This window comes from Ammospiza nelsoni, chromosome 21, assembly GCF_027579445.1.
Source record: "Ammospiza nelsoni isolate bAmmNel1 chromosome 21, bAmmNel1.pri, whole genome shotgun sequence".
NCBI lineage: Eukaryota > Metazoa > Chordata > Aves > Passeriformes > Passerellidae > Ammospiza > Ammospiza nelsoni.
Genome location: NC_080653.1, coordinates 8,528,224 through 8,666,690, shown reverse-complemented (window position 1 = coordinate 8,666,690; position 138,467 = coordinate 8,528,224). Strand labels below are relative to the sequence as shown.

Here is a 138,467-nt window from a genome sequence, read left to right as displayed (position 1 = left end):
TGCCTCACTGCTCCTCCTGCCCCCGTGTATCTTGAGCACATCAATAAAATCAAACAGACTATTAGCAGCACGTCCTGTTATCAGCCATGGATGGGCATCATGCAACCTGCATTTTATGAAGTGCTGCTCCTACCACTGCTGGGGCTGCAGTGATTATCACATCTCCTCACAGCTGGGCCACACCACAGCTTTTATGAGCTACCCTACATCAAAGGCCCTTTCTTTTTAAAGATAAATTAACAATTCTCTCCCTTTCTTTTTATTTAATAGCAGAACAGCCAGCTGATTACTAGGTGAGACACCAATCGTGTTGCTGAGCTGTGCTTACTGCATTGTCTATTTGATTATTTTTATTGAATAAGCAAATGTTCTCTCAGAGCTCTCAAGTCCTTATGAGGGAGACTCATTTTCTGCTGCTGTGATCTCTTTGTCACGGGTGGGTGATGTATGAAAAGGAATTGCAAATAGCTGTTTACAGCAAGCAAAGTCCCAGAACAGCCCACTGCAATTTCTGCTATCTGTCAGAGGCTGTTGCTGGTGATGGTCAAAATTAATTAAGCAGGAAGGAAGAGAGCAGAGAGGCACCATGTATCCAGTCCTGCCATTGAAATATTAATGGTGAGCTAATCAAGAAAGAGTATCTATGAATATCTAATCAGCTCCCAGTTTGCAGTTTTACTGAAGCAGTGAACTTCTGGGCAGGAGGTGTGGGAGGGGAGGTGGGTGGGCTGCTCCTGATCACTCTATCTGGGAATAAACAAAGAGCTCCTGCCTGTCACAGGGGCTCAGGGACATTTTCCTTCCTCATCTCACCTCCCTGCTGCCCCTGGATGCTGTTGCATCCTTCCTGCAGTCACCCACAGAGTGTCCAGCCCACAGCATCCCCAGTGCTGTGCTCCTTCCTCCCCAGTGCCAGGGACAGCTCAGCTCCTCCAGGACTGAGCTGCAGCCTCTGACCACATCCAGGTCTTGGGAAAAGGCTCCAAATTGTACTTTGGACACACAGCCCTGGCCCTCCATGCCTGCTACAGGCACCCCACAGGAGGCAGCAGCTGTGTCCCTGTCCCTCCTGCCAGCGTGTTCCCAAGCTTTCTATGGGGAAACAGAAGGTGATGGGTGTGCTGCAGGGCCAGGGTGCACTGCAGACCCCCCAAACTCAGAGCCTGCTCAGCTGCTTTCTGCCACCCACCACACAAGCAGGGAAAAACAAGAGGAAACAATCCCATGGCAAAGCTGGGCCGATTCCAATCAAAGCCACAAAAGTAAATGTCAGTTTTGGGTGCCAGGAGTCGTCAAGCATCATTTCTTTCTTCAGTGTCAGTGTAATGAGGGCTGTGGCTTTGGAGATTTCTATTGCTGTGTTTCTGCAAACAGTTCCCTCCTCTAACCTCTTGGAAATTGGATTTTGTGGGGCTGAGCAGTTTGTGTGCAGCAGATAGCAGCAGGACTGATAAGCAGAAACCTGTTTACACACTCACTCTCATCTAATACTCCAACTGGACAGGCAGCTGCCTAGATTATTTTTCAAATTTCTCTCTCTTTTTTTTTTTTTTTTAACATTATCCAATGTAATCCTTGTTGGCTGAATGTTTTGCTGCTTAACTGGGAGAAATCTGAACTAGGCAGTTTTAACATGTAACAAACATGAAAATGATGTGAAGAAAAGGATAAAGGTAATAAGTAAATCTTAAAATGGCACCAAAGAAGAATCAAGTGGTGATCAGGAGGGAATAGAAAACCTGTGCTATCCTGTGTGAGGTGTATTTCATGTGCTGCCAAGGGAGGAGGGACTGGATACAACTCCAAATTCAGAGTCCTGGCACATTGCTCTGACAGCCACAGGAACTTTCTGGGAAAGGAAAAGCAAAGCAGATGGCATCAGTTAAGAACAGTGGAAGGTACCAGGGATGTCCAGGGAAATGATGGAGCCCAGTGGCTGCATCCATTGTCTGTGGGAAGGAGAAACCCCTGACTGCAGGTGTGTGGGGGCTGCAGTGCCCAATGCAGCTCCAGGATTTCTGCAGGAGGAGCTCTCTGCAATGTGCTTCCCTCACTGCTCCAGTATAACCCAAATCTGTCAGCCTTTAGGGCTTGCTGAGAAGGTCATCTGTGAGCATGGCTAATTATTTCAAGCAAAGCATCAGGCTAATGCCACTAACCTGCTCCCAGGGACTGAGCTCTGCCCTCTGCCTTGGCTCCTTAGCTGCAGGGAATTATAGATGCATGGGAGTGTGTGTAAAGCTCATGGGTATAAACAGATCCCACTGGCATCTACCTTGAGCACAGGGAGGAAAATTCACATTTTTCATAGCCTGTTCATTCAGTTGTCATGAAAATGCTGTTCCAGCCAAAAGGCAGAATCTCTTCTTTCTGCCATTTAATTTTCTTTAATCTGCTCTTGACATTTATTGAAAGAAGTATTTTACCCACATCAAAGGCAAAGATTTCAGAATGTCACATGGAAAAAAACTTAAGGTCAGTCCAAGTGAGGTTATGGTGGCTGACATGAGATGAAAGACTCTGGTTTTCACAAGGAAAGTCTGTGCAAAACAAGAGGCCTGTGCTCTGAGGGTGCTTCATTTGCACCCTGGCAGGAGCTGCAAGTGGTGGCCTTTGTGTGTCAGACACCTTCAGCAATTCAAGCAAGGCTGTCCTTAATATGAACAGGTTAAAGAATAGAAGATGCCTTGATAACATGACTTTTCAGAAGGCTCTCACAGGGGTGAAGGGTTCCCCATGGCTCTGCCCAACGTTGGCCCAACTCTCTTTGCCTGGGGCACAGCTGGGCCCTGCTCTGCCTTCACTCTCCATGAGGGAGTGGTGCTGCTTTTCACAAAATTAAATGAGCCAAAACACCTGACAAACTGCTGAAAATGCACACAGCAGTGGGGCCAAGCATGCAAGATGCCTCTGGATGTGTGGAACATCCAGAATGCCAATTCTGAAGAAAGGTGTAAAATGTAAAAGACTCTCAGAAAACTTCTCAATTTAGTTCATTTTGCATGGGTAGAGGTAACAAGCTGACACAGGTTAATTTATAGCTTGGCTGTATGCTGATTGCAAAGCACACATTTCCACTCAGCCACCATGAGTAAATCACTTTCCCACTGGTTCTCTTGGCATATAAAAGAAATTTCTCCCTTCCCGACATTTAAAAAAATCCTAATATGTTATACACTGCATGACTTTATAGCATCTTTAATATTTAAAAGGCTAGAATCTATAACCTCAACCTTTAACAAATGTACAGTAACGTGATAACAAATTTGCCTGGAACAGCTGCTATCTGGGTACCAACTGGCACGAGGAGGAGGGAGGTAATTGGCTTGTTTTCAGATAATTACCATAATTGTAGTGACACCATTTGGATCACATCTAACTGCATTCCTGCTGCAAGTTGGATAATTTAATAATTGGCAGAATTTAGACTGACAGTAAAGGTAAAGTCAGCATATGGTGGGGAATCAGCAGGCACCTCCCTGCACTGCTGCTACAGGCTCTGCTGCTGTTGCTGTGAACTTCAGCAAAATCTTTTGGTTTTGCTGCTTTTCTTGAGCTCTGTGACTGAGCCACATCTTTGCTCCTTTTCTGATGCTTGTCCTGATGAGACCACATTTTGCACCTCTTGAACCTTTTGATTTGAGATCAATCAGTTCAGTTCACTCCTACCCAAATTACTGCTTCCTTTGTGCTCTTGAGTATTTTTAGCTGTCCTAGTTCTGCTGGGGGCTGTCAGAGCTCTGCACTGAAAGGGGATTAAACCATGGTCAGGTGCTTCCAGAGAGCAGCCAAATGCCTCTCCCCGAGGTTGAAGCTCCCTGGAGCAGGGCTCATTCCTGGCTGAGCTGCAGGAGTGCTGGGCACTGCTGGGGACCTGTTCCTCTTGTGCCCTGCTGTCCTTGCTGCTGGTGGCAGCTGAGGGGATGCAGCAGCTCCTCCAGAGCTGAGAGCTGCCCAGCAGAGCACAGGAGCTGAAAGGTAAGGCCAGGAGGTGGCTGAGGCTGCTGGGGGAAGGCAGGGAGGTTTCTCAGCTTCTTGGGCACTTCAGGAGTGCAAAGGAGCAGAGCACTGAGCTGCTGCCCTGCAGTGCCTGTCCCTGGCCTTGCCCTGCCTTTTTCTGCAGGGCAGAGCTGAGCACAGCTGCCAACACCACTGACACTGGGGCTGCTGGAGCCAACACTGGGGCTGCTGGAGCTCCCCAAAATGAGAAATACTCCTAGGGTGCATATGCTTGTTTTGTTTGTGTGGCTCTTGTGCTTTCTCTGGGCTGAACCCAGCCACCAGGTGTGTTTTCCAGTGGGTGAGGGGGCTGGGGATACACCCTTAGCTCAGGTCTGCAATGCAGCCCAGGCCTGGGAGCCTGGGGGGATCCATCAGATGCTGGAGACAACTCTGGCATGGAGCAGGGGAAGGGCCCATCTCTAACAGACCCCTGTGCCAAGATGAGGTTGATGGCTCCATCCCAGACTGGGCACACACAGCCCTGGCACAGGAGGGAGGGAAGGGATGACTAAAAGTAAATCCCCAGGTTCTGGTGGGTGGTCTCCAGGGCAGTGCTGGGAAGGAATGGGAGCTGTGCTGCACCAGGTTTGGGATGCCTGGAAGCAGCTGCTGATCCCCACACATCCCTTCTCCCTGCCCTGCTCACAGAGACTGCAGGGTATCCCTTTCCTTGCAGCATTCCCTCCCCCTCTGTGATTTATTGCTGCCAGGAGCCTGTGCATGTGGAGGTGGCATAAATCTCACCCAAAAGAGAGAGAAGGAGGAAATTTGCATTTGCTTTCTCACTGGCATATTGAATGCAGCTTTCCAGTTCAGTGCTGAAGGCCTGGGCAGGTCCCAGGCTGAGGCATTTCCCTCAGGGTAACACAGGGCCAGCACTGGGGCTTCCCTCCCTGCTGGAGGAGGCTCCCACAGCCAGCAAGGAGCAGCTCCTCCACTCCACCCAATTATCCCCAGATTAATTTCAATCCACTCCTATTTATATTTTGTGGTATCAGCCTACTTAATTCTGTAGTATTTGCAGGCTTCAAGCACTCACTGTGCTCCCCTGTGCTGATCTGCCAACAGCCACAAACCCTTCCCTCATTCAGACCTTCCAGTCCTCCAGCTCCTTTCTGTGTCTCACTCACCTCCCTCCAAGCTGCTTCCATCCAGCCTGACAGTCTCTGTGCTGGTTGAAATCCCCCAAGCTGCTTCTGGAGGCTACAGAAAGCAATTAGGGAGATTACAGTCAGAGCATGGTCATGCTGCTGCAGGGGTCTGGGTGTCCTGTCACAAGCAGGCAGCCTGGACTAAGAGGCTTTCAAATAACAGAGCATAAGCAAACAGAAAAGCCTGGCAATTGTTGTCTCCAAGACTGCATTTTGCCTGGAAGTCCATCAGTGTTTTCCTGTGTCAACACCAAACTGGATACAGGGCAAAGCAAGAGATGCAAAAGAGCAAGGAGAAGGCAAGGGGGGTAAAACACATTAATCAGAGGGAAAAGTTGGAGGCAGTCTGCAAAGCTCTGCTCCTGCAGGGGCTGACAGCTGTAAATAGCATATTGAAGCCATGGAGGAAGTAAAGAATTAATTACAGTGCCAAGACCCAATCCCACTTCCAGCCACAGGCAGCATTTATTAAGATCTCACTGAGGCAGGAAAGATTGAACAAGGGACTCAGGGGACTACGAAGGGGAAAAGAATTAATCAGTTTGTCTCAGGAGAGTGGAGAAGTCAGATTAAATAAAAACTGGAAGTAAAATGAAAGGGGGAACAAGATGGTTGGAAAGCTGGACCTGTTTGAAGGAGAAACTCTGCAGTCACAGCTGGGAGCAGTCCCAGGGGCTCCACTCCCCCACTGCAGAAGCTGGAGAGCTTTGAGAACAAAGGCTGAAAGTTTGCCTTGACTTTTTAATAGGTTTAAAAATGTCACTTTGGGCCTCTTCCTTCCTTTGCCTGGCAGAAGGAGGCCAGGAAAGACATCCCCAGTTCCAGTGCATCACCAAGGAGCTCAGATTCCCCACATCCCACTTTAACTTGGACCTGAGAGTCATTCCCCAGCTGAAATTCCCCGATAGCCAAGCAGGGGAAGCTGCACCCAGTTGAACAAATAGAAGTCCAAACCCAGAACCAACACCCTTAAAGGAGCATTTTTTGTCCCTGCTCATTGTCAGTCCAGTGTTTTCCATCACAATAACATTCAGTTATTTATCTTCTAAAGTGTACAACATTTTCCTCCCTCTTTTGTGCTGTTGCTTTTCTGCCTGTCCCTCTGGGAAAGGTCACTGAGCTTCCACATTCCTGCTGTGTAATGAGCTGTGACAAACACTGCTGACCACGCTGGGGTCACAGAGTTTTAGAGGGCCTTGAACACCAACATCACAAGGAGGGAGCCTGTCCCCAGTTTGGGAATGGTGTCCCATTGCCAGGCTCCTTCCCTTCTATGCAGCTCAGAGGCAGAAACTCCCTAAAAGCCAGATCAGAGACCTTTGTCTTATTCTTCCCCCTCAAAAATCCCAAGCCTGACATATCCAGACATAAAATAAAACTTTGCATGTAATCAAAGTAAAGAGTGAATGGAGGAGCACATTTTGTCCTCCTTGCTAAGTTTTCAGGAAACAGGAAAGGATTCCTACTTTTCTTGCAAGTCCAGAAACTGTTTTGAGAAAGCCCTTATGGAAATGCAAAGTGCAGATCCTATAGAAAAGAGACACCAAAGCCCTGCTTGTTGCTACAGAAACTTTCCAATGAAAATGCAGTTTAGAAAGTTCCTGACTTTATCCATCAGTCTCTTTCATAGAAGTACAGGTCTGTGTCTACTTTTTTAGCAAACCTCCAGATTACTGGAATTTACTGATGGGTTTAGTCCCATGTTATGCCAAAGAGCAGTTAAAAAAAAAGGTATTTTCTGCTGATTCTGTGGTGGTATTTCCTGGAAAAACCACTAAACACTGTTTGCTGGAGTTTAATGTGCATGAATGATGGGAGGGAGGGATGTGCACTGTATTACAGCCCCTGGTTTTTGAAACCTGGTGCTCTAAAGCTGTGAGTGCATGCCCAGCACCCCCACTCCCCATGTCCAGGGCAGAGCAGCAGTGCCTGCTCCTGCTCACTCTGACCCACAGCACCACCCTGGATGCAGCCAGCCCCTTTCCCTGACCTCACATTTAAGGTGAACAAACCAACAAGCCACAGCTGCAGGCAAGCCTTAAAAAACCCCACAAGCCACCAAAAATAAAGATGTGTCTCTCCCAACACACGTGTAATGTTTCAAACCAGCCAAAGAGCTGAATGTGAAACTGGTGCAGAAATAGATCCTCCCTCAGAAAATGAACAAAAAGGATTTTTGCTTGGGGATAGGGATAAGACAGGGAATTGGAGGTAAAACCTGAAAGCTGGAGATGGAAGAGCCTCCCTGAGCCAGCTGTGCTTCCTGGGGTCCCTTGAGGCCCCAGTTTCAGCTTTTGGGCTGTGCAGTCCCAGCTGCACTGTGTGCTTTCCAGAGCTGCCCAGTGACACCTCAGAGCCACCCTGTAACCAACCCAGAAGCGACAAAACCTTCCCAGCCCTTTGCAGTCACCTTTTCCAGCCTGCCGCTGGTGAAAACCTTGGTGCATCTCACTTTAATGCCCCCAGGGCTTATCGATGGAGCCCAAAATTAGATCAGCAGACCCCAGCAGGCTCAGGAGCCTTAGCCAGGCTTGTTACCTTAATGAAATGCTAATTGCTGCTTTTGCAGACTAAAAAAGTGCCTTTGGTCCTACAGCAGCTTCAGTTAAGCAGTGTTAATTGCTAAAGCTAATTATGTTGCTGTTGCTCCTAGATACTGGTTCAGGTTAGGTGTGTAAACAATGAACCCAGGCAGTGCCCTGGGTGCTTGCTGTGCACAGAGCAGGTGCTGCCAGGGAACAGGGGCCACATCCTGAGCTGATGCCACACACACAGAACAGGACACTACCAGGGAGGTGACAACCTCTAGACAAGAGACCTCACAGCAAACCTTCTTCCTAAAATTTTTAGGATTTGTGTTTCGAGGGAAAACACTGAAAAAAAAAAAAAAAAGCTGATATTTCCTCAGTTCCATAGATACAGGTTTTAGTAATTTCCTTAACCAGCTGTCCTTAAAAAGCCTCAGATTTCTTCTGTGATGCAATTAGTGGAAGCCAAGGAACAAACAGATCTGGGGTTCACCTTCCTAAGGGAAAAAAAACCTCTTCAAATGCCTTTTTTGTTGTACATCCCACATCTGTTTCATTGCCGAAACTGCCAGCTGAAAAGGTGCATCATGTCAATTAAACCACCAGAATTTTCCAAGATCTTTCTGAAAGACCATTAGGATAAAATATTTGCTGGTTAGAACAGCCTTGGATAATGGCTCCAAAGGGGTTTCACTTTGCCAGGCCCTTTGGGAACCACTGCTTTGGGACTGGAGGCAGAAGCAGCCTTGTGTCAGCAGCTGTGGGGTTGCAAAAACCAGGATGAACCATTCCTGGGACTCTCCCAGGGCAAACAGGAACAGCCTGGGAGAGCCACAAGGAAAATTCTCTTGAGTTTGGCTGTGCTGCTTTACTGCTCTGCTCCTTGTGCTGGGCAGGAGCAAAACAAAGCAGACAGGCTATAGGTTGTGATTCTGGAAAGAACTTTACAGAATCCTGCTTGCAGTAAACCAGCTTTTATCCCAGCTCCAATTAACAGCTGAGTTACAGGACTCCAGTGGGATAAAGGGCAGTGAATCTCCCAGCCTATTTACATGATTTATTAGAACACTGCTGTCGGCAGGAGCTGCTTTATGTTTCATTTATGAGGACACAAGGGGGTGAAGGCTCAGTTACCAAGCTGTTGGGGTGTTCCTACCCCAGCAGGGCTGAAATTCTCCTACAACAAAGGCACTACCAGCCCCCTTGCTGCAGCACTGCTGGCTGTTCATGGCGTGTCAGCCATGGCTTCCTGGCTCACCTTGGCAGAACTGCTGCTGAAAAAGCACCATTTATTCCCTCTCACTCCTTTCCAGGTTCATCTGGAGCAGAGAGCCAAAGCTCAGACATCCAGAGGGAAAAAAGAGATGAGCTCCCAGCCTGGCAGCTGAAGCAGCAGCAAGGGGCAATGCATGTAGTGGGAGTTTCTGTAACAAGCATGGAGAAGTTGGGACTGGAGTTTTCTCATCTGTTTCTGAAACTTCCCTTTCTAAGCATCTTCCAGGCCAGGAAAGGATATTTGAGCTGACAGCCTTGGAAGGGCTCCACCATTTGATGTTTGTATGTTTGTAGAGGAAGCAGAGAAGGATTTTCAGTGACAGATGAAATCTGCAGTCCCTCTAACACACCAGAGATCTCTTCTAAAGAGATTTAGCCTCTTGAAAGCCAAACTATAAGGTTTCTATTGCAGAGATGTTTGATACCAGGAAACTGAGTCTTGTGAGAAAATGAAAGTGTCCATGGTTTTCTCCCACTGCAATCAGTATTCCTGTAAAATAGCTGCTTTCCCTGCCTTGCATAGCAATGCAGCAGTGAGACCAGCTGCTGTTTCATCTTCCCCTTAATTTTCAGGAGTAGCTGATATATAGTGATAGGAAAATACAGTCACAAGTAATGTGACTTTCTCTAAGTGTCTGTTTTCAAGAAAAGTGTTTTTCTGTGTGTGGTGGGGTTTTTTTAACACTTCAGTGGTGCTCTGAATAGCTGTTAAGATGAGAGGCTCCAATGCCATGTTGTATCAATATCACAGAATTGGGTGCTCCTGAGGGAAGGAGCCTAATTAGGATTATTATTTATTGCTAGAGCAGCCTTAGATTTGGCAAGTCCTCTCCCAGCAAGACTGTGTTCACTCCTAGCATATGTTGTTTGGATCCATCATTTGAACTTAAAAGCTAAAAGTACTTTTTCTCTAATGGGTAGAGATGCAAGCTCTCCTCCAAACCTCTCCAGGAGGTGGAAGGCTCTCTCAAGGGGTTGCCTTTTTCTGTTAAGTGTTTCTCTAATGGGCTTGGAGAGAAGCAGCACTGACACAGAGCAGAAGGAGCAGAAATCAGCCTTGCAGAGGTAATGTAAAGCTCCTGTTTCCAACCACCTTCTCGGCTTGGTTCATCTTATCCACTCAGTCTGATCTCATAAGAAAACCAGGCAAGTCTCATGCTTGTAACCAAAAATTGATGTAAATAATATTTTAATGCCCATAAATACAGGTAAAATATTATTTGCAGAAAAAGCCATCCATTAAAAACCAGGTTGCTACATTTAGTTTTCTGCTGTCAGATAGAGAACCAGGCTGCTTGTAAGGTGAACTTCAAATGGGACCAAGTTTTAACAGAGTCATTTGTGCATCCTTCTCCCCAAGATGCAGGCACACAGGTGTCCCCAGGCTTTGGTGTTCCTGAGTGACTGCTAACACACTCTCAGGGGCACCTGAAACACCACAAGATAAAACACCTGGGCCCTGTGGGGACTTTTAGGCAATTGCTGTTAAAGCTGTTGTGATCTCTCATGTCCCAGCTTAGGGAGTTCAAGAGAAATAGCAGAAAACATGGTTTTAAATGAAGGGTGAGAAGTGTTAGATTAATGCACCAGTCATTAAGTGTCTGCAGCAGAAAGTGTTGTTTTTCTAACAGTATTTCATGCAGCTCCTAGGTGTGAGACAATAAACTCTGCACACTCATCTTAATAAGGGATCTGCCTTGGGAGTGCCAGGGCTGCTTGTGCAGGAGCAGTTTGAGTTCCTCTGGAAATCAGGAGAGAATTCAGCTCTCAGGAGCACAGGGTCTTATGAAGAATTCAAACCAGGTCTCAAGCCATAGACACTGCCAGCCCAGACTAGGAAAAGTAATTTTTCTCATTTTCCTCATTCACACTCACACTGGCAAAGGGGTTGATGCTTGCAAATTCAGCTCAAATCTTTCAGCCACATTTCCAGCACACCAGTGCAGAGCACACAGGTACCAAAGCAATCATTCTCTGAAATACAGGAGATTTCCAGGGTGCAGCAGAGTTCAGGTGGGGTTGTTGGAGCCACCTGGGATGCCCAGGCTCCCAGCAGGGCTCCCTGGGGTGGGAGGATTGCTGCTGCACAGTGAGGACTCAGCAAGGAGCTCCTTTCCATCCAACCTGACCAAGGCTGCCAGCAGGGAAGCATTAGGGGCAAAGTGTTTCCTCTGGCTCCTTTTCAAAAGCCTGGAATGGACAGAGCCCATTTTATCACATTACTTAGGATGAAATCAGCAGTCAGCCTAGACCAAGTTCTAGAAAAGTCTAAAGTTTGGCAGCCAAATAGCAAGTGTGAACAAACAGCCATTAACACTGTTGTTGTTATTATTATTTACTGCCCTCAAGCATGCAGTACTGCAGGGGGGAGGAACAGGCTGGCACTTGTCCTCAGGAACCTGCTGCTTAGATTTAGTCACAGCAAAACAAAAGCTTCCCTGTGCACCACACCTCCCTCCCTCCCTCCATCACAGCCACTGTGAGCTCTCAGTTTGGGGACAGCCTTGTCCCTGGCAGTAATTAAAGCCATAACAAGAGGCACAGGTCTCTGTGCACAAGGTTGAACTGGCTCAGCTCCTCCTGGCAGCTGAATTTCCCTGTTTTGTGTCCCAGCAGGTCTGATCAGCACATACCTGGGCTCAGACAAGCAGTGCCATGAGCTGCCATGGTCTGATGACTTGTGATCACCACTCCAGACTTTAATAGTCACCTACAAGTTTGATAACCAGCAATTGCTTGACTCAGCTCCTCTCCTTTTCCCCCCAGGCACTCCCAGTTTGCTGCTGGGAGCTCGTGGCTCTTCCCCATCAAGCTCCCCCCACCCCTGCTGACAAACCCATCTTTAAAAACTATGTCAGCTGCGAGGATGCAGATGGTCACATTTGCATCAAACAACTTTTAAATTATCATTCAAATTAAATTAAATTGAAAATGCAATGAGCTGTTCCTGTAGAACTCCGTGCACAAAGACAAGTTAATGAAGGTCACATTTGTAACCAGTGAGGAACATTTAAACTGTATCATGCTCGGCATGGGATGACATTAGAATAACATGCCTGTCTAAATAAGGATGAATTACTCTTAAAGGCCTTGTGCAGGATTATTCCCTGCTCCAGAACAAGTCTTTGGGCCCTCGGTGGTCCAGAGAGGGAAGAGCTGTGCTGAGTGCAGCAGAGCACCAGCAAAACTCGTTGGCCACAAGGGTGAGGCCTCAGGCACCATCAGGTCCTGTCTGCTCTCCCTGCCTGGATGCAAAGTCAGGCACACCTGGAAAGGGCTGCCAAGGGAGCTGATTGAAAGGTGCAGTCCCCATGCCTCTGGTTGGAATTGCTTCATTTACACACCCAGAACTGGGTGTCTATTGCCTTGCTCTGTGTTTGCAGCCATTGAAAAACTGCCCTGTAATGCTTTGGGTGACATCTGTCATCTTCATGGCTCTGTGCTGTCACAAGGATGTCACAGAAATGAGCCATGCCCAGTTCTGTGTGCTGGGATGACAAATGTCACCTGTTTGGCTCCTTGTGAGGCTTCACAGCTCCTGCTCAGATGCCAGGCTGGGCTCCAGTCAAACACTGAGTGCAGGAGCTGAGCCCTGACTGAGTCCAGGCAACCACAGAGCAACAGTCTGAGCAAGCCACACAAAGCAGAAATTTGTAGTTACTCTTCTTTTTCTCTGCTTTGCATGATCCTTCACCTCATCTGCACCTGCTGCAGGCCACATCACATTTTTCATCTCAGGAAATGAAGGAGCATTTTGTGTAGGGAAATAAATAGCAATAGTACATCCCAAATGCTCCTTAGCAACAAAAGGAGAGGTTTTACTCATTTTTCCATGGGCTCTGCTCCACACTCAGGTGCAAAGTCAGATGCTGAGAGATCAGAGAAACCTGTGAAATGGAGAGTAATAATTGGCACAATTTTTGTCATCTGCAAAGGCTTAAGAGCTGTTGGTTCACTGCAGCAGTCGCCTGCTGTCTCAGAGAAGAGCTAACACTTGCCATCAAAAGGGGACTGAAGTGCTTTGCTTTAAATAGCTGCTGAGGTTTTAGCTGCTTTGAAGTGACTGAGTGCATCCAAAAATCTTAGAAAGCAACTGTTCTAAAATCCACCCATCCCCATTTCTGCCATTACAACAAAAGCAGTCAAGTCACAGCTGAATGCAGCTCATAATTCCCTGCAGGAAGAATCCCCAGGTGCAGTTTCTGAGCTGAGGACAGTGGCTCAGTGGGTTGGCCCTGCCTGCAGAACATTGCTGAAAGGCAGCAATGTGCCTTTGCTTTCTCTGAGCAGAGCATTGCTCAAATGTCTTTCCTAAAAAGCTCATAACAGTTGTAAATCTGAGGAAAACCCTTCTGATCCCTGTGGATGATGGTCTAATTTGTTATCAGCCCAGCTGAGAACAAAATCTGGACCTGAGTGTTCTACTCAAAGCAAGCTTTTGTGTGATGGCATCTGAGAAATTGCAACAACTGGAATTAAATTATTTTACATAATCCATTCATAAGATAGAGCTCATAAATAATAGTAGGAAAACAAAATGTCAAGCCAAACTGATTTTTAAAAAAATCCTGAAAGCTGCCTTACAAATGAGTGGCACAATAGCAGCTCAGCACTGAATAGTGATTTACTCTCTGCTTTGTAAACCAATTTATTTATCAATAGCTGAAGTCCAAAGATTATGCAAAAGTAAGAAAGTCAAGGATATGTGACCAGGAGGAATGTCACACTGCTGCCTATATGGATTCAACAAAGGAATTGAAGGCTTTGTCTTCCTCCTGATAACTGCAGAACTCTCTGTCTAAAGGCACAGCTGCCCTGTGGCCATGGGAGCAGATTTGCAGCCCCAGTTTCTGAGCCTCCTCCTCACCAGCTCTGGGGAGCTGAGTTCAGTGCTCCTGCCCAAGGAGGTCACAGTTTCCTGCTGCCCTTTGCCTCTGCCAACTGCTGTGCTACATGAGCAGCCTGTGCCTCAGACACAGCTCAGTTCTGACCCTGGAGAGCTCAGGGATGTTCCAGAAGAGATGAAGACTCTGGGTCTGGCCCCTGAGTTCTCCTGCACAGCATCCAATGCTGCAAAGAGAACCCTTTGCACTGTCAGTTCATTTTCTCCTCAGAATCTCCATGGAAAGGGAATTTTCCCTCTTTAGATGTTCCATTAGAAACTGCTGATGCAGAATCCATCAAATGCATTAGAAGTCCATTAAGTCTATAAGGCTGCTGTTTGTTTTCCTGTGCTGGCTGAAGAATTTGGAAGGCCACAAGCTGCATGTTGCCTGAGATTAGTGCTCTGGCTGCAATATCCCGTGTGCAACAGGGATGTGTGGCTTCAGGAGGTGAGAGGATACAAGGCCCTTTCAATCTGCTGTGCCTTTGAACTGTGTCACACAAAAATGACAGCAGTGGGAGACACAGCAAATGATGCCCAAGAAGTTTGGCCTAAAATAACCTCATCATTTTGCATCAAACAATTCTGTCTGGGATATTTGCTCTTTAGTCAGTCCTGAAGTGCACATTCTTCCCTAATTACTGCATCAACAGGTGACACTTTGCTCAGATTATAGCTAGATCTTCATTAAAACAAGCTGAAGATGATAGTACTGAAAAATTCATCCAGGATAAATGTCCTGGAGCATTTAACAAACTCATATTCATGCATCAATTCTACCTTACATGCAAAGGATAATTTCAGGTAACACCATGCAATAGTTATGTCTGAGATAAAACAAGGCACAACAATTCTGTGCAGCCCAGGATGATCAGGGCAGGACAGGCTGACTGGAACACAGGATTAATCCTTGCAAACTGATGTTGAGCCAAGTGGGGAGCTCCAGCCACAGCTTGTTCCAGCAAGTGACGTGCAGGGATTTTGATGAATCCTCACGACACCCTGTTGAGAACTGGGGATGTTGGATAAACATGCAGCATCTTGGAATCTTGCAAAGAGCAGGGATACACCTGGTAGAGCACAGAGGTCAGAGCTGAGTGTGTGAGACGCTTGTCTGGTTTGTTGCAGCCTCCTGGGAAATTTGTTTGGGTTTGGTTAACTTGAATTTTAAATGCAGGCATCCTACGGAAGGAAACTTCCCTGAATGACAAGTCTGATGTAGTTAAACAAAACCATTTTTGAAATGCAGAACTCTAAACGTGATTAAAATGCAGGTTTTCCAATGTATATTTCATCAAGGCTAACCATGAACAATCCTTTTTAAGTATTTCCTTTGATGGCTGGCTGTTTATTTGGATTCAGTGAATGCAGGTTTGGTGAAAGAGGGTGTCAAACAGGTCAAGAGGCAAGAAGGACACTGTGCCCTGGAAATCCAAGCCTTTATTATCTGGTCTCCACGGGATTTCCTTTCCTACATGGAAAAATGTGTGGTAATGCCATAGCAACAACAAAGGAACAAACATAGCAGGACATGTCTCTGCTGTTTAAGGCTTAGTAGACTGGATTTTGTAAATGACTGCATTTCCAGAACTGTTATTTTGCTTAGAATAATATAAACAATGAGAAGCTGAACTAAAGGCACAAGAAATAAGGATGAACAGCTTTCCATCTTCTCCTCGAGGATTTTGTCTGTAAGGTAAAAGGAGCCTTATAAATATTAAGGACAAGTAGAAAAATCCTCGTTTTAATGTCAAACTGATTCCTCTTCCTCATCTCATACCACACTTAGAAAGGAATCATCCTTAAGCCCCACGATAAACTCCTCACCCTGTGTGGGGAAGCACAGATGCAGAATACTGCACGTATTCTCTGCCAGCCAGTTCCCACAGACAGAATCTGCTGCCTGCTTGTTAGGCAGAGAGGCTCTGCTGAAGGATTCAGGGGTTAAATGGCCCTTGGGGAGCTGGGATGTCTGGGGAGATTCACAAAATGGGAAGAGAGAGTGGCACTTGAAGGCTGGGCAGCTCCTGGTGTGGGGGTGATGCTCTCAGATGGTTCTGCTCCCCTGTCCTGTGTGCCAGCAGGACACAGAGCAAGGCATAATCCACTTTCTCCCTATGGATTTGCTCTAGGATCCCACAGGAATGCATGGCTCACCACCTGCTCTCTTAAAGCCACATGCAAACAGTAGATCAACATGATTTATCAAAATCAGCTTATAACCAAGACACTGATCTGTCAGTGAGCAGCCCCAGAGGAAAGTTTTTGCAGCCCTCCCAGACCCTTTAAGATCCTTGACATGAAATGCAAGGTTTTCTGAGCTGCCTCCTGACCCTTCCTGTGACCTTCCTCTCTCAAGCCATTATTCTCCACAGCAGAGCCCATCAGCACCTGTCAGGGAAGGGGTCTTGGCTAAGAACTCACAGTCTGGCTGCTGTATTTCAAACCAGCTCTTTATCAGAGAGGACCAAAGTCAGGCCAAGAAAAGATCTAAGGAGGTGTGTGTGTGAGAAGGAAAAAAGTCCCTCCAGTTTTCAGGACCACTGGGTAACTAAAACCACCTTTCATGGTTACCCTGGTTTGCAGGGTAGCTATAACCACCTTTCATGGTCAGCCTGGCTTGCAGTGCCTTCATTTGCAAATCTGCTTTCCAAACCCATCTCAGGTCCTAAAAAACTACACCTCTGACCTCAACCTCTGCCCACTTCCCCACTGTTATCCTGCCTCTGATTTCACCAGGAGTGTCTTTATAAAGAGTACCCAAAGCTGGGCAGAATCCAGAGCCTAGCAAAAACCTCATGGGGAGAGGTCCCAACGTGGTCCTCCTCAATAATGAACAGGAGCACATGGCTCACAAACACTGACAGGGCCTCATCCAAAAAGCTCCTCCATAAATAAGAGCTGCCCTAATGATATGAATTCTCTAATAGTTCAATACATGCTGAAATCATTTCAGTGGGCATAAAAAGACATATCATGAGATTAACACTGAAACAGATTGGAAACATCTGGCTTTGGAAAGTGGATTGGTTAGACAGCAGCTTTTGCAGGGCTTTGCAGGGTTATTTTCCCCTTTGGATTAATCTGCTCTACTACAGAATAAGTATTTTTCTGACCTGCCAGCAGAGACAATATTAATAGTTTCTAATTCTTTAGTCAGCAGAACAGTAAGGTGAATGCATGCCTGGGATTGGATAGAGAGGAGTCTTTATGATCCTCCAGCATCCCTTTAAATTCTCCTTCTGTCACTTGCAACAAAACAGGCACTTTTGGTATGGAAAACACATGGCACACAAAGAAAAAGGAAAAATAAGCCTGCCACCTCTAAAGGCAGAACTGCACTCAGATTTATGAGGTTGTGGCTAAGGAACAGAATAACAGCTGATATCTTTTATGGGTGATTGGGAAAACGAAAATGTATTTCATATACCATTATGTACTATTACACAATGGTTAGTCATCTCAAAGAGATATTAGATGGAGTTTTTTCATTAAAATGCCTTTAACAAATGAAATGGGTGGGAGGAGCCATTGGCTTGGCAGTGGCAAATGAGCTGATCACAGGTGAGTAATAATAATTGTGCATCAGCAATGATCAGTGCCAGCTTGACAGATAGCTCAGATCTGACCAGTAATATTTGGCATCAAACCTCATTTCTATGCACCCAGCTTCCTCCTTCTATCTTTATCACCCAGTGCATTTTCTTTTCTGAGAGCAGGCTGATTGCTACTAATCTTCCAGCCTGTAACCTAATGCTCTCTCTTTAAATGAAGTCCCATATTGTTGATAAAGAGTCATTGTGTTCCCTTATCTCCCTCCTCTCCAGAAGTGATAGCAGTAAATCTGACTTCTCAATTAACCTGTGCTGAATTAGAATCTTTATGATCAAATTGGTTGATGTCAGTTTGGATTTTTATTTTTTTTTTCTTTTTAAATCTTGACTGCTTGAAACTCAGTGGGAATTAGGATTTGTGTAAGTCACCAGAGCCTCTTTCTGTGTGTCAGATTGCTGTGGTGTACACAGATGAGAAGCCATTTTCCTGTCATTCTTACAAATTGCTTCTCTTCCTGAAATTTTCGAAGGAGGAATGAACGTGGCATTGTGTTGCAGGGAAAGCAACAGAAATGAGATCATTTACACCATGGAAAAATAAAGGATGTTTCACAGATGTAGCAAGGAGAGTATGGCATAGATCTGTCTGTGAGACAGGAGCCAGACCCTCTACAAATTCATTACAATTATTATTTTAAATGCATTTTTCTGGGATGCAACGTTATACATTAGCATGTGAGAATGAAGACATTCAAAACTCAGTATATTCATGCTGTCTGCATGTTTTCCAAACCATTCTTTTCAGATTAAAGTAATCTATGGCTCACAGATGCCACATCCCATATGGGAATCTCATCAAAGGTTGGGGAAAAATTGAATGAGTCAAGACAGGCAAGAATTTCCAACCAAGCCAGGGGAAGAGGCTCGTGGGCTGCTGGGCTGGGAGCACATCCAGCCCTCCAGCCTTGGCACAGCACCACCAGCCTGGGCTTCCCTTGCTGTGCTCCACAGAGCAGGGATCTCTGCTGCAGGGACATCCTTCTGTCCTGCTGTAGAAACCTGCTGTTAGACACTGGCTTCCCTGAATGTCTTAAAGCAGGGCTTAACCTGGCTTGCTCAAATTCCTTGGCATTTGACATAGATAAACCCAGGTTAATTACAGAATCTTTAATTAGAGACTATCTAAGATCATCAAAACGTCTCCTACTTTAAAAAGCACGCAAATCTGATTAAAATATGGATACCTAAGAAAAGATATTTAGTGGCTAAATGGAAGCCCTGTCATTACTGCTTCATTTCCTTGCTGCTGGTTGAGTTTTGACGGGAAGGGCACTGGCAGATGATCCCACTCTGATTAATCTGTTGATGATTTCACCTATAATTATCCCCTGTAGGAACACAAGGACCTGGCCAGGTTTAAATCAGCATGCCTCAGATACCTCCTTTATTCACCACTTCAAATATTTTTCTTGTTCAAACAGGGATGTGTAGCTGTAGTTCTTTCAGACCATGTTTATCTAGCACAAGAAAGCCTGAACTGACACACACAGAGGTTGGTACAAACCAAATTTCCCATCTCTCCACTACAGATTAAAGCACAAACCAAAACTAATGCCATAAAATAAAACCTGGTGCAATCCAAAAGTTGTGCTAGAGTACACACTTGCACTGACTCCTGTGTGCAAGATGTGCTGTGAAACTCCTTTACCTAAGAATATTCCTTTTGCCAAAGATTTAAACCAATGCTTTTTCTCTTTCCATTCAATATTTATGTTTTCCTTGTCAGGATCTGTTTAAATTCCCATTATTTCAGGACTATCTTGTAATATTTGTGCAGTATTTCAAAGTGTGTAATTTCAGGAGTATCTTGTAATATTTGTGCAGTATTCCCAGTTAAAAGACATTAAGATAATCTATGATACTACACATAAGAGGCTTTTTTAAGGAAGTCCTTGAGTCATTTTGCTGCGATGACAGCAGGGCTCATTAAACAGCTGCATCTCCTGCCCAGACCGGGGACGTTTGCAGTGCCTGCAGTTTGTGACATTCCCCAACGTGACCCCTGGGAGCAGCAGGGACAGAGCAGGGGATGTAAAAGGAGCAGAGTGTCAAAGAGCAGCTTGGGCAGGGCCTGGGGGTCTCCTCCCTTGCTCAGCTCCTGCCCACCTGCTGTGCTCAGCATTGTCTGGGCATGGCAGCCACGGCACAGCACAGAAATCCCACAGCTGGCTTGTCCAGAGTCTTCCACAGGGACACATTTAGTTCTGTGCTTCAGCTGTGCTGCTTTGGGGGGTTTATCTCACCTGGGGATCAGGAGCAGGGAGATCAGACTTGCTTTGAAGGGCTCTTTCCTCCTCCTGCTGGGGATGCTCACAGCTGAGAGAACCCTACTGAGCACTTGTTCAAGCTGCTGAAAGTTCAACTCTCTATGCTACAGAAGCAAAACATTGGGAATGTTTTGCAAAACAGTGGGAATTTGTCTGCAAGTCATTTCACAAGCTCCAAGGGGTTATATCCTCCATGAGTTGCTGAACACAGGTGAACTTTTATAAAATATTGTTCTGTCAGCCCTTCCCTGTGTGTGTACAGAATACCAAGCTTCCAGGCTGCTGAATTAAAGCTGTAAATTTGACCTGTCAAAGCCAAGAGATGTTGGAGCAGGCAGCAGGTACCTTTATGACATTTCCTTATTACAAGCACTGAGATGCAATTGTTCATGGAGGGCATTAAATCAAATTGTGGATGAAAGCTGTGACAGAGCCCCCCAGGCTCCTGCCTCACCACAGGCACTGCAAAGTACTCACAATTAACCTGCCTGGCTGGAGAGTGCAGAGGGGAGATGCTTTTCTTTTGGATGGATTTTGCCATCCCAAATATAACTGTGCACTCTGCTACAGGGCAGTTGCAATTACCTTAATGAACTGAAGCCTGTGGAGCAGCTATTCCATCAGGCTTTTGGGACAGCATCTGCTACATTGCCCCCTTGGCAGTGGTGCTCCACTGAGCTGCATCCTCCTAAAAATGGCATCAGGCTTGGAGGAGCAACCATTTGTCCAGAGACACAGGAGAAAGAATGGATTGATGGAATTAATGATGCTAGAAGGGTACTCCTGTGCTGAGCAGGTTATTTGGCTGTTGGTTGTATCTTACACGACCTGCAATAGATCAGCAGGTGCAGTGACTCTGACAGGAGCTCACCTGTCTGCACTGAGTGAAAAGTTTGGGGTGGGCACATCCCTGGGGACAGCAGAGGGAAACCTGAGCTGCCAGACTGATTCAGCCAGGCCATGGCTCCCCATCAGAGCAGTCTACTCGGCCTTTGTTGTTAATTGTTTCACTCATTGCTTCTTTGTAGTCCATCAAATTTCATTCTGTCCGTGGATGCAGTAATTACACATTCCTGTTTTAATGAAGGACTAATGGACCACCTAAGGCTTTGTGTAAATTAGTTAATGTTTCCTCCTGCAATGCTGCTGCTTGTCCTGTGCTGTGCTGGCAGGTGCAAAATGTTCCTTGCAAAAGCATATGGAGAATCACTGAAGTACAGCAAATGCTGATGGGTTTCCCAAGGACAGGGTTAAAGGATCATGTTCTTCATGATATAGATGAGCACAGGGTTTATTTTATATTTCTTCTGTAGCCTGAAATGCCTTAAAATTGCTGCTGAGAAAGCAGATACCTCAGAGGAAAAATATTCTTGTAAGGGACATGGAGGCAAAATAATAATTTCAGGAGGTGCTTAAGCCAAATGGGAATGGTGACAGTGAGCAAACAGAAAGGAGCAGGGAACATTGTCTGGTTTGCACTGAAATAAACTTGTGGAGCAAAGTTTTTAGGCTGGCTGCATAAAAATTAAGGATTCTGTAGGGAAAGATAAACTGGTGTTGTCAGATATTAATCTGCCAGTCACACTGCAAGAGAATTGTGGCTCTTTGTAGATATCTGGGGGTAAAATTTGGCCTAATGAGGTCGGTGGCAACGTTTCTGTTGACTCAATACGTGCAGGATTTCATTCTAATTCTTTAACTGTTTTTATTTCCTGTAAATAATCCTGCCTAGAGCTGAGGAACATTTTTAAGTGAGGGTTTATTCCTCAGTGCTTAACCATAACACATTAATAAATCAGCAGCCAAACTAAATAACTACTGTTTTTTGATTATATTTCAGCCTTCTCATTTATTTCTGGTCTTCCTTTTTCTCATGTTATGCTGAAAACAAGTCCAAAATCCACATTTTCTGGCAGTTGTGAGATGCCCATAAGAAGGGTAGCAGATTCTCAGCCATGTGTTCAGGCAGTGGTGGAGGCAAAAGCACAGCATTAGTTCAGCTTTGGTTCCCTTCCCTTTCTGCTGATCCCATGAAATTGCAAAAGCAAGAGGAAAAATATCAAAAGATCCCATCACATTTTCTGCAGTTTAAAGTACAAACTATCATGTTATGCAAAAGTCTGAGGTAAGCCTCAGAGCTGGATCTCTTACATGGCAATTTCCTTGAAGAGTTGTTGGATCACATTTTTGTAAGGGTTTCTTCTACACATGAGTATTTTATTGCATCTATTTATCCCAGTAACCTGGAATTCATTTATCTGACAAAGATATTTCCATCAGTGAGCTTCCAAACACACAGAGGAAAAACATGACACATCTGCTTTTAGTTTGTCCTTTCTGTGGCTAATTTAAAAATGAACACCAAGGGAAATACGTGTCAGGCACAGAGGATTCACCTCATTACTAGCAAACTTCCAACTCAGAATAGAAAACAAAATCTGAAATAAAGATTTCAAATGCCACACTGCAAACTTCTAGATGGCAACAGCTGTGCCAAACCACAGAATTAATATGGCTGTGATGGAGTGGAGGAAGGATTGCAATCAGTGGGCAGCTTCTTGGGGACTACAAAACAGGCAGGGATTTAGATCAGCTGCTGAAAAATCCTTTAAATCTTCCAACTTGTTCCCAAGTCTCTTGCAGAGTGATCAGACAGAGCAGCTGAGGCCTCCTGTCCTCCCCTGAATGGGGTATCAGAGCAAGCAGCAGAAATATCTTCATTTGGGAGCTCAATGCATTCAGAGTCTCATCCAGAAATGGATGTGGGGCCTCTTTCTGCCTTTGTCAGACCAAACCCTAACGGAACTGGGACAAGAACCAGTGCTGAGACGTGGAGAGTTATTTCTTAGAGGGAAAATGAGTTCAGTGAATGGAAACTTTTGGGCCCTGATGGCTGATGTGTGCACTTAGGGTTCATCATTTGCCCTGCCTAGATGCACATCACTTCTGCCAGAACAAATGAGCATTTTCCTGATTAATCAGGAGCCCTCAGGGAGCTGCTCCTTTCTGTACATACATTATGATCATTAAGGAGCCTGACTGCCCTGTTCTTGTTGCAGGATGTGGGAAATGCAAAACAAATTGTGCAAACTGTGCTCTGTTTATTGGACACATTTCTCTGTATCCCTTTCAGTAATGGTGTAATTCAGTATCCTGAGAGGACAAATGATGGATTTAAGTTCATCTTCCCATGCTGCCCCATAAATGTTATTAAGCCAAACATTTAAATGCAGCAAGATGGAAATGCTGTGGGGTTTTTTTGGCACTGTCCCTGGGGTGTTTCTCACTGCTGGGTGGGTTTGGCAAGGAGGGTCCCAGCTCTCAGCAGGGCAAAGCTGAGCTGCTGGAGCCACACAAACCCAGCTGCAGGGCTGGCACTGCTCCCACAGCATCCTCACACCCCACAGTCTGGGCTGAACAGCAGGACAGGGGCCAGAGCCCTTTGCTGTGTTTACAAGCACACCTTTCACTCTGCAAACAAATTACTGCCTAAAGCACATCAGACAGGCTGCAGAGTCATTGCTGTGGGAGCAGTGCCCGAGTTTGGGGGGCAGGAGTGGCTCTGTCCACCTGACAGTCTGGGGCTCCTGCCACCCACACAGGTATCTCACCATTGTTCTGTACTGGACACCTAATTAAACAGCAAATTAACATTAATTGCTACCCTCTCTACTGGCACAACCACCTCATTCTGGTACTGCATAAGGCTCTTGGAAGGCTTTCCACTAATGCTTTTCTCACATGAAAGAGATTTTTGCTAATATTGTCCTCTGCTGGGTCTACACTGATTTCTTTTTAAAGTTGAAAATATATGATGCAGTGCTCTTGAAAAATTCGAAAAACAAATCATCCCACAGTCCAGTAAGTAATGTTTCAAATGCTGGCTAAAGCCTATGTGAAAGGAGAGAGAAATATACATTTTTTATTACAAGACCTGAGCTTAGAAATTGGCTTCACTTCCCTGACACCCTGGACTGGAGGGCACCATTTTTCTGGCACTCTCACAACTTAACAAGGTCATCTGCACTCCCAGAAGAAACTCAAAATTCATAACTGGAGTTTCAGTTGATTAAAAAAAAAGAAGGAAAAAACCCCTGATTTGCAGTTTCTTTGCATAAAAATATATCCAGGGAAATGCTGGGATCTTATCACTACAGTTGCAGTCTTAAGTAGTTCATTTATTAAGAAAGTTCAGGGTTGATTTAAGCATTTCAGCTCCCCTTTAAAAAGAAAATCTAGAAAATAAATAAAGTCCAATGTAAAAAAATCCACAGCAGAGCTATTCTTGTATTAATAAAACAATGGGAATAATACAGATGTCCTTGAGAGGAACTCTTTCTTACAGAGATAAGGTGGTGATTAATGGCAAATTTGTTCTTGCCAGAGGTGGCTTTCAACAGTAAGTAAATAAATAGTATGATCCCATTCTTGCAGTCTACCTACCATAAATATTATTAATCTGGTAATAGGAAGCTGTAATACTGCTGGCCATCCAGAGGTTAAGATTCTGAAAACACCCTTGCCCCTAAGGTTATTTTGTTGATGATGTCATTTACTATAATGCCACAGGGAAAAAAAATGGCATGGCAACCAATTCAATTCAGTTTTAAAATAATTTCCAGAATAGAATGCTTTTTTCTGACAGTGTCACTGCACCTGGTGAAAATCAGCTGAGGAGCTTTGCCTCAAGAAATGGAGCAGCCTTTATGAAGCTGGATTTTAAACCTGAGGGAGTGCTGGAGCAAATGAATGTGGGTTATGTCCAGTGGCACATGTGCTGCAGCAGCTGGGCTCCCCTCAGCACTCAGTGGGAAGCAGGACATTGCCAAAAGGCACCAACCTCCTGCAGCTCCCCTTAGCCTGGAGTTATTGCACACAGACAGAGGATTTCCAACAGAACCTTAACCCCTCCTCCCCACAGATATTCAATTTTCCCCATAGTTTATTTATGAATTCTGAATTTCATGGGCCAAATTTATGAACTAAGTTATTCTGTCAAGAAATATAAATGATGATCATTTGTTAGCTGCACCTCTTGAATAACTGTATCAAAGTGGAATAAAATTATTGAGGGGATTTATTAACCTGATGAAGTCACTCATTAAATCCTTCAAAAGCATTAATGAAGGAGGAAGTGTGGGCCTTCTGGTATAATTGGAGTTGGGAAATTGTGCAGCTGGGCCAACCTGATAAGAAGGATCAGATACCCCAAAACACATTCATTTAGCTGGTAATTTGGGGCATTTCTATCACTACTCTGGACTTCAACATGATTTTTCTAATCTAGGTAGCTCTGCATCAGAACACAACTGTATTTTTCTTTTTGTTTTGTTTTACTATTTCCTTCTAGCAGCTTTGGACTGAATGAAGCTCCCGTGTGAGATGTGGCTGGGGTTCTCTAAGGCTGCTCTGTCTGCTGTTAACTGAGGGTGGCTGGAGCAGCACAACCAGCCCAGGACAGTTTTGACCACAGGTTTTAAAAGGACATTATTGAAAATTGCTGTGTAAGACCTGGCTGAGGAACACAGGGGTCAAACAAGGCTGAAGTCAAAACATCAGATGTGCTGTGCTGACTCATTTGCACAACCAGCCATCAGGGACAGCAAACCCTGGATATTAAAGTTGGATATTAGAAAGAGCATGGGAGAGAAAGGATCAGAGTGCATTGAGCATCTGAGGATCAGTGCTGGGATCACCTGCTGCATTTCCAGGCAGCTTTCAGTCAAGTAGAAGTTGCTATCCCATTTTCCATCTGCAGACAGCATCTGGCTCAAGGCAGAGCTGACTCCATTTATAATGTTTTTAAAACCACTGCACTGTTCCAGTGAGCAGCATTAAAGATCTTTGAAGCACTCAGGGAGCATCACTGCTGGAGGAGCTGCTCTAACCCACTTCAGCAGGACAGGGCTGCCTGTGGCTGCAGCTGTGTGGCACCTGGGCTGGGAGAGAGGAGCTCTGGAGCAGACAACTATTTCCAACATTACTCCTGGTGTGGCTGATTTATGGTGGGCTGGAATCAGCAGCATGAAATGAGGGTTGTTACAGAACTGTTCTTTATGATCAGGTGGTGGCACGTGAGCTTCTGCTGACTGATGACATTCACAGGACTAGGACATCTGAGAAACAGAAAACTCTGCTTTCAACCCCCTGTCAAGCAGTTTTTATGAGGAGATTTGAAAACATGCAATTTGTGTCTTCCTGGTAGTTCCTGTGCCCTGGGAAAACTGCAGCTGGTCTTTGTAGCTTAAATCAATTAGGAGAAGGATGTAGGATGTCTTTTTTGTTTTAGGCATGTATTTTTCATGGTTGCATTCCAGATAAAGCACTGTTGTGTCAGGGATTCTAATCACCTTTCAGCCATATATGTAAAATACATGTCTCTGAAAGAGGTAATGAATGTGATATCCCTGAGGCTGGGAGGCTGCTGGGATGTGAAGTGCAGCTGTAATGAAGGGAGACGTGGCCATTATTCTGAGACCTCCCACCACCACTGCCTTGGCTGCCAGTGTGCAAGATCAGGTAGAGAATGGGCAAAGTCAAAATAAATTCACTGTACAACATTTTACAATAAGGTCACCTCTGGTTGAAGGCTGGTATTTAATGGCCACCAGCTTCATTAGAAATCTGTTTTCGTCAGCGTCTGCTCTGCTTAAATTGTGAGTCTTGGGAGAGGTGAAAAGATTGATTTAAAACAGACCTGTGGGCTGAGCAGGTGGGGAGGAGAAGGGAGCAAATGTGTCATGTGGAATCATGACATTTCAGGTGATCTACACATCACTGCCTGTCTTTTGGACCTCAGCCCCTGCTCTAAATAGCTATTAAAGAGCTTGGACTTGACAGGCAGAGCAGGAGCCAAGACCTGCTGCAGGCTGGGCAGCATCTCCCCTTCCCAGGTGAGCTGGCTCCAAAGCAAAGACAAATAAATGTGGCTGATCCCTCACTCCCTGCAGCTGCATAAGGCTCGTGGAAGGCTCTCCTCTAATGCTTTTCTCACATCAAAGAGAATTTTGGACCCAGGCTGACATTGCTTCTTTTGCTAGGGAATGCATCAGATGGCAGGTGGAAGCTGCTCTTGTTCTCAGCCAAAAGATCACAAGAAAAAGCATTAATTTAAATTTTCAGTCATCAGTTTCATTCCTTGCTCATGCTGAAGAACATAGCAGTTTTGGCAAGGATAGATTAATTAAGAAGAGAAGCAAAGCATTTGCCACCCTGATTTCTATTTGTAGAAATGTGCATTGCTTAGAAAATGTGTACCATGTTATGTTTACCTAAAATAGAACAACTGAAATATGCACTTTTTATTAGCACTTCTTGACTGTTGAATAAAATGTGACACAAAGATAAGGGAACACAGGCACATTACAGGCATGATACATTCTGAACGTGCTGCTCTCAGCTAAAGAATCCAACACTTAAATATGTCAATATTACATTATTAGTCTGCTTCTGTGTTTGCTGTTCTGAGAGAGATGAAGTGAGCATGACTTAAATAATTTTCAGAAAAAATAAATAGAAAATCTATGTAATTATTGAAGCAGTACAAAAGAGGAAAATCATAATGGTTTCCAATCTGACAGTCGCCATTTCTTAGCTCTCTGACTCTTGTAAAATTTCATGTAACAGGCTGCTATTTTGAGAAACATTAGCTCTTGTCTCTCTTTTACAGTCTGCTAAAGAGGCTGTATTTCTCCTAACCTTGCAGATGACAAAATGCACTCCTTCAGCACAGTCCACACAGAGCTAGATCATTTCAGGCTTTCCAAGTCAATGACACGCAGCTCTATAACTGTGTGATTAGGCCCATAGATTACCAGATTACAGCTATAAATCTTCACCAGAGCCACCACTCACTTGGCAGAAATAGTCAAGTTTCATCATTTGTTCTCATGTAGAAAACATGCTGTGAAATGCAGCCTCAAAGGTCACCAGGATGGCATTTCCTTTTGTGGCCCTTAATAAACTTGCAGCTAATGCAGTAATTACCAAGCCCAATTACCTCTGTGATGGCTTCAGAGAATTTCTTTTCAAAGTCTGGATAGTCAGATTCCACTCCCTTCAGTTCATAAGTAAGATGGATTCAGCTATTCCTACAATTGTTAGACATTTCTGAAACAGGCTATTTGTAGAATGAGGGAGCTGTGCCAACAGAACCTGAGTGGGATATTTTAGTGGCACTAAAAGTATTTGTGTAAAAAAGGTGCATGGACACCCTTATTTCAGAGCTAACTTTATTCAAAATAATGTATTTCTACTCTACTTCAGCTAAGTCCAAATAAATTAAAATTGAAAACATTGCCCAGCTTTTGATATACACATATTTCCCCATAATTTTGCATGTATACACATACATAAAAATACAACCTACTGTATCTGATGCAGCTCCTTAGTTTGTGAGTTGGAGTCAGCATTTCCTTAAGCACAGAGTTTGGAGACATTGTACAAATGAACTCATTCCCTTTGTTAGCTACAAAGGGCTTTGACAAGCTACACAGCTCTTGCTATAACTACATTTATATTACAGCTGCTAAGTGCTAACTTGTGAGTTGCACCATTTAGAAAAGCCAGAAAAGGGACTGCTATAATCTACTCCTCTGGCACCAGTCCAGCACTGATAGAAGCTCCTCAAATCACAACATGTTTGACTGAAATGATGCTACTGGAATAATTCTTTACAAAGAAGAGCTAAAGTGTGATATGTTAGAAGTGGCTGGGCCATTATGAGGAGTTCCAGCTCTTTATTCAGTTACAAAGGAAGGCAGCTCCATCTTTACACCAATATATGGGCATTATTATCCCTTTTTCCTGCTCTTCCTTTTGGTTTCCTTGGAGGGAATAATTGCTAGGGCTGCTTGCCAGAGTTTGAACTCCAGGTACCTGACATGCACCTGCCAGGAGTTCAGCAGAGCAGAATGGCATTTAGCAGTCCCTGCTTGCCTCACCCTCCAAAGTTCAGCTGTTATAACAGTAGGATTTTAGTCTGGTTTCTTTTATCTTTGAGAGGTCACTTTCCTGTTTGTTTTATTTATATGTAATAGGCATTTTAAATGATGCCTGCTGATTTTAGATATATTTCAGCTCTCCCCAAATTACTCTGGGCAATCCCTCCTTTCCTGAAGTAGTCCAAAGGAAATCACTAATTTTCAGATAAGCCCAGAATTCCATCTTGTTTCTATTTGCACACTGATGTGCAGCTATTACTGACAAAAACCTTGGATCTTACTCAGCACTGTCTTCAAGGGACAGATATGGAAAAGAAATATTGTACCTCCTTTTTGTACAAGAGAATTTATCCGAAATACCCCAAATGTAGAAACCTTTAGGCATGCTACAACAATATTTAACTGTGAAGAGTGCTGGGAAGGACTGAGTGCAGGCCAGGCAGGGCAGTAGCACAAGAGGTGATTTTTGAAGATGTCTGGCTGTGTTTGGCTGCCGGGTTTTCCCTGTTACCTGTGCTTCTGCTTGGTGTTAAGCTGTCTGTGGCTTTGGATCAGCACCTGCTTTCTCATTTAAGATCATGTAAGTAATGAAAAGCTGGAGAGCAGCTAATAAAATTATTAGGTGAATAAAATGTATGAACATGACAGGAAAGGTGTTATTCGAAGTCAACTGATTGTGCATAAGAAAAACTGCCAGGTTTAATAAGGGAGGTAATGGATTATATGTAAGGGGAAACTTCTTGATGAGTGAAAATTGCTTTGGTAGATTAAGCTCTGTCAATAAAAATCTTCCAAGAAGACACAAGACTATGACAATCTGTAATAGGGTTGGAATAATACCCATGCTTGCCTATGATTCAACCCTAATTCCAATGATTATCTGATATGTCCCACAAGCTTGCAATTAATCCATCATTGTCATAAGTATCCGCAATATAATACACTCCTAAAGTAAGCAAATTAAATTTCTAAGACAAACTAATCCTCTTACAGCAGGTAATTTCAGGAAGAGAACTCATGCACACAGCATATTTCACTACTACACATCACCTAAACACATCAACAAACACAACAAGATAAAATAGGTTTTTCTGTCCTCTATGCTTGTGAGCCACCTTTGGATTTCCATCCATTTTATCATTAGTATGGAAGATAAACACAATCTTAGTCCAGTTTAAACATTCCTGCTTCACAATACAGAAAACGATTCACTTATTGTGTTTCAGATGTTGGAAACTCCATCAGTCTTGCCAAAAGAAGTGGAAGGGAAACAGCCTTTTCTGTCATGGTACCTGAGAGTGTTGTACATTGGTGCCCTCTGCACACACTCCAGAGAACTGCATTGCTTTGAAAATGGTGTGAGAGATTTAAATAATTAAACACTTGTACAGGGGCTTAATGAAATGAATAAACCATTGCAATGACAAAGAGTTATATATTATTAATTTCAAAATAGCAGAAAATGCTATTTTTCCAAACTAGAAGTGTCATTGATTCAGTATTTTCACCAACAATTTACAATCTTTTCCTACAAAAAGCCCTGTTTTCCCTAAAGAGAAGTGTCCTCTTTTCAAATAATACTTTATTCCTATTAAAGTTATTTAGAAAGCAAGCAATTCAGAAATATACTTCTTAAAATAAAACCAGGTTTTGGCTGGCAAACCCTTCAGAGGAGAAAATGCCATTTACCATCTGCCTGTAGGACACCAGGGAAGCAAAGAGGATGAGACTGTAACTGTTTGGGATTAGAAAGCAGAAATAAAATCTGACTTACTGTGGGAGCAGTGTGCTTGGCCTTGTCTCTGGGCTGCCATCAGCAGTGGCTGTGAGTTACTGCAGGGGGCTCAGGTGGGGAGAACCCAGCAATAACAAACACCTGTGTGGCACATGATAAACAAAGAGCACTTTTTAACCAGTGAAACCATTTACCCATCCATAGCTGATGGGAGATTAATCAAATTATCAAACCACGTTAAAAAATAACTCAACTATACTTGAGTTAAAGTATAAAACTATATATTTTACCAGCGAGTCCTCTCAGAGCCCAGAGGTTTCATGCTGCAGAACAGACCCAAATATGTTGTGTGGCCTCATCACCAACATATAACAAACACCATGTTTGTTATATGTGTGGCACATGATAAACAAAAAAAAGAAAGAGCACTTTTTAACCAGTGTAACCATTTAACCATCCATAGCTGATGGGAGATTAATCAAATCATCAAACCACATAACTCAACTATACTTGAGTTAAAGTATAAAACTGTATATTTTACCAGCAAGTCCTCTCACACCCAGAGGTTTCATGCTGCAGAACAGACCCCAATATGTCGTGTGGCCTCATCACCTCGTGTGACAGCACGATTACAGCACGCAGAACGGTGAGATGCACTCGCTGCTGTGTTCTGACACCTTTGAAAGTGATGTTTGTTGTTGGAAAGCCGTGCAGAGGCGTGAGTGTTACACGAGGAGCCTAAATGGAGCCCCACTGTTCCTTTGTGCGCTGTCCCAGCTCGCTGTGCTGCTGACAGACAGCACCATTAAGCAGTCATTAGCAGCACGCCTGAAAGCTCGGCTTCTGCGGCTAATAACGGGGCTATTCAATATTTGGAGCCTTTGTAAGAAAGAGGGCACCTAAATGAGAATAATGAGGTCATTCTGTGACATGCCTGAGGATATGAAACCATGGGTAACTTTTTAGCCCGTTTGATATGTGAATGTATACGTTCAGCTGTGACAGATTATTTCTAGCCTCGGAAAAAAATAAAGCTGCTTCCATTAAATCACACCACGCAACATCAGCACCAAGTGGTAATCAAAACACTGTAAAACACAGCCTTCAAAACAATTCTGGGGAACCCAATCAAAAAGACAACATATATGGAACAGATATGTGAAACAGAGCAAGGGGTTGAGACAGTGTCAGAAAAACAGTGAAATTTAACAGTTAGGAAAGGATTTTATCGCTGAAAGGATTGTTTCCAATTCTGGTTTTTTTTTTTTTCTTCATCGAATGAGATGCTATTTTGGCTTTGAAAAGATGAACAAACTGAAATTTTAATTTTAGACCTGCTTCTTGCTTAGAGCAGTGGCTGTTTCTTGTAAAAGTGGCTCACTTTCCCAACATTTCACAGAAGGCTTTGCACCCCAGGGCTATTTCAAGATTCGTGGTGCAGTGGAGCAGCCTGGGTTGGAGGGGAGCTGTGCTGGGCACCCCCTGGGCACCACAGGCTCTGGGCAGCCCCTGCTCCACGTCCCAGCTCTGAACCTACAAGTGCACAGGTCCAGGGATTAACAGGTTTAGTTCATGGTTTAATACTCTTGTAAACAGCAGTAGGAAAAATCTCCCTTTTTTGAGTTATTTCCCATGTTTCTGCCCCCAGAGGAGGTGTTCTGGAATGTTCTGGAATGTTCCTGGGTGTGCAAGAGTGGCATATGGCTCTCAGGCTGTGCTGGCCCCTCAGCTCTTTTGGGAAAGCTCAGTGACCTTTACTGAACAAGATGACAGAATCATGGAATAGTTTGGGTTGGAAGTGACCTGTAAATGTTCTCCTGGAGCAAACAGGGAGGTCTTCAACTAGACAAGATTGCTCAGAGCTGTCCAACCTGAGCTTGGGTGCTTCCAGGGATGGGGCATCCACCACCTCTCTGGGCAGCCTGTGCTGGTGTTTTACCACACTCATCATGAGAGATTTTTTCCTTCTATCTACTCTGAGTCCACCTTGTTTTAATTTTAAAACTATCACCCCTTGTCCTTATCTGGTTTGGCCTCATTTTTACTGTATTTTCATTTATATTGTTTTTAGGGGTGTCACACATGAGCAGTTAGGGAGATCTGCATAACACAACTTCTCTGTATTCATTCAGCACGGCTGGTGACTGTCAGGCCCCAAAAGCAGGGACAGCTGCTGAAATCTCAGCTCCAGGAGCTCCCCCTGCCCTGGGCACCCCCAGCAGGGGCAGCTGTGGAGGATCAGGAACTGTGAGCCTGCCTCAGGATGCTGCCTGTGCTGGGAAGCACTGTTCTCTTTCTGGCTCTTGCAGCAGCACCTGGCACCCTCCTTGTGGGGAGGTGGAAAGAGGAAAAGGCCACAGCAACCACTGAAAATTCTCCCTGAGGTTTAAAGGAAGGAGGGTGGCTGCTGGAGCAGGTGAAACACTTGGTGCTCACAGTTCCCCCTCTTGGCAGGCAGCTTCTCTTTGTACCCATGTGTGAGATACCCAGAGGGAAACAAGACTTTGCTGCTGCTCCACTTTCTCTCCTTTTAATTTCCATTTTCTTCACCTTACTGTTTTCAACGAGGGATTAACTCAGCAGTTCCATTTGGACTAGAAGGAAAGGTTTAATTCAAATTATTCAGAGAGTCAACAGGCTGTGTGTTAAACTTTTGGACTTCATCTAGCCCCCAGCTAATTAAAGTGTTTTTTAATTAAAAAAGATTAATGAGTGATTGCCCTTTTTTAGTGGATATTTTTTAGATTAAGCCTCTCCAATATTATAATTGGAGTAATATGCACATGCCCTACCTGAAAGGCAATCACAAACACAGAGAACAGCTCACAGTGTTTGTTTTATACTCCTAATGTTTCATTAGATGTTTGCTGGTTATGAATTATCTATCAGCTCAAACATAACTGTTAATTCTGGTTGCTGCTTGAATCACTTCCCTGAATTTGAACAAAACACTGCCCTGGAAAAGGGGAAGAGAGGAAAAGGGACTGGTCCATGGTATCTTTTTAGTACATAAAATAAAGCCTTTTAAAATAGAGTAGAGATTTTAAATACAGTGGTAATTGATTAGCAGAAGGGATGGAGAAGAAAATGTGGTTTCTCAGTGCTGTCTCAGACAAAAGGAGCTGTAACCCCTCACATCAGCCTGGCTCAGCCCCTTTCCACTTCCAAGCTGGGCAGAATCAGCTTCCAAGAGTTGTCCCTGGGGGATTTTCATGCATCTTTATCTTACTCATGAGTTATACCTTGGGCAGTCTTATTTTCAAAGTTGGAAAAGTGGTTCTGCTGTTGATTCAATAACGTGCATAAACTGATATTTGAATATGACATGGATTCCTTAAAGACTAAAATCTGTGAAGTTCTATTAAAAGCCAATGGGTAATGCAGGGTTATTGCAGGAGGCAAGCCTGGCCTTCCAATGCCAAGAGACATAAAATAAATAAATAAATAAAAAGAAGATAGATGGTGTTGGTTTTCATCAGTTATTCAAATGCAGGATGTTTTAAACAATTTGAGTCGGTACTAATGAATCTCACATTATCACAACCTCACCAGCAGAATCTAAAAAATTGTATTTGAACTCTTTCATTGAAAGTTTCTATTTGGCAGAACAAAGTAATTGTTTGTCTCAAGCACAAAAATGCTGCTGAGAAGAAAGTGAAGCTGGTTTGGAATCTGCCAACTTAGGAATTCTTCTCCTCTGGATTCCATTTTATCTGAACCACGGTACTTTTTACATGGCTACATAATTTGGATCACAGCGTTTCTGAAGTTATTTAATGGCAAGAGTTCTCATGAAAAAAATCCCAACTTGCTGCCTTGTCACACCACTGCTGTTCACAAGAGGTAATTATGAAAAGGAGGATAATCTGCCAATCACAAGGGGGTTTTATAAGCTATGCCTTTTCCCATTGATTTTAATATAATAGATATTTGCCTTTCTAAAATTAGGATTCCTTTGTTCTAAAGGAATTAATGCTTGATAATAACTGGTGTGATTTTTTTTTTCTCCTCTCTAGTGTTCATAATGGCTTCTGGGCTTTTGGTTTACCCTTTTGGTTTCAACTCTGCTACTGTGAAGAGATTCTGTGAGAACTCAGACATCTACTATGCAGGAGACTGCCAGATTGGATGGGGGTACATGCTGGCAATTGTTGGGGTCATGTTGTCTGTCTTTTTACCATTCTTTGCAAAATATGCACCAAAAGAGCACATATCTCCAACTCCAATACCTACTATTTTATAGTATTTTATTACTGTTTAAGAACAGAACATTCCTGTCTACACTAATGGGCAGAAATTCTTGAAGCACTTCCAGTTGGCTGTGTTGCTAAAGAGAGGAGAGGAGATGGGGAAGAGAAGGTCACACTGACAAAGACCAAAAGTGCATTGAAAGTCTTCCGTAAGCACGAGCAGCGAACGCTCTGGAATTGAAATAGGATTAATCAGCAGCCTTCACACTGCTCTAACCACATCATGGCATCCTGCCTTAGACAAAAAAAGAATCAGTTTATCCTCAAAACATCTGTCTACCTCCCAGTTTCTTTTGTGTCTCAAAATTGTGAGTTTTAAAAGCTTCAATTCACTTTTGATATATTGTGAAATGTCAGAACTTTTATGAACCCAGTAACTTGAAAATCAATAATGATATTTTGTTACAATTATTTTGATTAGTGAAAAAGCACCTACGAGTAGCCACAGCCTAAAATTAAGATTGATAGCTAAAAAAAATGTATACAAGAAAAGTTTCTTTTTAATCTATATATATTAGCAGCACCTGCATATTCTAAGTTCTGGGCACAGTTTTTACTTCTGCTCCAATTGCCAAGATATAGAGACATCTTCATGAAGTCCTGGGTAAAATTTAAATTTCTTTTTTTCTGAGAACTCCAACTACTTCCAAAGGCTTCATGATGATTTAATACTTTAATAACAGGAAAAAAATCCCTAAGAATTTCTTCTCAGTATTTCCTAAATTATAATTCTAAGTGGACTTTAACAAAATGTTTTGAAATATGACAGCTATAGATTTTGGGTTTTGTTGTTTAAGGCTGAAAAGAAAAAAAATCTCTGTTTACAAAAATGTCTGTGCCCAATGGCCCTTATCTGTAGTGACAATACAAGCCAGAATGAACCAATTCCAGTATTTCCATTGCAATTTAGTCCAGACTGTAAAACAAAAAAGTGAAGTGAAATGCTATTGAACATGACCAGCAAAAATCTGCTGCTGTGTCAGAAGTACAAATGGCCATATTTCATTAGTCTGTATGGAATTTTGTGAGCTCTGATTTCCACAACAGCACTGAATTCATTATCAAGCATTGAAATAAGTGCACTTGATTGCCTTAAGCAAAAGAAACATTGGGTTCTAATCTCACATCACTGTTGTGTTTTTTCATTTAAAATAAAATTTTAATTCTAATTCTATTCTCATCTTTTATTTTCTATTATTTATTAAAAAGAAAAATCACATAGATTATATTTAATTCAGAGGTGTACTTCTTAGTTTTGTATTTTGGCACAAACCAGGTGATCAAATTTATTATTCTTCACTTAGCTGAGTCCAACTGATTCTGAATTTTTATTTTTTTTCATGGAAGGTGTACATGAAGGGACAGACAGAGACATGTTGAGGATGTATAAGAAAATGCAAACAGAACAATCACTGTGTTATTTCAATATACATCAAAGACTTCTGCAGTCTTGTTTACATTCCTCACCCTTCTAAACTTCAATGGAACATTGCATTGTTTTCCAAAATAATTGTCCTGTTCTTACATTTCCATGCACTCTAAAAGCAATTTCTGCACAGAAACTTAGCAAGTTCTTTGAAAATGCAGATTCCAATGCAGAATTGAGTACACTGAGAAAGAGAGCAGGAGTGCTCTGCACTTCTGCTCACAGGGACTGAGAAATTAAATCTTCCACATATTTAACAAAATAGGCTGAAGGAACGCCCTAAAGTAAGAAGAATAAATTTCAGTCTCTTCTGTATATTAATGTGCTTTTCAGTGATGTCTTACACTTTTTTAATGAATGGCTGAGATTGATAATTTTCATGTGAGAGTCAGAAAAGTGAGGAATAACAAACAACATGCAAAAAGAAAAGAATCACCACATAGTAGAAAGACAGAGATGCAGGCTTTTCTTTCCTAACCAACCTGTGCCTTTACACTAGAACCATTGTACAAGACAGGATCAATATGGTCAAGAAAAAAAATCACCCAACAACTGAAAAATGTTTAGTAGTGTGTATAAACTGTATTGAGTAGGGTTTCTTCTGTTTTGTGTAATGTTTACGACTGTTCACTTAATGTTTCACTAGAAAAAGTGATTTGTTAGTGTCAAATAGAAACTTCTTTTGCAAAGATCTAAACACTTCCTGAAAAGAAAAATTAATTTAGATTTTTATTAACAGCCATAACATACCTAGTAGACAAAGGACCTATTCCTGTCATTACTTATTAACCTAAGTTTCACATGTGCAAAACTGGAAGCATCAATCACTTAACTGGAAGCTGTTTTAAATTACTGTTACAGCAGTCTCACTATTCACAACACTGCTGTATGAATTCCTTTACTTCTTAAAGCTCAACTTCTCTTGTGCAAATCATCAACCTCTGCATCCTGCAAAATTCTGCACCTTTTATGAGTCAAGCTAATGCTTCCATTGGAGCTTCCTTTAACATTTTATAACATTTTTATAATATTTAAATAAAACAAACACGTGTACATGTTGCCAGACCTCTGCAACTGGCAAAACCCTCCCTGAAGCACCCGTGCTCTGAGCCCACCTCACACTGAAGGTGTGGTGATAATTCCAGTGATCCTGGCAGCAGTTGGTAAAGCACATCCTTCAGATCTCACCTGCTGCTGGCACTGCCTGTGCTCACACTGACAGATCACTTTTTTAAATAAAGACTGTCTGCGGTTAAACTGTGTAAAAGCGTTTTCCTGTTACAATTTGCTGGACCAGGTTCAAGTTTTATTCTAAATCTATAATTTTTTAAGTGTAACTAAAAGCTGTATTTTCCATTAATGTGTTTCTGCGTTGACTAGCTGGCTCCTTTTTAGAATATTAACTGTTTTCTGTATTTGACTTGTTGGATACAATATTTCAATTATTTTAAATGTGAAATTTCCAATTGCCAACACTGTATAATAAAATAATAAAAAAAAATCCCCATACTGTTTGCTATTTTCTTGACAACTCTTTTGTTTTGCAATTCCCAAGAGATCTGCTACAAAGCTTCTGAAGTAGAGGAAAGGGAAATAGGAACAGCAGGAATAACCTATGAAAGGTAATGTTTGAAGGCAAAGGCACATAAACATGTACACGGTCCATCTGTCATGAAAGACATTTCCATGGCAAAGGCAAGGAAGTTCTGTGTTCTAATAATTCTTTCCTTTCTACTTCCTCTGTGTCCTTGGGAATCTTCCTACAGCCTCAGGGTCTGTTGTTATTTTATACAGGTATTATACTGATTATTTATTTTTTCAAAAAAACATCAATCAGGTAACACATAAATGGGAACCCAATGAACACAACACAGCATTTGTTGGATAACACAGCACAGTGATATTTTCAAATGTTTAACCAGATTTTCACTGGTAATTTTGGTAAATGTTGTAGCATGTCCAGCCTTTATGGGTAACAATTAGTTAAAACTGGGGTTTGGACAACCATTTTGATTTTTACATTTCATTCATAGTTTTTACATATGCTGTCATCTCAACATCTGCAACTTTAACAAAGTCTTGGAAAGTGTTCTGTTCTTGAGCAGTTGCTGGTCTTACAGAGACGCACTTGAAAATGTTCTTTTTTGCATCATAGGTTCCCATGCACCTGTGCACTCGACCTCTAATGAGTCGTGGAAGCTCACGGTCCTTCATCAAAGCACAATAAACACACAAAACAATTACATCACCTCACAAAAAAGCTCTCCACATGGCTGCTTCTGAGGGCTACATCAAACAGAAAACCTCTACATCACCTTTGTTCCTGTTATCAGCTACTTAAAAACTAAACTCAAAACCTCACCTATTTTTCTGAAACAGAAGTCTGAGGATGCCTAAGTAGTGAGTATTGCTCTAAATTGGGAACAATATGATAAAAACATTCAGCCTGTCTTTTGCACTGTGAATTTATGTTTTCTTTGGAAAGGATTGGAGCCAGTGGTGACTGTGTTATGTGTGGACACAGAATACTCACAATTTCATAAAACACACAAGGCAGGGTCTCCTTTCCATCTCTCAGAAGAAAGTTCTTTGCTCCATACGCTCCAGGTGTGACTGCAGAATCCAGTGTGCCTGTCCCATTAAGCAAAAATTAATCATTCCAAGATTAATTCTATTAAAAAATATTCTAAAACTGTATCACTCTACAGAAGATTCCTACTAAATAGGAAATTAACATGTTCTAAAAACAAGGAAAGAAAGAGGATAGAAAAACTTGATGTTGGAGAATGACTGAAGTGTAAATTTCATACCTGTTTCAGTCACCTTTGATAGCTGAATGGAAGGGAAATTAGATGGTGTTCATGCCAGTATTTTGTGGTTTATTTCAGCCATTGAAAAATTCTCACTTTTTGTTGCCCTAGCATTATTATCAGATTATATTGTTATAATCTATGATGCTTACCTAAAACTTCAAACAGCAGTGCAGTTTTATAGGCATACTGGCTCCAGTGCCTCACACTCTGAATGACTGCAGACAGGATTCGCAAAGAATTCTTTTTTATTTTAGTTTTCACTTGAGATGATGAAATTTCCTTTCAGATGAAAACAAAAGTTTAAGTTAGACTTATACACTTGTAATTTCAAAGGGCACGTAGGCATTTATTTATTATTTATTATTTTAAATAGGCAATAATTATATTAAAATTAGGGCATTTGTTCAGAATATACAAACAACTTCCTGCCACTTAACTGAGGGTTTTAGATTATTACAGTAGTATACAGAAAATCTCAATTCTAAATTTCCAGAAACTCCAGGTTTTACTTAGGCAGCTTGAGCTGATGAAAACCTCATCATCTTCCACCAGTTTTCTTTCTTTACTACTTTCTTCATTGTGTCTTTCCTATTAACCCTGCCTATAAGTTTTACCTGACTTTTGTCTTCTGGGACACAGCCAAACTGGTTTTCATTCATTTTATTTTGCTGAGTTTTGTAGTTAAATTTATATGCTGGACTCTGATCCTGCAGATTTCTTGCCACAGTGTTGGGTTTCACTGGCCACTTTCCTTTGGCTGTGTCTGTTTTGATGAGCTGGGATGGGTTATGACTGTCAGGGTGGTTTTGCTGCTGGACAGTTTTCAAACTGCTTGGAAAGGTCTCAAACTTCTGAGAAGTTCCATTATCAGATCTTGAATTTGCTGTTTTACCTAAAGGAGCATATTCACTTCTGTTCCTGCAATACAACAGTTCAGTATCACAGTGCCTCTTCTCAATAGTGAGCTATGTGATTAAAGAATATGAAAGCAATGCATAAATTGTTGATTTAGCTTTAAATATCTCCAAACTCCCTTGAGTTTACACCAAATTTATCCATATACAGGGCAGTGATTACACCTGTGCATAAATCTATCTGAGTTCAACAGGCCTTAAAACCCTGCTCAGTTACTGTCCTGCCCTGGGTAAGGGATCTTTCCTGCCCCAAAATTCACATATTTTCATAACTCTAAAATAAAATAAACAAGGTTTCCTCTGAGAGTGAGATTAAAAGGGTTGCTTTAACTGCTACAGGCATATGGGAAAATGTGAGATGCATTTTCACATAAGAACAAAAAGGAAGGGTTATAGACATTAAAGGCTTCACCAACCTGCAGGCAGACACGTTTTTTCCAGCATTTGCTAAATGAAACTTTGATGCATTTGGTGGTTTCATAAGGGAAGGAGCCATCGGATGTTCTGCTTGGCTTTCAAAGACAAGTTTAAAGTATCAGTGGCACAGCAGCAGCTTTATTGTAACACACACATGGATTGTTCAGGAAACAACATCCAAATAAAAATCAAAAAAGCAACAAATAACTTGCTTTTTACATACCCACTGTTTGCTGCTTTCTGCAGTTCATCCACTTCTGGGTTTGCAATTCCCCAGCCTAATTTTCAAAAGACAAAGGATGGAATATTGATAAAAATGGAAAAGACTGAAAGGTAGTAAGTCTTTGTAGGCCTCCAACTCTGTTTAACGTCCCACAAACAGACTCACATAGGAAGGAGGAAGAAAAAAGAAATAAAGGGAATGTGATCCTTTGATATTTGTAATTATAAGACAACTTCTAACAAGTAGGTTGCTTTTCTAGACAATAGTTCAGTTACAAGCATTAGACTTACTAGCAACAGAGATTTTATTGTGAGAAAACTTTGAAACTTTATTACAAGTAAAACATAATGAAAGCACTAAAAGCAGAGTTCTGCACCGTTCCTTCCAAGCCCAATTTGAAGAACAGAAGTTCCTTTCTGAACTACAAGAATGACATCTTACAAATGTTTCTTCTTGTAACACAGGACTTGAATGTTGATTGAAATCAACTGAAAACAAAAGGTCAGTTTCAAGAGACTCTATTTAAATGCCAGTGCTACTTCATTCTCCATCACACAAAGAGTCAAACTCCCTCTAGGCACGAAGTATAAAAAGCTCAATTGTACAGAGGAGAAAGAAATTTCCTGGAGGACAATTTTTACATAATGAACTTTTCAGAAATAGATATAAAGGATGCATATAGTTCTTGATAAAGACAATGTCTGATTGCATAGAATACAATCAGTAAGTTAAGATTTATTTGGATTTAGAGGCAGTAAAAAAAAATAAAATGTCTTATTTACCGAATGATGAGGGAGAGAAGTCATAACTACGAGTCCCAGAACCAGTGTCTGGTTCATTTCTAAGTGGATTTGAAGTGAGGGGCTGTCTAGTTCTTTTTTTCTGATTGAACAGTGGTACAGGCAGACAACCTAAAATTAAAATTTAAGTAATGCTATATTAATTGCAAAAGGGTACACAACCCACACTTAAAACAAGTAAATAAAATTAATTATTTTACATTACACATAAGAATTGCATTTAATAAACACATAAAAGGCCATTCCCTCACAGAATTTATGCTCCCAGCCCTCTGTCCTGCACATAATCCCATTAGTGAAACCTTTCCCTCAGTGACCAGTTCCCTGAATCCATCTAAAATCTCGCCCTGCAATAAACAGGTAACCCATGCAAGTCCACTCAGGAAATGGGGATTTAGGGCTAAATACTGAATATCCTCTATGAATACTACATACATAAATGTATTTTATGTCTCTATAAAAGCATAATGAGGTGTGAACAGGAGGGCACATAAGAAGGGCTGGTACCTGCTGTGCTCCGAGCCGGTGTGTCAGCTAAACTCCTTTTCATTTCTTTGCTGAATCTTAACAGGCAGCAATAGACTGATTTTTCCAAATTTGCTGTATGGAAGTCGGATAAACAAAGCAAAATAATTAGTGCTGCAAACACATCCAAATTTCACATGATTTTATGGCAGCTCCTCTTAACACTGCAGCACCAGTGATTGGCATAATTTCAAACACAAGCCCTAAAAAACAGAACCAGCTGTACTGAATTTAGAAGATTCACAGGTGCACGCCTAAGATGCAATCTGCTCTTTGCAGATTCCAGGCCCTGAGGGAGCGGGGCTGAGGGTCAGGGCCATGTTGAGAGTCAGCACTTACCAGGCTGAGGGAGAGACCTCAGGGACAAGGCTGAGGGTCAGCCCTGAAGGTCAGCCCTGACGGTTCAGCCCTGAGGGACGGGGCTGAGGGTCAGTTCAGACGGTTCAGCCCTGAGGGACGGGGCTGAGGGTCAGTTCAGACGGTTCAGCCCTGAAGGATGGGGCTGAGGGTCAGCCCTGACGGTTCAGCCCTGAGGGACGGGGCTGAGGGTCAGCCCTGACGGTTCAGCCCTCAGGGACGGGGCTGAGGGTCAGCCCTCAGGGTCAGCCCTCAGGTGAAGCCCTCAGGCGAAGCCCGCCAAAAACAACGGTCACTGGTCCGCGCGCTCGCGCCTCAGGCGGTGCGGAAATGGCGGGAAGGCGAAGCCCCGTTCCCAGCCGCTGAGGGCACGGCGGGAGCGGCCGTGCCCGGCCGGGAGATACAAGAACCCTTTACTCAACCCCCGATGGGATTTCATTAATTATCCCCGCCCCCGAGGAACCGGTGTAGTGTCATCCTCAGAAAGCCCGGGGTAGGAGCTGAATCTGCAGAAGTGTGTGAGCACAAAAGTGGCTGTAAATAAAAGTAAAAGCATTCTTCACCGTGTCTCTTCGGCTTTTACACATGGGTGGTTACTGCCTAAAATCTGAGTGCTTGGCACGACTGGATCTTGTCCTGTTTTAATAAACCTTTTCTTTCAGAAGCACTCCCAAAGATCTGTATGTAGAACATCAAACCAATCTGGATCCTTACTAAACTAAATATCCCACTCCTTTTTCAGAGTGTGAGTATTGGCAGAGCACAGGAATAAGGGATGGGTCCCAGTGTTTAACCCTGAAGAGTGAAAACTTTCCATGTGAATTTCCATTCATTCCCAAATTGGCGGGTCCTGGGGACACCAGGAGTTAAAGTGTTTGGATGGGAACTGCTCTGAGGGGATAAAAGAAGCTTCCATGGGTTTAGTTCCTAAACTCATGTTTGGAAATTCACTGTCTCTGTCCTAAAAACTCTCTTAGGAGACAAACTTCTTGCATGTTAATTAAGTGCACAGACATCTCTGTGTTTCATTCAGTGCTTTGGAAGGAATTACAACCATTACAATGCCAGCAGGAATAAAAGATAAACTAAATATTCCAGCCCTGCATGTTTGCATTTTGCTGTTTACTCTTCAGACTTGTGCTGTGTTTAAATTCAACAAACCCAGATTCAGAGTGTGAGTTGTGTTTTTGGGTGTTGTCACTCCCCATTCTGGCACCACTGCTGAAGAGAGATAGGGGTCAAAGGACAGTACACACTGTCCAGTGCTGTAAAATGCAACTTTACTGCTTTGTTTAATAAATTACTCATTCTGATTAAATATCTGACGGCTTCTAAGTACAGAGTAATACAGTTGAATATTTAAGCAAACAGTCTCTCTGTATTAACTCACTGTAAGCTTCAGCAAAATCTGAATGTGTGAACTGAAACATAGAGAGAAACTTCTGTAGAAATTATATTCCTGGCAGAACTATTCTAGATAAATCCTGTGCTCAGTTTTTCCTAGACCTACAGTCTGTCAGCCTGGGATATAAAGCCTTTCAGCCAAATATTCTCTCAGTCACTGGAGTATAATTCTAATAAAAAGGAATTGTTCAATAAACACTCTTTATTCTCTTGCAATCTAATATTTGTTATGTTTATATCATGAGTCATATACCAATTGCAAATACTTCTGTCGTTTACAGTAATAAAGCTTATTTTTCTGTTAATAAGTCCTTTTATTCTAAATGTTTTGATTCTGAGGATGGAAGTTACAGCTGGTCTTTGGCTTAAGCTTCAGAAGCCTTTCTGAACGCTTTTGGAAATGGAAGAAAAGTTGCTGACTAAAGTTTTTTTGGGGAGAGAACAGAACTATTGTCCCATCGTGGTCTAGATCTGTTTCCTTTTTAATAAAAGACTGCAAAAGTTAGAGGGTTGTCCCTGGCACAGTTGTTTCAATGTGTTAGAGGTCTGTGTTAGCAGATCCCGAGGTAGAACTGGAGCCAGAACTCTGGGTAAGTCAGTCGTGGATAAATTGCACTGTAATTTCAGCTCATGTTCCTTCTAATCACTGTTTGTAGGATTTCTAAAACAAAAAAGGTCGTACAAGCCAAGACGTGCATTGAGGAACTTAGCTGTTCTTTGGCTTTTTTTAGATGAAAATACTTGAGGTTTCAGCATTGTGTGCTGGACCAGAGCCAAGATACAATTCTTATTTTCCTCACTTTAAATCAATCTGCCCTTATATAATATGATCCTTATGTAACTTCAAACATACATGAAAATACCTGTTACACCTACTTTGCAGTGCAAAAATGCCTGATATTTAAGTGTAAAACCAGTGTTTTCCACTGTTCTTTAGCACAGGATTTCCCTATAGATCCTACATTATAAAGACTGCCCAGAGTTAACTTTTGGACTGTGGAACAGTGCCATTAACAGCCTCGGAGATGTTACTAAATACAGAAACCGAAGGGGAGGCTCCTTGGGGAGGGAGGCTGGAAAATCCCGCCTCAAAACTGAGTTGGGAACTGTTGGGAGAAATCCACTCACTTTCTTTTGCGTCTGACCTAACCAGGAGAAAGACTCTCCTACTGGAAAGAATTTATTTTATTTTTTTTCCCCTTCAGAGAGAAAAGTTTTGCTGGAGCATGGGCTGCCCGTGTGCCCGGGTGAGGCGGGTCGGGCTCTTCGGGGGCACTCACGGCAATGAATTATCGGGGGTGCTGCTGGTCAGGCACTGGCAGCAGGATGGAGCCGAGATCCAGAGGGCAGGAGTGCAGGTGAAACCATTCCTCACCAACCCCAGGGCTGTGGAGAGGTGCACCAGGTACATTGACTGTGATCTCAACCGGGTTTTTGACCCCGAGAGCCTTGGGTAAGAGCAGTTGTGCTTTCTGTTGTTCTGCTTTTTCTGGGTTTTAAAATTCTTTCCTGATTAAAATGTTGAACACAAGTTCCCCTACTACTTTAACAGTGCAGTCACATAACTGAAATTACTGACCTTTAACCCAAAAAAAAAGAACAAATTGCATGTGTTAACAGACTCACTTCTATTGCTGGTAGAATCAGTTTCAAACCAATACATTATCTTGAACATAATTTTAAATTAGCATTAGATGAGCTGCCTTTGTGTGAATTGGAGTACCACTGTTCTGAGTCAGAGTCATCATTGCTCATGTCTTGTGCAATTCAATTATATTTCCAAGAAATAGCAGATAAAAGCAATTAAACATAGAAATCTGAGTATCCGAAAGAATGGCACAGAAATCAGAGAAGTGTGCTTAATTCCAGTTATGTACAGCAAAAGGTGAAAACTAGAAATTAAAAAACCTTGAAGCTGGAAATAATCTATTCTAAGGCAAAAGCACAGGCAAAAACCTGAATAATTTAACTGACTTGTTACATTAAAATAAATAGTCTATAATTACTGTAAAATAGTAACTAATTTTACATTTTTAATAGGATTTGATGTTTCTGTGCTTTTGAGACATCTATTCCAGAGGTGTACTTTGCTATATAAACATTCTTAGTATAGTTGCTAGCCAGGTAATTGTTTCAGAAAAGTTTTAATGGCAAAGGTGACTATCACAGAAAGGAATACTTACTGTATATATTTTTCAGGCAGTTATTCTTAACCTACACTTCTTTCCATCTGGCTTTCCATCTTAGGATTTTGTTGTTGATTGTTACATCTAAGATAAGCAGATGTTAGCACATAAGTATTGAGGCCATTCTTATAATTGTTTATTTTGGAAAACCATTTTAAAAAAAGGTAGTTTTGTTTGGTTTCAGCTGCTTTGAAAGCAGAACACTTGAAAAAACACAAGATTAAGACACCTGCAGGTTTCCTTCATATTAAACTACTATTTCTCAGTAAATACTATGAATTTGACTGGTCCTATTTCAGCTCTACTGAGTGTTTGAGGTAGCTCACCCTGCTCCCTTAAGTGTAGAACCTTCAAAATCATAAATTATTTTACAAAATAAGAAAAAGGAGAGTGAAATTTTAATGCTACTGAAAGCAATGGTGTAATTCTCATTAGCTTCAATAAAAAGTATTAATAAACAGCTTTATGTGAAGAAATGTTGAATTTCAAAAGGCAGAGCTAAAGAACAGAAAGGTGGATTATGTGATACACAGAATCTCCTGAAATTACAAGGATTAAAACTTTGGAGGAACAGATTTGAAGCAGCAAAATCTTCACTGAGCTTTAAAGATCCTAAAGGAATAGATTGTAAAAGTCTGGTCAGATCCTGAGAAGACAAGAAATAGAACAGGTTAGGGAAAAACAGTTTAGAAAAGCCTTGAGGGTGATGTCCAAGGCAAAACATCATGAACTGATGTCTGAATATGGTCTCCAACAGAAGGGGATCCAGTCTTGGAAATGCTCTATGTTTTTGCAAAATTTTTAGTTAGTTTTATGCATAGGGGGAAATTTTGGGATGTAAGAAGAAATATTTTCCAGCCAAACTTTGATAAAATAATTCTAATACCCTTCTGCACAAGACTCAGAATAATAAAACAATTACTAGAGAATCATACTTGATTTCTTCAACAAATTCAGTCAATTTTAAGTTTGGTAATTAAACAGGTGATTTCAATTGCAGTCAGTTTTGGATTTAAAGTAAAAAGAAAAGGCTAATACATATTTTGTTGACTGTAAAGCCATGGAATGAGCTCACTAATTTCTTTGTGCTGATATTAACAGCAGGCCAGTGGTGGAAGATATTCCATATGAAGTGAGGAGGGCTCAGGAAATCAATCATATATTTGGTCCCAAAGGTAGTGATGATGCCTATGACCTTATTTTTGACCTTCACAACACCACTTCTAACATGGGTGGTACCATTATTCTTGAAAACTCCAGGGATGACTTTACAATTCAAATGGTTCATTATATCAAGGTAAAACTAATTTAAATGAACTATTAAATTACATTATTAGTTGTAATGTTGTATTACTATATATTATATTGTAGTTTCTTTAAATATACTATTTTTTCTTCTGCAAAACTGTTTAAAATATTTCATTACTCATATGATGAATTTTTTTAATCAGAGGCAACTATTAATTTGATTATAATATCAGGTAATTCAGATTTAAACTCATCATATCTTCATGTATTAAAATGAGCATTATTAAGACTAATGGGCAAAGAGGAATACTTAGAATAACATCTATGAAAATTAATGTAGTTTAATCTGCTTTCACACTGATCTGTCAGGAACTTGGATAAATTTGGGTTACACGTGCTAAATAGTTAAACATTAATTTCATTAAATAAAGAGATGTAACAAATAATGGAAGTAGGTACTGACAACGTTTCCTTATCAGTGATGTGTCTTTAGAAGCTGTTTGATTCCGCTGTTCCTGAAGCTGATAAGTTTTGGTAGGGTGTGGTTTGCAGAAGTGATGCTTTAAGCAGAATTTGCTTGAATTCTGGTGGCCTGGACTGTGACTGATGGAATCCAGGTTGGGCCAATGATATGGGATTTTAATTTTGTTTTTTTCCCTTGGAAACAAGGCCTTTTCAAACTTTTTTTTTGTCTTATTACATGTATTATTTTAAAATGCTAATTAAAAAAATACATGAAGCTCTAAAAAGCTTACATGAAGATCTAAAAAGCTTTTGACAAAAATTATATTAAGAGTGATGGTGGGCAGGCATCAAGGAAGAAGCCTCAAGTAGCAAAAATGCCAATAAGGATTAAAATGAGGCTTAATTCACAATCTGTGTCCCCCATAAGAGAACTGGAGTCTAACTCCAAATAAAATAGTTGAAATCTGCTTTATGGTATTTCAGTTCTCCCTTTTGGAGCCATGCTGAGGAGATTTTTTTTCTCTGCTGGCAGTTCCAGAGTAGAGCTGTGCTCAGTTCTGGTTCAGTGGAGCTGCCTGGCATCACTTAATGGGACAGACACCAACAAACACAGCTTTGTGCATTTTCTAAAGATGTCCTACTTCCTCGAGGGCCCTGAAATAAAGACAACATATTGAAGACATTGTGTAAATCACTTCTGCATCAGTAATCTTTTGTGGCACAACATTTGAAACCCTTTTGCATGACAAAGGTTTCTAAACCATCTCCACAGAACGCTTTGGCTCCAGAACCTTGTCCTGCTCTGCTGATTGAACATCCCAGCCTGAAATATGCAACAACTCGCTCTGTGGCAAAACATCCTGTTGGTAAATATCAAACCTAAAGGCTCTTTCAACCCAGCAGCGATGGTTTGGAAATGTGGCTGTTTTCAGGTGTGCTCACAGAGTGCTCTGAGCACCAGGTGCTGCTTGTCTGACAATATTTACCAAAATGAATGGATGTGATTATCCATTCTTCTGATTTACACAATCATTACATAACACAGAAATCCTTAAACTCAATTAACCCACTTTCTGCAGAAAATATTTACAATGTATTTTTTTATTTAAAAACCCCCATATATTTATTATAAATATTTTTATAAAAGACAAGGATTTGCTTGCCTTAAAACCCCACATAATTCTGTGCCTTACAATCCCTCTTAAACATTAAATACTGGCCCAGCAGACATTTATTTTTGCTGTGCATGTGATGAGTGGTGGTGACATTAAGTGACATTAATGATCTGCCTCATCTCCAAACAGGTGTCGAGGTGGGGCCCCAGCCACAAGGTGTTGCTAGAGCTGATGTTTTAGAGAAAATGAGGAAGATTGTCAAACATGGCCTTGATTTTGTGCAACTTTTTAATGAAGGTATGAGAGGTCACAACATCCTGTGTCATGTCAGGGACTATTTTAGGAGAATATTTTTAAAAATGACACTTTACAGGTGGGGGGAGAATTAAAAAATTAAAGTCAGACCTGTGCACTACCTAAAACACACTCTGACAAAATAAGTAGTTTTCATCATTTCAGAGTGTATTTTGTCAGTAGGTTGGGGTTTTTTGAAATAAAAAGAAAATAATACAGTTATGCATGTCAGAATTTCCATTATTGTGCTGGAATAGTAAAGATTAAATACCACTGATATCACTCTGTGCTGTGCAACACTAGTAAACAGACCTTTCATTGATTTCCCCATCTACAAAATAGGTCTTTTTATATGAAAAGTAACATTTCAGTAGCAAATTTAGATTTGAACTTCATATGCCCCAATACATGACTGGATCATCTTTCTCCAACTTGGCTTTGAGGGGACAACCTGATGATTTGAGCCATTCTGCAGAGAATAAATAATGCAATGTTCTTTTTAACAGGCAGTTTTTCATCTTGACATTAAATTACATTTATTCTTTCTAGGCAAAGAATTTCCACCATGTACAATCGAGGTTTTTAAAATAATGGAGAAAGTAGATTATCCCAGGAATAAGAATGGTGAAATTATTGCAATAATTCATCCTAAACTACAGGTAATTTCTAGAATAGTTTCCTTTTGTGACATTTTCTACTTATTCCTGTGTTGCTTCTGCTATATTGTTGTATATTTTAGTAATAAATATTTAAAATGCCAATATTGCCAAGGATTTTATTGAATATTTTAGACCTCCCCTAGGGTTAAGTTCTCTCACTAAGGTCATACATTCATTATTTCAGGAACTGTCTTGGGAATCACTGAATCTAAAATCACTACAAAGAAAAAGCCAATAGGACAGCTTATATTTTAAAATATAAATCTAATTTTTAATTCTAAAACGAGTGTCTGTTTTCAATTTTCAATCAATTGTGAGCATCTGCAGTTTCCTTCTAGTTCACTTTACCAGTGAATTCTGAAAATGAGGGCCAGACACACAAAATGAGGTATTAAGATTAAACAATTACTTTAAAAGCTTTTGCCATAAACTGCAGAAATTTGCATAATTAGCATTAACTCAAGAATCACATAAAATATACAAAAACCTGAAAGTAAATATATTCTATTTATTTTCTTTCCCTAAGGATCAAGACTGGCAGCCACTGAAGAATGGTGATCCTCAATTTTTAACTCTTGATGGAGAAGTAATTCCATATCAGGGGGACTGTACAGTCTATCCAACATTTATTAATGAAGCTGCATATTATGAAAAGAAACAAGCTTTTGTAAAAACAGAGAAAATCAAACTCACTGCAAAACACCTCAGGTTGTCAGTCTCAGAGCAGAGCACTTCTTAAGAGCTTTTGTCATATAAAAAGTGAGTTTCCTTATGAAGTCCAGGGTCATTCAGTAGTTACTTGTGGGATACACAAATGCAGAATCTAATTTTAAATTGTAATTTAATTAACCTTGCTGAGCACTTTGAGATCTATTGTCATAATGCTTATTATGACTGTTTATTGTTCTAATAGACTCCTACAGATGCAAAGAATTTATAAATATTTTTGTGAAGTTTTTATGAAGAAGCTCATCCACAGTACTATATTATATACAAAAATTACAGCTTTTCTACTTCATAACCCCAACCCTCAATAACCAACACTTTTTACAATGGCTTAATCCTCTAAATTAATTCCTCAGGTAAACACACAGAATGTGAGACAAAGGATAAGCTGGGCAGAGAGAAATAGGGGGAGGGTGTGTATAATAAATGATGTTATCTGCATATGTGACTGACCCCCACTGTGCTGAAGTGGAAGCCTTGGGGCTTATTTTGTTTTTATACTTACAAACATTAAAAGAAGCTAAAAACAGGATTTCAGAGAAATATACTCTAAAAAGCTTTACATTTCACTTTAGTGTATTTCAGAATAAATTGAAGCTGCTTCTGATTTAAGGCAAGATTTAGACAGTTATTCTGTTTTGATGAAGAGCAATGCACAAACCATACCTGAGTATTCCAGAATGGAAATTAAGAAGAATTCCATATGGAGAGACTTGTTCTGTATCTGTGGAGACAAAGCCTGTCAATGTCTTAAAAAGATAGAAAAATGGGGGTTTAATTCATTTTCTAAAGTTGTTTTTTACACATTTGACAAGTAGGGGATAAACATTAAGAATTTTAAATAAAGACACGTTAATTATTTACTGAAAGATTAATTGTCCAGATAACTCCTATATTCTACCTTTGAAATGTGATGTCACCCTCATTTACTATTAAATTTAATAGTAAATGAGGGTGGCTAAACCCAAATAAATACATGTGGGAGGGGCTAAACCCAAATAAGGAAATGTGGGCAGGGCTAAACCCAAATAAAGAAATATGGGTGGGTCTAAAACCCAAGTAAGGGAATGTGGGCATGGCTAAACCTAAATAAGGAAATGTGGGAGGGGTTTAAAACAAATAAGGAAATGTGGGCAGGGCTAAACCCAAATAAGGAAATGTGGGTATGTCTAAAACCCAAATAAGGGCATGTGGGCATGTCCAAAACCCAAAAAAGGGCATGTGGGCATGGCTAAACCCAAATAAGGAAATGTGGGATGAGCTAAACCCAAATAAGGGCATGTGAGCTTGTCTAAAACCCAAATAAGGGCATGTGGGCAGGGCTAAACCCAAATAAGGAAATATGGGAAGGGCTAAACCCAAATAAGGAAATGTGGGTATGTCTAAAACCCATATAAGGGCATGTGGGCATGTCCAAAACCCAAATAAGGGCATGTGGGCAGGGCTAAACCCAAATAAGGAAATGTGGGATGGGCTAAACCCAAATAAGGGCATGTGGGCATGGCTAAACCTAAATAAGGAAATGTGGGTGGGCTAAACCCAAATAAGGAAATGTGGGTGGGCCTAAAACCCAAATAAGGGCATGTGGGCAGGGCAAAACCCAAATAAGGAAATGTGGGCAGGGCAAACCCAAATAAGGAAATGTGGGTATGTCTAAAATCCAAATAAGGGCATGTGGGCATGTCTAAAACCCAAATAAGGGCATGTGGGCATGGCTAAACCCAGATAAGGAAATGTCGGATGAGCTAAACCCAAAAAAGGGCATTTGAGCTTGTCTAAAACCTAAATAAGGGCATGTGGGCAGGGCTAAACCCAAATAAGGGAATGTGGGTGGGCCTAAACCCAAATAAGATAATGTGGGCAGGGCTAAACCCAAATAAGGAAATGTGGGCAGGGCTAAACCCAAATAAGGTGATGTGGGTGGGACTAAACCCAAATAAGGGAATGTGGGCATGGCTAAACCTAAATAAGGAAATGTGGGAGGGGCTTAAAACAAATAAGGAAATGTGGGCAGGGCTAAACCCAAATAAGGCAATGTGAGTATGTCTAAAACCCAAATAAGGGCATGTGGGCATGTTCGAAACCCAAATAAGGGCATGGGGGCATGGCTAAACCCAAATAAGGGCATGTGGGCAGGGCTAAACCCAAATAAGGAAATGTGGGTGGGCCTAAAACCCAAATAAGGGAATGTGGGTGGGGCTAAACCTAAATAAGGGAATGTGGGAGGGGCTTAAAACAAATAAGGAAATGTGGGAAGGGCTAAACCCAAAAAAGGAAATGTGGGTATGTCTAAAACCTAAATAAGGGCATGTGGGCATGTCCAAAACCCAAAAAAGGGCATGTGGGCATGGCTAAACCCAAATAAGGAAATGTGGGATGGGCTAAACCCAAATAAGGGCATGTGGGCAGGGCTAAACCCAAATAAGGAAATGTGGGTGGGCCTAAAACCCAAATAAGGGAATGTGGGCATGGCTAAACCTAAATAAGGAAATGTGGGATGGGCTAAACCCAAATAAGGGCATGTGAGCTTGTCTAAAACCCAAATAAGGGCATGTGGGCAGGGCTAAACCCAAATAAGGAAATGTGGGATGGGCTAAACCTAAATAAGGAAATGTGGGTGGGCCTAAAACCCAAATAAGGTTATGTGGGCGGGACTAAAACCTAAATAAGGGAATGTGGGAGGGGCCAAACACAAATAAGGAAATGTGGGCAGGACTAAACCCAAATAAGGAAATGTGAGTATGTCTAAAACCCAAATAAGGGCATGTGGGCATGTTCAAAACCCAAATAAGGGCATGGGGGCATGGCTAAACCCAAATAAGGGCATGTGGGCAGGGCTAAACCCAAATAAGGAAATGTGGGTGGGCCTAAAACCCAAATAAGGGAATGTGGGTGGGGCTAAACCTAAATAAGGGAATGTGGGAGGGGCTTAAAACAAATAAGGAAATGTGGGAAGGGCTAAACCCAAATAAGGAAATGTGGGTATGTCTAAAACCCAAATAAGGGCATGTGGGCATGTCCAAAACCCAAAAAAGGGTATGTGGGCATGGCTAAACCCAAATAAGGAAATGTGGGATGGGCTAAACCCAAATAAGGGCATGTGGGCAGGGCTAAACCCAAATAAGGAAATGTGGGATGGGCTAAACCCAAATAAGGGCATGTGGGCATGGCTAAACCTAAATAAGGAAATGTGGGTGGGCTAAACCCAAATAAGGAAATGTGGGTGGGCCTAAAACCCAAATAAGGGCATGTGGGCAGGGCTAAACCCAAATAAGGAAATGTGGGCAGGGCAAACCCAAATAAGGAAATGTGGGTATGTCTAAAATCCAAATAAGGGTATGTGGGCATGTCTAAAACCCAAATAAGGGCATGTGGGCATGGCTAAACCCAGATAAGGAAATGTCGGATGAGCTAAACCCAAAAAAGGGCATTTGAGCTTGTCTAAAACCTAAATAAGGGCATGTGGGCAGGGCTAAACCCAAATAAGGGAATGTGGGTGGGCCTAAACCCAAATAAGATAATGTGGGCAGGGCTAAACCCAAATAAGGAAATGTGGGCAGGGCTAAACCCAAATAAGGTGATGTGGGTGGGACTAAACCCAAATAAGGGAATGTGGGCATGGCTAAACCTAAATAAGGAAATGTGGGAGGGGCTTAAAACAAATAAGGAAATGTGGGCAGGGCTAAACCCAAATAAGGCAATGTGAGTATGTCTAAAACCCAAATAAGGGCATGTGGGCATGTTCAAAACCCAAATAAGGGCATGGGGGCATGGCTAAACCCAAATAAGGGCATGTGGGCAGGGCTAAACCCAAATAAGGAAATGTGGGTGGGCCTAAAACCCAAATAAGGGAATGTGGGTGGGGCTAAACCTAAATAAGGGAATGTGGGAGGGGCTTAAAACAAATAAGGAAATGTGGGAAGGGCTAAACCCAAATAAGGAAATGTGGGTATGTCTAAAACCCAAATAAGGGCATGTGGGCATGTCCAAAACCCAAAAAAGGGCATGTGGGCATGGCTAAACCCAAATAAGGAAATGTGGGATGGGCTAAACCCAAATAAGGGCATGTGGGCAGGGCTAAACCCAAATAAGGAAATGTGGGTGGGCCTAAAACCCAAATAAGGGAATGTGGGCATGGCTAAACCTAAATAAGGAAATGTGGGATGGGCTAAACCCAAATAAGGGCATGTGAGCTTGTCTAAAACCCAAATAAGGGCATGTGGGCAGGGCTAAACCCAAATAAGGAAATGTGGGATGGGCTAAACCTAAATAAGGAAATGTGGGTGGGCCTAAAACCCAAATAAGGTTATGTGGGTGGGGCTAAACCCAAATAAGGTTATGTGGGCAGGACTAAAACCTAAATAAGGGAATGTGGGAGGGGCCAAACACAAATAAGGAAATGTGGGCAGGACTAAACCCAAATAAGGAAATGTGGGCCAGGCTAAACCCAAATAAGGAAATGTGGGTGGGGCTAAACCCAAATAAGGAAATGTGGGCATGGCTAAAACCTAAATAAGGAAATCCAAATAAGGAAATGTGGGCAGGGCTAAACCCAAATAAGGAAATGCGGGCAGGGCTATTTTTCCTTGCCTTTTTACAACTCCTATGGCAATAAAATAAAAAAAAAAACCAAAGGACAATGTTGACTGACAAGTTTTATTTCCTTAACTTAAATAAACATGGTATAAAAAGCATAAAATTACCTGCTCTAGTCGTTATTCAGAGTATCTGGAGACAGCACATGGTTAGTGTGAGGTGGCCAAGCTCTGTGGCCACACAAGGAGGGATTTCCTCAGTGAGAGTTTTTTAGGAGCAGCCCCCAGCTGGTTCCTGAGCTCACCCACAGGTTTGTGCCTGGGCAGGGGCACAGCACATTCTTGTAGGGATTTCTGTGTTTCTTGTAGGGATTTTTGTGCTTTTTTCACAGCCCAGAGTAGCCTCAGCACAGTGCAGAGGCCTCGTTGTGTTTCCAGTGGCCTCACGGCCCAGGCTGGTTCCTGAGTGTGTGTGAAGAGGTATTTTTTTTTTTCCCTTTGTACAAAACTGGCACAGAAAGGATCCAAGCAGAGCTGAGCAGTCCTGAGGCAATGTCCTTCCTTGGCAGCCTTGGTGCAAAATCAACAATCCAGGATTCCGAGACCACAGGAACTTCTCATCCTCACATCTCCTGCTGAGGAAGCCAAGCAGTGCTGGGGTGTGACGAGGTCTGTGGGTACACAAACGTCCTTCCCTCCAATTCCTGTGCCCAGAACACAGCCCAGGGCTCCTGTGGATCCCCTCCATCCCTGCAGGCTAGGCTGGAATCTCAGGGCACGATGTCTGTCAGGGGCAGGCTGGGCAGCAGGACCCACTCTTACCATCCCTGTAAATATTTTGCATTTTCCTTCCCACTGCAGGCTTCCCTCATGCTCTCTTCTGTCTTAAGAAAGTCTTTTGGATCATTTTGCCCACAGCTGCAAAATCCAATGCAATTCTTATTATCATTCAAACACAGAACTGAGTTCCCCTGAGTCTCACCTAAAATAGCACCTTTAAAACAGGCACCACATGAATAATTCTGATGAAAAGCCATGACACTGGAGACACATGTTAATTGAAATTTAAAAGCACACAGAACAAATGTTTCTCCTTAAATATACACACATAAAATAGAAAACTAAAAACATAAATAATAAAATTCATAATACTATGAATTATATTGTTAGAAAACTAATAATATAATTCATAGTACTTGGTCATCACAGGTAATTAAATAAAAGCAACAGAAATGCATTACAGAGTCCTCTGAATAAAAAATAAAGTCTGGAATTGCATTGCACTGAACTAATTTTGTTCACCTGGGGAAGAAATTGACTTCTGATTTTTCTGAAGTGGTTAAATGCAAAAATTAATTCAGAAGAACTTCCAGTGTGTTAACTCGTTATGTAGGAAGATGCAACAGCATGGAAGGGTCAAGGAGGAAAAGTAGTGTTGTGACTGGAGCAAATCCTCCATCAGGAATTCTATTTCTGCCCTGTTATTTCATGGGGAGGCACAGACACACAATAATAAATAAACAGCAATAAACTCCAGTTACACCCTGGGGACTGCACAGAGGAAAACAGATCAGGCAAAGCCACTGGGATCTGATTTTCCAACTCATGGGCCCAAGCCCCCAGTAACACTGACAGTCAATGCAAAAGCTGCAAATGTACCCAGAACCTTGTGACTTCAAAATGACATACTTCATTTAGTCATCTTCAGAACTGAAATGCTTTGCTTTGCTCCACAACAAGAACTTTTTTGTTTCAGTGCACAAAATGAGTTTCTCATGAGTTAGGCATTCCAAAAAGCAGCAGATTGGGATCACGATGACCTTAATTTTCCACAAAAAGAAGAAATATCTCACATTTGACCTTTTTTTATCCAGTTAAACATCTCAGGCCAAGTTTGAGGAGCATCAGGCAAACTTGGACAGCAACAGTTTGAGAGGCTCAGAACTGACCCAGTGAAAAAAATCCCATTTATTTCAGCTCAGCTGCTCTGAATAAATGGGTGCAAGTCATCAGACTGTGTGACTGAAAGTTTGTGTTCCAGCTGGCTACAGCTGTCCAGAACAGACACAAAGCTTTCAGATCCACTGCTGATGCTTTTAACCTTCAGAAGAGCCACACGTCAAGCCCAGTACAACTAAACAGAGGTTTCAGGCAAATCATCCATTTCTTCAAACGTATTCAGGGTGTTTTTGCTATTAGTTCTTGAATTATCGTCTTGAATTTTGCTTGGATCTGCAAAAAAATGCATTGTAAACAGGATATGGTAGAAACTGTATAGGCAAGATCAGAGTTTTGCACCTTTTTTTTTTTTTTTTTTTTTTGTTAAAAACATGTATTTATTTAAACAGCAAGCTCTCAGTTTGCTACCATATCTTCTACAGAAATTTTTCACCTCAGAGGGAGAAAAATTTCTCCATTTCTCCAGGACACTCCTGCTCTGGCAGCAGATGGATGTCTTGGATTTCCTGGCCAACATTTATCTCATACACTATATATGTTACAAAACTTGCTTGTCATCAACCCTCTCTCCAAGTCTTTAAAAGTAATTTAACACCACTGCCATATTAACCATTAGTTTCTCTAGTAGTAATGTGTAGTTTAATATAAGAGTTTATGTTTTGAAAGATATAAAACTGTATCAAAAAGCATTTCTAAGAAAATATTCTGCAAATAGAGTGTCATAAAATTCCACTGTACCTGTTGGCCCTGGATCTTCATTAATAAATGAAACATGGGTTTTCCACTCGGTCCATTTCACTTCATTAATCCTGTTTACATTTACATAAATTGTGTTATCAGCATGAATTATCCCCCAGCTACATCCCTGACCTTCCCCCTTGATTCCTTCCTGGGATTGCCATACTTGACCACCTGCTTTGCTGGCACTAAAGCCTGAATGTCTTTTGCACTATATGAAGGTGAGAATAATATCAAGACTACTTCATAATTTCACACATTGTTAGTACAGCCTTGAAATATTTAAGTATTTTTCATTAAACAGCACAGTTCTTTAATATGGTAATCATCAATTACCAATCAACTTAACTGTGATTGCTTTTAAGCTGACATTCAAAGGAGATTATGATAAAGTGACATTTACTGCAAACAGATTTGATGCTTCTACAGTCAAAACATATGAAGATGAAAATCTTTTCTCATCAAAAGATTGCCTACATAAAAATTTATACATTTTCCCTATTTAAACAACTGGCTACAACTGAAAAAATTGTATTTTTCTGCATAATTTTAGAGATAATAGAAATGTTTTAAAGAGGGTTTTGAGGAGAAATAACCTTGAAGCAGCATAAAGAGAGCAGAATTGATAGCACATGATTCCAGCTTTGCTTTACCTTAAACACACCCTGGTGTCATTTTCAGCCACTTTACACCGTTCTCCCAGCTGGAATTTTTTCCTCAGGCATTTTGGTAAGAATTTTTCAAATTCCAAAATAGTCCTGGCTCTCTATTGGCAGTAAATAGTAAAATGAGAATGGTTAGCTGTGGTCTGATTTCACAGCATGCAGTTTGCAGTTTTTAAGAGAAAGAGCCAGCACCAAAACCAGCAAATCACTGCTAATTTGTGCAAACAGGGATTCAGATTCCTCGAAAAATAGTGAAACACATCTTCCAGGGGATATATGGTGATATATCCAGGGGAATGCAAGTCATGACTGCATGGGTTGGAAATCCAAGCCATGATACCATCTTTAAGATTGTTAATTCCAAAGTTCCTACAATTCTCTAATACTGGATTTATTTATGTCTGTTATTCATGCAAAACCAAATGAGGATTATCTTTAACACCTAACCTTCTGTGTCAGCACGAAGGTTTTAGCCCAAGCACCTCCCAAATTCCCAAACAAACCTGGAGTTTCCAGATGTGCTCACTCTCCTTAGAAATATCCTCCACAGTCTCTCCCATTAGTGCAATCAGCATGTTCAAGAGAAGAACAAAAGTCAGCACAACGAAAGTGATGAGGAGCAGGAGGAACAGGACAGGGTACTTGGAGTTCTGCTGGATCTCCAGGTCACCCAGCCCCAGGGTGAGCTTGAACAGATCCATCAGGACAGGCCCCAGGCTGCTGTTGGAGTGGCACTCCCCACCCTCCTGGCACGTCTCAATCAGGGCAGCCAGAGCTGGGAAGGAAGCAGAAGGAAGTTTCAGTCACAATCATTCTTTAGGAATACAGAATCATTCTTTAGGAATACAGGGATTTCATCCCAAAGAATTCAAACTGCAGATGAGAGCCAGAGCTGCCCAGCCACACAGAGCAGCCAGGTGACAGCTCCAGGAGACAGAGCCCACATCCAAATGAGATTCCAGGGATTTGAGACCAAGGCAAATCTATTCACACCTAAACTTAACATCCAGAAAAAAACCCACCATGAGCTCTCATGCAAACAGGGTTCTTATTCATAATAATGCTAAAATTTTTACCCACACAGAGCATCAATGCTTTTCTCCAGTAATATTTACCTACGCCAAATCCCAGCAGAAACACGATGTACACAACCAAAAACTTGATCACATCTTGCAGGATAACCTGAAAATGGAATGGAACAGTTGACAGAAATTAAAATTCAGAACTAGCTTTGTGCTTTTGAATTCTACAGGGACACAGGTGAGGCACACACTGAAGCACAGACTGCTCTCCTTGAGCAAACAAACCCAAAGGTCTGATTTTTTATCTCAAGCCTGCTGTGCTCTCTGAGAGTGACTAATTCTGTACAATACAGACATTGCAGATTATGATGCTATTAAATTGCAGAACTACATTAGCTGGAAAAAACACAAGCTACTCATATAATTAATGTAATAAAAATGTCAATATTAAAGTACAAACTAGTTCCTGCTGTTGAAGAAGAACAAATATTGTGTTCTGCTGAAGTAATGCATAAAAACTGGAAATAAGGAATTAAAAAACAAACTATAAAATACATATAATTGGTAAATATACTTGATTTAGATTGTAGAACAATGGAGTATCATCAGATAGGTAAAAGAAAAGAAAAACTTGCCTTTTGAATCATCACACTGTAAATGCCCATGGACTGGAAACCTCTGGTGAAATAGAGCATATTGGCCCAGCCAAGGGCCATTGCCAAAACAAGACACACCAGGTGTTCTTTGTAGGAAAACAAGTACAAAAAGACAGAGAAGATCACAAGCAAAGCTTGTATAAAACTGTTAAAAAACAAACATATACGTAAAAGAGAAATTACTAGCACAAAACCAACAACAGAATGGCAAAATATGAAAACAAGATTTCTCTGCTCTTTAGGCTTAATTTGTAATTTCATGCTGCTTTTTTATTCTCCCTATGAAATTGGCATTATAGTTTAATGATAAAATAGGTCAGTGCAAGCAGTATATTAACATATAAGGATTATATTTATTTTATTTAATTTAGGTAAACTATTCTCCCCAAAAGAGCTGCTCAATGCAGATCATGCTGACAGAATTGTAAGAATCCTTACAATATCTTAGAAGCCATTTAATTGTAGCTTTAGCTTAATGAATTGATAGAATTATTAGAGATTTTCCACTGGCAGGTGGGAAAAATCCACTCCAGCTACATCAACCCTGGCATTGTTACTGACAGTGTAGCCAAGAGTTTGTGTTAGGGAATAGCTGCAGGCAAACTTATATCCATCCCTCTAAAACTGATAATTTTGAGGAGAAAAAGTGAATATCTGCTACAGGAGCACATTCTCTGTGACCATGAGATAGAGAATTTTATATACAGTAGAAAAAAAATATATATATGTCAGACTTACAATGCAAAGTGGAACCAGGCATCAGAGAGAATAGACTGCAGGTCTGAGGGCCTGAGCAGGAAGATGGCCACACTCTGTGCAGGCAGAAACAGAAAATGCAGGCATGGTGAAGAGAAAACAGACCTCAACTTCTGTTTTTCAAAATAATTTAACTGGTGTTCTTAACTAACCCACCTACTGATAAGATGTGGTAACTTCTAGAATTAATTTTTTACAGGGCTCTGTAAATTCTGTAATTTATATTACAGATATTTTTAATATCTGTAAATTCAAAGGTTAAAAGTCTGTCATCTCTGGCACAATTTAAGTTACTGTTTTTAATTACTTACATAGCAAAGTTATACCATGGGATTTCTTTTTCATTACAACTTGCAATTCGTTTTTCCTTAAAGCAAATAATTTGACAAAACTGATATTTATACAAATATCAGATCAGTTTGAAAAGCAAATATCCTTATATTTATTTCAAAATTGTAATCAACTGTATAACCAGGGTCATTCTGAATAAGTGATTGTGTCAATGATTTGAAAGCTATACATATCAAAGACATTGCATGTGTATTGTCAATATCAGCAGCAGCATATTCATAAATTTAGAGAAGTTCTTTACAAATCAGGTGTATATTTGTTACCAAAAAAAAAATCTTACCTCTTTTATGGCTAAAAATATTGCTCCTAACATAACCATCACCTGTCCTGACAGCTGCAGCCACCCCACTCCTTGGGTCAGAGCCAGTGGATAAGGAGGAGCCTGCAAAGCAAATCCAGAAGGAAAATCTCAGTTCCATCCCTGAAGGGTGAAAGGCAAAGCAGCAGAAACCCTCCCACCTGTAACTCTCTGGGTTCTCAATTTCTTCCCTTCCAGGGAGAAATTTCTTGATGTATTTACACAATCAACCCCCTAAAAGTGATGTTTGAAATATCAGAAATTTCTTTCTTAAAAAAACCCCAAATACTCTCTTCCCACCTTCAGAAATTTCACAGTATTTTTATCATTTATTTGTATTTTAAGTCACTTCCACACAATGCAAATCTGATGCTCCCACACAGATGTGGGGATGTGGTCTCTCTATATCTAGATATTCCAATATCTGGCCTTGTTTTAGCATTTTAAACACAATTCAGGGAATGCTGTTGCCTTTTAAGTCAGTAAAATTTAGTGAGGTTCAGCTGCTGTACTCACTTCATTTTCATTAGGCCTGTGGTAGGAAACCAATGTTAATGTCACATTGTACAGGAAATAAAAGCAGCAGGACATGAAGAACATGTGCCTTGCAAACTTCTTCCATTTCATCCTCAGCAGTGAGTTCAGAGGCTCCAAAGTCAGCATCTCGTGACGATTCTGAGGAGAAAAAAAATAAATAAAAAAGTTAAATATTTCAACTCACTGCCTGTAAGGAAACTGATTTTTAGGTGTGAATTTTGTGTATTTCATTCCATGCTATCCTTGCTGTTCTAGAAACACCTCTGTGCTCAGGGATGGACCAGATCTCCCTGGGATGGAAAAGACTGTCCCAAAATAACTAACCTGTGTTGCAGGAGCTGAATGCAGATTTGCTTACAGCTGACATTATGCAGCAGTATAAAATTTATCTTGCTCCTGATAGAATAACTGAGAACCAAAAATTACTGTTCACAAGTAATTCAGTTGTTTGCAAGGCTGACAGTTCTAATATGGGGATAGTGCTAGTGAAAAAATTATATTTAAAAAATTATAATAGTTTATTATTAGTCATTATATTATAGTATTCTTATATATTTAATAATTTTATTATAATAATGGTTCTCTTATCTTTTAATAATATAAATTTATATTTTAAATAAGAATAGGCACCTTACCCCAATATTTGTGTTATAGACAATGATTTCCAGCACTGAGTTTTCAGCAGTGGTGTCCAGCTCTGTCAGGTCATACAGAGAAGACTGAACAGGACCATAAGCCCAGTCTGTGAATTTTCTGGACAGGCTCCTGTTTGGCTTCTCTCTGATCTCTCTGCTCAGGATGTACTTCAGAATCTAAAACATGAATAAATGATTTGTCAGCAGCTGTGCTGTTCAGGGAAAGGAGAAACACAGGAATACACTTGCCCAAACTTCCACCTTTTATCTGTAACAATTTGTACAGCTGCTCAATTTAATGTATTTGTAATTTTGTTATTCAGTGAGGGGTGCTGGAGGTGAAAAACCTCCAAGAAGTAAGTTCAGTGTTTTTAATGCCTTCTGATTTTCTGTCAGAGATATTTTTCTAAAGGATGAAAGCACAATTTTCCATGTGTTCATTTATGCCTTCCTTGAACTTAATTACTTTCTAAATCATTCCATTGCCAATTCTTTACACTGCAGTTGATTTATGCAAACCAAACTCTACAGCAATACAACAGAGCAGTTCTAGTGAGATTTCTGAAATTGTTTGGTGGTAAATGCAGAATTTCTCTACAACAGAAGGTTGGATCTAAACAGCTTGTGTGGTTTGTACAGAGGGAGGGAGTTACAGAGAAACCTGGAAGCATTAAAACAACACTGCAATGGAAATATTTGCGTTTTAAACAAAATTAGCTCAGTAATACTGATACAAACCAGCCTGGAAAGAGATGTGTCAGAGCACAAGTTTCTCTTGGATGCCGCTGAAATCACACCCACCTCTAATTTCCCAGTTTTTGCAGCTAATTGCAGTGGCGTCAAACCCTCCTTATTCTTGGTTTTTTCCAGGTTTCTGTCTTTGCTTTTCAGCAGGATCATGTCATACATTCTCATCACAAAGTCATTCTGTGTTTTGGAGTCCTCTGCCACGGTCACTAATGCATGGAGGATGTTGTTTCCTCTGGAATCCTGAGAGGAAATGTTGGTCCTGGCATTGTCCATTAACAGCTCAATTATGTCTGGCTGGTTGGTACATGCTGCCAAAGCCAGTGCAGTCTCACCTGCAGCACCACAAAATGCAACAAGTGGTCATGGTTCATTTCATGAGAACAGAAAATATTGTGTTAACCATCTTAATATATTGATTATATTGATTGTACTGGATTAAGCTCTTGTTTTATGGAGGTTTTGGGTATTCCTTCTTAACTTTTCCAGAAATATCTCATTTCCACTTACCAAAATAAAAGCCTTCATGCTTGTGTTTGGGATTAAAGAAAATACCCTGGGCACGAGCATTGACATCAGCTCCTTTCTCTATGAGGCTCTGGGTGATTTCATACTGTCTCCTCTCAATGGCAATGTTTAGAGCTGTCTGGCCTGGAAAAGCAGACACAGAATTTAGAGTTGAGTCTCTCAAGCACACTCTGAAGCATTAATGATATTTCACAAAAGATGGCATCAATGATACTGAATAAAAGTTGATTCTAGGATTTAAACCATTATTATTTTATAGAGGTCATGTATAACCATATACCTGAAACTATCAGATGCCAATACCTTTATATGCCTCTTCTGTGTATGCTGCATTGATAAATCTCTCCAAAATGCCATTTTCCTCTGCAAAGGACAGGAGCATGTTCACTATCTCATTTGTGTTCTGGTTGATGTTCAGCAGAGCTTTCATCAGACAAGTTTTGCCAGTGTCTGAAGCTGTGAACTTCTTCATCAGGTAATCTACAAGAGTGAATTTTGAGATTAAATCCTTTTAATTTATTAAACTTCTGTTCATTAGGGGTGAAACCTGAGTGATATAGATGGACACAAACCATTTCCCAAACCAGTACTCCATCCTGTTCATTCTTGAGCACCAAGGCAACCTTGATGTTCCTGTTGGACATCCTGGTGCCAAAACTCCCAAATTCACAGGGAAAGAAAGATAATTCCAAGGGAAATAAAGACCATTCATAGGGAAATAAGGATCATTCCCAGGTTTAGGCAGATCTGGCAGCCCCCGCCCCCCGATGCCTTGTGAAGGCTGACCTAGAAAAGGATCTCTTGAATGGACACACATTGGGCAGCACAAGAGGCCAGCCAGGGCTGCACCCAAGATGAACCAAAATGAACACAAAATGAACCCAAGATGAACCAAAATGGTCCCAAAATGCATGACTGCTCATGGGGTCTCTCACTTTTGTAAGTTCTGTGCCATTTGCATCTTGGAGTTAATTGTTCAATTCCAGCTTTAGCCCATGCAGTCCATCCTTCTTGTTTTTCTCTCTCCAGCCCACGGTGTTTGTGCTCTTGGGCTGAGATTTGGATCATTTGTCCTTGGTCCCCAGCTAGAGAAGGAATTGTTTTGTCCCCCTACTCTGTGAAAAGAGGTCACCATCCCCTAACACAAAGCTCAGAACTACAAACTAAAGCAGCAGCAGAGAATCTAAAAAACACAAAATCTCCCAGCTGAGGCATCAGCCAGGTGCCTGCAGGGCTCACCTGGCACGGGCAGGGAGGTGCAGGCCCCCGAGCGCTCCCTGAGCTCGGCCAGCAGCCGCTGCAGCTCCTCCACGTTCCCCTCGGACACTGCCCGGAACAGGTTCCTCTTCAGCTTCTTCCTGGCACTCCTCAGCTCAGGCCCTTGGCATGTGGGAGCACTGGATTGTAAGAAATCATCATGAAATTGCTGGTGTGATTTATGCTGGTGTATTTTATTTTTTTAAGAAGAGTAAAACCAAATACAATTGTTGGCCCTAGACTGGACGAACTTGCCCTGCTGCCATGGATAGCTCAGAACAATTCTCCCATTGCTTTTCTGCAGCTAAGTGGGCTTTTGAGAGGCTGCTTCATCATAAACAGCTCATTTTTCAAGTATTTTGTGGGTTTTACTCAGTTTATCCATTCTTCTGGAATACAGGCTAAGGAACACTTCTTTTCTCTGCCACACTGACTGCAATGCTGAGGTTACGTGGTGCTGCTCTCACAGCAGAACAGGGTTCTTAACCTCACATCTTACACCATTTTCTGATCATCCTTATTCATGAAACAGCTGCTGCAACTTATCCTGGTTTATTTTATTTTTAAGAAGAGTAAATCCAAATATAATTGTTGACCCCAGACTGGATGAACTTGCCCAGCTGCCATGGATAGCTCAGAACACTTCTCCCATTGCTTATCTGCAGGTAAGTGGGCTTTTGAGAGGCTGCTTTATTATAAACAGCACATTTTCCAAGTATTTTGTGTTTTATTCAGTTTATCCTTTCTTCTAGAATAAATGCTAAGGAGCACTTTGCTCTGCCACACTGACTGCAATGCTGACGTTACCTGGGGCTGCTCTCACAGCAGAACAGAGTTCTTTACTTCACATCTTACACCACTTTCTGATCATCCTTTACTCTGGAAAAAGAATGATTTCATATTTCCCCCAGGCAGAAATACTCCATGCCTGGTTGTGGTGTGTGGGCCCTGTGTTGCCATCTAAAAAATACCCATTTTATATAAGGAATCCTCACACTACATATGAAAATTGAGAGATTAGAGTTGTTTATTTTGACATTTCATTATTGAATGATCAGAAAGGCATGTACAAACAATCTTTTTTTTTTTAAACTGGCAGGAAAAATAGGTAAAATCTACCCTACCACAGATTGACTCAGTGCTGAGAAATATTTGTGTCTCCACTCACCCACAGCTGTCCACGTTGGGGCTGTATTCAGTGGCATCATCCTGAAGAGACTGGGGGGAATCCATGTCTTCCCCATTTGCAGATGCACTGTAGAAAAAGAAAAGCAAATGTGCCAAGGTATTAGCAGGTATTTTGGCAAATTGCACAAAGAACCAGTCAATGGCAGGTTAGAGTATCTGCACTAGAGCTTAAATTAGTCAAATTTGACATTGGCCTTTTAATTATATCATTTTATCTCCCACATGGATTTTAAAGTGAGTGATAAAAATGAAGAGACTCACAGGATTTTATTATATTTTTAAAAAAGACCACATTAGGAAAGCAATCTGCTTTGTGTTTTATTATTTCACTACAGATCCTGAAAACCGTGGGAACTTTTTTCTTTTTTTTCTTTTTAATGATCACTGCTTTTTATGCTTCACCCTGAATGCTTGAAGCTTGCATTCTCCCTTTTCACATGCTTAATTTGTCATCTGGCACAAAACAAGTGCTAAATCAGTAGCAGTGAGGGGGTTGCAAGCCCACAATGAAAGATTTACCTAAAGATTTACTACACAGAACACTGGAGGCAATTCAGGAGTGTTTTGTGGCTGACTTGAATGAAAGAAATTGAGGACTGGGCCCTAAATAGATGTGTAGGTGATATATTTAAAGGATTTTCAATGGCATTGATATTTTGTAATTGCTGTACATAATTTCCACACGGTCCTAAAAGCAGATCTGACTCAGAAAAATTAAGATAAATGAGTTTCTTACTTGTAGTTTTGTTTCTCTGAGGTTCAGATTGGATGAACTATCTCAGGTTAATAATTTAGGGAACCTGAGCTATTAATTATTGGCAAAACAGATGCATGGACAGCACTGCTGTGCAGGTATTCCCTTGTCTTTGAAATAAATCTGGGAACTCTGAGTCCATTCTCATTCCATCTGTCTCCTCTGCAGAAAGCTGAGTAATGTGGTGACAAAGCACATGTGCAGGTCACTTCCTGAATGACAGGGGGAAATTTGGACACCTCTCCTCTGACACCAAAATCAGCCTGTCAGCCAATTCCTAAAAGCTGACCAGGCATCCTCAGCCACAAAAACCTTTGGCCATTCTGGGCCTGTGCCTGATTTATGACATATTTCACTTATTCATAATTATTGGTTGTTAGCACCTCACACATTTTTTAAAATTAAATGTATTCATCCCAGTCATAATTTTTCTCTATTCATTCAGCATAAATGGCTGCTTTAAATATTTCAGATTCAGCATTTCCACGTTTGATTGTTAATGAGCAATAGAGGGAAGACGTCAGCAGCCAGCTGGGAACAGCTAAATTAGGCTGTGGTCTTCACACTGCAGAAAACACCCAATGAGAGCATGGAGTTTGTTCTAATAAGAGGCTAAGATTAAAAAAAAAAAAAAAGATTTTAAATTTATTCAGATCTGAGTTCTGATTTATTCCATAGAAATGACAGCAGGAGATAAAACCAAAGATAAATCTCCAGTGAAGTTCTGTCTTTGAAGTGACCAAAAGCTGTAAAAAGTCATGTGAAATCCTGGCAGTGTGGCCCAAGGAGAATTAAAGGGAAGGTGCTGAAAGAAAATAGATTTATTTGCAGCAGGAGCATTGCTTGTGCATTTGGAACTTACCAGGGGCGAATATTGGAATCCATGGGTTTGGAAAACACAGGGGGAGAGGTGTTATGGGGACTGGCATTGCTTTCAAAACCATCAATCTCCAGGAAAAAGTGGGAACTGTTGAAGACAGTGCATTTAAAGAAATATCAGTGATAAAAGGCAAGCCCAACCTTAAACCAAGAAAAGAACTACCAAGGGCAAGCTTGATCATTTATCTCTCCTGTCATTAAAGCTGAGCTGGAGCTGAGGCTTATCTGCTTTCCCTGAGGGGACCCAGCCTGTGCCCAGCTCTGCCAGGCTGGCAGATGGGCAAAATTCCCAAGGTATTTTTGGAACACATGGCATCAGATCCTGACATGTGTGAGCAGCAATCTCTAAACCAGCCTTGCACCCAGTTCCTGTCACTGCCCAGCCACACAAAAATGGTTTCAAAAATGGTTTTTTTTAAATCCCAGTCCCTGCTCTTCCAGCCAGGAGCCATCAGGATGGATCATTTCAAACAGTGATAGTGATTAAATCAGAAAGTTTGAAAGGTCACACGTTGAGTGACATCAGGCATTTCCACCAGCCAGGTCTGAATGTGTCCCCTTGCCTGCAGAACGTTTAATTGCTTTCTCTATAAATAATTACATAAATATTGATAGGGAAAAGAAATAAAATTTGGAACAACACAGACAAAGTGATACAAAAAGAAAGATTTCACCTTTTAAAAGCCTGCAGAGTTGAGAGGCAAAAATCAATGGCTTGGTTTTAGTGGATCTCAGTAAAACATTGCTACAGCTCCCACAGACTGAGGAGTTTCACAAACTGCATTACAGCTCTAAAATATTGCAGTAGTCACCTGGAAAACCTTTCCAATTCACCTAATATTTATGGGTTTGTCCATAGGGCATGTCTTATCTAACTGCACTTCCAACAAGATGTTTTGGGGAAGATGAAGTAGTTGCATTGATGGGAAAATGCAAAAAAAAAAATCTTATTTAAAATGGCATTATTAGGACACCAGTGAACAACCTGCTGATATTTGCTAAAACCAGCAGTATCTGTTAGTTCCAAATAACAGTATCTGTTAGTTCCAAATAACAGTATCTGTTAGTTCCAAATAACAGTATCTGTTAGTTCACCTCCTTCTCCAATGGCTCCATGATCCAGGTGTTAATTCTGGCACCCAACATCTGTGCAGCAGCTGGCAAGGGCACCCTGCTCTTGGGGCTGACAGATGTCACCTCTCCTGCCTTGGGGCTTACCTGGGCATGTCATGGGAGGGAAATGACACCCCAAAGCAGGGTGCCATCAAATAGCCCTGTGCTGACGTGGCTCTGCCCACAGCCATCAGCAGCCCTGGCAGCCTCCTCCCCACCCTCCCCTCGCATTTCCTGTGCTCAGTTCCAGCCCCAGAACACCCCAATTCCAGGGGATTCCAGCAGGGATTGCCACTGTCTGTCGGAAAGTGAATATTGAGAGTGAGAAATGCCACCCTGGGAGTGCAGCAGCTCTGCTGGGGCAGGGGAAGGAGAGTTTTAAAGGAACGGCGTTGGAACATTTAATTAATAGGATATGTTAAAGCCCTCATTAAAATCCACGTGATGTGGGTGCTGTGTGTTGCAGGAATGCTGCCAGCCACACCCTGAGCTCTGGTTTGAGAGGTGGGAAAAACCCCAGGGTTCCTGCTCCTGAGGCCATGAGGAGTGAGAGATTGGGGCTCAGTGATTGAGGGCTTGGCTTTGGCAGGGTTCCTATAACTCCACAATCTGCCAGGGAATTGCCCCTTTTTGAAGTGCTGGGTGGATCATGAGCTGTTCAGACACTTTGTCTCCCCCCATATGCCACCAAAGAGCTCCTCTACTTGAATTTAATGGCAAAAAGAGAAATTGGACCACCCAGTCCGGGGATCTCAAATAACTAATGGCACCAGTCCTGTGAAAAGTGATTCCTCTGATTATTGAGAATTATAAATGACAGAACAGCCACAATTGGCCAGGCCTTCAGAGTTTCAGAAATTGCCATAATAACCAGTAATTATTCAGAATGAAAAGTTTATGAATAAAAATTCATCCTCACTCTACAGTAACTTAGTTGACTCCATAGTATCAGGCAGGAATTACAGCTCGTATTTCCCCATTCATATTAAATACAAACCCTCGATCCCTTTATTAATTCTCTAATATCAATTATGAATGAAAGTGAATATTTTATAAAACAGCAAAAAAGTCTCATTAACCAGACTAATGAAAAAGAGAGTGAATTTAGGTTCCTGTTTGTGATAGAATTTTTCAATCCTGCTCTCCCTGCCCTCTGTCTCTCCATAGCCTCACATGGAAATGTGACAGATTAAGTTTGAAATGCTCTCTTTTTTCAGGCCAGCATCTCTTAGATAAAACCTGGTGTATTCTTCCATGTGATCTCTTAGAAAGATCACTTTATACCAAACATTAACCATCATTAAATCAGATTCTTGTGAGGTTACACAGCACAAAGGTGTTGGTGGTATTTCAGTGCAAAAGTTCCCCAAAGGAGATAAACAGGGAATTTTAATGGTTCAGACTGAGCTGAGTCCTACCTTTTCTTGGTGGGAGTGCCTTCAGTCACCTTTTTCTCTTGCTGGTTTGCAGGGGGATTTCCAGGTGGGTTTGTTTTCTTGCCCATTAGTGGAAGAATTTCGTTGTTATCTTTAATCATGTTTCTGCAGTAGAGAAACATCAGTTACTTGACTCCTGTTCCTTTGAAGGAAGTGTGGTGACAAAATTACCTGTTTACAGTTTCTTCACATGTAAACACAAAAATATTGACGTATTCATTCTTTTTTCCCCCAAGTTTCTCATTTTTCAGCTGTTAAGGACACACCTCCACCATTTCATGTGTCAAATCTGGAGGGTTCCACACATGACTCATTAAATTTCAGTCTATGACAAGTGCCATTAAAAGTGGTATCGGGACAACCATAAATTCAAGCTTGTGCCTAAATTAAACTGAAAGGAGCCTGTCAGTCCCAGTGACAGTGTGTGTTATTTAGAGAAAAAAAAGATTACTTTTATAAGTAGCCTTAAAATTGGGCATCTTTTCAGTTATCTGAACAGTCTGCTCTTGATCAAGATAAATTCAGAAAAGTGGTAAATCCCAGGAAGATCTGTGCAACAGCAAATAGATAAAGGAAGGTTCCAGATGTGAAAAGAACAAAGAAAAATCCCTGAAAGTTTTTACTGCATTGGAACAGTAGAAGTAGCAGATTGAAAATGATGCCCAAGGTGAGCTTAGCTAAATTATCACATGGATAACATCCAGGATTTGTGTCCTGGTGATTTCCCAACATTTCCTCAGGAAAAAGAAAAAATCCCCTTGATTCTGCTGGAGGGAATGACCACCAGCACATGACACAAAAGGATCTTGATGCAGTTACCTGCCTAGGAACACCCACAGCATGAATTCTGTAAGGAATCATGAATAACTATCTCCCTGTTTCTCAATCTACTACTCAAGGGCATCATTTTAAATGGCCCAGGATAATTTGAAAGCAAGAAGGTGAATTCAGGATACATTAAAATTCACTGAAGGTACACCCAGGAAGATTTATGAGGTCAGGGATCCATTCCCAAGGAAATCAGGGGAGTGGCCTCCATACCCAAGGACAAATGGTAAAAATAATTTGCCTGTAAAGTTTGAACCGCACATTTTTCCCCCTCCTACTCCACTTTCCTTGATGTGACAAATGTACACACACAAATTTTCTGCTCCTGTCACAGTGCTGTCACTGTGCCTTAGCACCAGGATCCCTTCATTCTGGGAGTATCAAGATACAGAAAGCAGATTGTTCAGAGTGTTTGAAAAGACATGACACCTGGTGTGAGAGAGGAGCCAAGAATATCAAATACACTGGTATTGGAGTGAAAGTCTATTAATGCATAAACAACAAATGTTTAATTATGGCAATTTTCAATCCCAAGTACAGAGAGCTGAGAATTTACAGGGTCCAAACACTCCTAAGTGCAGCTGTAATCTCTTGGCACTCTGTGGAAGAAGAACTTGAAATATTGGAAAGGACTCCTTACCTTGCAAAGGCTGGCTGAAGAAACAGGCATGAAAATAAATTTTTATTGTGTTTTCTCCCATTGGCAGGTGTGTTCACACTAGGAAACATTCCTAGCTTGGCTGAGTTCCCTAAGAATTCATCTCACAGCTTTCATAGAAATAATTTTTAAAGGGAAAAATATTTTTACTTGCATACTTGCACAGCTTCTAGTAAATGCAGAGAAGAGCTGAGTTTGGAGATGACACAGGGGAGGTGGGAAGAGGGAGTTTGTCTGTGCCACTGGAAATGCCACTCACGTAGTCCCCAGGACATGTAGTGTCACTGAACACACTGATAAACATTGAGTCTAAACACAGCTAAAACAAATGACTGCTGTCCTGCTTAGTTCATAAATAATTCTGCTATTTACTTCTTACAAGTACTTAAAGAATACAAAGCAGAGTGAGGGAAAGACACCTCCCATCCCAAGGAAGAGGCAAATGGGATTCTTGGCATAAATCAAATATAAGGGGATGATGGTGGGGATGGACAATAAATAGCCTAACAAAATAAGTGACTTTAAAGGAGGAGAATAGTTGGGAACAGATTTTAAAAGTCCAAAAGCCAACAAAACGAGTTGCCAATTTGAGAAGGGCTCAGCTGGGTGGGGTGTGAAGTCAGAGGGGTGAGAGAGCAGAATGAAGAGCTGCAGGAATAAAGATTAAATTCCTAAATTCCTCCTGTTTGTGAGTGATGCTGGAGCTGCTCAGAGATGGCAACGCCTCCCTGCAAGGGCAGCAGCTCCAAGCCCCATTTGCAGTTGGTTTTCAGCACAGAGATTTTAGCTGTGACTCGAGAACAGGCTGCACCTCTGAGGAGAGGTGGGAAATAACCAAACTTAGCCCTGGAGTTGTGTTGGATGGTGAAGGACTGCTGAAGCACCAGTGAGGTAAGGAAGCAGTTTGGGAAGGAAAAAGAGGACAGATTTCCTTAAGTACAGAGGGACTACACTTTCAAAAGCACAGAGATGTGACTGTATCCCAGCCAAAAAGTCTATTTAAAATGAGATTTTAATCAGCCTGCCAAGTAAATAACTGCAGGCACCAGAGCAGAAGTACCTTGCTACAGTGCTGAGGCAGCGTCTGCCTCAATTTTAATCACAATTAATTGTGTGCTGAGATGAAAACTAAGCTGGGCTCTCAGCAGCAGCTTCCAGGGCACTATCATTTTCTGGAATCTCTGACAGAAAGAGAAAAATAGTGCAGCAGCCTGAAAAGTGTCAGGTCTAAGCAGTGTAGCTTATGTAACCTGATACAGAGTGTTGTCTTTGGTTGTAACTATTTTCTACTCCCATTATCTCCTTAATTGTCACTTCCAGGCCACCAGAGAAGTGGTTTATTTGAAGTGGCCAGCAAGACAAAACCCTGCATTCATTTGTAGTATCAAGAATTACTTTGAAAGGATCTGAGGAGTTGGTGTCTGACCTCCAGTGTGCTGGGGGTAAGAAAAGGGAATTTATCAGTGATGGCGAATGGCATTCTGCCATTGCTACACATTATCACAGACGCACCTTCTGCTTATCTGGAACAAGAAAAATCACAAATATCTGTATCTTTATAGCTCAGTAACAGTTCATAGGACGTGGCTAAAGAGAGAATCCTACAAATCAGATTAAACACTCAGCTGTGATGTGGCACAAAGGTCTCCCCTTCCCTGGGGGCAGAGGAGGGGAAGTGACTCCCAAGAGCTGTTTCATTCACAGGCTGCTCAGAACAGACCATGGCACTACAAACTAATTCCCACTGGCCCATAAAAAATAAATCTCCTCCCTGAGGGGAAAGCTGATAAAACTTCATTCTGACTTTTCTGCATTATTTATGATCAATCATATCAGCAGAAAGTTATACTTGGTAGGAAGAGCTTCATCTTCCTGTAAGATTTTTAAACTTTTGAGGGTCATTCATAGACTTCAGGTGATACCAAGAAAGCTCTTCTTGGTGAGAAATTTTCACTTTCCTATGAAGGCTCTTCCTAACAGAAATTAAAAAAAAAAAAACTCTAAAAAGCAACATTTTTTCCCCTGAGGAAAAAATGATTTGAGATTATTTACCTGCCTATTTCTAATTGAAAAAAAAAGGGGGAGGTTTTTAGTTGAAATAATTTATGCTATACCTTATATTTGACTTTCAGTGGTCACTACAGTAGCTGAAACTTTTGGTGAAAGATGATGAATGTATTAAAGTCCTGATATTACATTTTGGATCCCCTTGGCACAGGACTTAGGAAGTGCCACAGTGTTCCAGGCTGACAAACACAAATTAAATCAGGCCTGGCCTGTCCTTCCTCACTCCTGAATGCCCAAGGAAACAGCCCGGCTCAGGAGAGCCATTTACAGACTAGAAGAACAGAAAGAAGCACAACAGGAACACATTGTCAGTGTGAAGGATGGGTTCCACCTCTGTCTCTGGAAGATTTCACCCCAAACACCCCCAGAGCACTCACCCTGCTCACAGCACCTCCATGTCGGCGTGGACGGATCTGGGTGGTGAAAACCAAAGCAAGGCCCCGCTGACAACATCCAAAACTCATCTGCCAAAGGAGCAAAGCTACACTCAGGCTCCAGACTACCCCAAAAACACAAAACCACTCTGCTCCAGGCATCTGGTGTGCTCAGCTGGGGAGCAGAGCCGGGGCAGCACCGAGGAGCCGCGGCCGTGCCGAGTTTGCTCCATCTGAAATTAGGGAACAGGGAGAAACTGGCCAGGCAACAACTCCTGACTTCAGAGCTGCTAAAGTGGGATGACACACAGGCAGTAATTACACACTGGGGTGTTACTAAAGCTGGGTTGCTCACAGGTGACTTCATGGAGCAGTGGAGTATCTCAGGTGATTGCTGCTCTGCAGTTTACACGCGGTTTGCAAAGGAAAATGGTCGTGCAGCTGCATTTGGGTTGTAAATGACACCTTTATGTCATGCTCAGTTTATTACATAGCATGGACCTACTCAGGAGGCAGAAAGCAAAAACAAGGAAATGATCCTAAGTGCTCCAGCAAGCAAACATTTTCACTGTTACTTCAAAGTTTTACAAACTACGTTAGAAAATCTTGTAATTGCACAATGCTGTCAGGGAAAATGTGGTGGGTGGGTTTAAATTCTTCCTTACCTGTAGAAGTTTTAAATTAAATTTAATTCATTAAAATTTAATGAATTTTAATGAAACTCACAACCAGGTTGGTTTCACATCCCTGTCACAGGATGGCTTTTCTCAGCTTTTCTACTTTGGAGCTGTTGAGCAATGGTGAATGCAGAATTCTTGCCTGGGACATACCAGAAGAGTGACCAGGGGTTCCTCTGCTCTTTTTATAGAATCTTTGCACTGTCACCAGAAATAGGATGTGAAAAACTCCCATGTCTTTGCAGTCAGACCTGCAAGGTGTATTTACAGCTGCTGGTCTTGAGTTAATTATTAGATAGGAGTTTAAGAATAACTATGTAGGCAGCAAAACAGGAATCTTTTTTCAGCTTGTCTACACAAGGGCAAAAAAAAGTCAAGTTTAGGTGGAGGAGTTTTGATAGGAAGTAGGTAAAAATTTGGAAGTAAAACAAAAATACCTTTGGACACTATAACACAGACATTTTAATCCAAAGACTATGGCATTAATCTACACACTTAAGGTAAGCTCCTCCTGATCATAAATTATCTTTAAAACCAGGTCTGCTGGGTGTTACATTTGCCTCAGATCTTGTGTGAAATGCCAGGAGCACTGCACAGCTCCTGCTCATCAGTCAGCTCCCAGGAGCTGTGTGGGGAAAGGGCTGTGCCTGGGCTGGTTGGCTTTGGCACCAGGGAACCCTTTGCTTGGAGGAGCTGAGCACACATCCAGCTCTGCCTGACAAATTCCTGCTCTGCTCCAAACCCTGTGCCAGGAGATGTTTTTCACATCTTGCCAAATGCCTGAGCTCAGCTGTGACAACCCAGGGGCAGATGCTTTGATGGCCTTTTAGTGTAAGAACCTGGAATAAGGACTGGATCCTGCCATTCCCTCCTGCCTGGGACTGCACCAGCTTGGTTCTCAACACAAACTGCAAGGAACTGTTTAATTGAAATCACTCTGAGGGTGGAAATAGGCAAAGCCACACGAAATCTGGGTGAAGGTGCATTTGAGGACTCTTGCTTTACCTCTGATCAACCACAATAACAAATCCTTTTGCTAAGGAGGGGAAATGAGTTTGGCAGCAAGCAGGAGTTTGAATTTGGAAAGCAGCTATATCTGAAAGCCCCCAGATCTGTGGGGTTTAGCAGAACACAGCACCTAGCAGCAAGGTCTATTTATAATGTTGTGGCAGCCATCCAGAGAGGAAAATCCAGGACAAGCTGCAGCAGGAGAGGCAGAGCCCTGCTCCCAAGCTGCCCAGGAAAGGTGCAGGGACTGCAGGAGCTGTGAGCAGCTCACAGCAGCTCCTCTCCATCCTCCTGGGAGCAGCTGCTCCTTGCACTGCCAGGGCAGCCTTGACCCCCTGAACCCCAGTGTGGCCTTTCCTCTCAGATTTGGGGAGCAGCAGCCCTGCCTGGCTCTGGCTGATCTCCCTGCAAACAGAATTTTGGGGTGCTGTGAGCCTGAGCTGGGCAGACTTGAGGGGCAGGAAATGAGAGGCAGAGCTCCAGCCAGTCACATCTGTGCAAACATTTTCTTCCAGTTTTAATCATTAACCTGCTCAGCCTTTTTGTTCCCTGCTCCACCCTGATGTTTCTGACAAGGGCAGCATTTTTCAGGAGCCGTGGAGGGTTTTGCAAGAGGATCTGTCATGACCATTTCATAGAGTTTTACAGCAGTCACCAGCTGCTGCAGCTACTGAAGAGATGCCAGAAGGGCCAAGAAGATTATTAAGATGCATCTCCTATTAAAAATTACTTTAAAATTCCAGCTTTGGACAGTCTGTGCAGCACAAATAAGCAGCAGAAGCCCTATGTGGCATTATTTTGTTTTCCTAGGAAGTGTTAGACTCAGTAGAAACCAAAATGAACAAGATGAAGGAAAGCCCAGATGGGAGGGAACGAGCATTTGGAGATCTTCCATCTGACATCAGCGAGTCAGAGCAGCATTTGCTCTTCTGCTGATACAGGACACCCTCCCAGGAAAACTCACATTAGAAGTTATTCAGATTTTGTATTTAATTCTGTGATTTTCAGTACCCCAACAGAGTCACTTAGGGGAAAAGCCACTCTCTAAATGCATTTTTGACCTTGGGTAACATCAAGAATAATTGTAAATTACTTGTTGCCATCATTCCATTCACAAAGCTCCTTAAAAATAATCCAAAATATGCGAAGTAAAACACTGAGCATACCAGCAGCATCCCACTTCCCCATAGCATAGTGTTTAATTGATTCACAGGAGTCTCCCATGATTTTTCACTGTGCTCTCCTCACCCCTCCCCTCAGAGTTAAACTTGTCCTGGGATCACCTCTGTGTGCTGCTACACAAAGAGCTTTTCACACCTCTCCAGACAACTGAGTAGCACTTGCAAATATTTATACATGATGCTCATAAATCGCAAGATAAGAGGCTGCTTTATGCAGCTGAGCAACAGGAAAATGAATTAGCCTGCAAGAGTGTGACTGTCACCTACCAGGAGACAGCCTTGTGGGAAGTCATTCCAGGAAAATCCATTCCAGGGATATCACTTACCAGTTGGTGCAGTCTGGCTGCAGGGACAAGTCAGCCTCTTTAGCAATGCTGGGATGGATTTCTGCACTGGAGATATCATTCCCAGAGATCCCTGCCAGAAAAGAACAGCCCCATGCACAAGGGGATGGAGAAGGTTTGCTGTAGCCTCCATCACAAATATATTCCCTGCAACTGTGGCACTGTGTTTACTCTTTCTCTCTTTCTGCTTGGGAAACAAAAAAAAAAAAAAGTTATCCTAATTATTTTCTATTTTTCTTCCACACTATACATCCTGGACCCAAGTGCAGCTGCTGCCCTGAGAGTCCTGCTCAGCACAGGGAGAGCTCCACTCATGGCACTCCTCAGTCTGTCCCTGCTGTTTTCTTCCTTTCTGCAGCAGGGAAAAAGAAGATTTTTATTCTGCATTTCAGCAGTGCCCTGCAGCAAGATCAAAGAGCCTATATCTCAACCTCCACCCACTCTCTCCAGCCAAAAACCCCCAAAACTGCCTCCTTTATTATACCCTCCCTTCCCCCTTATTATACCCTCTCCCACCTGACAGAGTGCCCACTCCCACCTGCAGCTGATTCCCACATCTGTGGCCAATTCCCTCTGCAGGCATGGGCTCAGTAATGATTGTTGAAATAAGTGCAGTAAAACCCCACTTGATGTTAGTGGTATCAATATTTGACTTCAGGCCACAGTTCTCCCTTCTCTGGCAAAGTGTCAGGGCTACCTAAGAATGAGATCATGATAAGCAATGGCAAGAATGGATTTGTTATTTTCTTCCCAGTGTGTTTTCCTGCATTTGTGCTGTTCTCAGTGTCCCCTGCCACTCCTGAGGCAAAACCCAACAGCCCAAACCTACAGAGTCCTTTTCAGCCCTCACTGGGCAGATGTGCAGGTCCAGATGTGCAGGGTGGTGGCTGCTCCTCTTGTCCCTGTCCTGTGAGCATGCCCTGCTGCTGGTGCTGTGGGTCACAGGCTGGGCACAGGGGTGAGGCTCACCAGGCTATAAAACCTTTGGAGGATAAAATAAAATCAGTTTTAGGAGCAGGAGAGAGGCAATTTTCCTACAGTTGGCTCTTGGCTGAGGGAGCCAGGCCTCCTGTGTGACACATCCCAGCTCAGAGAGGTCTCCCAGGGCACAGACCTCCCTTGGCTGCTGAGTCTCACTCTCCCAACTAGGTCAGGCTGTTCTGCAGCTGTTTCAGCCTGAGTCTGGGACTCCTCAGTTGTGGTGCAGAGTTTCTGGTAACGCTGAGCAGCGCTGGGGAATGAGGCAACATGAAAATGCCTCAAGGAGTGCACAGTGAGGAAAGCAGGGCCCCACCTAAATGCTGCATTTTTTTTGGCTCAGGTTTGTGCTGCCACTGCTTGACTCAAGTAGTTTTTGGAGGGTGAGCACCAAAACTGGGGAGGAACTTTTTCATGTTCTAAGAAATTCAGGTTGAACTAATGGTTCAGTCATTTGATTTTTTTAAAACATCAAACCTCCCTTCTTAGAATGGGGATATTTTTACCTGTCTCATCCATCTAAATCTGGGGAATGGTTCATTTCCATTCCCTCTCCAAAGATCTGTTTAGACCTGTAAAACACAGAAGGGGAACAAAAATTCCCTCACTACCAGGCCTTAAACTGAGAGCTAAACTTTGTATCAGCTGCAGCTCAGGAGCTGTGGCAAACTGAAGTCCCTGCAGGCCCCTTCCACTTTTTGTCAAGTTCTTTCTGAAGAATAAATAAATGAAGAATGGAAGGTGAACATCTTCCAGTTGAAATAAACCCTCAGATGCTTTGGGTCCCCAAAACAAGAGCTCCAAATCCTGCAGGTCCCTCATTGCTGCAGTCAGGAGGGCACTGAATAAATCTGGTTTGAAACTTCCAGTGATTCCAAAGGGAATTCTTTGGGCAGACATGTATCATATGTACCCCAGCATCTTTCCAGAATACATTTTCCCTGCCTCAGTTTCAACCCATTATTCTAATTAAAACCTCTTTCATTATGCAAATTATCTCCTCTCTCAGTTTTCAGTTATTCTGTGCATATTTCAAAACCAGCTGTTTCTATCTGTCCCTGCAATCATCCTCTAGAGAAAACTTCACCTTTTTCCAGCCCTAAACTCCTGTGATGAGGGATGTTGTGCTCCTTGTGTGTTCCTCTTTGCCCCTAAAGCCCTCCAGGCTTTCCCCTCTGACAGGAGCTCCCTTTTTCCTGGGTGGGTCATTATCTGCATTCTCCTCTGGAAAAAGAGGAACTGTCTGGGTTAAACCTCCTCTGTCAGCTTGGAGAGAAGTGACCTGGACTGGTGGCATGGCTGGAAACTGCTCTTTCTGGCCCAGTGGCTCAGACACTTCCTCCAGTTCCTGGAACTGGGAGCTGCTCCTGCTGCCTGACACAGCAATTCCACCTTCCATCCCAACATCCAGGTGAGTAAAATGTTGATTTTAGAGGCTGATTACAGCAAGGAGTGAGGAACACAGCTCTGGGTGATGATGGAGCCTGAAAAACTTTGATGATGCTGTGAGTGTTGGCGTCTCCTGCCCTGCCCACAGGAACAGGGAATGTTTCAGATGGAGATGGAGCCACAGCATCAGCAGCACAGCAGGAGGAGAGCAGTCCAGTGAGCTCAGCTGGATGATTTCTCCTTCCCAGAGAAATAAATGCTCCCCACCACGTGTTTAGAAGATTAACATCTGCTGTGGGAGAAACTGGATCCAGATTTCCTCTGTGGAAGCTATTCCAGGGTGAGAAGGAATCCCAGTCTGCATGGTGGGGCTGATGGGAAGCACTTCAGAGCCCTAGAACCACATCAAGGAGAGCCAGGGTGTCTGTGCTGACTCTGGCAGCATCAATGGAATCCTCTTCCTCCCCAGGCCTGGTAAATCCATGCCTGTGTCCAGTGGAGCAGACAGGGAGACTTGTAAGAAGCATTTTTAACTGGAAGAGGGTTCTCAAATCAGCCTGATCAAAATCAAAAGCCTGATCCCCAGCTTGCCTGCGATTTTTAATGCAATTTTTTTGAATTTGGAAGATTTACCACAGTGTTTTGAACAGAAACAATAGGAATAAAATTCCTGTTGGTGTGATTCTGAACACTTGAAGCCTCAGAAGCTGAGAGCACTGGCTTTATCCCTTAAAACTGGGCTTGGCAGATACCCTGTGTTTTGTAGCACAGCAGCACCTGCTGAGCACACACCTTGTGGGGTTTTGAGTGTTGAGTATTTGGGTATTGAGTATTTGAGTGTTTGAGTATTTGAATGTTGAGTATTTGAGTATTGAGTATTTGAGTATTGAGGCCTCCAGCAAAGATCCTCGAGTGAGTCTGATATCCAGGCCACACAAGAGTGACAGAATGAGCTGACATGTGATGAGTTTATTTACAAAAATAAGTCTGATTGTGTGCCATGAATTTGAGCAGAGCAGCACAGCAGGACAGTGGCATCAGAGGGAGAGGGGCCTGCCACAGACCCCACTAAAAGCTGCCTCAGAAGGGATTAACATTGGTGTTTAATTAGGATATTCACACTCCAGTGAATGTGGCAGAGGCCACATGAGCAACAGGATGTGTGGCTCCAAGGTTTCCAGGCAGGGTGTGTGTTTTTCTCAATAAATCACGAGAAAACAAAATAATTACTGGAGTTTGAAAAGCAGCTCAGTTTTCATGGCCGACTCGACCATTTGCATCTCAGGGATGGGAATGCTGACAATACTGAGGTTGTGTTTTGTTTTTCCACATGTTCATGGATCCCTTCTCACCCCCCAGGGAAGCTGAGCCCAGCTCACCCCTTCCTGCAATCTCCATCCCCACACATTTGCAGTCATTGTTAATTACAGCTGCCACCCTCTGATGGGAGGGGAACACATCTACAGCCTCCATTTCTTTTGCTCCAGTTCCACTGTCGTTATTGGGAGCCGGGGGTTATATATATATATATATTTATATACAGTTGTCCAACCTGATCATCTCCTATTAAGTGTAGACACAAATTAATGTAATTAATAACTGTGAGAAGACAGATTTTTACTCCCTGCAAGCCTCAAAAACAGCACAGGAGCCATGTGCTGCTTCTAACCCTGTTCAGTGTGAAATAATTGCACAAACTTCAAGCTAAAGGTGAGCAGAACCTCCACAAAACAGCCCAAATAAAGATAATTTATTGCAGGGCCATGCTCCTCCTCAGGGGAGGTGTCAGCAGTAGGAACAGAAAGGTGCTGGTCCTAAAGGACAAACTCTTCCTGAACTGGAGTCACTGCCAAGCTGAACCTCCCCATCTGTGGGAAATAAATATAAATCTGTGCCCATTGCAGGAACTGATGATTTAGCTGGAAATTCTGAGAGTTTGGTAATAACTCCCTCTAGAAAAGTGGGATAAATTTGTTTGCTTCCCAGAGAAGATTAAGGGATTTTAAAAATGCAACCAAAACCCCACCAGCACCACCCTATCCCACAAATATAGGGCATTTACATTCTAAACCACAGCATCATTCTGATGTATGTTTTCAGCCTGAATTTCAGCCTTTCTGGCTGTAAGAAGTCCTTTGCAGTCTTGGTGATCTTTTGGAGCAGGAAGGACAGGAAGGCAGAGGTATAGGATGTGTTCAGCTCACCCAGGGCAGTGACCAACCCTTCTGGACTGGCTCTTGATGGAAATCAGGGTGGATTTTAAGCAGTGAATTAGGTCTCTACCCAGGCTGATAATTATGAAAAATGGATTCCTCCCAGGGAAAATAGAAATTTCATGAATGCATTCCAGCTATATCATAATCCTGGTGTCCCTCTAAGCATAAATTTGCTGTGGCATACAAAGCATGGAGACAACCAACCGTGTTTTTCTGGTCAGCTCCTTTTTATGTTTATTCTTAGTAGTTTAAATAATAAATTATGTCACTGTCTCAGCTTGTCTGGCCTACTCAGCTGTGCTTGTTTTACATGTGGATTGTCTCTTGCCATGCTCAGAGTGGAGCATAATGAAGCCTTGAGTGGTACCTAGAGACTGCTACCAAGGGTTTAGAGGTATGAAAATGAATACACCTACTTTAAACATCTTCTGTGGCTTCCTTGTCCACCAGAGACACTGAATTCTGATTATTTCCAGTTCAAATTCTGACTTCCTTCAAGTAATTCTTTCAAATCCTTTGTCAGTTTTCTCTGTTTATATCTACGACTCTGTGAAAATAAAATTACATTTGTCCTGAGTGATGTTAACCAGAGAAACAAGAATTATTAGTCCTCTAGATGGTGCTACTATTTCAAATAAAGCAGCTAGATGTTTAGAGATTTCCTTGAAATATATTCTGTAGTGCCCCATGAGAAAGTACCACGGTGAGAAATGCTGACTCCAGTAAAAGAAATGATGTCACATAACCCAAAATTTCATCTCACAGGGCAGCCTGTGCACAAACACACTGACTGCTTCTCTTTCAAAGCAGGGGATGTCCCAGGATTTTAGTAAATGCAGCAAAATTACAAGATTTACTGATGAAAATGATCTGCACTTCAGTGAAAGCCCAGGAACAGCTGCAGGCCCTGGTTAAACACCTGGCTGACTCAGGGAGTTGTGTGTGCTCTCTGTTAAAGGCTGTTTACTCCAAGTGCTTTAGGGATATAAGGAAAGAAGGTAAAACCATTTACTTTTCTTGCCCAGCACAGCTGTACTGTGGCCCAGCACTGAAATATGGGGCCAGCTGTCAATAAAACAAATTTTCTTGTCCTTAGCTCCTCTATGCCCACTCACTTTTCAAGAAGATGCCAAAGTTCCTCTTATTCTTTCCTCTCTTTCCAAGGCTCCCATCTGTATTTTCAGAACATCTGCCTATTTTCCCTCTGATATTTTTCCTTATTCTCTTTATAGATCCAGCCAGATGGATTTTCAGCACCAGATTTTTCCCTGTTGCTGTCAAAATCAAGAACAAGAACTTTCTAATTTCAAGATTATTATTGTTGTACATTGTTATACATCTGACCTTTGAAACATATATTGTCTATAACCACAATCTCTTACTTTGTGTAAAGTTCATCTGTTATCTAAATAAATGTCAAATTTGGGATCTTGTTAAGCTTTTAGCTTCAGTAAAATAACTGTGAATTTCTGGAGTTTACTCAGGCAATGTAAAAGAAACATTTATTTCATTGATTTTGACTATTCAACCTTTAAAATTTCAGAGTGTATTTGTTCTTGTGTTATGAGAAAATGATTTTGTATTCTTTCCATGTCCCCATTTATTTATCTGCTTTCCAAGAAAGTTTCCCCACAGGAACATCTTGGTGACTTTTACTGCTCTTTTATGAGTGCTTTTCCACTGTCATAATAATTTGGTTGGTTGGTTTTTGAGGCAGCAAAGCCACAAAATCAGGGCCTGTGCATGCTCACAAAAAAGATTTTTTTAATACAAGAGATTCTAAAAACAGACAGAAGGTTGTATTAAAAAATAACCATGAAGACATGAGATTAAACAACAAATAGTTTATTTAGCACACTTAGTGTAATAAATAAATCCTTGCACACGGTAATTCCCTAAGTCTCTGACCTTTTTCCAGAAGTCCCTGTTCCTGTAAATGAAGTGCTCTATTGTCCCTTTTGTGAGGACCAGCACAAGCAATCAGAATTAGGCTGACTTTGGAATTGACTCTTTCAACTCCTCAGAATCTTCTGCCTCAAAATAAGGTTCCAAAACAGGTTTTAATTTGACTTCTTCTGGTGGCTTGTGAGGCTCTTCTCTCCTCTTCTCTCCATCTTTTAGAAGTGGAACCAATGTTTTCCAGTGTTTCCCTGAAACTAAAAAGCAAAGGAATGGTTAATTTTCTTCCCTCCACAGAAACAGAATAAAATATTCAAGTGGTTTGAACAGGAAGCTGCTAAAAGAAGAAGAAAGAAACAGGAAGAAATGACTTTGTGGTTTTCTTCCCCATCCTGTTCCACAAGTTTTCCATATTTCAGGTGGTAAGTGCTGACTGCACAGTGAAATGCTTTGGTGCTGGATGCTGAGCTCCCAAACTCTGGGGCTGGGGCTTTGAGTCTCTTTTACTCCAGAGAGTCTAACTGTGAGAAGTGAGCCCATTTCATCCTTTGCTTTTTGTGCTGGCTGAAAATGCCATCAGCTCAGCCACTGCATTATCAGTAAGTGCAAAGCACTGACTGCCCTCCATGCTGCTGCTTTCACCAGAGTGCAGGATTTGGGTCCCTGAAAGCCTCACCTCTGCCAGGCTTAATGGAGAAACTGAGATTTCGTCTGAGGTCCCCGGAGTACCCAGGGTCTTCGTTGATGATGCCCAGATTAGTGTTCCACGTGGACCAGTTCACTTCATCAACCCTAGGGAGACAACAACAAACCCAAGATCTATTCTAAGGATCACCAGACAGCTCCAGGATCAGTTTATACCACAAAATGTCACCTCTCAAGCCTGAGATCTGACCCAAAACCCAGATTAAACTGACCATTGCAGACAGTATTAGTGTACTATTCTTCAGAGTGCTCCAGGGGGAAAGTTCTGCTTCCCACCACCAGATACTTGAAGCTGTTTGTCTACAAAAGCTTGTTGGCTTGATACACAAACAAAGAGGTTACCTGAAGCACCATCTGTAATCATCTTGGCCATCAGGGGTGATCCCCACCAGGACTTGCTTCCCAGAGCGGAACGAGTGCCTCAGACAGTTCAAGTAGCTGTTCTCAATGTCCAGGATTGTGATGGCTCTCTGCCAGGTAAAGGAAAGCAGAGCACTGAGGGACTGCTGGTCAAAGTCAAACAAATCCTGAATTCTTTCTTTGAAAAAGAAAGTTTTTATCATTGTCAACATCTTAGAGCAGACACTGTAACTCTGCAGCATCACCCTTTGTTAATATGTCACTGAAAATTACTCAGTGACATATTAACAGCTGAATTACTGCCCTGAGAATAAAACTGTGAAGTTCCTTTCTTACCTCCAACAAAAACTGATTCTGGTAAAGATTGGTTTTCCCCTTGCATAATCTCTTCCTTCATAGTCTGATCAGGATTTTCCATCATACAAAGACCAATAATTTAATCCAATTAAAAAAATACTTCTTTTCTTACATTCTGAAAATCTGTGGAACACTGGCAATATCTGCTTAGTCAAAACATTAAATATACATGGAAAAGGAGCTAATACACTTTTTTTAGGAGCTGTTCAGGTGAATCAGGAAGAAGCAGTGACCTGCTATTTAGATGTCATCTCCTAAGGATTCTTTCTGAAATCTCTTCTGATTCCCCACACCTTTTTTTTGGACAGCAGCCTGACAGAACCAACACACCTGGAGTTTCCAGATGCTCTTGCTCTCCTGTGCAATTTTGTTGACAGTTTCCCCCATCAGTGCAATGAGCATGTTGAGCAGGAGGATGTAGGTGAGGATGACATAGAGCACCAGCAGGATGACAAACACAGACTTGAACCTGTAATTCTCTGTGAACTCCAGGTCCCCCATGCCAATGGTGAATTTGAAGAGCTCCAGGCAGGTGTAGTAGAGGCTGTTGTAGGAGGTGCGGCCCCGTTTCAAGTGGCAGCACTTGGCATAGTCAGAGATATTTGTTTCCTGCCCCTCATTGTCATCTTCAATCAAAGTCACCACAGCTGTGGCAAAAAGAGAATTCACACAATGGAAACACAGTTTGAGATCATAACTTTGTTGCAAGCAGTGAAAAGGAGCAGAGAGGTAACGCACGTTCCCTGCACGGCACATTGACCCCAGGGAAATTGCCCTATAAAATATTCCCCAGAGCTGACACCCTCTTAGCAGGTGCTGCCTCAGTTTTCTCCACATAGGAAAGGATGGCTGGTTTTCTATTCAGCTTTGCAACTTTGAAAAGCTGTATAAAATTACAACAAATAGTTGTTATTCTAAAGAGATTTTTCCTATTAATTAGGTTAATTTGTTAGTTTTTTGTTGTGACCAAAAACATCTAAGCAACTTAAATAAAATTTTCTGAGATTCTTTTACCTAAAAAAAAGTAACTGCAAGTAGAATATTACCTGTAGAAAATCCCAAGAGGAATACAAGATAGACAAACATGAAGCGACATAAATCCCTAAGGATCATCTGTAGCATGGAAACAGATAAAAAGATTTTAAAACTTGAATGTAAACTGCAACAAAAGCTGGTAGAAAATATTGCTTTGGCTCAAGAATGCATTTGCTCTGAACTGGCTGTTCATGCATTAAGCATTATTATCCAGCTGAGATAATAAACTTTAATACAGAAAACATTTTTCTCTTATCCATGCAACAATTTACACACAAATGCAACACATACACATGGGAACAGTTTCTTCTTTGTGAGCACAAGCCACATAAAGGCAGTTCCACTTCTCTTCCCCTCTTGGGCTGGCTGGCTACATCACAGAGAGGTTTATTAGCCAGCTACTGCCTCTTGGCTAATTGCTCTGGCAACATTTTATTTATACCTGGAGAAATTTCCAGCTGGTAGAAAGCTGGGCCATCTCCCACCAGAGCAGACTGGAGAGACTGGTGAGGCTTTTCTCAGTCTCCTTGCATCCATGCCCACCCAATTATAGTTATTTTGAAGCATGGCAGGTAATAAAAATAATAATAATCATCATCATCCTATCAAGACTGCTATAAAACAAATGGGTGAAGAGCAGGTGGGGGGGGGGGTTTAACATCACTTACATTTTATCACTTCACTCAGAAAATAATAACAAAGGGTAGCAGAGTCATATGAGAGGCAGGCATGGCCTGGAAATGGGGCTGCTGCAGAAGCTCCTGCGGTGAGGCTCTGCTGCCCCCTCAGGCGCTCCCTGCACTGACCTTGGCGATCATGACCGAGTAAATGCCCATCTGCTGGAAGCCCCGCGTGTAGTAGAGCATGTTGGCCCAGCCCAAGGCTAAGGAGAACACCATGGAAGCCACGTAGAGCTCCTGGCCACAGAAGTAGAGCACCACAGAGCTCAGCAGGAGCAGGGAGTGGACAAAGCTGGAAGACAAGAGTGGTGTGAGTGCAGAGGGCTGAGCTGGCCACAGGTGCTGGGAACAGAGCAGCCCCATGGGGGAGAGAACAGAACAAGGGATTGTCCAGCTGGGAAGAGAAAGGGCCTTGGAGAGGCTTTCTGCATAAACAATGTGTAAATCCCACTTGGAAATCTATTCCTAACTCCTGCATGACACACTGAACATTCAGACACTTAATTTGCTTTACCTCCACAGGAGGTCACTGATCCAGACCCATCTGTTCAAGGATATCCACTGGAAACTCTAAAGACCCAGGGAATTATAGCAAAGCTCCTATCACAGGTGGCTTCAGCCTCAGCTACAGATCCCACACAATGAAATGCAATCAAAGATATTGGAGCTTACAAAAGAACCTCACTGTAGCCATCAACTATCAGTGTCCTCAGTGATGGGCGCCTCTGCACGAAATATTGGATCTGAAAAGAGAACAAAGACCAGGTTTGCATCAAGGAAATATTAATATCCCCTGTGAATTAATTAACTAAGCACTGACCCCTGTATCAGGGAGCTGGTACCCATAAAACACCTCACAAGCTCAAAACCAGCACTGGTGTAAGATCTATGGAGGACCCTTCCAATAACATCAAATCAAGGAAAATGATTTGTACCTCTTGACTAAAACATGGATTATCTAAGCAGCCAATGCTCACTAATAGGAAAAGCTTGTTTGATTCTCTCCTACACCTACACAAACAGCAAAAGGAAAATTTTCAAATATCTTACCCCTCTGAAAAAAAAATAGAGGCCTCCCAGTACACTCAGGATCTCTCCAGTTACTCGAAAATATTCCCCAGTGCTGTAACCAAAGGTGAAGGGAGGCTGTAGAAGACAGAAAAGTAGATATAGTTCTGCTGAGCTGCTGGCCTTGCAGTTGCTGGAAGCAACTCCATTTCTGGGGGAACAGGGGGTGGTTAAGTTTCTCAATGTGCTGCAGCAAGGGGGCAAGAGTGGGAAGCAAGGAGGGTCAAATCTCTCTCCTGCTTTTAGGAAAGGGGAAAATTTGGATGCTAAGGGCATGCATTCAAATTGGGATATCTTGCAGTGGGTGGTTCCCCTGACACAGGACAGGATAATGTACCTTTTCATTCTTCTGTACAGGTCTGTAGTAAGCAGCTGCAGTGAGGATGGTGATGTGCATGGTGTAGACAAAGAAGTTGAAGTAAAACAAGTGCTTGACAAAGCGGTCCCACTTGTCCTGCAGCAGCCTGTTAAGGGGCTCCACCAGCAGCATCTCGTGACGGTTCTGTGCAGGAGCAAAACGAGAATTTTGTTAGGACCAGAATATACTGGACTTTGAAAAAACCCATATTCTGTAAATCTTCAGCAAATGATCCCTCTAGTTCCCTTAAGCTCAGGATGGAGGTTGCTGTTTTATGGAAATGAGGGAGAAGATGCTCTGTGTGGAACATGAAGCTCTCCCCAGGAAAGGAGGTGCAGTACTTACTGGTGTCTCACTGCTGTAGGCAAGGATCTCCAGCACTGAATTTTTCTCACAGGTGTCTATACAGGACAGGTCATAAAGAGAGGAGTGGACAGGTCCATAGGCCCATTCAGTGAACTTCCTGGACAAGTGTCTGCACTCGGGGTCTTTGATCTCCCGTCTGAGGATGTAAGCGAAAATCTAATTGCAAAAGAACAATACAACCAAGGTTTCAGTGCTCATGGACTTGTCATTCCTCAGTCTCTCCACAACACAGGAAGGGTCATTTCTCCCTAGTTCAACTGAGCTGAAGCCAAACCACTGGAGCACTGCAGAGATCACAGTCTAAAATAAACACAGTAATTTTCTCACTGTGTGACGGGAGATGGGAAATACAAACACCTCTTACAACTTGGAATTATCTGTTTCAAAACTGCAAGAGAAAAGCAGAGATGTTACACGTCTCTGAGCAGTCACTTTGAATGGGGACTGCCAGAAGATGAGTTACATCAGCCAGTGTGAAATAAAAGAGCTCCAGTGGTTCAGATGATATCAGAGATCCACTTTCTGTTTCCTCTGGGGCTGCCTTGCATACCAGTGGGGTGTGAATAAACCAGCTGGGCACAGACACACTCACTCTTTGTAGCCTTTGAGGGCTGTGCAGTTAAACTGCAGCGCCAGTTCCTCTTAACTAAAAGACCTCAATAATAAAGTCCTAAAATCCATTCTGCATGAATGTTTTACATGTTCTCTCTATAATGTGACACAGCAATGGGACAGTCAAACACCTCTGTTCACCTACCCCTATCTTCCCTGTTTTGGCTGCCAGAGTTAGAGGAGTCAGCCCTTTCTTGTTGGTGAGTTCTTCCAGCTTGAGGATGGGATTAATTTTGGCACCAAGGATCAATATGTTATTGTACATCTTGGTCACAAACTTGGTGTTATCCTTGGTGTTATCTGCAATCTCCACCAGGGTGTGCAGGACCATGTTGCCCATGGAGTCCTCAGCAGCAATGTTGGCTGCCTGGTAGGGATTCTCCAGGAGGAATTTCACAATGCAGAGCTGGTTGGTGCAGGCAGCCAGGGACAAAGGCAGCTCTCCTATGGCAAGCAATGGGAAAGAGTGGTCAGAAAGCCCAGTACCAGAGGTGCATAAACAGAAACATCACATTATTTTCATCTTTCACCATGAGAAAAGATTAATTCTTCTGTCTGGAACAGCACCAATTCTTGTGATAGCTGTTAAAATAGGTTTTCTTTAGTTTAACTACATCACAGAAACACAGCTGCTTAAAAAAACCCTGCCAGGACAGGAGCAGGTTACAAAGGATACAGTGCTCAGAGAACAAAGGAAAGCTGACACCAGGCTCACACTGAACACCATCAGCTACCGTGTTTCTTTATAAGCTCAGTCTTTGGGAGGAAACGTTTGGCCTAAAGGTGGAACAGCCCATCTGGTACTTCTGGGCCTCCAGCTCCACATAAACAGGATTATTTAACAGCTTGCACTTGGGATGCTGCTAGGACAACTCCATCAATAAAGACCATACTGTGCTCACTCCTACCAAAATAAAAGCCAGATTTCCCTTTGATTTTCCTGAAGAACTCCCCACAGGCTCTGGCATGAACATCTGCTCCATTCTGGACCAGGAGCTTCACCAGGTACATGTTCCTCCTCTCGATGGCAATGTGAAGAGCAGTCTGGCCTGCAGAGACACCCATCAGACAGAAATCCTCAGCATTTAGTACAGACTGAGAGCTTTCAGCACTGCAATTCCCTCAGCTCCATGTAAGATGCTGGAACTGAGAGCTCAGCAGGCTAGAAAGCTCTACAGCTGAACAGGAAAAAAACCACACAAACAGCAAATGCAAGTCATTAAATCACTCTATATAAAAAATGGCAGAATATTGCACCTAACAGGGCACAGCCCCAGCACAAATACACAGATTGTCAATCACACACCAGAACTTTGGTGTGCACAAGGCCTCATGCACAAGACTTTGAGAGCCCTGCCTGACCCCATTTCAGTCTGAGCACCTAAGCATTCACTGCAGCAGCTGCTTCCCTTACCCTTGTAGTAGTTGTCAGTATATTCTGCATTAACAAACTCCTTCAGAGTTCCAGTTTTCCTTGCAATATCCAGCAGCAAGGGAATGGTATCATTTTTCCCATCATGTAGATTCAGCATGGCTTTCAGTAAACAGGTTTTGCCAGTTTCAGGCTCTGTAAAACAAAAAATTGCAGGTGTAAAGAAGTGATTACAAACCCACCACCTATACCCAGGCAAGCAGGAATTAATGAGGTTCTTTTCAAAAGACAAGAAACCTCATTTAGTGTTTCACAGAAAATTTCAGCTCCTGTAACCTTCCAATCAATGGGTTGCCCAATCAATAGGGCTATTAAAGGACCTCCTGCAGACATGGAACATAATTATCTTTTTTATTTTCATCTCAGGAGCACTACTGGGAGAAGAAGAAGGCAACTCAAGGTATGTGACACTAAAAGGTACCTTTGAACTCCTCATCTGTGAGATGCTTGAAGGTTCTGTTAAGGTAGAGTAGCAGGTCACTGAGGTCCTTTGTGTTGCCTTGGGCTACAGCATCAAAGATCCTTCTGCGGTCATAAAATCTGAAAGCTTTTTCTGAGCAGCCTGTGATGGAATCTGTAGACAGGAGCCTAACAAGGGGAAATGTCAGTTACCTAAAGTCAGATATTTAGCAGGCTTTTTATCAACTACCAGAACACTGCTCTTCATTTGCTCAGGTGAAGTAGTAAATGCTGCAGATCAGAATAGGTAGCTCTGCAAAGACTAAAAGAACAAAGTCTGCAAGCAACTCTCCTGATAAAATTGCAATTCTGTTGCTGAAAAGCTGAGAACAAGTGATCAAAGAGGCATTGAAGCTTGGCAGTGTAACTGCAAGCCTGGAGCCAGGCAATCCCTTGTTCTCACTCTGAACCAGGTCCATTCACTGAGCAGCCTCAAGCAAGTGAACTGAGGCCTACTGCCAATTTTGGGCATAATATCCATGGAAACTGAGATTTTTAGAGATGCCAAGAGACAACAGTTATTGTCACTTTCATTTGCAACATTCCTTAATTTGGCATAGAAAACAGTGAAACTGAAAAAATGGTCATGCTCAAGTGGAGAGAACAAATGCTGCGCTAAGAACCATGGCCTGCAGCTGTCAAACTACTCATCACAACCAAATCTCACCAGGCAGACTTACTTGTGAAGTTTGCCCCTCTCCAAATTCACGTGGAATTTGATGACAGAAGGTGCCATCAGGTGATCCATCTGGCAGAAGGAGTCCATGGGAGCCATGTCCTTGTCACTGTCCCCCATCACAAAGCGGCCCCGTCTTGCAAAAATGTTGCTTTTGGGTGGGTGCACCCTGGAGCTCAGTGGGCCCTGGGTGTTGTCAGGGGCTTCCTGAACAGAGTCCTCCCCATCTGTGTGTTCATCTGTCACTTCAGATTCCTCCGTGTCAAAACTGCCAAACTTCTTCATCTTCCCAAGGATGGAGGACATGATGGGCCAGCAGGCTGTGAGGAAGGACACAAACACCTCAGGTCAGCACGTACAGGGCCACGAGTCCCCTTTTGGCCAGGAATCTTTTCCACAAGCAGCAGGGAGTGGATTGGTTGCTCTCATCCCAGAAATGAGGCAGATGGACACGTTCTCACTGTGCCCACAGCCAGAAGAGTTTAGTAGAGTCTTTATTCCATTTGTTTCAGTTCCCATTGCCCTCACCCATTCCAGAATGCAGAAAGCAAACCAGAGCATCCCAGAGCTTCCTGCCCATTTCCCTGCAGAGCTGAGCCTCAGCTACCTCTGCCTAAAACCACTGCCTCGTGCTCTAGTCATTGCTAAACCCTGAACAACCTCAAACCCCCAAAATCTCTGCTTTTCTTCTCTACTTTCTGACTGGTTTGTGCCACAAACCATTCTCATGATTCTATCAGGGATGTGAAAAAAGCCCTGCTTGTGCCTTAACCTGATCTCTGGGGTGCTGAGCACAGAGGGCTTCCTGCACCCAGGAAAATGATCCTTAAGGGCTTTGCCAGAGTTGTGGCAGTGCCTGATGGAAGCTGGAGTGGGTGATCCTTGAGAGGTGACTGTCACCCCAGCCACGAGGCACGGAAACACAGAGGAGAGCTTACCACTGATAAGAACAACCACAGCTGATCTTGTCTGATTCACAACCACACAGAACCTGACACAAGCAATAAATACCCAATCAGAGAATGCTTTGGCTGGGAAAAGACCTTAAAGCTCATCTCATTCCACCCCTCTGCCATGGCCAGGGACACCTTCCACTATCCAAGGTTGATCCAAGCCCTGTCCAGCCTGGCCTTGGATACTCCCAGGGATGGGGCAGCCACAGCTGCTCTGGGCAGCCTGTGCCTCCCCACCCTCACAGATAACACACTGCTGAAGGTAAAACAAGTTGCCTTTTCTTTGTTTGGTTTCTTATCAACCTGTTTTAATCAGACAAATATTGTCCTCGTGCCACTGAATGGAAAATAGGCTGGAATTCCAGCAGTGGAGACAGGAACACATCACATCTGAGCTGCTGCACAGCTGGCTTGAGACATGCTCTGAAACCCCACAGTGCTTGGAAATCCTACAGCTTTGAGCACAGGAATGTCACTAAATCTTTAAAAAGCCTCAAATTATAAACCACATTAGGGTGGTCAGTAATTTTCTCTGTACAGTCAGGGTGAAAACAACATGAACACACTTCAAGGTTGTTTCTCTTCACAAGAGAAATATTGTGAGGGTTGTGTGCAAACATGCATTGAAGCTGGATTTTCAGTTCTGTGGGAATAATTCATGTTTACATCAAGGGTCACATTTTTCTGTGAAAGCAGGACAGGGAAGAAAATTTTGTCATTTGCATTTTCTATCATTTTGTACAATATACATATAAATAAAACATCAATTTCCAAACTTGCACATTTAGGGTTACTGGAAACAATCTGTCTTAGCACAGATAAAATGCTAATGACTGCAATTTAAATTGCTCACCTTTCAAGTCCTTGGTCTCCTTAGAACCACTCTGAAAAAATAACATAATATCTTACTTACTGAATTGTCCTATAAATAAGAAATAAAAATATTTCTAGTTGGAACAAGATACTAAAATTACAGAAGAACTATTACTACAGTGAAAAAGGAATAAAAACAGATCTATAAAATATAGAAAAAATACAGAGGGAATATAGTCATGTATAATTTTAATTTTTTGTCTAGTTAAACTCAAGTGGATTGAGCCAAAAACATGAGTGAGTGGCTACAGAACACACAATCAATTATTTTCCACAAAATAAATATAAATGTGCAGAATAGGCTCAATCCTGTCTCCCTGGCAATTGCTCAAACCTACATTATACATGCTTTCCTTTCTAAACCATGGTAATATATTTGATAATGAAGACAAAGCTGCATTTCCTCATGAGTAGGAATTTGCAAGGGAAAAAACCTTCACAAATCTGTGGAAGGATTATCAAAAAACCCCAATAAGCATTATCTAGTTTAAAAAATACACAACATACTTGATCTCCTTGAAATCCATGTACACAGAAGTTTGATCCAATGAACAAGGAAATATTTTGGCTAGAATGCCTTGCCACATCACAAATAACAGAGTTTAAAAATAACCAACCATGCTACTCAAATATACATGCAGAACTTACAAATATTGACAAAAATCCTCTCTTCTGAGAAATGGTCCAGTCTCAGTGAACACCCACTGATCTACAGGAATTTGGTGCCAGATATTCCTCCTCCAAGGTGCCTGGACTGCAAAGCCCTCAGAGTTTGCTTCTCCACTTCATTTGTCTGCAAAATGTGATGATTTTTAGAACCAAGGGAAGTTCACTGGAAAAACAGAGAATAGAGCAATAAGATAATTAAGAACAATTCTGGAACCAGAAGCATCAGTGGCTTCTATTCCCAGAGGTTTAGCAAAGCTCTTTACAAGAATTGCAGTAAGTTGCTGGTTTTTTTTCCCTCCCCTTTAATTGCATTTAGTAATGGATATCCTTCTCCAGATTTCCTCTTCATAAATACACTCAAGTTTGCAAAAAAGAAAAAAAAAGAAAAAGAAAAAAAGCACCCAAATCACCAGACAGCAACTGTTTCTGGTGGGGTCACAGTTTCAATTCTTGAATTTCAATTCAATTTACAAAACTTTGTAAAATCTTTCTCATGTGGCTGATTTAAAGATAAATATTTTAACAAGGAGCTAATTCAGAACAAAGTTGAGGAAGAACCAGTAAGTCCTAAAGATTTTTCATTGTTTCATGTTTCTCCTATATTTTATTTAAATTTTGTATATATGTATATAAGAGTCAGCCTCTAAATATTAATGTTATGAGGAAAAAGAACCCCAACTTATCTAACCCTGGATGGATCTAACACCATCAAAAATTCAGAGCTGTGTCATATATTGCTAAATATATCATTTATATAAGATCTTTTTGACATAAACTAGTCTGGAGAAACAGCTTTTCCAGAGGCTGTTAGGCTGGGAGCAGCCCCCCAACTTCCTGAGATTTTGAGTAGAATATGAAATTATTCAATGAAATTATCAGCCTTTTGTTTTGTAAAAAGTAGCTGTCTCTCTGGTCTTGCCTTGAATATATAAAAGAATTATGTATTTACCTATTTAATAGCAAACTAATTAAACTCCTCACATCTGTGGTACTCAGAGTAACAAGGCTCTTTATTAATGCATAAATATAGATTACCAATAGGCAGCTCCTCAGGAGCATCCAAAATGCTGCAAAGCTTTTGATGTAACAGCATGATCAGCTCTTGCCTGTTATTCAATAAAAATGAAAGCAGACTTGCTGATAAAAATATATTTATAATAATGCAATGTACATGTAGACAGAAAGTATAAATATTTTAACATTAAAATAAAGACTAGGAGAAGAAATAATTTCTAAGAGCATAAGATAGGGGATAAAACTTGGAAATCTTAAGGGAGTGTACAAAAGCATCAGACCAAGTTACAGACAGTAGCTCATCTCTCCCAGCCCTTTCCAACAGATTTCCTACCAGGAAAATGACCCTCACAAGAAGTGTCTTTTTATGTAGAAAGTTAATGGATCTTTCCCAGTCACTCAGATAAATTTAATGTGATAATTACTCCTCATTTCACAAATGGGAATGACAGAGCAACAAAATGTGCAGACCCAGGAGAAGCATACCCAGGAGAAGCAGTGAGAGTGCATGTGGAATAAAGTTAAAAAAAAACCCAAACAAACATTATAGTGTCAGGAAAAAAACAGAAAGCTGCATCAGGCCATTCCAAATAATGACTTTATTTACTATGGAACATCACCATAGCTGCCCCCACAGCAGCATCCACATCCTTCCCATAAACCACAGGGAATGGAAAAATCCTCTCCACTTCCTGCCTCAGCACCTCGTTCCTGGCAAGGGCAGTGCCACTGCCCAGGACCCTGCTGACCCCCAGCTCCTGCAGGTGCTGCACAGGGAACATGGAGCTCAGGTTCTCCACGAGGCCACGGCACAGGGCTCTGGTGACATGGCCCAGGGACAGCTCAGAGGCACCAATGCTGCTCACTGATGCCAGCAGCTCAGGAAGGTGTCTCTCTCCAAAGATGGTTGGGTGGATTGAGAGCTTGCTGTGCTTTTGGGCCAAGGCTGCTTGGATTATCCTTGGGTAGATGGCAGATTCCTGAACCTGAAATCCTGCAGATGGGAAATATTTTGTTACCAATCTGAAAGGGTCTGGTGTATCTTACATGTGAACAGTTACAACAGACACTGATGCACCTGTTCAGCACAACATTGGATATCTTTTTCAAAGGTAACTGTGTGTCCAAGTTTATGAACCATAATTCTCCCATCCAATTGTACCCAGAATGTGCAATAGCAGAAACTTTTTTCTGATTACAGCAACTGCCTGTCCTGACAACAACAGCTACTCCTCATTGCCTGTACTGTCCCACAAAACAATCTCTTTAAAGGGACTGACAGCAGGGTTCAGCTTCAGTGGCTGGATTCCACGTGAATGCAACATTCACCTCGAGTACTTACTGAAAGAACAATTTCAGAGCTGATTTCTGTAGTGCAAAACTCAAGAGATTATTAAAAAAACCTGTCAATGCCATGCTTAAAGCTCTTAAAAGATATTCCATGAGTTTGAGTCTTAAAATCCATTAGTGCTGCAAAATATGCACCAAGAGGACTCCTTTGGACTGCAGTCACATAAAATTACAGGCTGCTGTCCTCAAATCTGCCAGCCTTGCCTTTTGAAAATCAACTGGCACAAAATAACTCTGTGCTTGAAACAAAAGAAGGCCTAGAGGGAATATGAATGTGGAGTCCAAGCATGACTGTCCCAGCATGTTCAAAAGCTTCAGCAGGAAATTCCAGAGATCTGGGAAGCACGACCCAGGAATTCCATCCTTGTTCCCTTTATGGCATAATGGAACAGCTCCAGGCTTGTCCCTTTGCTTCAGCTTCCTTTTACCTTGATGATCAATCCCAGTTTTGTGCTTCAACTCTCCTTGAAATGACTTACCCAGCTCTTGTGCCCACTGTGCCACCATTCCCACAAATGTTGCAAGCACATTGCCTCCATTGAGTGATGCTGCCACTGCCAAGTAGTCACCATTGAAGTAGGGAAAATAAGTGACAGCTGAGGAAGGATCTGGTGCCTCTGGAGGCTGGAAACCCAGGGGCATTGAGATGGTCAGCTGAGCAGAGGTGCTGATATTAAGAACTGAAACACACCCAAAAAAAAAAAGAGGAAAAAAATAAAACAATCAGTGTTTTACTAAGCTACCCTGAAGGAGAACAATGAGAAAAACAAATCAGATACCAAAATGACCATACCTGCATCAGTCCTCTCAGTCAGACAGGAATAAACAGAGCACTGGAAATCTCCCAGGGCAATTCCCACTTTTGCTCCTTTGGGTATTCCATGCCATGCACAGGTTGTCCTGCCTGCAACACTGCCAGGGTCTCCCACCTCTGGAAGCAAGTGCACAGGAAAGCCAGATTTTTTCAGTCTGGAAGCAGAGCAACATTATTGGAATAAAGCATTTGGGGAATGTGTGGCATTACTACAAAAAACTCTTTGAAGTCACAGATGAACCTGGCCACACATTTGTGGCTGCTGCATTTATGGATGCTTTCACCAGTTTAGAAAGCTTGGTCTTGGACTGGGGCAGCATTGGGCTGGGTAAACCAGTCTGGAAGAACAAATTGTTTTCCTTTCTATGCAATCTGAGCACCTGAGATTATACACTGCATGTTCAGTTTAACCTTCTGATGTCATATGGACAAGCAGGTCCAGGGTGAAGGGACAATCACAAAATCGGCAAAAAATGCAGCTAAATGTCAAAACTTCAGTTGTCATGCAATTAGTAGTTCACAACAAAATCACAAAGAGTTAAGTCAAACAAACTCCTTACATAATCAGCTGCAGGTGCTACAGCAACACCACCACATTAGTAACAGTTCAGTTCAGTCAGCAAAATGCAAATTTCTGTCACTCTTTCATACCTTGATGAGGAGATCTTTCACCTTGGAGTCCTGGCCTAACCTAAGCCCTGCAATATATAAGGCCTTAGCACTCAGCCCTGAAAGAGCAAATCATTAAAATAAATAAGTAAATAAATAAACTGATTCTTTCTAAGATTTCCTGTAGTTTAATAGCTCTTAAGTATTATCATAAGTAAATCTTAGAAATTATGAAGCTCAGCTCAAAGAACTAGAGTGGTAACTGTTTACCATGGCACAGGTAACACTGTGGCTGCACTTGTCCATCCCACCCCACCACAGAAAGGGAGAGAACAGCTTGGAATCACTGATAAATCTCTCAGCTCTGCTGTGTGTAGATTTTGGACCAGATTTTATCAGATTAAATAGAGCAAATTCTCAATAGCTCCTCAGTACAGGCCACAATTAATTAGGAATAACTTTCAATCCCTTTTTATCTGCAGCACATCAACAGTCAGGGCCCAAAGAGGGGCTCACACTGCTGACACAAGCAGTGCACAAACCCCACTGAATGGCTCAGCACTTACATGTCAGTATTCCAGCTCTTGCTCCTGCAGTTAAAATATCCCCAGCTGGCAGCATTCTGGACAGACATCAGTGGCTTCTTCAGGTCACACAGCATGGCCACCACATAGTCCTGGATGGTGCCAGCTGCATCATAAGCCTTCAGAAAATCTGGACTTTTAAACAAGATATTTGAAAAAAAAATTTTAAAAAGAGGGGGTTTTGCTTTAAGGCAGTGAGAGAAGACAATTTTCATTGTTGGGGGAACTTCAGACATGTGGGTCCATTAAAATATCACACAGCCACCTCAGTGATCAACCTGAATTTTATTGTTTTGGTTTGGTTTTTTTTAAATGGAATTTGTTATCCAAGCTGCAGCAATACTTATCTGCAGATGGAAGATGGAGAGAGGGCAGCTTTAAGGAATGGGTTGTCAAGGCTCAAAAGCACAGCATGGAAAAAATTAACAGGAAAGTAGTAATTGTTTGTGTGAAATACATAATACTTTGTTGATCCCAGAGTATTACTGAAAAATAGGTAAATTCCCACTTGCTCTAGATCCACAAATGATATGAATGGAAATGTACCAAATGTGAAGCAAAACAAAGCAGCTGGGCTCATGACTTAGGCAGCTCTAAAGATCACACCATGCTCCATAGATTTGCTGGACACACAGTGAAAAAAACCAAGATCTAATAAAATTTCCCCATTTATTGAACCTGAACTCATTGCAAAGGAAGAGACTGGCTCTTTGAGAAAAATGAAACTGAAGAGCAAATCTTGCTGATGCCAAATCATAAGTGAAAAATTATATCCTCTGCAAACACACCACAACAAAGCAGAGCATTTGTGTCACCCCATGAGGATCTGTCTCAGTGTCTGAGGAAGGAAGGAACTGAAATTCATTTAGAGACTCTGTTTTGGCATCTGGCAGCAACCAGACCAAGCAACTCTGTTACTGTTTTAGGCATGTCTGTACTTTCCACAAAGCAGCACAAGGCAAAATGACAGTGTTCAAACTGCAGTAGCAGAGCTGCTCTGAGCCATGGTACAGACCAGAATTATTCTATTGCTATGATACTTTAAAGCTTCTGTTCCTATATGGCAAAAACCATCCTTTTATTAGTGATATGTAGTATTTTTACAAGGTCAGAGACTCCTGCATGCTTAATTGCACATAGTTTATATTAAATACTGCCATTTTAAATATTCTTTGACTACTTAATTAAGATTGTGATTACAGAGAAGCACAGCCCTCAGCTGTAGCAGCACTAACATGCTACAAGAATACTAATTGTCACATCAACTCAAAATGAGAGCAGCCTTTGGAGCAGCAATGTACCTGTTCTTTGAGCACCAGAAGATTGTGGCACATCCAAATCCTGTAGCCAGGCTCACGTGTGACTGAGGCAGAGGAAGGGAGGAGAGGAAGGTGGGGCTGCAGCGCCCATCCTGCCAGGTGACCAGGTGGCTGACCCTGTCTGCCTCAAAGGCAGGGCCTGGGCCACCCTCTGACCACCTGCACCCTGAAAACAAAACAGAATCCAAGAAATCCAGTGACTCCTGCAGCACAGCCTGCCTGGCATTCCTCATTCCTGGACACACCTGAGAATTTGTTAAATATATCAGAAACAAAGCCAGAAGAGACTGTAATGAAATTAGTCTTAATTTCCAGCCCTAGATAACATCATAATGCAAATTATCCTTTGTAGCACAGAGAATGCTATCCAAAACCTTCCTTCTCTTGAAGGGAGATATTAAAGATACAACTTAAATACCAGGTGAGCCTCAAAAAAACCCAACCACAGCCTGCTATGGGAGGTGAGCTCTCACATAAAAACCTCAGCTGGGTTTTTTTTCTTTAAACCACCACCTGGAGAATTCTGCCTCAGTAATGGACTGCCCAGGATGGGCAGCACAAAGCTGCATCACCTCTGGAGCCCAAGCAACAAGAAACCTGCATCGGAGAGTATGTGAAAGTGCTTAAGAGTAAAATCCACATGCACTACACAACAAAGGTAGGACAGGGTTTAATTCAGTGTTTAATTCAGTTTCCCAGCCCAGCACATTCCTTCTGAGCAGAGAACACCACACCTTTGAGAAAACTTCCCCACTCTTCCATTGAAGAGGAGAGCTGGGCTCAAGCTCTGTTTGCCTGCACATTCCAGGGCCCAGCTCTGACCCCTCCCAGGCCATCAGGGACAGGGCAGGTCACTCACTCTGCAGCTGAGGCAAACTCTGGGTTTTGGCCACAGAGCAGAGAGCCAAGAGAAAATACTCAGCTTCCTGATTCACACAAGTATAGCTAAAAATTTAATTCTTGTGTTGGATACAGGGCTTGGAACTCATACAGCAAAAAGCAGCCCTGGAGGCTGGGAGGTGCCATGAGAAACATGCAAAATAAAACATTTTTTCTTGTTTCCTCAATTCCCTGTTCTATCAAATCTGTTTGAACTGAATTTCCAATTGGCTTGCTTTTCTCATTTTAAATGGATTCTAAGAAATATTATTAGTCATAATCTAACCCTAAAGGACGCTATTAAAATTTTTATTTGTGTCCCAAAGGTCCTGGATTCACTTAGTCCACTCAAAACAAATGAGAGCAAACACCCTCTTTCACTTGATAGAAATGAAACTAAAGTGGCATGTGGCTTTAGGACATAAAATATTTACCAATATGACATAAGAATCTGTGCCTGTGAATACACAAGGCTTTGTTATGCAGCTCCTGGGACATCTGGAAAGCAACAACAGCTCCTCCAGTCCATCAGCCCTTGGACTTCTTTCTTTCTGATAATTTTTAGTATTTAATGTAAAATTACAGCCAGTAATGAATAGCACAGTGCCTCCTCAAGCAATTAAGACTCTGACAACTTCTGAGAGGCAGTGACCAGCACTTTTGGGAAATCTGCTCTGTGGTTTACAATACATCTTTACTTCATCTGCATAACTCCTGTTAATAAGACTTGTATAATTATCCAAATGAGCAGATTACAGGGTTAAGTGAAAAGAAGAAATGGACCCACTCTCTGGAAGCCTTAGACTTCAGAAGGTCTATAAGGCATTAGCCAAGAGGAAAATCCATCCCTGTCTCACAGGGCTGGCAGTCCAAGGCCTGGATTCTTCAAATCTCCTCCCTGTCACAAGGATTATCTGGGTATTTGCACAACCAAGCCCCACATGACTACCTCACTGCAGCTGATTTGTCTCTGAGGCCTTGGCAAGCAGCTGAGCATCCACAATCCTGACCACAGCTCTTTCCAGCTCCTACTGACAGAAGCATAAGCAACAAAATGAATGCAAGATGACATTAATGCATGACTGGCTAGGAAAAAAAGCCTTGGGATTTTGGGAAAAACCAGAGTTATTGAGATGCTGGACAGCATCTATGTAAGGGGTTTGTGAGGTGAATAAAATTCCCCTGCAAGTTATTAATGGGATGCAGAAGTTCTTTCAAAGGGCAGCAGATAGCAAGTGATGGAGAAACAATTAACAAGGCACAAATATGCTATTCCTCCTTTATATTAATAATTGTGCTGAATCTGCAGGGATATCATTAGGCTAAATCCTTTAACTATAGTGAGTAGCTGAAATTTCAGTTAAAAAACCAAAAATTTCCATAAGAGATCTTCTGTTAATTCTCTTTTAGAGAAGATGTGATGCAATAATTTAATCACAGAATCACTTCCCTGTTAACAATTTGATTTTCTGCATTGTAATACACTGAGCAGGAATGTTAAAGAATGAACATTACCTTTATCACTTTTCCAAAACACAACCCCATGCATTTGTCCAGAGATCCCAATGTGGGTGACTTGCTGAAGCTGCTGCTGAGGCAGAGCAGCAAGGCATTCATTCAGTGCTCTTATGATTTTCTGGACATCCTGCTCCATTCCCTGCAATCACAAAGCATTATCCTGAGCATGAAGCCATTAGGATTCACTCAGTGTATTTATTAAACAAGGCTGCTTTAGTCAGAAGGGAAGGACAGAATTCATTTAGTTTAATAGCATTTATTAGATATAATATTTCTTATGTTACTAAACTCTAACAAAAAAAGAAAAGAAAAATTGAAAAAAAATCCCACAAACCCACAAAAACTAAAAATCAATACTACCAAGTTGCGCCTCTTAAACTGAAGGCCAAATGATTTTTAATTTCCTAAATAACCACACTCAACCTTAACCTTATAAAAATCCATGACCACTGACTGCAAGTTTTCATTATTTCACCTTCTCTATTGCTCTTCATTTTCCTAACAAAGAGACAAATCCATGTGTTCTGGCAGGTGTGCAGTCTCCCCTGCCTTCTCCTAAAGCTCCTCCCTGTTTACTCACTGATGATTTTGATGATGCCGATATTCAATTTCTGGACATTCTATTCCTAGAACCACCCAGCAAACTGACCCATCAGTTCCCCAGAAGCTTTCACACTTTCAAGGGTTCAGGTTACTTTGTAACAGACCAGTGTGATGTTTACAAAACTATTGCAACAGAGTCTACAAATAAATGTGAACTTTGTGCATAGGTACTTTAGGCAGCATAAACTGGCAGGAGGAGGGTTGGCCTGTTTGGTATCCTTGGTATCAGAAACAGTGCACGTATTTTATGATTCTGATTAATCCTTTTTTTAGATTGACCAGCACAATGGATGCAAAGAGCTTTAACAGGAACACTTCTTCCTGGTTATTTCCACAGGGAGTTTCCAGTTATAATTCCACCTCACACTTAAGTGTAAAATAAAATTCCCTTCCAGTTGGCAAATGGTTGCTGTTTGCTTACTGGGAGTGTCAAAGATAAGGTGGTGGCTCATGGGAGAATAGTTTTATAGTGTTTTAGGCAATTTTTCAAAACCTGGGTCCTTCTTAAGTCAAGCAGCTCTGCTTGACTTACTTGAACGGTGAGCAGAGGGTGCTTTAATTCTGCTTTTTGATACCCAGAGGCATGCTGCCAATCTGGGCACCAAAACAATCCAGGAAACAATCCACTGCACTCTGCCCAATGAACCAAACTACCCAAGCACTGCAAGGCAAGGCCGGTGTCCTGCAACGTCCCTCAGCACTCCCTGAGGGAAATTGCAGGACAATTGAGCCCTTACCTGCGCTGCAGCTCCGGGGCTATCGCTGTGTGCCTGCGTCTCCCTGGAGCAGCTCTGTGCCAGCGCCAGCCCTCGCTCTGTCCCTGTCACCAGCGCTGCCTTCACCGACGTCGTGCCCAGGTCAATGCCGAGCACACAGGTGGGCCCGGGCCCGCCCGCCGCGGCCATGAGGGGATGGATGGCTGTCACCTTGTCACAGGCGGAACAACACCCACCAAGCTGAGCCCCTCACGGCCCCCGGTGCTGCCCGAGCCCCTCACGGCCGAGCCCCTCACGGCTCCCGCTGCCGCCCGAGCCCCTCACGGCTCCCGGTGCCGCCCTGCGGGCTCTCAGGGACGGGGCAGGACCGCGACCTGGACTTCGCCCTCACACTGGAGGTGCTCCCTGTCCTCAGCACTCCCCGGTCGCTACCCCTCCACTGTGACAGTGACAAAGCGCCCCTTCCCCAGCTAACCTGCGCTACTTTAAACCACGTTTTTTATCTAAACCAAACCACCACGGCGCGCAGCCCGCCCTGTCCCTCCGCTCACGGCTCTGCCCCCCTCATGAACCCGCTCCGCCACACCCAAGATGGCCCCCGGGGGCGGCCGCTGCGACGCGGTGGGCGCTGGGCGGGGAGTCCGCAGGCGATCGCCTCACGTGAGAGCCGAAAAGGGAAGAACCGGGACGGCACGGGGCACTGAAGGGGGTGGGTTGCCACCCGCTCCCCGGTACCGCCGCCTCGGCAGCGGCGCGTTCCAAACCACCGCGCACCCCGCTCCGCCGGAGCGCCGGAGGAAGGGCGGCAGGACTACAAGTCCCAGAGTGCACCGCGGCGCGCCGCCAGCGGCGAGGGTCTGGTGGGGGCGCGGGGGCTGCCGAGATTTGTAGTCCCGCGCGTTGGGGTGGGGCGGGTCCGTCACGGCAGCAGCGCTGAGGTAAAGATGTGCCCGGGACGGGGAGAGCGGCCCCCTCCGAGGGGAGCTGAGGGTCCCTCGGCCGGGCTGGGGGCCGTGGTGCTGCGGAGGGAGCTGCTTGCCGCGGCTCCCAGCGGAGGGGATGGGCTGTGTGGCCGTGTGGGTGCTGAGGAAAGCTTCTCCCCTGCTTTTTCCGCAGCTTTTCCACCATGAGGACGCGATACCTGCTCCCCGCTCTGCTGAGCCTCTCGCTGGCGCTGCTGGGGCCTGGCGGTGAGTGTTTGGTCAGCCTAGCTTGGGCCCACAGGGCTCCGGAGCAGTAAGAGATGGAAAAGGGCAGCTCTTTAGTTATCCCATTACATGTTACAGGGATACCCGTGCCATGCTTCACATCAGCTCTTCTCTCATTCCTTACCTCGGGTTCTTGTGCTCATACACTGTGCTGAGGTTGTGCACTTCGTGCTCCAAAATCACTTCTGCAGATTGAAGAGTGCCAGGGCTGCAGTCAGTGATAAACTGGGAGCTCCTCTCGTAACTTCTCACAAACACTGTGTGGCAACAGAAAAAAAAAGTGTCCAGGCCAACCTGTGCAACCTGTGTCTCTCTCTGTTTCTGTAAATGTACATTCTCTTGCACATCTGGGTACTTGGATTGAACTTGTGGCCCAATAAACAATTTTATATTAAATTTGGGGCATTTATGACTCCTAGATCACCAGGATCACATCAAGAACCAGGGTGGGTTTGCAGTACCTTTTAACCTTCCCTTTGCATGAACTTTTGTTCAAGCATTTAAATTACTTCCTTGCAACATGTTCAAGTCACAGTTATATACTTCTCTTTTTAAGTTGCTTGGTTTCCCCCTTTGCTTTTTATTGTGTGAACTTTGTGATTGATCTGATACTGCAGGGACCAATGGGTAAAATGTCTATGGCACAAAAAAAGTAGGTTGTTCTTCTCAAGGAGCTGTTCATAGTAATTGAGATTTGTGTGGGTGTTTTTCTCCCCCCCACAGATGGAGCCATTGTGTTGTCAGTCCCTGAAGTAGTTTCTCTAGAAAGTGGAAGTTCAACAAACGTCACTATCTCTCTGAGGTAAAATTATTATTGCAGCTTTACTTTCCCTTTGGAACACGGGCTGCCTTCCATAAGTGAATTTACAGTTCCTCCCTTTCTAAAAATTTATGCTTAAGAGAAACTTGCATTTCCTAGAAGGATCACGTCCTGGACAAATGCTCAGTGGAGTTCTTTAGAAAGCTGTGCAGGGCTGTGTCACTTGAAAAGGTTTTGTTTGTTCTGTTTTCTCTTTCTGCTGTAATTTCATGACCCCAAGTACATGTGCCTTGTTTCAGCAAAGGGTAATGAGCACCAGGACAGGACAGGGTCTTTTGGTGACTTTGCCATTTGTGTTGAGAAGAGGGAGGTACAGGGTGGCCATCACTGGATCAGATAAAAGAACCAGTGCAATATCACCCAGTTTGGTGCTGGTTCCTCGGAGTGTGAGGCAGCTTCTGTTGAGTGTGGGCTGCTCATTGCTGAGAGGAATGAGCAGATGCTCCCCTGCAGCCCCAAAGCAACCCCTGAGCTCAGGTACCAGCCTAACTTGTTTTTTCTGCCTTCTCAGAGCTCCACTAAACGACACACTGGTGATAACTCTTAATATTACACACTCCTCAAAGCACAGCACCATTGTTGAACTTCCTGATGAGGTAAGTGAGAGCATAGACTTGTAACCATATGCAAAAAGCTCCTGCTATTATGGTGCAACTCCTCTGTTCCCTCTGCTCTGCCTTGCAGGTACAGTTCCCTGCAGGTCACACTAAAGCAGAGTTCCAAGTGAAAGCAGATGATGTGGGACAAGTAACAGTTTACCTTTATCCCAATAATTCAAATTTAACTGGGTGAGAAACTGCTTTTTGTTCTATTTACTGTCCTGTAGCTTCCTAAAAGTTGGGGTAACTACTCCTAGGAGTTAAATGGGACATGGGTGGGATGCAGTTAAGGAGATTGGTAACCCTGCAGCAAATCCCCAAGTACTCAGATAAATAGAGGGCACAGAAGCAGAGTGGTGTCTTAGATTTAATTACAAGATAGCTGAGTTCTCACAGCTCCTTAGTCTTGTTTTAATAGTGCCTCCCAAAAGTATGGAGATCACAGGCCAGCTTTTCTGCTCTGGGGAGCATTTGGCTGTCAGTGTCCATTGGGATGCTGTTCTTGCTGTGCAGGATTTGTTCTGGAGTTCCTGGGCTGGGTCAGTCAGGGGAGCCCTCTCCTCACAGATGCCAGTTCTCCCTCCTGGGAAGAGCCCAGCCACATGGAGAAAGCTGGACTGTACTTGCTTGTGGCTCAGATATTACTGAGCAGCAGAGTGCTCCTGTTTTACTTCCTTGTTTTGCTTCTGCTTTTGAAACTCGAGGCAGAGGCGAGCACGTGGAACGCTCACAGGGCAGCACCATCACGAGGGTGAGGATGCAGCTCTGCTCTTGCCCAACAGACCCTGTGCTGAGAGAGGGGAAGCCACAGGCACAAAGTGACCTTTGGGAGCATTCCCAGCGTAAAAGGATGGAAAGGAAAGACTCAGGGAGTGGGAGGTGTCCCAAACATAACAAGGTCACAAATGAAAAGGGGAGGAACTCAGCTGAACCCAACCGAATCTTTTTATTGTCTTGTCTCAACACCTGGACTCTATTTCCTCTCCCAGAACAGAACAAAATAAAATCTTGTGAAAAAAGCTTGAATTAACTGATTCTTTTTGCATTAACCATCAGGCCTAGGATTCAATTTCAAGTGATTCACAGCATCATAGTGAGATATGCTGATGAGGTGATTGGCTGGATCTATTTCGTTGCCTGGTCCATCTCCTTTTATCCTCAACTCTTTGAGAACTGGCGAAGGAAAAGGTAAAGAGATGTGTTTGCAAGTCACTAAAGCACTTCTGCAAATTGTGTTCATGGCTTCAGCTACATCTGTCTTGGTTATTGGGAATTATCCATGGAAAGATGGGGAAAAGGCAGAGGGAGAGTCTGAATAATTGCAGCCCCAGTGAGATTTTATACATGCAGGTTGGAGGGAAACCAAGTGCATCCTACAAACACCTGATCCTAAGATTTGACATCCAGTATGAATTTGTGATGGAGGAGACTTCCCCATTCCTTTTGGTGCCATGTTGTAAATCACCTGGCTGAGGCAGCTGTGGTGATCACTGTCAAAGATTCCCAGCCTTGAGAGCTGTTTCTCAGACACCTCCTTGTAGTGTCACATTAGGCCAGCTCCCCTTGAGCCAAGTGACTCTGAGTAGGAGCATTATCATATATGAGAGTGAAACCATTTGATCTGGCAATGATGCACTTGTGCTTTATGGGTTCAGGCTGGAAGGGCTTTATCAGACAGGCTGGAAGGGTTTTATCAGACAGGCTGAGCTCATGGAGGAATGCAGTTAAAGAGCAGAGACACAAATTGATCCATGAGAGCTCTGTTATTTCACCCAGCTTCCTGATGAACTCACAGCATTGTGTGGTCACAATGCCTGAAGCTTTTGCTTACACCAGAAACTGTTATAAATCAATACATTCCAGGGTCAATTTGTCCCTGGAACTGCCTGTGACTCTCTAATGCACGTTTCTCCTTTTTTCCCCCCCTTCTTTAGTGTTGTTGGATTAAGCTTTGACTTCATAGCACTAAACCTTACTGGCTTCATAGCATACAGTGTGTTTAATGTTGGGCTCTTCTGGATTCCCCTGATTAAGGTGAGTATGATTCTCTCTTAACACGTGCTGGGGGGTGGGTATGTGCAGAAGGGAGTTAAAACTCGTGCCTGGTTTTGCTTTCTCTTACCTTTAGGAGGAGTTCCTGGTCAGTTATCCCAGCGGGGTGAACCCTGTGGCCATCAATGATGTGTTCTTCAGTCTCCACGCAGTGGCCCTGACCCTCCTCACCATCATTCAGTGCTGCATCTACGAGGTGGGTGCGGGTGCTGGGCTCACCTGCGGGCTCTGCCAGAGCTCCCTCTGCCGGGCACCTCCCTGCTCCATTTGGGCTCCAAAATCCCAAATTCCCTGCACTTCCACCGGCCTTTCCAGGAGCCAGGCTTCACAGCCCAGCTGCCTTCAGCTTTCCTGAGCTAGGAGCACCTCCACTAACCTTATCTACTTCAGCCTCATGGATGTTCTGAGCTTATAAGTAAACTTCTTAGGGACTCAAAATAACGGAGGCAAACAGCCAGGTTCATAAAGTTCCCAAACAGATCTCTAGCCAGCACACAGATTACAGCTCTTCACAGCACAAATGCTTTGCTGTTTCTTTGGAGCATTCTTCAAGCTGTGGTAGGACTTTAGATACTCCCTGCAATTCAAACACATTTTTTTCAGCTGCTTTCCTAAAACAGCTGTAAATGCCCTTTAATAATTCACACTTTTCAAGTGAGACTGATTGTTACAATCAAGTGATTCTTACTTAATCCCATTGATTGTTCCAGTCAGGTGGTTCTTTGTTTGATTTTCATTGTAAAAACCTCTCATCTGAACAGGCCAATTTTCTCTAGATGGTAACTGTTTGTCTTTTTTGGCTTCTTCCTCTGGTCATGCCAAATCTAAAACTGTAACAGCCCATCTGTCATCATTGACAGTTACTACAGAATTTTCTAGTGAAGAATTAGAAAGCAACCATAAATCTTTTACCATAATGGTGTTTATCAGCCTTTTGCACATACAGGAACTCATGATCTCATCAGATTGAATTTTGGAGCTTTGTTACAGATTATGCACCATAAATACTCCAGAATACTGTTCCCCCTGCTCAGGGACAGCAGTGTTTTAAATGATTGATATGAAAATTGCTCATCAGCTCTTGCAAACTTCCAGCTGGTTGCTGTAGCACTTGCTTAATTTTAAAGTTCTCCTTGTGGTACCAGCCTGACTGGTAAAACAGGTTTGGAGTGTAGTGCTGCAGGGTCCTGAGCAAACTATCTTTGTGTCTGGGGATGTGTGACCTGGCCAAAATGTATCTGTGTTTCTATTTCAGAGAGCAGGTCAGAAAGTATCCAAAGTTGTTGTTGGACTCCTGGCACTTGCATGGATCTTCACCTTCACCACGCTGTTCCTGGCTGCAGCTGAGGTGATGACATGGCTGCAGTTCTTGTTCTGCTTCTCCTACATTAAGTTAGCAGTCACACTGATCAAATACTTCCCACAGGTAAATCTGAATTATTCTGCTTGCATTCCATATCCCTGCCACCCTAAGCCTGCAGTATGTGCTCTTGAAAGTCTGAAGAGACTAAACCACCACTGATTATTTATTAATAGTGACAAACCAGTAGAGTTGTACTGAAAATTGCTTGAAAGTCAATCCTAAATATTGTACATGACACTCTGACTGCTTGTCACACCCCCAGGCCTACATGAACTTCCGTCGGAAGAGCACTGAGGGATGGAGTATTGGAAATGTGTTACTGGACTTCACTGGGGGAAGCTTCAGCCTTCTCCAGATGTTTCTGCAGTCATACAACAATGGTAAGCCTAGAACTGAGGTGCTGGAGAAGTCCCACTACAAAGCAGATTATCTCAGAAGAATGATGTTTGTGCTGTGTTGTGGGAAGCAGTTCTTATTGGAAGGATAAAGGATCTGTTCATATTCCCTCAAGATATAAAATGAAGTAGCCATCCTGAAGAAACCACAGTTATTAATTAGCTTTGCATAAGAAGTGCACTGCAGTCAGTCTTGGGTTTGTCTGAGCAGTCCAGAAAATAGACATTAACTTCTCTAAAGGGTCTTAAGACAAAACTACACTTGAGGAGTCAGACTTAACTCTGATTTTGTGTTTGACAGATGAGTGGAGGCTAATCTTTGGAGATCCAACCAAGTTTGGCCTGGGTGTCTTCTCCATCATCTTTGACATTGTTTTCATGGCCCAGCACTACTGCCTGTACAGGAGCCGAGGGTATGAACCTTGTGAATAACAAACATCCCTTGTGGAGACTCAAACTTTACACTGAACTTGGCCCTGCCCTCTCTGAGGGCTTTCAAGATTCTTGCTGCCAGTTACCAGAAATGCTGATTCTGATGTCTGTGACCTGATCCTCTCTGGGCTGGAACACAAACACAAACTGTTGCCTTGCCAAGCACTAGCTGCCAGGTGCCTTAAGGACAGCAAGCCCTCAGCTGCACACAGGGGACTCGTGCCTGTTGGAGCTGCACACACAGCTCAGAGGGAGCTGTCCAAGCAACACATGGCTCTTTTTTCACCAACCACAGGGAAGAGAAAGACCAAAGTGATGTCTTTCTGATTGGAGGTGAAGCACAAAGAGCAGAGTTCTGTCTTCCAAAAATCTGAGATGATGTTTAAGCAACCACTTCATATCTTTAAGTAATGACTGAAGACTGTCTGTGGATCCTAGTGCTGCTGCTGACCTTTCCCAGACAGCTCACACTCCACCACCACTCAGGCTGGCCACAGTGGTACATCACAATAATGGAGTTGGTAACAAATGCACAAATATTACAATTTGAACTCTTTATTAAAAAAAATTCTAAAAACCAGAAGCTGTATTCTTATTTCACTGAAAGCTCTTTCAAAGGTGCTAAGACAAGTAATTAGAAGGGAATATGTGCATTTCTACTTGAATGTTTAGAACCTAATGTGTCTTTCTAGATCCCAGGTGAGGTTTGACAGCTTCCCACCAGTGAAACCAGACCCTACTGACCTCAGTAATTCCAAAATCTACCCTTGAGCCAAAAATGGTCACAGCTAGAAGCCCCCAAGTGATGTGGCACTCTTAAATGTAAGGACAAACAGCTCAGGAAAACCAACTTTGTTTTATTGTGTAAAATCAAGTGAAAAAAAGCAGTACAAATAGCAGTGTATCTTTATAGTAACAAAAATAACTCCAACTTGAAAGACTTATAATTTACTACTGAATTCTTAAGTAACAAAATTCCAAAGCAGGGTTGTAGTAATTCCAGAGATACAAAATTGGTAAATAGGCATCTGCTGGTGTGCACAGAACAGTCTGAGATGCATCAATCACAAGGTCCATGGCACAGCAGTCAGGTACTGAATAAATTAGTCTGCCACCTCCTTGTGCTCTATTTACAACAGCTTACCCCAAGACTGCTTAAGGAAACTATAGATATGTCTAGATCAACTGAAGAGGATTAAAAACTCCAGGTTTTGGGTAACTGTAAAGCTAACTGGCTAACAAACCACAGGATGCTAGATCATGGACTTAGTGTTGCAGCAAGGATCTTCAGCCCTGTGGCATGTTGATTTAAACCACTTAGTGTCCCACTAAAAGTTTAAATTTGGTCAAGAGGCACTTCTGCAAAATTACTGGCATATTCATCTCTTCCATCACTGATTTAAGCAAATCACTGATTTAAGCAAAGTCTTCTAAAAGACAAACCAAAATCCCTCCCATTTCAAGTCTGATAGAAGTGGAATGAAGGACTGAAAACTCTACAGTTACAAGCAGCATTTTGGTAAGTTCAGGAACATTGTTTTGTTTCCTGCTCCATATTCCCTTCAATTAAACTCAGTTCATCTGATGGTACAAATTGGGAACAAGGAGAATTCAGGTTTTACCCTGGCAGTGAGGCTGAACTGTAGTGACCATGAAGTTGTAGTGTATTTCACAGGCATTGAGCTAACACTTGTGTGTTCCTCAGTTGTTCCTTGCCTGAAGAGGATGCTTTATCCAGGGAATCTTTGCAGGAAACTGTAATGCCCCAAACCCTTCAGCCACTCTATCTTGCACACAGTGATTGATTAGTACAGTGCTCTTCCCCACAGCACTGTGCAGCTCTCAACTCTGGCATTTCAATTTGGTAGCACTGTGAGGGACAGGACAGCTCCCTTCTAAAAGCTTAGGCACAGCAAACCCTCGGGTCTCCCATAGCAGAAACCACATTTCCTCCTAAAAGAGGAGGCTTTTGTGCTACAGAAGAATCCTGTCCAAGTTAAGGCTTTTCCAGTTGCTCTTAGATAACTTGGGTCTGTCCTGTCCTGGAAGCCATGACCACAGAAGTCTTGCCATGTACCTGCAGGGCAGACTTTAGAGAAGCACTCTGCTGAGGGGAGTATTGTTTTACTACTGCCAGTTACACCAGAAGAAGTTAAAATAAAAAAAAAGTAGCGTTTACCACAGGTAGGAACATGCACTCCTTCCACACAACCTGTTCCAGTCTAATAGTTGCTTCTTTCTTTGATACCAGTCTATAGATCTCCCTCCCACCCCCTCCCCAGCTGGATGATGGATTAGGACATCATGGATTGCTGCACAGCCTTCTGCAGGGACTGTCTGGTCACCAGCAGCCTGACCACCTCCTCATTCCTTTTGGTCAGCCTCTTCCTGGCCTGGTCATGGGTCACCATTGTCATATCCCAGCCATTTACCTGGGAAAAAACCATAAAATAAGGCAGGTGCAGGGGCTCACAGGTGTCCTGTGACTGTTCTGTCAGGACCACATAGTGGTTATGGTTATGCCACAGCTCAGTTTATTTATAAACCCCACAAACTATCTTGGGAAGTACCCAGAAGATGATTTTCCCCAGCAGATGTTTCTCTGCACTGTGCAGCTGGTACTGCAGCAGTACTGTCTTATTTTGGTGCTTACCTGCATGATCTTATCTCCAACCTGGAGTCCTGCAACTTCTGCTGGGCCTCCTACTGTCACTCTTGTTACATAAATACCCTGGGAAAAAATGGAGAGTTCATTTACTAAATGTGGGAGGATTCAGTACTCAAGAGCCATTTGACTGACAACACAAAAAAACTCCATAGTGTATTATGAGATTTTAGTCAAAAACAGGCTTATGCAATGCTGGAAAATAGAAAAGGTGGAGAAGTCACTTAAATAACCTCAGCCTGCAAGTGATAATGGGGCAGAGGGTAGCTATGATAGAGGGCAGATGATGATTTGGGCACCTCAGCCTTTGGGAGAGGGAATTGCTACAGAAAAAGATTGCCTGACCTTGTCAGTCTTGTCTTCAGAGAAAGGATTCTGAGTAGGGTCCTGATCAATGCCACCCCCAATGCTGAATCCCAGAATCAAATTGTCACCGTCACGAAGCTTATGTATTTCAATTCTTTGCTGGAAAGAGAAAGAGATCAAATAGCTGAGCATTGTGACGAGTGGAAGAAATTTCAAGTACATTTCAGACACTGGTACTTCAGATCCAGTCAGATTGTTTTTCACAGATATCCCACGACACAGCCCAGCCCCTCAATTACTCAGAGCTCTCCTGCCTGTCCAGAAATAGAAAGGAACAACACTAAAATCAGAGCAGGTCTCTGTAAACATGACTCATGCCTTGATAAGCAGCAGTCACTCATGCCCAGCCTCATCTTGCTCATTACCCACATGCCTTATGTTCCTGCTAGTCCTATCAGCAGAAATGACAACCTATTATTAGGATGGTTCTTTTTCAGGATAACTTTTGTAACCCGGGGCAGGTTCCTCACTGCCCGATGCACAAAGGCATCTGAGCAGCTTTGTGCACTGTGTCAGCACTGTAGAAATGCCAGCTGCTGCAATTGCTGAGCCAGGGTGAAAAGCCACGGTCTTAACTGACACAAAAACCTCTCAAAAGGTGCTTCCACCCTATCAAATGGAAGATGTTCCTGCTCATTCCAGCGGGGTGGATGAGATGACCTTCACGGGTGCCTTCTAACCCAAACCATTTAGTGATCCTCCTGTCACACAGACCTTGAACTGCCCTGCTGAATTCCAAACTCCCCGGATTCCAAACATCCGTGTCCTCAGCGGGAGCACCCACGCAGGCACAGCCCAGACACAGCCAGGGGAAAGCGCAGAATCCCTCCCTCGCACTGCGCGCTGATTAAAGCCATTATCTCACTGTGAAGCTCTGCTTCCCAAACCGCACCCAGACACGCAGGTGCTTATCCTGCCCTCAGAAGGGATCCGCACGGTACCGGTACCGGGAGAACGGCGGGTTCCCTCCCTCTTCTCTCGAGCAGCCTCGGTCCCCCCGCCCGGCGGAGTTTCCCCTCCGTTCTCCCACCCGGTATCGCGGACGGACAATCTGACAGCGGGGAGCGGCCACCGGGCCCGGCGGCGCTGCGGACCGAGCGGCCGCGCCCTTCGCCGGCGGACCGGGGCTGCCCGGGCACCTCCGCCCTCCCACAGCCCGCAGGGCGCTGCCGGTCGGCACCGGTACCGGCACCCGTGTCCCCGTCCTGACCTGCGCCCTTCGCCCGCTCCTTCCACACACCCGCGAACCGGAGCTGCCCCGGGGCGGCACCTCCGCCCACTGACATCGCCCGGGCACCACCGGCATCCCCCGCTCCATCCCCGCCAGCGGCCCCCGGGCACCACCGGCATTCCCCTCCCCATCCCCGCCAGCAGGCCCCGGCACGGCATCCCCCGAATAGCGGTGCCCGCCCCTCCCGTGCCCGCTCACCACCACGGCGGTGACCGGCTGTCCCGGTACGAACGCCATGTCCGCCCCGTCGCCGCCGCCGTCCGAACAAAAGCGCCTCACCCGGCCCCGCCCCTCGCTCTCCGCCAGCCAATCCGGCCCCGCCCCTGTCTCCCCGCCAGCCAATCCGGAGCCGCCCCGCCCACGGCGCACCGCCCGCTCGGCCGCATCCCGTCGTTCCCCTGGCCAAGATGGCGGCCGGGCGGTGGCGGTGGCGCGGTCTGGGCGGGCCGGGCCCGGCGGGCGGCCCGCGGTAACGGGCGCTGTGCGGGGACCCTCGGCGCGCTGCGAGGCCTGACGGAGCGGCGGGGCTGCGCGCCGCCGTGGATGAGAGGTATGGAGGAAGGGGAGGACGGGCGGTAGGGCCCGCGGGGCTCTCCCGGCGGCCTGAGGGAGGCCGGGCGGGCTCGTACAGAGCGTGTTTGCTTCACCTCAGTGTCGGTGCGAGCGAGGAGCTGCCCGAGCCCGGCGCGGAGCCATGGCCGCCGTGGTGGCCAAGCGCGAGGGGCCGCAGTTCATCAGCGAGGCGGCGGTGCGGGGCAACGCGGCCATCCTGGACTATTGCCGCACCTCGGTGTCCGCGCTGTCGGGAGCCACGGCCGGGATCCTCGGCCTCACCGGCCTGCACGGCTTCATCTTCTACTTCCTGGCCTCCGTCCTCCTGTCCGTGCTGCTGGTGCTGAAGGCCGGCCGGCGGTGGAACAAGTACTTCAAGTCGCGGAGGCCGCTGTTCACGGGGGGGCTCGTGGGAGGGCTCTTCACCTACGTCCTGTTCTGGACTTTCCTGTACGGAATGGTTCACGTGTACTGATGCACGGAATGTTCGCCGCTGCCGGAGCTGCAGGACTCTTGCCAAAAGTCACTACACCATAGGCCAGCTCACTTTCCAAACTGTTGTCCGTGGCTCGTGTCGTTAATGCTGTTGGTAAATTATGTCCAAGTACGAATTAATCAGTAGCACTGTTCTAATTAAACTGAATGTGAAGCACCGTTTGGATGGCTCCTGTTTTTTTGGTTATTTTTTTTTTAAGGATAATTTCTGTCCCTAAAAACAGGCACAGCTGTGGGGTTTGATTGATATAGTGCCTTGTATCCTTGGTGGTTTGGATACACGCACCAATTACAATCCCCTCTGGAATTGCTACACACAAATATTGGAGTAGTAACACAGCACCCTGAAAAATGAAATTATTTAAAAATAATTCCACTGACACAAGAAAATAATTAAGTTGATGTAAAGGTTTGGTACAGAAACATACATGCAAATGTTCTCTTCCCTTATTGCTATCAGTAAATGGCACTGGCACAGGTGCTTGTCACTGATCTCCAGAAAAGCCACAAAAGGGGATAAATCCATCACCCACCATCCAGGTAATGCCTTTCCTCTAGCCCTGTTCCTGCCAAAATAAGTGATTCATTGATTTGCTCACATCACTATCACTACACCAGGTGGTTTGACCTGAAAAAACACTTACAGAGCACTCCCAGGGAGCACTGGCCTAAAGTGACACATTTTATTGCTGAACATGAAACACAAGGAGAAAAAAAAGAGTCAAAGTCAAGAGACGAGCTCCTGAGAAGGAATCTGGTTATGTTTTATTAACAGCAGGGGTTGTAGGAGTTGTGTTACACAGCCTAAAGAAAGGAAACATTCTAGGGGATCTGGGAGGCCTGGAGACTTAGATTCAGGAAATAGCTTTGGTCCTCTCACAGGAGGATGTTTCAGCAAGTTAAAACAATGGTTTCAGCAGAGCACAGTCAGCTTTGCACGTCAGGAGGAGCTGCTTGCTTGCCAGGAATTGTGCCAGGCCCTGACGGCACGCAGGGGGTTCACTCTGTGTTTCACCATCTAGAAATTGCTCAATTCCAATTAAACCCTGGCAGTCAAAAGCCTGGTGGGAACACTTGTGCAGTTCCCCACGTGGTGACTCTTGTTTGCCTTGAGGAGAGACTCCTGACATGGAGAAAAGGTTTTGGGTAAGATCAGAGCACCAAAGGTACACAGCTTATCCTAAATGAACTCCAGTGTTTAATTCTATTTTCTAGCCCCATTTTTGGCTCACTACACAGAAGCAGAGGGGAGGAACTAGACTGGGTGGGGTTTGCTGTCAGTTACTGGGTTCAGAGTTTGCCACTAACAGAGGTGAATTTTAATTTAGGATGAACCTGTACCTCAGAGTAACAACCTTAAAGAAGCTGAAGCAGAGGTGGGTGCAGCTGCTGGTGCCATTTGTGCAGACACTCAATGGCAGCAGCTCCCTGATGCCACCCTCAGATGCTGCAGCAGGAGCATCTTTAACTTTTGGTATTCAAAGCATGCACAGAAACATTTAATCTTCATCAGGACAGCTCCCAGTCTGTGGTGATGGGGCAGCATGTACAGAACACAATGAAATTCCTTAAGCCCTTTTCTGAGATTGGTTACATCCTCACATGAGATAAATGGACAAAATGGGCTGCAGGGAGAGTGATTCTGCTGAGAGACAAGCACTTGTGTTTCCTGGAGGTCACTGCTGTTGCAGTAGCAGGCAGATATGTCCTAACTTTCCCTGCTGTTGGTGGATTTGGAGGAGGCTGGCCCAGCCTGTGGCCCTGGCAGAGCTGCCCCTCTCAGTGTGCAGCACAGCCCGGGGTGCTGTGAGAAACAGAGGCACTGAGTGCCCTTCCAGACCTGCCCAGCATGAGAAATCAGGCAGTGGTGCAGCGAGGACAGTCCCAGCAAATGACAGCAGGCACAGGAGGCGGGAGCTGTGCAGGGGCTCCACGTTGCTGCTCAGTGACTGTGCCCCCTGCCTCAGGCCCTGCAGGACCACAGCCCCAGCTCCAGTGCCACATTTCCCTGCATTTCCTGAGCAGAGCAGTCCTGCTGCTTCACGCCTGATGTCACATCATCACCCAGGCAGGAGCTGGAGGCAGTGGCTGCCACAGTTGGGTTTCAGCTTCAGCCCTTCCCAAAGTGCTCCCATCACAGCTTTTCTCCACATGGAAGCAAAGCACAGCCACAGGACAATGCTGGCTATTGGCATAAGTACATATATATCTACCAGTGGATATAAAAACATTCATTTGGTGCCTTCTTTGTCCTTTTATAAAAATCCTTTTATAAATCCATAGTGACGACACGTGTTGCAAGCTCAGGATCCCAGAGAAATCTCAGGGAAGAAAGGCAGTCTTTAGAGAAGGCTTTTTCCTCTGAGAATCCTGATCATAGCAGGCCTGATCTGGGCTATGTCCACCTCCCAGTGCTGGTGTGGTGCCACACCTGTGTGGGTTTCCTGGAGCTGGCAGAGCCTCTGCTGTGCCTAGAGCCCATCGAGCTGCTCCGGGCTCTGATTCCCGTTCAGCGTAGGGCTCGACAGGGACTTCCTGGAGTTGGACCTGGGGAAACAGGCACAGGGACAGGATGAGCAGCTTGGGATTGTTTCAGGAGGCAAAAATGTTCCCAGCCAGGCCTGGCTCACCTTACCCAAAGGCCCCTCCACATTGCAGTTTCAGAAGGCTCTTGGAGCTGCCCCAATTCCACCCTCGGTCATGAGGGACCAACAGCACGAGGCCATTGCCAGTCCAACCATGACACAGCAGCTGCCTGTGCTCCCCAGCTCACTGCAGCAAGGAATTACAGAGGAAGCCAATAACTTGGCCAAAATCATTTGGAAGAATATAGTTCCCTGGAACTGTGCTCCTGTATCTCCTCTTTTCTATCTCTCTTAACAAAAAGCCATGATTTTTAACACAAAGCCAGGCTCACTTACTTGACTTCCTCATACTTTTTGCCTCGATAAAAGTTACTCTTCTTGATCAGGTATATCAACACCAGGTCACAAAAGAAAGCTCCCTGCAAAGGGATAAAACTTTTGTCTAATCTTTGAAACACAAGAGGAAGTGTTCTTGGTGTCATTAGAAATAAACATTAATGAAATAATAATTTATGAACACTGTAGAAGCAGTGTTTTCCTTCATTCTCCAGGACATGTATATACAATATATAGCCTGTGTGGATGTTTAGACTATCAGGTTTATTAACAAATGGTTTTAAGATAGGACACAGACACACACCTGGCTGAGTAATCCGAGTAGTTAAGATTCTGCTGGAGAAGGTTTAAACCCCCCCATCCCATTCTCATCCCATTTGAAATCTGGGTCCCCTGGGGTTACTTTAACACAAAACATTCACTTACAGCTCCCATGAGTGCCAGCCCCGAGCTGATATTGATAATGGTGGGAATGATGTTAAATTTCCCTGCCTGGAAGAACAAAGGTCATGAAGTCACCGCTGAGATTACAACCCACAAAACAAACCCAAGGGTGTGGCACTGCCCTGGGGAAGCTGCTGCTGCCCCTGGGTGTGTTTTGTTCCCAGGCACAGCCAGGGGGGATTTGCAGTGAGCAATCTTGGAGGCTGAAGGTCTGTGTGTCTTGGGTCTGACTGTCCCTGGCTGCATTTCTGAGCTTGCATCATCCCTGGATTAGGCTTCTTTTCTCTCTGCAGTGCTTGCACATGGAAGACAAGTCTCTGGGGCACATTTATTTCTGTTGGGCTTTACACGAGCCTGGTTTTAAGTAGAGGAGGTGCAGGCCCAGCTGCACTGCAGGTGATCTCTCTTATATAGGCATTGGATCCACATGGATGGATGGGAAAAGCCCTTTCCTACAACAAGCCAGAGAGGCTATCTCCACCTCAGAGCTGCCTCCACCCACTTCTTTCCTTTCTCTGCAGGCTCTGGCCCACCCTGGCCTGGCCCTCACCTTGCCATTCACCATCACATCGAAGCGGATTCCGTAGGCTTTAATGAGCGTCCGGTAGTCGACCCCCTCAGCATCCCGGTAATACTTGGCAAACCTGGAAAACAGCAATGCTGGATTTAATTCCACCTGCCCATCTGAAGCCTTTCATCCCTTCAAAGAGATCTGTTCCCTTATCAAAGCCAGCGTCAGCCTGCCAGGAGCACTCTCTACCTCCCTCCCTCCTCTGCAGCACTCTGTGCTCGGCTGCAGCAGGGCCTGGCACAGGCTGGTGCCACTCCACTGCCAACCTCCAGCACCTGCAAGCTCAAACAGCCCAGCCCAGCTGTGGCACTGCATTGTGCCCTCCTCTGTACCCACCTGAAGTTGTACCCAGAAGAGATGGAGGTTTCTGCAGACTTGTTATCCAGCCGGCTAAAAGAATAGTGAGGATTACATTCAGAAGGGGCTTTATCAAGATCACAGTTCCATTCAATCTGAATTCCTATCACACCACCCTTAAAAGAGAGAGACAGGGGGAGTTGTTTAAGCTTAGCTCAGTTAAAGTGTCTTCAAGTCTGTCAGACCCTTGGGCAGATTTTCCCCAGGTGCAAGAAGCAGCTGCACTTCTGGTCAAACAAGGGGGCACACTCGTGCCTAGGCTGAGTTCAGGTGTGTGACATTAATCCCAGTATTACTCTACAACCCCACTTCTCCCTGAGGTTTCTCCTCTCAGGACATTGATTTCATTCCATTCCACTCCACACTTCAGTGGAGATGATGATCTTTTATGCAGGGGTGGATTTCCAGAGTTCTGGGTTTAATCCAACGCTGTAGTAATAATGTTGAAATTAATAATAATCCCTGCTGGCAGAGCAGCAGTGTGGGCAGCCCTGAATAGAAGGTAAGTGACACAACTGTCGCAGATATCTTTTTATGAAAATCCTTTTCTTGGGAGTTTTTCTTCCTGATAAGCTGTGAGGCCTCAGGGAAAAAAATGTAAATAATGGTTTTCTACTGCTGTGGAATGCAACAGGTGGATCTGTGATTGGTCTCATGTGCTTGTTTGTAATTAATGGCCAGTCATGGCACAGATGGCTCTCTGTCCAAGCCACAAGCTTTTGTTATTCATTCTTTTCTATTCTTAGCTAGCCTTCTGATGAGAACTTTTTCTTCTATTCTTTTAGTATAGTTTTAATGTAATACATATATAATAAAATAGTAAATCAAGCCTTCTGAAATATAGAGTCAACATCCTCGTCTCTTCCCTCATCTGAAAACCCCTGTGAACACCATCACACACAACCAGCTGTTTTAGAGAACCCCCGTTCCCTGGGGACAGGAGAAATGGGACCAGCTTGACTTTAGGCACCTGTGCAGTGCAGTGCAGGAGGCAGCTCGCAGGGCAGTGACTCTCAGAGCCTCCCAGTGATCCAGCTGGGAACACCCAGGAGCCCCAGGCACTCCTACCTGCAAGGCCATTTCCTGGAAGTCGCCCCCAGCCCAGCGGACGATGTTGCCCAGCACGAAGATGGGGCAGTAGGGATGCTCCTGGCTGTACCGGCAGCTCTTCAGGTAGGACTCGTTGTCAGTGGCCAGCACGTTCATCCTGCACGTGGGAAACAGGGAAATCCACCTTGGCTCCCCCTTTCCTTGCCTTCAGAGCCTGCAGCAGGACTGCAGAGACAAGAGGCTTCTCCAACACCCTCCGTGCACCCTGAGGGTGTCTCTGCTGCTGGCCTGGGGAAAGCAGCCTGTCCCACAAAAATGATCTCCTGGCCAGCTGAATCTGGGCTCAAGAAAGAGAGCCCACACAGAACAATCTGTTCACACAGAACAGATTGCCAGACTGCTCCAGGGTGATCTATTTTTCTCAAGAAAAACAATAAGATTCTAGAAATGCCTATCTGAGCCAGGACATGCATATTTCTACACTGCTTTAGTTTGTTCACATTGCATCAGCAAACCAATATTTTTTAAATTTGCATTTTTTGCCAGCCTTGTCCAGGCACTTTTCTGGAGGAGGGGGAATGTCTGTTAAGCAGGAGCAGCTCAGGAAGCTGTGGCACTTACTTGGAGAACTTAAACTTGGGGAAGCGAATGGAGTTCTTGATGTAAACAGTGAAGTTTTCTGCACTGCCCAGAAGTGGCTTCCTGCAAGAGAAAGGTTTGTTCTCTGTCTTTGTCCCCTGCCCACATGTGAAATCTTGAATTGCCATTTAGAAGCAGCTTTATCCAGCAGGCTGGATGGCACCAGGCCAGCTGTGCCACTTCCCCCACAGTGCCAGCAAGGGGTTGGTGAGGACATGCAGGTCCAGGGGACACCCCCAGAGCTGGGAGCAGACGCAGGGGGAGCAGAGGCCCAGTCCTGCCAAGGGGAGCCTTGCAGAGCCCCCTCCTGCACTGAGCAGCCAACATTCCAGCAAGCACCCAAGCAGAGGGGACACAGGAACTGCCCTGGGTGACACACAAGCTGAGCAACTCAAGCTTGGAAAGCAGACACGTACTTGGGCTTGGATCTTTTCTCCACTGGGCACCAGGCCAGTATCTCACAAGTCCCTCTGATGCTGCCCCTGTCTTTCAAACAACGGCCAGTCTTAACCCCTGTGAGCAGACAGCACAGAAAAGGTCACACAGCAGGCACCTCCTCTCCTTGCCCACAGGGCATCTGAGAATTCAGGATTTTCCCTCTCCTCCCTGCTGTGAAAGGGCCTCTCAGCTGGAACAAACACCCTCTTGTTGTGCCTCTCAGCAGCCTGGGGTTCCCTGGCCCAGCCAGCACAGAGCTGTGAGCAAGGCAGGGATCTCAATAAAAAAGGGGAAAGGAAAAAGGGAAGGGGGAAAAGGGAAAGGGGGAAAGGGGGAAAAGGGGAACGAAAGGAAAGGCCTTGATGCTCTCTGCAGTCAGAGATCTGGGGGCTGTACCCAGGCTGAGGGCTCTGAAGGACACCAGACACAGCTCAGACAGGGACATGTCCCTTACCATTGCCAGCCACCACTGCTTCCCCTTCCAGGCAGTCCGTGTCCCTGTCACACAGGGCATCGGGAATGCTGGCACTCTGCAGAGGGGAAAGGACACAGGTGACAGTGTGACAGGACACCAGAGACACAGAAAGGGGGGTGGGTTCTGTGTGGGCACTAAAACCACACTGCTGAAGTGGTAACTGGGGGTCATGCACAGATATCCCACCACCAGGAGCACCAGCACTCAGCCACACCCTCCCAGTTTTGGGTTCTGCTCAGTCTGGAGAGGGACAGACTGGAAAAACCAACATTAGTTTCACCAAAGCCAGGCAAGAGGCCACTTTGCTGTAGGATAACCCTACCTTGGATCTAAGCCACAAAATTCTCTGGCCCAATGTGCCCCTGTCCTGGCCACCAGAGGACAGCAGTGCCCTGACCAAGCCAGCTGTGCTCCTGGTGTGACATAGAAAATGCTTCTGCTCCATGGACAAGAATCCATCTGCTCCATGCACAGCACTCCCTGCACAGCCACACACCTCCTCCCCGGGCTCCAACCCACTCCAAACATCTCCACAGAGGATATTCCACAAGCACCTCATGCCTTTGGCCTTTAGGGAATGTTCTGGAAGGAGCTGAGCAGCCACCCCGTGTCTGGGAGGAAACCAGAGCCTGAATGTTCAGCACTTTCCAGGATGGGGCTCTTAAAAAGTCTCCTCTCCCCATAACTACCCTGAGTCACATCAAATTTGTTTTCCCAGGGCCTTTCCTAACCCTGAGCAATCACTGCCTGGTCTCATCTCCAGCTGGGCAGAAATTCAACACCACCTAAAGTCAGGAAGTCTCTGCATGATCAATGCCTCTGGAAGTTAAGACAGCTGAGCCTCCCAGATTTACAGTACTTTCCCAGATTAGCTTTTACACTACAGGAAAAAATACTTGTCTTCCATCCTTCCTTTCTTTGTGGCTCCAGAAGTGTCCTCTGTCAGCTCCTAGCCCCGGTTTTGCAGGGGTCTGGGGGTCAAGGGGCTCAGTTCTTCCTACCTCAGCACACGTGGCTTGTCTCTGGTTTGGGGTCACAATCAGATTTGTCATGACAAAGAAGACACTTTCACCCTGCAATAAACAAAGAGTCAGAAAACTTGGTTTACTCTCAAAGTACTTGTAAATAAGGAGCACGAAGCTCTCTTCAGAAGAGAGCAACCCCTTCTCCCCACGGCTTTTCAGGCTGAGATACACCACCACCCTTTGTGTGGGTATTTGGATGAATTCCCTCACACTGTGGGTGCAAACACAACCATGAGAGCCATCCCACGGTCCTGGGGGGAGGCAGAGCACCCCCAGCATCTCCAATAAAAAACTCACAGCAGAAAACCCCTTCCAGCATCGCCTTCCTGTATCCCAGCTCCTGCTAATTCACAGGGAAGAGCTGGACAGATCCCTTCAGCACCCACAGGGGGTTTTGCCAACCTGGGGAGGGATGACATAGTCTGCAACATCCCAAATCCTCTCCCCCAGCTCCGAGGTGTTGGTGAAGGCCACCCCTTTCAGCTTGGTGATGACAGAGCTCTGCAGGGACGTGTCTGTGTCCTGGTAGCCTTTCTTGACCACAAACACCCACCTGTGAGAACACAGCAGCGTTAGGGAATGAGTCAGACAGAGAAATTCACACTGAGGTCAAATCAAAACATGCCAATGGCACCAAACCCTCTGACACTGCTACTAAAGGATAAAGTCCTGGACACAAGCTGTGCTTGCCAGCAGTGGAGGAATGTGTAATAACAGGTCATGAGGTAAGAAACCAAAGGCTCCATCTGTGCCACACTCAGCAGCCTCAGAAAGGGAAAGGAAGAGCAGGGCTGTGTCTTTCTCAGGAGGAAAAACAAGAGAGGCTTTTGCAGGTTCACAAGGGCAGAACTCTCACTTCAGCACACAGAGCCTGAGCCACACACCAGGCTGGGACAGGGAACCCCTCAGCTGAGCTGGCAGGAGCCTGCAGGGATGTTCCCAGCTGGATCCAGCTCCTTTGTGAGCCAGGGTGATGGGAACAGCCTGGCTGCACCCTGGGACAGCTGCTGCCTTGCTGAGCCATCCAGGGAAAGCTTTGCTCCCTCCTCTCCTCTGGAAGCAGCAGGAATTCCATTGCCCTGGGTGAAAACCTCTGGATCAAATGAAACACTTCCAGCTCCCCCACAACACTGCTAAAATCACCTGCCAGGACAATAAATCACCCTTGAAGAAGCTGAAGGTGCTGGGGCAGGTTGGGAGAGGGACAGAGGCTGAATCTGTGGCACAGCTCCCCTTTTCAGGGCTCTCCTGCCCACAGAGGCTGAGCAGCACTGGTGGCACCCAGCCCTTCACCTGCCACGTGTGACAAACCTGCACATGAGCACTCCCCACTGTTATAAACACATATTATAATACTGGCTTTTCACAAATATTGAAATGGATGCTAAATGTATAACGTCAAAGTAACTTTGCTATAAAGATATAGTTTATATTTCTGTTAGAGTGGTGAAATAGCTGATAGAAGTATTTTTGTGCTGGGGTAACATTCAATGAACACAAGAAGACCCCTGCTATTGATATTCCAACTGTCAGCACTTACCATCAACAGAAAATATGGCCCAAAGCCCAAACTGGAGGTGATGATAAGAATGATGGAACCACAACCAAGGAATAGAGATGCTCTGAAAAGGCAGCCCTGAGGATGAGCCCTGCTCAACAATTCCTGGAACATGTTAACTGGTTTGGGGGGAAGTTTCAATATGCCTAATTGTTTATTAACATGCAACAGGCTGATGCAATAGGAATGGTACATAAAGGCTACTTCTGAAATGGCCAGGGTGCTCTTGGTGGAATGCCAAGAGGCACCTGGCCGTTAAACCAATTGCTTTATTGACTTTGTCTCCTATTGTCCGTTATTAAACTTTTACATTTTCACAGGAGAGTCAACTCTGTTTTTCACACCCACCCTGGGAAGTTTCCTCCTCTCCCCTTTTCCCAAGAACACTGATTTCCCCCCTCCCAGGAGGGCTCAAAGGCAGATCCCTGCATTTTCTGCAGCCAATCAATGAATCAATGGCAGCTGCACGCTAGAAATAGCCCAGAAGGGTTTGCTGATCCCCACCCCAAGCCAGGATGTGAACAGGGACGTGTTCCTGTAAGCCCCAGGCACGGAGGGGTCACTGCAGGGACCACCAGTGACACTGCCAGGGGTCTGCAGGAGCCACAGATGCCAGAGGAGGAGCAGAGCCCTGCCCTGTCCATGCTGTATCCCCCTCAGCAATGCTCTGCACAGGATTCCTCCTCCAGCCAGCCCGTGCCAGAGTGCTGGGGAGCTGCTCTGCTCCCTGGGACTGCACAGCTTTCTATAAATACCCCCAGCACCTAAAAACGACTCTGCTATATTTAATCAGTGGAAACACGAGGTGTGGGAAAGGTGACGGGACCAGGAGCACAGACAGTGAGGTGTCACCATCTAAAAAGCCCCAGAAACTCAAGAATCAGCAGCACAGGGTGGATAATTCCAGGTCTGAGCCTGCAGGGACTGGTCACACACCAGTGTGCCCAGTGTGCTGCAGAACTGGGCCTTTCCCAGGCTGTCCCTGAGCCAATGCCCTGCTCTGAAATGAATGCAAAGCAGCTGACATTGCTGCTGCTGCTGCCTCAGCCCCCACAGCCTGGCTGCTGCAGCCACTCCAGCACAGAAATCCCCCATTTTCTGCTTTTCCCTCCCATCTGCACCTGAGCAGGTCCTGGTGCTGTGCAGAGAGCACAGGTGTGCCCCAAGGCTCAGCACCAGGGCCGATAATGCTCCTTTGTCCTGAGGAGTCACACAGCAGGGTTTGGCACCACTCCCACAAAATATAGAAATAAAGACATAAATAATGCAGCACAAAGCCATAGACACTGGGTCTATTTTTAACCCAACCTTAATCTGAAGGGTAGAGCTGAATCTAGCCATCCCTAGCAGGTGAAAAATCAGACATAACCTATTAGACACAATAAATGCAGCTGTATAAACCTGTCTGATTACCTGCACTGAAATCGGGCTGTCCCTGTGTGCAGAGTGCCCTAATTATCTTTATCACAGCAAAATATGTCCTTATCATAGCAAAACCCATCCTTATCACAGCAAAATCCACCTTTATCACAGCAAAACACGAAGCAGAATGTGATTCTTACCCCACCAGGTAAGCCAGGATGGAGAGCTGCACCACTCGGTAGAGGACCCCGACCTTCTTGTTCTTGGCAATGACGTATTTCTCGGTTTTATAATCGAAGAGAGACAGAAATAAAGCCTTCCAAGCCACCTGCCCCATGCTCCCAGCTCGCTCGGTGGCTGGAGCAGGCTCAGCTCGCACCACCCACACGTGCAGTGCATGGAAACCTGAGACAGCAGCCCTGCTCTCCTCCTCCTCCTCTTCCTCCTCCCTCAGCTGCTCTCCGGCAGCAGCTCAGTCAGGAGCCAGCAGCTGCAGTGTCACATCCTTCCTGAGCTGCTTTCCAGCTGATTCATCCCTGGGGATAGCCCCTGGCCCCCTCCAGGTTTCATTTTCTGCCCCTCAGGAAATGTTTGGAATTAAATAGCACAAAGCACAAATCGTGTGTCACAGTGCTCACACAGGCACAGAATGGGCTGGGCTGGAAGGGACCCACAGGAACCACCCAGCCCAGCCCTCAGCCCTGCACAGACAGCCCAAAAATCCCACCCAGTGTTTGCAAACACTCCTGGAGCCCTGGCAGGCTGTGCCCATTCCCTGGAGCCTGGCAGAGCAGAGGATGCTCAGCATTTTCCTGATCCACCCTGACCCAGCTGCAGCCCTTCCCTGGGTGCTGTCACTGTCACCAGAGCTCTGCAGCACCCAGGGGACACAGGGACAGCCTCTCACCATTTCTCAGTGATTAAAGCCTTTATTCAGCCCTTACAGGATGAATGCATTGGGGTAAATTTTTGATTTCTGACACGTTTGCATGAGCAATGAGAGGCAGAGTCCTTGAGAACCTGTCTGGTTCCCACTCCTTCCCACCAAACCCCAACTTGAGTAACTCATTAATAAACTCTTCATGTGCTTTAGGATAAATCAATGCTCTCCAGGAACTGGACACGAGGAAACAAGCACAGAGGGTGAGCAGCCTGGGTTTGTCTCAGGATAAAACGTGGGCAAGAGCTCCCAGCCAAGCCTGTCTCACCTTGCCCCAAATGTCCCTCCGTGCAGGAAAAGCTCCAGATCTCACTTCCATGAGGCTTCTGAGCTGCCCCAATTGCACCCTGGTCATGAGGAGCAGCAGCAGGGCAGGGGCAGTGACACAGCAGCTGCCTCTGCTCCCTGCAGAATGAATTACACAGGGAGCCAGCAACTGCTAAACTCATTTCAAGAGACATAATTTCCTGTAATTGACCTCTGTTTGCCAATAACAATTACTGCACTCCTGTATCTCCTGTTATTTCTATTAGGCAGAAAAATGAAGAAACTGCACAAATCCCTTCCTTGGGAAAATCATTCTTAAGAAGATCTCAGGCTTCATGAAATTGTTAATCCTTCATCCTCCTTAAATTCCATATCAAATTTGAGCAGAGGGTTCTGGTTTTTAATGAAGTTACTCCAAATCACAAGAGAATCACAACCAGCATCATAAGGAACGAAGAACTCATTTTATCCCTCATCCCAGAGCCATCCCTGGAGCTCCTCTGCAAAGGGAAAGAAACCTTTCTCCAGAAAGGTTCTCCATGCAAAGGGAAAGAAACTTTTCTCCCCTTTTCCTCTGCAAAGGGGAAGAAACTTTTCTCTTCTCTCTGTTCTCTGCAAAACTAGAACACAAACCTGCCTGTGGCCTCCTTGAAACCTGGTGGCTGCCCGGAGCCTTTGCAGTTATTTTCCAGGTCAATTAATCTGAGACAGGTTAAAAAAAAATAAATCCCTAGAGTGAGAAATGTTCTGCTCTAGGCAAGGCCTGAAGGTATAAACCACGTTGAAATGAAAATAAAATTAGAATGCAAAACTGATATTTTCTTGTGGTTTTGGAGGCACCAGCAGAGGCACAGGTGGAATGGCTGTTTTGGAATTAAAAGTTTCTATTTGTGTCAAATGTGCCTCAGAACACTGCTCAGCACAAGCTCCATTTTTGCTGACAATGCTGTTGCTGCAGAAGTTTAACTTGTACTGAGCTGCAAAAACAATTTAGCTGTGACTTTGTGGCACAATCTTGGGTGTTGCTTTTGTCACCTGGTTTTCACAACCTTGGGTTTTAGGGTTTTTTTCCCCTGACCTGGAAATCAATTCTACTGCTGGGTTTGTCAAAGAATTTGTGGACATTCAAACAAAAGCAGTTTTGTTCATAGCAAGGGACTAAATAACCCAAATTGTCACCAGTTAAAGATGCAAATAATGTAGAATCTCTCAGTTCTTCTCAAGGGACAGAGGCTGAATCTTCACTGCAAGGTATTTCCCTTTTTGACTTCCACATCTTGAATTTCCCATTAAAAAAACCCAAAAAAACCCCAAAACCCTCCATTCCCACAAGGGCTGTTTGCTCATTCTGGGAATTCTCCCAGCAAAGATTTCTCCTCCACAACTGAAACTTCTTTCTCTTTTTTTCCCCCTTCAATTCCTGCCATGTCACACCTGTATTTAATTCCTCACAATGCTGACAGTGATTGCCTCCTCATAATTCACAAATTCTCACACGATGCACATAATTCACAAATTCTCACAGGATGCACATCCCTGCCTGCCCAGGCTGCTCATCACCTCCTTCTCCTCCACCTGTCACTGCTCAGAGCTGATCTCAGCCTCTAAAGCCACCTGCAGGGACTGTGAAAATCAAACTTTCAACCTCTGCCCTGACCCAGGGACATTTGAAAGAGTCACATCTGACCCTGGAAAGATTTGAAGATCAGCCCAATAATGTCTTTAAATTACACCCAAACAGAGCCTGTGATTTGCAGGCAGTGGCAGACAGCCCTGGCCAGGACATTGTGATTCACCAGGGCTGGTTTTGGTTTTTGGGCACTCACTCATCCTGGTCATTCCCAGTGCCAAATGCTCCCTCCAGGCACCCACTGACCCCCACCCTGACTCGGAAATGCCGAGATGTTCCTCCAGCACTGAAAAGCTCCTGCAGTAAATGTTTGAGTGGTGCAGATCCATCTTGTGTCAGAAACAGGCACCAGAGCAGAGCCTGAAATAGCAGAGACAGGGAGGAAGGAAAGAGGGGATTTGGCAAGGAAATGACCAGGGAAAAGGGAGAGGTCAGCTCCCTACATCAGTCATTTAGTTCTTGTCACGCTTGTAAGCAAATATCTGCAGAAAAACAAGGTGGGGAGTCAAAGCTGGGAGAGGAAGTTACTTCAAACCTCAGCTCATGGCCACAGATATGAGCAATACCAGGCAGGAGCTGCTCTCTGAAAGTGAGGGGTTTGGAGGCAAGAACAGAGAAATGAAATGAAATGTGTGGAACCCATGGAGAAAAATGCTCTGTTCAGCTCCTCTTGTAATCTTTGGCTGGGTCAATCAGCACAGCTGCACACCCAGCCCTAATGGAAATGGAATTGTGGGGAGAACTTCTGTCCCAGTCCACAGAGCTGTCTGTAGGAAAGGGGAGAGTGCTGACATTGCAGAACAGATTCTCCATTTCCAGGAGAGCCATTTTCAGCCTTTGAATGTGCTCCATGTTCCTCCCCAAGTGCTGAATCTCCCATTCAGAGTGCAGGAATGTTGTTATTATTAGCTGGGACATTCACCCACTGCTCTCCCCCTACCCAAGGAGGGAAAGTGCTTGAGGAAGAGGATCAGAGGAGAAAAAATAGTGCACATCTAATGAAACCAAGCCATCATGCCCTGTTCTGTGAGGGAGCTGGCACAGGATAAGAGAAATTAATAAAAGTGCACATAAAACACTGCTGAGAGACTCAGTGCAAGGAGAGCTGTGCTGTGTTGCCTTGAATTCACCTCCTAAGGTCAGACAATAAAAGCATCACTGGGAAATAAAAGAGTGTTGAATCAAACCCTGAAGGCTGAAGGGGTTTAATAAAAAGTGTATTCATTTTAACCACTGATTTAAAGGTGAAACCCTGCTCTTGAATACGCCCAACAGAGCAGCATTTACTTCTTTGGTAACACAGAGACATGAAATTGGTGCTGGCTTGGTACCTCTGCCAGCTCTTACCTTTGCTGCAAGTCCTGAGGAGGAAGAACCCTTCATCCCCTTCCTTCAGGGAACTCCTGAGGAGAACCCTTCACTCCCTTCCTTCATGGAAGTCCTGAGGAGAACCCTTCACCCCCTTCCTTCATGGAAGTCCTGAGGAGAAGCCTTCATCCCCTTCCTTCATGCAAGTCCTGAGAAGAACCCTTCACCCCCTTCCTTCATGGAAGTCCTGAGGAGAAGCCTTCATCCCCTTCCTTCATGGAAGTCCTGAGGAGAACCCTTCACCCCCTTCCTTCATGCAAGTCCTGAGGAGAAGCCTTCATCCCCTTCCATCACCCTCCTCACAGTCACAGCCAGGAAGCCTGGGATGTGTCCCCACCCTGGTTTCCCAGCTGGGAACTCCTTGCAGCCACAGGAAAACACAGCAGCTGCTCAGACCTGACCCTCCCAGAGGAAAAAGTGTCAGCCTGGCCCCTGAGCTGCCCTCAGGTGTGCTCTGAGCCAGGCCCTGGTGCTGTAACCAGGTGTTCCCAGACCAGCTGGGCCCAGCTTAGCCAAGCTGGGCCTGGGGGAGCCCAAGCAATCTGTCTGTGGCACTGCAGCCTCACTCAGCTCTTCAGCCTGCTGGAATGAGCACAGGAAATGTCTCTTTAGAGCTGCAATTCAATTACCCTGCAAACAAAGCTGCCCCAGCAGGCCCTGGAACCCAGCAAAGCTCTGCATGGCTCCTCTCTGATGCCCTTACCCTGGTGCCTTGTGAAGGCTGGCCTAGAACAGAGACTGGACAGAGTTAAAGAATAAAATAGAGATTTATTAAAAGGATCTCCACAATGGATGCACCTTGGGCAGCACAAGAGCCCAGCCAGGGCTGCACCCAAGATGAACCAAAATGGTCTCCCAAAATGAACCCAAGATGAACCAAAATGGGCACAAAAATGAACCCAAGATGAACCAAAATGCACACCCACTCACAGGGTCAATCACTTATTATTAAGTTCTGCTCCATTTGCATATTGGAGTTCATTGTCCAATTCCAGCTCCAGCCCATGCAGTCCCACCCTGCTTGTTTTTCTCTCTCCAGCCCACGGTGTTTGTGCTCTTGGGCTGAGATTTGGATCATTTGTCCTTGGTCTCCAGCTGGAGCAGGAATTGTTTTGTCTCCCTGCTCTGTGCAGAGAGCTCACCATGCCCTGATATGAAACTAAGAACTACACACTAAAGCAGCAGAGAATCTGGAAAATAAATATAAAATATAAAATATAAAATATAAAATATAAAATATAAAATATAAAATATAAAATATAAAATATAAAATATAAAATATAAAACCTGAGGCATCAATGCCAGTGCCCTGTGATTTATAATGAAGTACTGATGGCTTTCTCCTGCTGAGCTGAGCTCCCTTTCCCCTGCAAACACCCAGCTCGCTGCATTGCCCAGCTCTGCCCACAAACCTGGCAGCTCCTGAGCACCCTGAGGGAAACCCAAAGTTTGGGGATGTTCCTGCTGTGTGACAAAGCCACCAGCAGCTGGTGTCACCCCCAAATGAAGCAGCATCACAAAACACGTCCTGTTCTCCTGTGGGAGGCACAAAGCTGTGAAGAAATGCAAAGCTGGATAAATGAGGGGGCCCACAGAGATGAAAGCAGGAAATTGTGGCTCTGCAAACCCTCTGCCACCTTTGCATGAGGCAGAAGGAAAGGTCATGAACCGTGCTGGCAGCCCCAAGGCTGCTCTGGGACATCTGCAGCAGCTGCTCTGCCACCACACCTGGCCCCAAAGTGCTGCCAGCTCCTTCACCTGCCTGGGGACAGGGGGCTCCTTACCCTGAATTTGCCAATTTTCTGAAAATTTGCCAATTTTCTGAAAATTTGCCAATCTCCTGTCCCTCAGGGAGATGCCACAACTGTGCCACAAAGTCAGGCAGGCTCCTGCACAGGGCACTTTATTCAAAATGTGGATTGCAAATAAATTTAGCAGCAGACACGGCCAGGCTCCCATGGAAACTCACAAAAAGCCAGCTGTGGTTTGGGTGAGGTGGGTCTTGGCACTCTTGGCTAATCCCTTAAGTGCCATCCAATTACTGCAAAATGTGTTTGGCATCTGCTGCAGTGATGGCAAAGAATTAAATGGTCGATGGAACTCGCCGGAAATTACAATCACAGAGCCCTGTAATGCATTTAGGAGAAAAAACATCTAAAAAGGAAAATAGCATTACCCACTGCAAGAGCTGACCTCCTTGAGAGCCATGAGGGACAACAAAAGGCATCCAAGTAATGAAGGAAGATTAATTCAGAGAAGAAACTGGAAAATAAAGGAGAGAAGGATTGTTTGTTCTTTTTGCACCAGGCAATATTGGTTAGGCCAAAGGAGACAGGAGCCCTTTTGTCTTCTGAAGGTCTGAATGAGAAATCTTTGTTTATTCTGCTGCTGTCTACAAACACACATTAGGTCTGTGGGGTTTATGGTCAACCAAAGAGAACAAAAATAAATAAAACAACCACAAGAATAGGAGACAGAGAGAGGAACATTACCAAGTGTCCATCCTTGACTTTGGAATCCACAGAGGGGGAACTGAGATCATTTCACTGGGAGAACACAAGGCCTGGCCAGGCATCTTCTTTCCCCAAACCCTCCAAACTGCAATTACTGATAACCTGCAGCTGATAAATCACCAGGGTCAGTCTCTCAGATTACAGAATTAAAGATTTCCCTGTTTTCAGTGGGGAAAGGGGAGCATTCAGGATAAAATCTCTGAAAGAATGAAAGAACAGGAGGCCTCTGCTTTATCTGCATCAGTACAAGAGTTCCACACAGAACCCTGAATATTCTCTGCTCTGCAATGACAAACATCCTCCCTCTGCTTCTGCCCCACAGTCAGAACCTGATTTCACTAAACTCAGAGGCAGAACAAAAGGTGCAGAATTTAACTCTGGGGCTTGATTGCTTCTCTGTGCCCAGCAAACCCCTCTGAGGTCCCACTTGTTGCTGTCCCAAGGGAAGCTCCAGGTTGCCTGTGTGACCCTCAGGTTCTTCTCTTTCAGGTGGAGCTCTTTGTTGGAGATAATTTCCCCTTGGTTTTTTTGTTAGTTTGTTTTTGTTTTGTTTTTTGGGGTTTTTTGGGGGGGTTTGGTTGGTTTTTCTGTTTTTGTTTTTGTTTTGTTTTGTTTTGTTTGTTTTTTTTTTGTTTTGTTTTGTTTTGTTTGGTTGGTTGGTTGTTTTGGTTTTTTGGTTTTTTTTTTTTTTTTTTTTTTTTTTTGTGTTGTTTTTTTTTCCCAGGGATCAGCAGCACAGCTCTTTAAGCTTTTTAAGAACAGCAGAAAACAGAAACGAAAGGAACCAACCACCAGCAGCTTTCCAGCGAGGCTCAGCTGCAGGATCCCAGTGCTGTGCTGCCACCAAGCTGCGTCCCTGTCCCCAACCCGAGCGACAGCTGCGACAGCGACACCGAAACCTGCAGGGCTGGAAGGGTCAAACAGCGGCCGGAGGGAGCAGGAGAGCTGCAGGAAAGACATTTTTGTGCTGCTCTTGTGAGCCAGAAAAGGCTTTCTGAAGATAAGGAAAGTTCCTCTCTCGAGGAAGGTACCAAGGCTGTCACCATGGCAATGTGAAGAGAGAAAATAAAAATATATGAACTAAAATTGGGTCCCAGAGTGATGCGGCTCCTTTACACCTTTTGAGAGTTTTGTTTCTTTTTCACGCCCAATGGGCAGTGTATGCGTTTGTTAAGCAAATGTAAATATGCTGTAAAACTATAAAGGAACATGTTGCTTTAATAAAAGAGCCCATACAGGCTCCTGATGGAGTGCTGGTGCCACATCGAGCTGCAGAATCCCTGCTGAGCCCTGGGAGAGCCGGGCGTGGATAAAACATGGATACAACATGGAAAAAAGATGGATAAAAGGAAACAGCATCACCCGTGGTCCTGCAGGGCAGGGCAGGGCACACCCTCACCCCGGGCACGGCAGCTGAACGCGCCCTGGAGCCTCCCTGCGGTGGGAACACCTGAAATGAATCCTATTTTCACACACAATATTATGGAATACCGGGGTTGGAAGGAATCGTCTATTCCCGAGCTCTCTGCCATGTGCAGGGACACGTCCCGTTATTCCAGGCTGCTCAAGGCTTTGGCCAACCTGTGGCTTTGGCCACTCGTATCCTCCCCGGGAATCGTGCCGGTGTCCCCGAGGCTCCTGCTGGAGCGTACACGGCTGTAACACACACACGGGTGTAACACAGGTGTAACACACACATATACAGGTGTAACACACACATATACAGGTGTATTCCGTGCAGAGGTGTACAATACAGTTTAAATAATTAATTAGTTAATTCATTCATTCATTAATTCTGCCGTCGCTGCCACGCGTCCCAGAGCGGGCATGGAGCAGCGCCGGCACCGATCATCCCGGGGGTCCTGAAATGCCACGGAAACGCTGCGCAGCGCCGGGACACGGCGGGACACGGCGGGACACCGGGAGAGGCACCGGGACACCGGGAGCGGCACCGGGAACGACAGCAGGACACCGGGGGGCGTGTCCGGGGGCGTGCCCTGTCCGTTAGCCCCGCTCTCGCGCGCTCTCGCGATACCCGTTCGAACGGGCGGCGGGCGGGCTCCCTGTGAGGGCCCGGCCCCGCCATGCCGCTGCAGCCGCGGCTGCTCCGCACCTACTCGCGGCGCGCCGGCTACCTGCGCCCGCTGCCGCCGCCCGACCGATGGATCTCGCCGCCGCAGGACCGCAAGCGCCTCTTCAGCTCGACCTCCGCCGCCTCCAGCGCCGCCTCCAGCGCCCTCTCCGCTTCCAGCGCCGCCTCCACCCCCTCGGACGACCCCGACTTCTCGCCGCCCGGCAAGCGGCCCCTGCAGGCCCTCGGTAAGCGCCCCGCCTGGGCCCGGCGGCTGCGGACCCGCAGGAAGGAGAACCGGGGCCCGGCCGGGAAGGAGAACCGAGAACCGGCCGGGAAGGAGAACCGGAAGCCGGAGAACCGGGGGCGGGAGACGCGGGGCCGAGGAAAGGAGAATCGGGAGCCGCCGGGGAAGAAGAAGCGGAGCCAGAGCAAAGAGCCCCGCGGGCGCAGAGAGGAGCCCCGGCGTTCGCCGCCGTCGCTGTCCTCGCCCTCACCGTGCCCGTCACCGTCCCCGTCCCCGCCGCGCGGTTCGCGGCGCCGCCGGCAGGGCCCGCTGTGCGCGGCGCGGCCGCCGCTGCTGTGCAGCACCCCGCAATGGGCCCCGCTGCGGCTCAGCTCCACCGCCGACAGCGCCTCGGCCCCCGGGGACAGCCCCGTGCCCCGCCGCCGCCGCTCGCCCCTGCGCCTCAGCTCGCTCCTGCTCAGCACCACCATCGAGGGCGGCTCGGCGCTGGGCGAGCCCCGCTCGCAGCACCGCGGTTCCCCCGAGCGGGGCTCCGGGCAGCGGCCGTCGCTGCTGAGCGCTGGCGAGGAGGTGCCGGAGTGGTTCCGAGCGCAGGGCTCGGCTGGGAGCTGTGAGCCCCAGCCCGGGCTGCGCGGGTCCCGCCGTGTTCTGAGGTCGGCGGTGCGGGGACCCTGCCCGGCCCAGGCTGTCCCGACCCCGCTAAAAGCCCCAAGCACTTCCCCGCCCCTGGAGGGGGAGCCACAGCGCCTTGTGTCCTGTGACAGTGGCACTCGTGAGGAGCCCTCTGAGGTCCCATCTCATCTCACAAGAGATTCGGCAAAAATAAGCTCGAGCTGTCAGAGAGACCTGGCCAAGGAGTACCAGCTTGTGCCAGTGGTGGTGCTGGACCCCCTGGAAGTGCCAATGAGGTTGAAGAGCATGAAACTCAACAACCAGGCTGATGTTCAACCTGCCTGCCTGCAGCCCGGATCTCCCGTGGGCCGCCAGGGGATCTTGGAGAACAAGCACAAAAGGACCAGGGGAATCCCTGGGGAGGGCAGCACCTGCAGGAAAGCTTGTATCAGTGGCTTCAGTGCCAGCCGCTGGGGCAGGCACACCCGCCTCCGGAGGCGCAAGAACAAGAGGCAGCAGCAGCCCAATAATTCCCTTTTCAGACTCCAGCCAAGGCAAAAACTAACTCGGAGGAGAGCTCTGGAGATGTCTGTAGGTGTCAGAGACAATGACTCTTCGCTCCTCAATAACTCTTATTCCTGGGCTAGAGTTCGAGCGTCTCTGTCCTTCCATAAAAAGAAGAAAGTGACCACAGATGAGAGTTTCTGCAGCAGCAGCCTCTGCACCCCCTCAGGGAAATCCCAGCTTTCGGGGTACCAAGCCAGCCTGTCTGCTGGCAAAGCTCAGGGCTGCTCCTGGTTTGCTTCCTCCATGGTCCTGCTGGCTCCCAGGGATTCCTCCTCTGCCCTGGAGCTGCTCCTTACAGATGCTGAGAAAGTGTTTGGTGAATGCAACCAGGAGGGCCCTATTGCTTTTGAGGACTGCATTCCTTTAAATAAAATGAAAGATTGCAAGAAAATTGGAGAAGGGGTGTTTGGAGAGGTGTTCCAGATTGACAGCGAGAGAGGACCTGTGGCCTTAAAAATAATTCCCATTGAGGGGACTGAAAAAGTAAATGGTGAAGCTCAGAAGAGCTTTGGGGAGATTCTGCCTGAGGTAATAATTTCAAAAGAGCTCAGTCTCCTGTCTGAGGGCTCTGTGAACAGAACTGTGGGCTTTATCAGCCTCTACTCTGTGCACTGTGTCCAGGGGGCCTATCCCAGGTATCTCCTGCAAGCCTGGGACAAATTCCACGAAGAAACAGGCTCGGAAAATGACCGGCCGGACTTTTTTGGGGCCCAGCAGCTGTTCATGGTGCTGGAGTTTGAGTTTGGGGGCCGGGACCTGGAGCGCATGAGGAGCAGCTTCTCCTCGGTGGCGTCAGCCAGGAGCATCCTGCACCAGGTCACTGCATCCCTGGCGGTGGCAGAGCAGGAGCTGCACTTCGAGCACAGGGACCTGCACTGGGGGAACGTGCTGGTCAGGAGCACAGAGCTGAGGGAGCTGCAGTACGTGCTGGATGGACAGACACGCTCCATCCCCACCGCGGGCCTCCACGTCAACATCATCGACTACACCCTGTCCCGCCTGGAGAAGGACGGGCTCACCGTCTTCTGCGACCTCTCCACGGACCTGGAGCTCTTCCAGGGCGCTGGGGACCCCCAGTTTGACATCTACAGGCAGATGAAGGAGGAGAACTCCAACAGCTGGACTGACTACCACCCCCACAGCAACGTCCTCTGGCTGCACTACCTGGCTGATAAACTGCTGAAAGCCATGTGCTACAAGAGGAAGGCAACAACTCCTGCCCTGAAGAGAATCAAGATGCAGCTCAGCAAGTTCCACAAGGAAGTGCTGACCTTTGAGTCTGCCCTTGATGTTCTGCACCACAGCAGCCTCTTCCAGTGAGCAAGCACTGA

General features: G+C 44.2%; 11 protein-coding genes across 19 annotated transcripts in view; 5 read left to right on the top strand and 6 right to left on the bottom strand.

Annotated features, from left to right (window-relative positions):
- LHFPL7 (LHFPL tetraspan subfamily member 7) overlaps positions 1–35,873 on the top strand; it is a 54,952-nt gene extending 19,079 nt beyond the window's left edge. Inside the window, exon 3 of the mRNA XM_059486750.1 lies at positions 34,416–35,873. Within this exon, the coding sequence (XP_059342733.1) occupies positions 34,416–34,642 (227 nt within the window). The 3' untranslated portion in view covers positions 34,643–35,873. The remainder of the gene's footprint in view (positions 1–34,415) is intronic.
- Positions 35,874–36,347: 474 nt separating this feature from the next.
- On the bottom strand, positions 36,348–41,923 carry SPATA22 (spermatogenesis associated 22). The gene is made up of 8 exons (XM_059486749.1): positions 41,750–41,923; positions 41,225–41,353; positions 40,443–40,497; positions 40,219–40,314; positions 39,503–39,806; positions 39,038–39,167; positions 38,609–38,706; positions 36,348–38,283 (listed from the first exon to the last, which is right to left on the bottom strand). The coding sequence occupies exons 1-8, from the start codon at positions 41,790–41,792 to the stop codon at positions 38,092–38,094; spliced, it is 1,047 nt and encodes a 348-aa protein (XP_059342732.1). The 5' UTR covers positions 41,793–41,923; the 3' UTR covers positions 36,348–38,091.
- Positions 41,924–44,672: 2,749 nt separating this feature from the next.
- On the top strand, positions 44,673–51,090 carry ASPA (aspartoacylase). 2 transcript variants are annotated; one of them, XM_059487026.1, is made up of 6 exons: positions 44,673–44,933; positions 46,816–47,011; positions 48,200–48,293; positions 48,732–48,839; positions 49,386–49,495; positions 50,022–51,090. In XM_059487026.1, exons 1-6 carry the CDS (start codon positions 44,755–44,757, stop codon positions 50,232–50,234), a joined length of 900 nt encoding a protein of 299 aa, XP_059343009.1. In that variant the 5' UTR covers positions 44,673–44,754; the 3' UTR covers positions 50,235–51,090. The 2 variants fall into 2 exon arrangements, with proteins under 2 accessions (XP_059343009.1, XP_059343008.1); XM_059487025.1 differs by having other exon boundaries at positions 44,673–44,981.
- Positions 51,091–54,863: 3,773 nt separating this feature from the next.
- On the bottom strand, positions 54,864–74,271 carry TRPV3 (transient receptor potential cation channel subfamily V member 3). The gene is made up of 18 exons (XM_059487027.1): positions 74,206–74,271; positions 70,258–70,380; positions 67,710–67,814; positions 66,074–66,160; positions 64,888–65,045; positions 63,952–64,128; positions 63,631–63,771; positions 63,175–63,455; positions 62,374–62,550; positions 61,718–61,876; positions 61,184–61,285; positions 60,535–60,608; positions 59,776–59,941; positions 59,234–59,300; positions 58,622–58,893; positions 58,107–58,219; positions 57,454–57,524; positions 54,864–56,988 (listed from the first exon to the last, which is right to left on the bottom strand). Exons 2-18 carry the CDS (start codon positions 70,374–70,376, stop codon positions 56,891–56,893), a joined length of 2,367 nt encoding a protein of 788 aa, XP_059343010.1. The 5' UTR covers positions 70,377–70,380; positions 74,206–74,271; the 3' UTR covers positions 54,864–56,890.
- Positions 74,272–83,824: 9,553 nt separating this feature from the next.
- TRPV1 (transient receptor potential cation channel subfamily V member 1) lies at positions 83,825–94,578 on the bottom strand. The gene is made up of 17 exons (XM_059486715.1): positions 94,477–94,578; positions 93,809–93,839; positions 92,007–92,322; positions 91,289–91,455; positions 90,850–91,002; positions 90,344–90,484; positions 89,581–89,879; positions 88,803–88,979; positions 88,437–88,601; positions 88,082–88,177; positions 87,704–87,774; positions 87,158–87,323; positions 86,363–86,429; positions 85,647–85,963; positions 84,942–85,069; positions 84,571–84,686; positions 83,825–84,151 (listed from the first exon to the last, which is right to left on the bottom strand). Exons 3-17 carry the CDS (start codon positions 92,306–92,308, stop codon positions 83,982–83,984), a joined length of 2,535 nt encoding a protein of 844 aa, XP_059342698.1. The 5' UTR covers positions 92,309–92,322; positions 93,809–93,839; positions 94,477–94,578; the 3' UTR covers positions 83,825–83,981.
- A 1,517-nt stretch (positions 94,579–96,095) lies between these two features.
- On the bottom strand, positions 96,096–104,670 carry SHPK (sedoheptulokinase). Its single transcript, XM_059486709.1, has 7 exons — positions 103,925–104,670; positions 102,582–102,723; positions 100,170–100,353; positions 98,851–99,003; positions 97,655–97,830; positions 97,341–97,541; positions 96,096–96,505 (listed from the first exon to the last, which is right to left on the bottom strand). Exons 1-7 carry the CDS (start codon positions 104,090–104,092, stop codon positions 96,111–96,113), a joined length of 1,419 nt encoding a protein of 472 aa, XP_059342692.1. The 5' UTR covers positions 104,093–104,670; the 3' UTR covers positions 96,096–96,110.
- CTNS (cystinosin, lysosomal cystine transporter) lies at positions 104,519–111,355 on the top strand. 3 transcript variants are annotated; one of them, XM_059486711.1, is made up of 11 exons: positions 104,519–104,612; positions 105,020–105,093; positions 105,835–105,913; positions 106,443–106,527; positions 106,616–106,719; positions 107,587–107,718; positions 108,465–108,564; positions 108,659–108,778; positions 109,838–110,008; positions 110,208–110,325; positions 110,642–111,355. In XM_059486711.1, exons 2-11 carry the CDS (start codon positions 105,030–105,032, stop codon positions 110,770–110,772), a joined length of 1,104 nt encoding a protein of 367 aa, XP_059342694.1. In that variant the 5' UTR covers positions 104,519–104,612; positions 105,020–105,029; the 3' UTR covers positions 110,773–111,355. The 3 variants fall into 3 exon arrangements, with proteins under 3 accessions (XP_059342694.1, XP_059342693.1, XP_059342696.1); XM_059486710.1 differs by having other exon boundaries at positions 104,586–104,841; XM_059486713.1 differs by lacking the exon at positions 104,519–104,612 and adding an exon at positions 104,684–104,758.
- A 254-nt stretch (positions 111,356–111,609) lies between these two features.
- TAX1BP3 (Tax1 binding protein 3) lies at positions 111,610–115,325 on the bottom strand. Its single transcript, XM_059486714.1, has 4 exons — positions 115,233–115,325; positions 113,783–113,902; positions 113,426–113,503; positions 111,610–113,204 (listed from the first exon to the last, which is right to left on the bottom strand). Exons 1-4 carry the CDS (start codon positions 115,269–115,271, stop codon positions 113,067–113,069), a joined length of 375 nt encoding a protein of 124 aa, XP_059342697.1. The 5' UTR covers positions 115,272–115,325; the 3' UTR covers positions 111,610–113,066.
- Positions 115,326–115,401: 76 nt separating this feature from the next.
- Positions 115,402–116,243, top strand: EMC6 (ER membrane protein complex subunit 6). Its single transcript, XM_059486981.1, has 2 exons — positions 115,402–115,584; positions 115,687–116,243. The coding sequence occupies exon 2, from the start codon at positions 115,729–115,731 to the stop codon at positions 116,059–116,061; it is 333 nt and encodes a 110-aa protein (XP_059342964.1). The 5' UTR covers positions 115,402–115,584; positions 115,687–115,728; the 3' UTR covers positions 116,062–116,243.
- Positions 116,244–116,797: 554 nt separating this feature from the next.
- On the bottom strand, positions 116,798–127,530 carry P2RX5 (purinergic receptor P2X 5). 6 transcript variants are annotated; one of them, XM_059486833.1, is made up of 12 exons: positions 127,122–127,528; positions 124,404–124,554; positions 123,861–124,049; positions 122,956–123,031; positions 122,480–122,576; positions 122,046–122,126; positions 121,443–121,581; positions 120,354–120,490; positions 119,997–120,090; positions 119,429–119,494; positions 119,003–119,085; positions 116,798–118,628 (listed from the first exon to the last, which is right to left on the bottom strand). In XM_059486833.1, the coding sequence occupies exons 1-12, from the start codon at positions 127,256–127,258 to the stop codon at positions 118,553–118,555; spliced, it is 1,326 nt and encodes a 441-aa protein (XP_059342816.1). In that variant the 5' UTR covers positions 127,259–127,528; the 3' UTR covers positions 116,798–118,552. The 6 variants fall into 6 exon arrangements, with proteins under 6 accessions (XP_059342816.1, XP_059342818.1, XP_059342820.1 ...); XM_059486835.1 differs by having other exon boundaries at positions 123,873–124,049; XM_059486837.1 differs by having other exon boundaries at positions 123,978–124,049; positions 127,122–127,524.
- Positions 127,531–135,723: 8,193 nt separating this feature from the next.
- HASPIN (histone H3 associated protein kinase) overlaps positions 135,724–138,467 on the top strand; it is a 4,079-nt gene continuing 1,335 nt past the window's right edge. Inside the window, exon 1 of the mRNA XM_059487024.1 lies at positions 135,724–138,467. This exon is cut by the window's right edge and continues 1,335 nt beyond it. Within this exon, the coding sequence (XP_059343007.1) occupies positions 135,724–138,456 (2,733 nt within the window). The 3' untranslated portion in view covers positions 138,457–138,467.

What these genes read in the sequence shown, in the direction of transcription:
- SPATA22 (XM_059486749.1), bottom strand. Translation starts at nt 41,792, where the DNA reads ATGAAAAGGAGTTTAGCTGACACACCGGCTCGGAGCACAGCAG. An exon ending in ACCGGCTCGGAGCACAGCAG is followed by an intron (nt 41,354 to 41,749) that starts GTACCAGCCCTT and finishes TTTTAATTTTAG; the next exon opens with GTTGTCTGCCTGTACCACTG. An exon ending in CAGAAAGCAGCAAACAGTGG is followed by an intron (nt 40,315 to 40,442) that starts GTATGTAAAAAG and finishes TGTCTTTGAAAG; the next exon opens with CCAAGCAGAACATCCGATGG.
- ASPA (XM_059487025.1), top strand. Translation starts at nt 44,755, where the DNA reads ATGGGCTGCCCGTGTGCCCGGGTGAGGCGGGTCGGGCTCTTCGGGGGC. An exon ending in TGTGGCAAAACATCCTGTTG is followed by an intron (nt 48,294 to 48,731) that starts GTAAATATCAAA and finishes ATCTCCAAACAG; the next exon opens with GTGTCGAGGTGGGGCCCCAG. An exon ending in TGTGCAACTTTTTAATGAAG is followed by an intron (nt 48,840 to 49,385) that starts GTATGAGAGGTC and finishes TATTCTTTCTAG; the next exon opens with GCAAAGAATTTCCACCATGT.
- TRPV3 (XM_059487027.1), bottom strand. Translation starts at nt 70,376, where the DNA reads ATGATTAAAGATAACAACGAAATTCTTCCACTAATGGGCAAGAAAACA. An exon ending in GATTCCAATATTCGCCCCTG is followed by an intron (nt 66,161 to 67,709) that starts GTAAGTTCCAAA and finishes CTTTTTCTACAG; the next exon opens with TGCATCTGCAAATGGGGAAG. An exon ending in CAAAAACTGGGAAATTAGAG is followed by an intron (nt 62,551 to 63,174) that starts GTGGGTGTGATT and finishes TTCATGTTTTAG; the next exon opens with ATTCTGAAGTACATCCTGAG.
- TRPV1 (XM_059486715.1), bottom strand. Translation starts at nt 92,308, where the DNA reads ATGTCCTCCATCCTTGGGAAGATGAAGAAGTTTGGCAGTTTTGACACG. An exon ending in GAGAGGGGCAAACTTCACAA is followed by an intron (nt 91,456 to 92,006) that starts GTAAGTCTGCCT and finishes TCCCCTTGTTAG; the next exon opens with GCTCCTGTCTACAGATTCCA. An exon ending in GATTACAGATGGTGCTTCAG is followed by an intron (nt 84,687 to 84,941) that starts GTAACCTCTTTG and finishes TTGTCTCCCTAG; the next exon opens with GGTTGATGAAGTGAACTGGT.
- SHPK (XM_059486709.1), bottom strand. Translation starts at nt 104,092, where the DNA reads ATGGCCGCGGCGGGCGGGCCCGGGCCCACCTGTGTGCTCGGCATTGAC. An exon ending in GTTTTGGAAAAGTGATAAAG is followed by an intron (nt 100,354 to 102,581) that starts GTAATGTTCATT and finishes TTTTGTTTTCAG; the next exon opens with GGTGCAGGTGGTCAGAGGGT. An exon ending in GACTGAGAGGACTGATGCAG is followed by an intron (nt 97,542 to 97,654) that starts GTATGGTCATTT and finishes GGTGTGTTTCAG; the next exon opens with TTCTTAATATCAGCACCTCT.
- CTNS (XM_059486711.1), top strand. Translation starts at nt 105,030, where the DNA reads ATGAGGACGCGATACCTGCTCCCCGCTCTGCTGAGCCTCTCGCTGGCG. An exon ending in AACGTCACTATCTCTCTGAG is followed by an intron (nt 105,914 to 106,442) that starts GTAAAATTATTA and finishes CTGCCTTCTCAG; the next exon opens with AGCTCCACTAAACGACACAC. An exon ending in TCTGGATTCCCCTGATTAAG is followed by an intron (nt 108,565 to 108,658) that starts GTGAGTATGATT and finishes TCTTACCTTTAG; the next exon opens with GAGGAGTTCCTGGTCAGTTA.
- TAX1BP3 (XM_059486714.1), bottom strand. Translation starts at nt 115,271, where the DNA reads ATGGCGTTCGTACCGGGACAGCCGGTCACCGCCGTGGTG. An exon ending in AGCCGGTCACCGCCGTGGTG is followed by an intron (nt 113,903 to 115,232) that starts GTGAGCGGGCAC and finishes TTCTCTTTCCAG; the next exon opens with CAAAGAATTGAAATACATAA. An exon ending in TTGGAGATAAGATCATGCAG is followed by an intron (nt 113,205 to 113,425) that starts GTAAGCACCAAA and finishes GTTTTTTCCCAG; the next exon opens with GTAAATGGCTGGGATATGAC.
- EMC6 (XM_059486981.1), top strand. Translation starts at nt 115,729, where the DNA reads ATGGCCGCCGTGGTGGCCAAGCGCGAGGGGCCGCAGTTCATCAGCGAG.
- P2RX5 (XM_059486834.1), bottom strand. Translation starts at nt 127,258, where the DNA reads ATGGGGCAGGTGGCTTGGAAGGCTTTATTTCTGTCTCTCTTCGATTAT. An exon ending in GAAGACAAGTATTTTTTCCT is followed by an intron (nt 123,032 to 123,860) that starts GTAGTGTAAAAG and finishes TCCCCTCTGCAG; the next exon opens with AGTGCCAGCATTCCCGATGC. An exon ending in TCCAGGAAATGGCCTTGCAG is followed by an intron (nt 120,491 to 121,442) that starts GTAGGAGTGCCT and finishes CTCTCTTTTAAG; the next exon opens with GGTGGTGTGATAGGAATTCA.